Here is a 144179-nt window from a genome sequence, read left to right as displayed (position 1 = left end):
ATGGAACCATCTTAAGATTTCATCAGTTCTCTGGGATGACAAAGTCAGATCTTGAAGGACTTTCTGAACATTAGCAGGGATAGAACCAATCTACCTTTGAGATGGGGAAGAATGTTCCATAAAATGGGTGCCATGGCAAAGAAGGCCCACCTTTTGGAAGCCACCCAAGAGGAGAGGAGATCCCTAGTGGATAGGACCAGAGGGGGTATTCAGCAGGTTCTGACCAGTTCTGGAGAACCGGTAGCGGAAATTTTGAGTAGTTCGGAGAACTGGTAAATACTACCTCTAACTGGCCCTGCCCCCATCTATTCTCTGTCCTAAGTCCCAGCTGATTGGGAGGAAATGGGGATTTTGCAGTAACCTTTTCCTGGAGTGGGGAGTAAATGGAGATTTTACAATATCCTTCCCCTGGAGTGGAGTGGGAATGGAGATTTTACAGTATCCTTCCCCTGCCACGCCCACCAAGCCATGCCCACCAAACCATGCCATGCCACGCCCACCAAGCCACGCCCACTGAGCTGGTAGTAAAAATTTTTGAATCCCACCACTGGGTAGGACCCAGATCCACAGCATGTTTTCTCTATCAGACCTGATGGGATAGGCTGATGTAACTGAGGAGAGATGGTCCCTCAGATAACTCAGTCACATGCTATGAAGGGCTTTAAAGGGCTTTAAACCAGAATCTTGAATTAGACCCAGAAGCAAACTGGCAGCCATTGCAGTTCTTAGAGCAGAGATGTAACACAGGCACAGTTCTAGCTCATAAATGCACCAGCTGAAGCTTCCAGACACTCTTCAGTAGCAACCCCATGAAGAATGCCTTATAGTAGTCCGATCAAGAGATGACTAGGGCATGAAGACTGTGAGCAGAGCCCCTGATGTAGAAAGGCGCAACTCAGTGCTAAAATCCTGCCGGTTCTGTCTGGCTCGCGTGAGCTGGTAGCACCGGTGGTGCATGGTTTGGTGAACCGGTAGTGGTGGCAGCGTGAGGCTCCGCTCACCCACCTGGATGTCATTACTTCCTGGTTAAAACCCATTTCTGAGCCTCTGTGCATGCGCAGAGGGTCAAAAATCAGACATGATGATGTTGCGGCACGCGCACTTCTGAACTGGTAGGGAAGGTAAGTAGATTTCACCCTTGGCACAACTGTACACAATTGGTTTAAGCAAGGAAGTGTTCAAAAGGTCAATATGATGTTGTGGCAGCACAATGCAAACTCTGCCACTTTTGAATGTGCATTGATGTTGAAAACACATCCAAAGAGGCAAGTCTTAGGCTGCATTGGGCAAATAACATCTTGCCTTTTTTGACAGCCTATCTTTAGAGGATGGTATTATGTCTGTGACCCCACTTCTGAATGCTGAACTGCTCTTATGCTTAGGAAGTTTAGGTGGAAGATTACAGGAGATGGGCACTATAGTCCAGAGCAATGAAATAGCAGTCCAAGGCGTCATGGTCAATTTTTGGTAAGACTTATCATTGTTCTTTCAAATGCTTTGTATATGAGTCCTAAAAAAGCAATTGCTTAAGTTATTTAAGACTCTTTGGGTTTTTTAACTATACAGGTAGTCCTCAACTTACAGCAGTTCATTTAGTTATAACAGCACTGAAAAAAAGTGACTTATGACCATGTTTCACACTTAATGACCATCACAGCAGCCCCATGATCAAAATTCAGATTCTTGGCAACTTACTCACATTTATGACTGTTGCAGTGTTCTGGGGTCATGTGATCACCTTTTGTGACCTTCCAACAAGTAGAAGTCAATGGGAAAACCAGAAAGTTAGTCAGTGTTACTAACTTAACAACTGCAGTGATTCACTTAATGACAGTGGCAAGAAAGGTGGTAGAATGGGGCAAAACTCACTTAACAGCTGTCTCGCTTAGCAACAGAAGTTTTGGGCTCAATTTTGGTCATAAATCAAGGACTACCTGTAGCAGGCAAATGGATTTTTAGAAGTCCTTGTCTTTTTCAGTCTAGTCAGTAATACAGCATAAGCAGTACCAAGAATATAAATTTCAAGCCTTTATGGAGAAAAAAAGAAGAAAAAGATGAAGGAGAGAGAAGGAGGAGGTGGAGGAGGAGACAACATGTCTCCTCTGCACATGAAAGAGAACATAAATGAAATGTTCAAATGTTGCTTCAAGTCCCCACTTGTCTGGAGGCTACCTGTCTCTCCCACTGCAAAGCATTAACATTTTTCAAAGTCAGCCCTTCTTCTCGATGACCCATATCAGGATTGAGTGGCAGAGATGAGAAGCCAGAGCTGCAGGACTTTGAAAATAGGCCCAGGGCACTGAAAAAGTCCTTTGATTGTGTGTGGGGGAATATTGAGCCACTTAGAGATTGAGCAGCAATTATCCAGAAGCCTCTTTGAAAGATAGGAATCAGAAGCCCAGTCTTCGCATTGCTAATGGCCCTGACTAAATTCATTCTTGTTTTTATTGTGGGTTGGTTTCTCCCCCACACTTCTTTGTTTGCATTGCTATGTTAGAAGAAATATCCTTCTGGGTTCAGCTCCAAGTGGGGAAAAAGACACTGGAAACATGGAGACTGCTTGGAAAGATGGTTTAATCGTGGATAGGATCACATGGTTTGAGTTTCTGAACAGAAAAGGGCCGAGATGCAGCGAGTCCTCGGGTTTTATGCCCTCTCTGGCTTTGAACTTCCTGGGCCCCCAAAAGAGTATCCTGATTGGTTGTCAGACTCCCAGGGGGTGGGGGTCTTAGCTAGCCTTGCTGGCTGATGTAATCCTCCCAGCTGCCATGTGGTGAGTTTCTGTTGCTAGATGGGTCCTATTGTGTTGCAGATGATGGTCCATTGACAAAGGGTGGGGGGGGGGCAGGAAGGTGGGAGCTGCTTTTATTTTTATTTATTTATTTTATTAAATTTATATACCGCCCTACTCCTGAAGGACTCAGGGCAGTGAACAGCCAAAAAATAAAACACACAGATTACAAAATTTAAAAGAATAATATAAAACCACATTAAATAAATTTGGCCTGGAACAAATTAAAACACTCCCAACACTTAAGACAGATTTAAAATTTACAATTTAAAAAGTTAAAAGGGAGGAGTTAGGCCAGGCCGGCCTGTTGAAATAAGAAAGTCTTGAGGGCACAGCGGAAGGTGCATAGATCCGGGGTCCTCGTTATCTCCGGGGAGAGCTCATTCCAAATAGTGGCGGCCCCCACAGAGAAGGCTCTCTCCCTGGTGGCTGCCAGTTGACACTATTTGGCCAACGGCACCCGGAGGAGCCCCTCTCTATGAGAGGGTACTGGTCGGTGAGAGGCTACTGGTGGCAGCAGGCGGTCCCATAAATATCCAGGTCCTAAGCCATGGAGCCCTTTAAAGGTGGTAACCAAGACCTTGAAGCGCACCTGGAAGACCACCGAGAGCCAGTGCAGCTCGCGCAGGAGAGGTGTTACATGGGAGCGCCACGTCGTTCCCATAACCACCCGCGCGGCTGCACTCTGCACCAGTTGGAGCCTCCGGGTGCTCCTCAAGGGGAGCCCCATGTAGAGAGCATTACAGTAGTCCAGGCAGGAAATGATGAGGGCATGAGTGACCATGTGTAAGGACTCCCAATCTAGAAAGGGACGCAACTGGCGGATCAGGCAAACCTGATGAAAAGTCCTCCCGGTCACAGCCGTCAAGTGCTCTTCTAAAGACAGCCGTGCATCCAGGAGGACACCCAAGTTGCGAGCCCTTTCCATGGGGGCAAACGACTTGCCCCCAATAGTCGGTGATGGCACCAACTGACTATATCGGGACGCTGGAAACCACAGCCACTCGGTCTTGGATGGGTTGAGCCTGAGTCTGTTTCTCCCCATCCAGATCCGCATGGACTCCAGGCACCGGGACATCACTTCAAGGACATCATTGGGGTGGTCCGGGGTGGAGATGTACAGCTGAGTGTCATCAGCGTACTGATGGTACTTCACCCCGAAACCACGGATGATTTCACCCAGTAGCTTTACATAAATGTTGAACAGAAGGGGCGAGAGGACCGACCCTTGTGGCACCCCACATATAAGGCGCCTCGGGGTCAACCTCTGCCCCCGGCTGCAACCGGTCGGAGAGAAAGGAGGAGAACCACCGCAACACAGTGCCCCCCACCCCCAACTCTTCCAACCGGTACAGTATGATACCATGATCGGTGGTATCAAAAGCCGCTGAGAGATCTAATAGGACCAGGACAGAGGAGCAACCCCTTTCCCGAGCCCTCCAGAGATCATCAACCAATGCGACCAATCCTGTTTCCGTGCTGTACCCAGGCCTGAAACCCAACTGGAATGGATCCAGATAAACCGTTTTATGCTTTGTCTTTAAAACATGTTTCTCAATTTCTCAACCAGGGAAATATAATATTCTGCCTTTTAAATATTTCCTAAAATATTTCATTCTTCTAGGAAAGGGGTGAGTGCTAACTTCCTACAGCTACAACTGTGAAAATACTTCCTTCAAAATTTCCTAGGAACCAACTGATTCCCCCCCAATGCAGAAATGAACTGTGTCATTCTGTTGTGTTATTAATGTGAGCAATCCCTGGAAAATGCTCACAGCATCATCAGCCCACAAAGGAGCATTACTGCTCATCCTTCTCCATACAAAAATATCACCTAGGAATTTTAAAAATGCACTTAGTTTGGTGATGGGTGAATTCCTTGCTTATCTATCCATATGGTAGCCCTCAACTTGCAACAATTGAGCCCATAATTTCTGTTGCTAAGTGAAACATTTGTTAAGTGAATTTTGCCCTATTTTGCAACCTTTCTTGTCACAGTTGTTAAGTGAATCATTGCATTTGTTAAGTTACTTACATGGTTGTTAAGTGAATCTGGCTTCTCCATTGACTTTGCTCCATTAGAGTAATTACAGACTAGAGAAATATGTAGAGATCAAAGCCGAAATCTCTTAACTTAAATCTAAATTCATTCATAACATTATGAATTCATGGATGAACAAGTTTAAAAGGTTAAAAGATAAGCGAATAAGCAAATGCATAAATAGAGAGACAGACCAACAATGACTAAGCCTTTACATAGAAAGAACAAGGAAGTACCACAGAGAATTAGGTTTGGATCAGGGGTGAAATCCAGCAGGTTCTGACAGGTTCTGGAGAACCGGTAGCAGAAATTTTGAGTAGTTCGAGAACCGGCAAATACCACCTCTGTCTGGCCCCAGACTGGGGTGGGAATGGAGATTTTGCAATATCCTTCTCCCTGGAGTGGGGTGGAAATGGAGATTTTGCAGTATCCTTCCCCTGCTATGCCCACCAAGCCACACCACACCACGCCCACAGAACCAGTAGTAACAAATTTTAGATTTCACCACTGTTTTGGATTATGTTAGAATCATATGACTTGGAGAAAAAAAAGAAGGAATGTTCAACAGAAATGTTAGGAATGAATAATAGGAGTCGATAAAATAAGCAAAACAAATTTCTAACCACTATCATAACTCTTGAAATATTCTGTTCAGATGACTATCATAAAACAATCAGGCCACAGACAAGTTGAAATACTGTTTCAATATTGTTTCCCCAAAGCAAGAAAATTTATGGCTATTCTCTTAAAATGCAATGCAATTTCTTTAGCTTAGCTATGACAGCTTTGAAGTATAAAATGCATTTTTGAAATTGATATATGCGTCACTTTGGATTAAATATATTAATAGCATGTTTGATTATTCAACACACAGTGCTTTGGCAACATTGTAGTCCAGGTTTAAATGTTAAAATGTCATAGTCCAATAAATAAATCTGGTGTGTGTTGATTTAAAATAGAATCCCAATTATTTCAGTACTGGACAGCCTCAACTAAGCGATCATACAATTACAGCCTTAATTATTTTGAAAATTAATGAGTTTATTTAATGGCAAAGCTTCTACTTTCATGTATGTTTATAGGCGCAGTACTATAAATTTGTACTATTTTTTAAAAAAAGTATAGAGTAATTCCCATGATATTATTTGCAGGGTTTCTATTACACATTTAAAATATTTGGGATGCTTATATTCTTATTTCTTAGACCAAACAGCCTCAATATTTGAAAGAATGCAGTCAGTTTATTCCTATTCCCACCCTCCAAAAATTATTTTCCTTTCCTTCTTTCCTTTCCTTTCCTTTCCTTTCCTTTCTTTCCTTTCCTTTCCTTTCTTTCCCTTCCCTTTCCTGCTCCCCTTCCCTTCCCTCCCCCTTTCCTTTTTCTTTTCCCTTTCCCCACCTTTCTTTTTAAAGAAAAGGTAAGAAAGAAACTGCAGAGGAAATAGAGAAAGATCATTTTGTCAACACAATGAGAGAAAAAAATTACTTTCCTGAATATTTAAAACCTTCCACATCTGAATGGTTGCAGTTGCTAGGAAACATGGACCACATGTGCGGAAATATCCCCTTCTTGTACTGTATTTTGTTTTCCAATGAGAAGATCTTTGCACATATTTGATGGAAGGACTGGGCTGTAGATCAACAATTTAGTACTACATATGATAATCACATATGTCAGCTTAACACTGTGAAACTGGATAAAGGAGGAAGATTTCAATGGGTAAAGCAGTATGTATGGTGAATACAAAGTAATATAATACATGTAGTCCTTGACTTATGATCACAATTGAGCCCAAAATTTCTGTTAAGTGACCGTTGTTAAGTGAATTTTGCCCCATTTTACAACCACTCTTGCCACAGTTATTAAATGAATCACTGCAGTTAAGTTAGTAACAGGATTATTAAGTGAATCTGGCTTTGATCCTCTAGAAAAAAGGGAGGAAGTGAATTTAGGAGCTAGGTAATTTCAACCATGTTTTCTGTCTCATTCCCTTCAGGCTAAACAACAGTGTGAAAGAAAGCAAAAAGCAAGTCACAGCCAGGAGGACCTGGGCATTTGGGGGTTGTTGTTAGGAGGACCCTTAACTGTTTCCCACACCCCCTTCTGGCTTTCTATTAAACTTACTTCAGTAGAAAGAACATGAGTCACAGATACTTCCTGTTGCTTGCAAACCAGATCCCAGTTTGGTGCTCTGTTCACTGTGATATCTTTGCGGACAATGTTTTGTTAATTAATAAATAGTAAATTAATACAAAGTGTTTTGTATTAATTTATATCTGTTATGTAAAAGAAGGTGAAGATTTCCCTGTCAGTTTTGTGTGTGTGTGTGTGTGTGTGTGTGTGTGTGTGTGTGTGTGTGTGTGAGAGAGAGAGAGAGAGAGAGAGAGAGAGAGAGAGAGAGAGAGAGAGAGAGAGAGACTGCTCTCTCTCTCTCTCTCTCTCTCCCTCCCTCCCTCCCTCCCTCCCTCCCTCCCTCCCTCTCTCAGGCTAACAATTTTATGTAGATTAGATAGATAGATGATAGATAGATAGATGATAGATAGATAGATAGATAGATAGAAATAGAGATAGTGATAATGACAGAGATGATAGAGATGGAGTTGAAGATGGAGATGGAGATAGAGATGGAGATAGAGATAATGATAGAGATTACAGATGGAGATGGAGAGAGATAATGACAGATGATAGAGATGGAGATGGAGATAGAGATAGATAGAGATATATAATGAAATTTCAGAGGCAGCACTCCTTGGAATATCAGAAAGAAGCCAAATAAGATAAGATGAATCCTGCTGTCGACTTCCCACAAACGTTAGCCTGTGCAAGAAACAGAATGTTTGCCTATCTGGCCCTTTACTTTGTTCCACCATGATTCTTTGTGATATTCCTAAATCCATCAAAAAAAAAAAAAAAAACAACCCTTCATTACAACCTGAGACTATAACATTGTAAAGAAGTGATGACTCCAAATGTATTCAGCAGATGTTAGCTCAATTCCCAGCAAAACAGAGATGAGATCTGAAATATTAGGCTCCAAAACTGAATGGATTCATAACTTTGGAGTTCCAGGCTTGGAACGAAGCACTCTAGTTCAATGCCTCTCTCATCATAGTGGCTGTTTTTGTGAACCAAGTCTTAAGGAGAATACAGCTTCAGAAATGTAGAACTGATTAAGACAGGAGTCGGGTTATAATTCAGGAGGCCCTGACCAGGCTTGCAACTTTTAAGGAAAATAATGCCTGACCTAGGTCTACTGCAGGGCTGACACACACACACACACACACACCCCGCCCCACACAATCTCAGACAAACCTGGTATTTGTTTAGGACTGTATGATGGATGAAATGGCAGAAAGAAATAGGTTACAGGTCACCACAACCAACTAGGAAAAACATTCAGAAATGCTAGCGGTTGTCCAGATTTCTGCTGTATTGAAACAAGCCTGCTGCTTTCACTTCACCCCCACAAGAGCACTCTGAACCACAGTACTTGTCTCTTTCCTGAGAGTGGTTTACATATGCAAGCCCCAGGCACCAGAACAGGTCTCCTCAAATATAGCCATTAGCTCTAATGACTAATGTTGGAGGTGAAGGCAGCGGAGAGACATCTGAGAGGTTTGCCTTAGGGTCCAGAGAGCTTCACTTATGTTCCCAGTCTCAAATTCAATGAAACCACCAGTGTGTGTGTGTGTGTGTGTGTGTGTGTGTGTAGTTATTCAATTCTATAAATTGACTTGGCCTACGGCTGCTGTTCTTCCCACAAGTTCAGTATACGAAGATGATTCTTCCACAGCTCCTCTCATTCTGTAGCTATAGAAAAGCATGGAAGCTGCACACACAGCTGCACACACAGCTTTAGTATGTGTTGTTGTTGCTAAAACAGCAACAACAAAAATAAAAATACAACAGGGCCCACTAGTAAATTATATCATGTTAAGCCGAGCCTCTGAACAGAACCATGTCTTAAGGAGATTCTGAGAGATACCCTTATAGATGTTTTCAATATTTCTGTAGAAGATGCTGTTCCACAGGGCAGGGACTGCAACACAGAAGCTACCCTCCTATAAGATGGCAGCATTTAATTGAAGAGACCTGCCTGAAAATACCAAGTGGGCAGATATAATAGCAACAGCACTTAGTATCAGTATTTAGACTGATATACTGCTTCACAATGCTTTACAGCCCTCTCTAAGCGGTTTACAGAGTCAGCATATTGCCCCCAACAATCTGGCTCATCATTTTACCCATTTTAGCCTTTAGAATGAAAGGCTGAGTCTTGACATATCCATATCCATTCATGTGATCCACAGTTCCCAAAAAACTTTGGAAGTTGGCAATTGGACAGCACACATCTCATTTGCTTGGTCTTTCTGATACGATATGGAGTGCAGTTGTTGCAGCGATTTATTGCTAAATTTGCAAATTTGTAGAGTTTAGCATATAGAGATGTGCAGATCTCTATAGTCTTTTGTCTCCTTTTTTAGGTAATACATAGAGTTATCCTAGATATATGGTACATGAGCCATAACTCTTTAATACACTAAATTGAATTGTATTGATTTTAAGGCTTCCATTGATCATTCCTGCAGGAGTTAGAAGTATCATCCTCGGAATATTTGAATAAAAATGTGAAAGCAGTTAAAACTCTCAAAGTTCCTGGATATAGTTAGAATGCAAAGTTATGCAAAGACCATCCAGATTTATTGTATTGTACGTAATATACTATATGAAATGCATACTTGGTGCATTCTAACTATATCCATGCCTATTTTATTGCATACAGAGCCACAGAGATCCAAGCAGAAACCTGACATGGGGAGGACATTTAGAGGTAGTTGTGTCTATCATGGTTTGTACGCCCAAGTAGATATAGTGGGACTTCAGTACTCATCGTTAATTGGTCCTGGAAGGCGTGAAAAACAATGAGTACCAAACAAGTTTTTCCCATAAGAGACAAAGCCCTGCGCAGAGGGTCAAAAAATAGGTTACCTCCTGGTTAAAACCAAGAAGTAATGACATCCAGTTGGGTGGGAGGAACCTCGCACTGTCGCCGCTACCGGTTTTCCCAAACCGGAGCGAACCGGTAGCATTTCACCCCTGGTTGCAGCCAAAAATCTGAATTAGTACCAATACATATTGGCTAGTATGAAGGGTAGAAGATTAGCGAGGGCTAGTGATATGGTCCACTTATATAAAATAGATATCCTAACAAATTACCAAATTGTGTGTAACTGAGTGTCTTTTGCATTTAAAAGTACCCATTTCATTTGGGTTGCTGGTAATAATAATGTCAGAAAGCATCCTATTATCATTATTTTCCTGGTGTTACTACTATTAGCACCACTGCTTGAGGAGCCCATAATAAAAATGCTAAGTATATAAGAAGAACTTTTCTGTGTGAAATCAAATGTTCACCTAGTTCAACATTTCTAATACCACAGTGCCAATCACTTATCCTCAGAAAACCAACTAACAGAACAACTGTCAGTTTGGATATTTATATAGTTTGACTTCCAAGAGACAATCTTTCATTAGATTACATATCAACTGTAACTGTATCAATTTAGCAAAGATACAGATCAGAGCAAAGATACAGAGAAAATCTACTATGATTCAGCATTATACCAAAACTGTGAAATATAAGGCATTAATCAATATAAAGTATGTAAATGGGTATATAACAACAACAACAACAACAAAAACCCCAAACTGTGCAACATCAGATTCCCTGGGAGTTATCTGTACCCAACTGGTCAAGACAAATGAATTTACAGTTTCCACTGATGGGTCTACTTGAAAGAAATATCAATTTGCAATAGATATCTCCAAACTATTAGAATAATAGAATAATTATTATAACTATTAGAATAATTAATAAGGAAAACAATTAAGATGGATAGATCCCCCCCCCACGTTCAAAGCAATTGTGTGTGCTGGATTTGAAACTGCATTTTATTTTATAAACTTTCACATGAAATTATCCAGCTTTCCATAATTTAATTGGATTCAAATGATGTAAAACAAATGTGCATATTTATCCTATTTGAAATCCTATCCTATTTTGAGCTTTTTTACTTTTAAATCTATACTGGGTTAAGGTCCATTAATGAAACACACTAAGCAATATTGCTATGTAAGATATAATCATTTGTGTGAACATTCTACAGATATAAGAGTAGGGCTGTCCACGGTCTGAAAAGAAGTTGGAAGAAATATTTTGGACTTTAAGTATGGACAATATCTCTCTGCTCTTCATTAAAGCACTGATTTCATACAGTACAAGCTATTTTAACTCTCAAGGTCCTTTGGTAACGGAAAAGGTATACAGGCAAAAAAGATGTGGCTGATATCATGAAGTAGTAGTAAAGTTGTGTCTTTAAAGCAGCCATATCTGCTGTATTTTATTTATTTTTATTTATTTTATTTTTATTTATTTTTATATGCCGCCCTTCTCCGGAGACTCAGGGCGGCTTACAATGCGTTAAGCAATAGCCTTCATACTTTTGTATATTTTATACAAAGTCAGCTTATTGCCCCCACAAACCGGGTCCTCATTTTACCCACTTTAGAAAGGATGGAAGGCTGAGTCGACCTTGAGCCTGGTGAGAATTGAACTCGCAGTAATTGCAGGCAGCTGGATGTTAAGTATTCATGTAAAGTGTGCCTTTTAATATAACTAGTAAGGTCTATATTAGACATATTTATTAGAAACTTCTGGAATGGTTAGAAGATGAAAAACTGATAGGTAAGGAACAGGAATGGTTCAGAGTGGGTTACTTTCTACTAGATCAGGGTTTGATATCATTTTGCTCAGGCTCCTAAATCAGTTCTACTCATTCTTGTTGGAAGTCTCAAGTAGCAATAGCAGTTAGACTTATATACAGCTTGACAGCATTTTACAGCCCTCTCTAAGCGGTTTACAGAGTCAGCATATTGTTCTCATTTTATCAACCTTGGAAGGATGGAAGGCTGAGTCAACCTTGAGCCACTCAGAATCAAACTCCTGGAGTGAGCAGTGAGTTAGCCTGCACTACTTCATTCTGACCACTGCACCACCATGGTCAATTGATCAATTGCCAGGGGAAATGTTTGACATAATGTTTGAATCTTCTCCAATAGGTAGCTTCTTACCCTTTTATATGCATTTCATTGCAACACCAAACCAAGGGGAAGATGAAATACTACGAGTCATCTTTTAGATGTAACCAACAAGGAAGATAAGCAATGGTGTATTCTGGCTTTATTAAATAATTTTTATTTAATTATTACCTTAATGCAATTGTGGGGTATTAAAGAAGAGAATCACCCTCCAAAGTTGGCAAATATATCAATAGCTGTACTTTTATATGTAGATGACATATTCATTTTATCACCATACTTACTTTGATAAGAAGAGCCATGGGGGATTATCTGTTTTCTAGCAAGGATCATTTACAACAAACCAATTATGAGTTAACTAATAGCATGCACTTTGGAAGGGTTTATTAAAAAATTGCTTTGGTGACTTAATAGGAATCTAATCAGACAGTTTTTTTTTTTTTAAATTGGGATCTGTGCTGCAACAACACAGTAAGTGAAATGCCCATATTATCCAAATTTCATTGGATGTGTTAAGAAGCATAGAAGCAATTATTTCCTAGAGTTTATCCCAATTCCACTGCATTTGTATATGGCCAAATGTTGGCCAGCTTCTAAACAGGGCTCCGCTAGATCCAGTTATCAGTTACATCAATGTTTTCAACCTTTGCAGCTTTAAGATATATGGATTTCAACTCCCAGAATTCGCCAGGGTGTCAACTCCCAGAATTCCTCAATCAGCATGTTTCGTAATGTAGTTCTACTTTTGGAGGCAGGTCTGCTGATGATTGAGACAAGGGCATGGCTAAACATTTTTCAATACTGGGTAAAAATTAACCTTCAATCTAAGGTTTAACATTTTTTTATCTTGCTAGTCAGACTTCAATCCACCTAGAAACATCAAACGGGAGACAAGAGTTCAGAAAATGGGCTTTGCACCGAAGGCACTGTTGCTACTGAGACAAAACCAGATAATGGCAATTTTGAGTCAAAAGATACTGGCTGTACAATAGCAAACCAAACATAGGAAAGTGCCAGCTGGAATACAATTGGAACACAGCAAGTTCCACTTAAAAGCAGTCTGGTATCTTAACCAGCTTATAGTTAATAAACCTCATGGGGTCTTTACTCTTCTGTGCTTTGGCACCCGGTTGTCAACTACATTTGAGTGCAAGTTTTAGAAGAATGGCCGTGCTAAAAGGATTTGTCACTCTCAGTCTAGGAACTTTGAATCACTGGCCCATATGTTTCTGTGCTGTAGAGATAAGCCTAGCCAGCTCTTAACATCTATTCAGCCATTCCCTGGATGACCATATGTAAAACTCCCTTTTGGTAGTCCAAGGTCTCAAAACAACTCAAGCCATTGCTAAGTTTGTATTTTCAGCCTGCTAAATTCATGTTTTATTAATAGCAAGTTAATTTTGGGTTAATTTTAGGTTATATAATGTAGATTGGGTATTGTGTAGCATTTCAGTGTGCCCCATTGCTCTTATTCTACTGTATCTGGTTCTTTCTGTTCATTTTCTTATCTTACTGTATTTTACCATCTTGTTTTAATTCTGATACATTTGGTGTGCTTATGACCTGTAATCATTCCAAATAGTTATCAATGTGTGCACAATCATAATAAACAGAAACTTCATTATCATATTGTATAATTTAGTGCAGTGAACACATAGTGAATTTCCTGGTAGAACTACAAATCTTGTATGTACTTGATAAATATTTTTCTGATTTGTAATTACATTCATAATCTAGATAATGCTGCCGTCATTATATTTATGAGTTAATCCAATTGTATTATTCATTGATCCAATAGCAACAATAACAATAATAAAGTGTTTCCCCAAAAATAAGACCTCCCCGGATAATAAGCCCAATCGGGCTTTTCAGGGCATGCGCTAAAATAAGCCCTCCCTGAAAATAAGCCCTCCCTGAAAATATGTAAACACATGTGCAGCTGGTCCCCGCCATTTCCTCTGGTTAGGGAGATAGAGCTGGAAATCAGGTAAGATGGCAAGAGGAGCCCTGTCCACGTGCCTCAAAATAATAAGACTTCCTCAAAAATAAGGCCAAGCGCTTATTTCGGGGTTAAAAAAAATAAGACAGGGTCTTATTTTTGGGGAAACACAGGTAATTTTGAAAGCTGTTAAGAAAGGAGAGGAGCTCTGATGCTGCCCATCCAGAATTAGCCCCTGGATGGCTGGTTGGTTAATTAGTTAGTCACATGTAATAATGCATTTTCTATTTCAATTATATCAAGTTATAAATTTGGGTCAACACTTGCAATCCAAAATATAACATTTCAGGGAAATCATTGTGCCCCTTTTGGCAATATATAGGCATACATTACTCAAGGTCTTATTCTTTGTATTTTTTTTAAAAAAATCAGTCATTTATTTATTTATTTATTTGTTTGTTTAAATTTCTATACCGCCCTTCTCCAATGTAGGACTCATTCATTCATTCATTCATTCGCTTATTCATTCAGTCAGTCAGTTATTCAATTTCTATAGCCACCCAATTCAACCAAATGACTGTGAGCGGCTATAATATAATATAAACCAACTTAGGACAGAGAAGACAAAGAGCCAACGTTATATTCAATTAAAATCAGAATTTCAAGATGAAGAACACGCTCCTCAATCTTGTTTCTGTACTTTGTGTATAAAATTGGACAATTTTTAATTTTGTTGGGGTTTTGTTGGTGTCCTTTTCTTTTATGCAGGAAGTGAACTGTCATAGTCTATGGAAGCCAAAAATTAGGAGATGCTTTAAATATTCTTTGTTAGTCTAGAAAGGTGCAACCAGACTCCTAAATTTCAATATTCTTTCAATACTCTGTGTATGAACTGGAGCACATCCTTTGACAAAGACTCTTGCTGAATTCAAATCCCAACTGATTAGTAGTAGTAGTAGCAGCAGCAGCAACAGCTGTTGCATTAATATTATTTAGGGATTTTATGTGTAACTTTTAACCCGGAGTTTTTGTTTTATTTTTCTGTTTTATTGTTGTGAGCCGCCCTGAGTCCTCTCGGAGAAAGGGCGGCATATAAGTCTAAACAAACAAACAAATAAATAAATAAATAAATAAATTTTGAGTTTTCATGCTTTCACAAACTTTTTGCTTCATAATAAAGCAGAATTAAACTAAAGTTGTTGTGATATCATATTTAATGAATCATATTTTTTAAAAAAGTTTCATTTTATGAAATATTTTAAAAAATGAATAAATGATCAATATGCTAACCAGCTTTCAGCAGATGAATTGTATTGAATTGAGTATTCATCAAGCAAACTTATTTCTAAGTATTCCACCACTAACAGACCAGCAAGATGGAATTAGTTTTGAATAGTGTTTATTGTTCTTCCTAAATTTGGGTTTTGTTTCTAGTAAAACAGTAACACAACAATTCTTCTATTGTAAGTAGTGAAAGGAAATAAATCTGGAGCTGTTTTTTAAAAAATCTAACATGGACTAGTAGTAGGAAGCTAGAGGAATTTAGGATATAGGAATAGGATATAGGCACAAAATGCATCCTATTAAATCCCCCTTTGACACCAAATTCAGATTTCTTGACCTGAAAAACCTATGGGAATGAGAAATGTGGGAAAGAATCAGAATCTAGTTTCCACCATCCAATGTTGAAGGATACCATCCAACACTGGAGTAAGAACTATAATATTGCTTTTTGGATGCTTTTTGCCCTCAGAACTTTATACAGAAAAGAGCTGTCTAAACCACCTAGATATAACAGATGCTTTACCCTAAAGGCTTTGCCTTTGATCTGAACATCAATTTTGTCATCAAATGTCTGGCACATAATTAGTGTGGGAGAAGAAGCACTTAAATAATAAGTGAAGAGTTGAGTACTATAAAAAACTGCCAGGTTCATCATGAAATGTGGAGAGTAATTATTACTAGAGATTTTCATATATATATATATTTTAATGGGATGGCTTAATTTGTGATTGAAAAATAATAATACAAAAGGATGCTTAGGCTTAGGAATAGAAAAGAAGAAATTTTGGGGCTGGGAATGAGGGACCCAACCAGTAGTGGGTTTCAAATCCCGTCGCTACCGGTTTGCTCATGGTTCGCATGCGCAGAGACATCCAGGTGGATGGGTGGAGCCTCCCGCCACCGCTGCTACCAGTTCACCTGATCCAGGGCAAACTGGTAGCAACCGACCACTGGACCTAACCTATAAATTGTGAGATCTCAAATGCTTTCAAATGCACATGTTACAACTGAGATCATCTGAAGAACCAAAGAATTCATTATTTACTTTATCTCAATATTAGAACATGTTCACTCACTGGGAACATACAAATTGGAAGTAAGGAATTTGATCCAACTCCCAAATGGTATGTTTTAAGAACGCAAGATTTTGTTTTTTATGGTGAAATATAATGGCCAAAATATAAAAATAAATACATCATAATAATACGTCTGGATTGATTATAAAAAGTTGTCTGATTCATTACCACAAAATTGGATCATTAAATGTTTGGAAACAACTGGTGTCAGTAAAAATATTAGAATGTTTATGGAAAAAATAATGAAGCAGTGGTTGGAAATGAAAAATATAGGCTTGTCAACATTAGAAGAGGCATCTTCCAGGGCAACCCATTATCATCCTTATTATTTGTCATTGCTATGATCCACTTTCAGTGAAATCCAATAATTGACAAACACTGTAAGTATTTTTAGCACAGATTTAGCCATAGAATTTGACCTAGAGAAATATGCTATGGTAATAATAAATCTGGGCAGAATCATGAACAGTATGGGAATTGAAATACTGAATGGTCAAACCACCAGGAGCCATAAGGATGAAGACTACAATTATCTGAGCATTTTACAGTTGGATAAAATTAACCATGAAAAAATTAAAAATATAAAGAGTACATCCAAAGAATGAAAAAAACTGTTAAAGACAAAATTGAATGGTTGAAACACCATGAAAACCATAAACGTCTGGGCTATACCAGTGACATGATACATTGCTTGAATTATTAACTGGACCCAAGCTGAACTAGACAATTTGGACTGAAAGAAAAAAATGACCATTCAGTATTACACCCCAAAAGTTGAAATTGATAGATTTATATCTGACCTGAAGAAATGGAGGCAGAGATGTACTTCAAGTCAAACTGTTGAAGAAGAAAAGCATGCATTGCCTGATTATGTAAAAGCCAATCAAGAAAAAGCATTAATGCAAATTAAAAATGAGAACTTACTGAATGTACAGGAAACAATACATGAACATCAAAATAATATAATTAAAATCATGAACAGAATGCTGGAAAGTAAAAGCATTGTATGATCAATTTCTATAAAAGATTGAAGGGAAAGTGGATAAAGATAAAATCTAGCAATGGGTTGTAACTGGAGCATTAAGAGATATTTTTGGCTGCTCAAGAGCAAGCTATTTGAACTAATGCAGTCAAGGCCAAAATTGAATCACATGATTCAAAGTACAGATTGTGCAAAGAAGCCGAAGAAAAAGTAAGATCATATAGTCATCTCAGGCAGGAAGATTGCACAAATTGACTATAAACAATGATAAAACCCAGTCATAAAATGATTAAATGGGACATCTTAAAAATTATCATGTGCCAGTAATGAAAAATTGATGGGAACTTAGTGTTGAAATAGTTGAAAATGAGCAGGTTTAAATATTGTCAGATTTCCAAATTCAAACAGTAACAGTAACAGTAACAGAGTTGGAAGGGGCCTTGGAGGTCATCTAGCCCAACCCCCTGCTCATGCAGGAGACCTATACTAGGGATTTGAACCGCCAACCTTTCTGATCGACAAGCTCAGCGTCTTAGCTACCCAGGGAGCCACCAATAGATAAAGTCTTGGTGCATAACACACAAGATTTAATTTTGAAAAGAAGAAAGCTTGGTTAATTGATATGGCAACACCAGGGGATGGAATAGAAATCAAAGAATTGAGAAGATCCCAAAGTATCAAAATCTGAAAATCAAAGTTGAAAGAGTTATGAGATAAACTGGACATGGTGGTCCCAGTAGTTATTGGACAAAATGTGTTGGACAGCACTTAGAAAATCTGCACATTGTAAAAATTTCCATATGTCAGTACAAAAGGCCACATGGCTTGGATCCACATATATACTATGACAATGTACTATAACAGGGCTGTCAAACTCAAGGCCTGTGGGCTGAATCTGACCCGCAATGTGGTTGGATCTGGCCTGCACAGTTGTCCAAGAAAATGTAAGGGGCTGGCCTGTGCGGCTTTGGTCCGGTCTACCCAGTGTGAAGAGGAAACACGCTAGCAGTTTGGGGAGTAGCATCAAGCTGGCCACACCCACCCAGTTGGCCACACCCACCCAGTCAGCCACATACGCACGCCCTCCCCCCGAGGTCAACCACAGCTTTGATGCGGCCCTCAATGAAATTGAGTTTGACACCCCTGAACTACAACATCCCAGAACTCATTCATTCATATATTATAATAATCAGCAACAAAAGCTTAACCATTCATCATGACATGTTTCTTGAAGCTCTGGAAATCAAGAATGTTTATGTCCAAATCAATAAGAATTGTATTGTATTGTAATAGCACAATCCTAATCATATTTAATGAAAAGAAAGTTTGTTGAAGTCAAGGATGCATGGTTAGGATATGAGGTTTAAGTATAAAAGGAAGGAAATTTATGAAAGCATGGCAAATGGGTTTAAATTTTCTTTCCATTATCTGCCCGTATCTTCCAGAAAAAGTCAATATAAACAAGGAAATGAAAATGGAAAATGGAAAGAAAAGAACGGCATCATTCAAGAACATTTCTGACATTACAAATCCTTAAAAGGAGCTTATATCTATGCAAAATCATATAAAGAAATATAGTTTGTCCAATATACAGTATAATAGTAAATTATATCTCTTAAAGAAGTGGAGAGGCCAAAGAAATGAACAAAAAACCCTTTCATCATTATTCCTTTAATATATTTCTATGTTCTCTTTTAGTTATGACAGAGGTCGAGTTAATTCAAATGCATTTTAGGCCATTTAACATGAAATAAAACATAAAGCAGTAAAAATCTCTGTTATATTAAACACATAAAACATAATGACCACGAGTAGCAGGACAAGTCCATTTGGAGATGTCATAGGCCAAATTAGATGCATTTATCGACTGCTTCTGTAACTAAACCAAAATGAATCTTTCAGATTTTGCTGAAATATAACTCATATCAGACACAATTAGCATGGCCATAAAAGATAAGGATTCAGGGAATAGTCATTCAAAAACATTTTGAGAAATAGTAGTTCAGAGATATCGGAAGAGAAATGAGAGATGAGAAATATTTTCCACATCTCTGCACTAACATGAGGCAGTTGCAGCTGCCTAGTAGCAGCCCAACACACTAGTCACATGAAGTGAATAAATTTTATCTCTGTATTTCATCTCTGTATCTCTACGTTATAAATATAGATATCTGCAACAGTAAAAGTAACGCTTGTGAGAGGAGAAAAATTAGCGATTTAGGTGAAGAATTTCAGCAAAGCATGCCAGATTTTGTACATTTTCAATAACATCCAACAAAACTTTCTGAAAAGCGGACATAACACAAAAAGAAGAATGCATTTACAAATGAGTATGAATGCAGAAATAATCTTAAATGTCATATTATGCAGTGAACAAACACTGATATTTGTAATCCCCTGAAGCAATGAACACCAACATTTAGATAATATTGATCTATCATGTGGAAGTCTATGCTGCACATTGTAATTTTACTATGAGTTCTCTAAGCAATATTTTCTAATAGCTTTTTAAAAGAACATACTATATAAATCATTGTATTATGCATTATGGTTTTTGAACAACACAATATGGCATACCATCTGTGTTGCACGAACAGGACAAATGTAACTGACCATCCATATATATTTATTTCACCATTATTAGGGGCTGATCATGCATGTTGCAGGAAGAAACAATGACCAAAAATAGATTTTAAAATGGCACGGTAATATGCTTTTGGACTCTATATACTTCAGGGACTTAGAGTATGGCTCAGTGAGTGCTGTTACTGTTAAAAACCCATTTGCTTCTTGCTAGGTCTTTCTGAAAGATAAATGTCTCGATTTCCCTAAGGAAATGTTACTCATAAATACCAAGGTAAGGTTTTGAAAGCTTCCACAAATTTCCTTTGAAGCAACAAAACTTAATGAGTTGAGTAAATGGTAAATCTACTGAAGTACAACACCAATATACGTAACAAAAATTCATAGAATTGAAGGAAAATTAAATAATCAAAAGTAACATCTTTCCGATAATATTGTGCAATCCAATATTATGCTTCCCCCTCGAGGTAGATAAGCTTAGATTGCAGCTAAATGGAAAAAGAAATCTAACATTTTTTCTTTTGATAATTATATGTTTGATCTGCAAAGCTATTCCTTCTTTCCAAAATACTGTAACCTTATCATATAGAAATAAGTAAATCCTATTGATTTCAATGAAGGCTACCAGGTATAGATACCCAGAATTTTACCATCAGCATCTTTCTGAAATTGCTCTTCTAATTTTTCCAGCTGGACCATCCTTTCCCTTTCTCATTAGTATTATCCTCCTTGTTTTAACACAAGCACAAGAAGGTTATTAAACTTTGAAGTAAGTGCTGCCTCTTATCTCTAGCCCCTTGCATTATTTCACATGCACACAAAAGTTCCTGCAAATATTTCTTTAAGGCGTAGCAGAACCTGGTTCAGAAACACATGGCTTTCCACACATCAACTAGGCTCAGCAGAGTTCAGGTCTTCCGAGAGAATAATTCATACATCTGGATGCTCAGAGATTAAAGAAAAACAGTAGCACAGTAACCCTGTGACTGTCTATAAACTAAGCGCAGCATTTTTAGCTCCATCGCTTGAAATATACGACACTTAACAGGTCAAAGTGCTATTTATAATCGACAAGGGAAAAGCTGGCCATAAAACAAGAATTTCCACGTTAATCTAGGATTTGATCCCAGCGGGTTTCATTGAGAAGAGACGAAGAGGCAGTGAAATAAGAAATTCCACTTTGATCTAGGATTTAATCCCAGTGGGTTTCATTGGCCACAAATGGAATGTCAGCTGTGTCAGGGAATTACCTGTGTCATGTTCCCAGGAAAAGGAGCTCTCTGGAATCTGCCAGAGGCTGATAATGACATCCATGCTAATCTGAAAAAAGTATCTGCAACATCTTGCATAGGCAGTTATACTCACTCCTTAAGTCGGAAGCATTGGAATAAAGCTGCCTTATGCAATAAAATATAACACGGAATTGTAAAGGCCTGCTTTTCTCCAGTCCCACCATCCTGATTATCTTCAATGACAAGAGGAGAAGCTTTCTGTATTTAATAGGGACTCTTTAGGTTACTTTACTTGTTACATAGACATATTTTGCCAGCAGTACATGCAAACCAGGATCTGGCAACCATTTGCCTGGGGAAAAAAAAAACGCACAAAAAAAGGTTTTATATAACACTGTGCAGAGATACCAGTTCCACTCAGATCGAAAGAAAGAGAGACACAAATCAGTATGGAAACTAACCTTACAGGCATGCTCCAGCTTTCCTTGTTTGCTTTACCTGGTGATAGTATCAGTCCATGCATTTGTGGTATGCTTCATCCTAGAACCTGTCGGCTGTTTGTAGCAGACAGATTGCAATTTGGAGTTGTTGGGTTTTTGGGTTTTTGGTTGGGACGTTTTGCCATTTACCTCATTTTGTCATTTTGAAAAATCAATTCAAAAGGTCCACTCCATCCCTGACTGCTCCAGATGTTATATTTTTTATCCTCCAAATAGTTGAGAGGGTGATTCGGCAAGCCAGTCTGAGAAAGCATTGAGAGGAGGAGAGAAGAAAAGGAGGAAAGATGAGAAAGGGCTGAGAATCAACTGTGCAGGGTTTTCTTTTCTTTTCTTTTTTTCCTGTTTGGTTGTTTTTTTTTTAAAAGAAAAATCTGCTCACCCTGCAAACACAGTCTTACAAGGAAGAACCAGGCCAGGTGAAATAAGGAAGGAGCTAGAAGGGAATTTTCACAAGAAGGTTGCAGTAGCCCGGTGATGCCCCCGATCCTTGCTTTTCTTCCTCCTGGGAAAATGAGCTCATTGTAAGCATCCAAGCCCCAGCCCCTCAGCCATTGCAGTGACACTGCAGCTAGGCATCAGCCTCTAGGCACGTCATCGGAGGAGCTCACTTTGAAAAAGTCGGCCCTCCCTTTTGGGAGCAAAACGCCACTTTGAAGGAGGGCAATGCGCACTGAGCAACAAGCTCTCGGCAACCACGCAGTTGTTTGCTGGATGGTTTGCTTAGAAAAAAGGCAGCATTATTCTTCTCAAGCATCCTGGGCAGGGTGTGAATTCTTGCTTTCACTCTGGGCGTTGCCAAGGCTACCAAGATCTCTCTTCCCCCCCCCTCCCTCTTCCCTGCTGCCAAGCACATACGCAGGTTGGAGGGATGCTGATACGGAGATGCTCCACAACCCCTTTGCAGGTTGCCTCAACCCAGGAGTGATGACACGCACGTTGGGGAGAAATCCTCATGCTGAGCCCACCTGGGAGCGGGTTATTATTGAATAAGCTCATATTCAATAAAAGCAAAAGAAAAGTCATTGCTAAGTATTGCTTGACTTTGCTCACAAAGGGAAATTTGTTTGCCAAAGAAAAAAAGGGAAAACAGCCAGTTGAGTCTTGCAGTTCAGGCACCAGGCTAGAAACCAGGAAACTGTGAGTTCTAGTCCTGCCTTAGGCATAAAAGCTGGCTGGATGACTGTGGGCCAGTCACTTTCTTTCAGCCCAACCCACTTTACAGGGTTGTTGTGAGGAAAATAGGAGGAGGAAGGAGTATTAGGTATGTTCGACACCTAGAGTTATTTATGAAAATAATAAAGGTGGAATTTTAAAAAATTTAAAAAAGAAAATTCAACAACTGGATTGCCCAAAGGGAAAATAAAGAAAAAGAACAAGTTAGCAGCTGTTTTTGCAAAGTTTAAATGTGTGAAATAAAATAAAATACCAATGGTCTGCCCTACCCCGCATGCAGGAATTCCCTATTTTGCCTGAGAAATCATTATTATCCCTAGTGTAAATCAACTGTGAGAGAAACAGGACATGAGTAAAATGTAGGGTAGAATGTAACATTAGATTCTAAGATATTCTATTCTGCTTCTCTTTCCCTCCCTCACAACCTCTCCCCCCACATCTCTAGATATATTTAATTAGCCTTGGTAGATAGATATATTTAAGAGCCTTGGTAGACATATTTAAGAGCCTTGGTAATACAGTGGTCTAAGGCACCCTGTTATTAAGCTGGTTATTAAGACCAGCTGCCTGCAATTACTGCAGGTTTGAATCTCGCCAAGGCTCAAGGTTGACTCAGCCTTCCCTCCTTTCTAAGGTAGGTAAATTGAGGACCCAGTTGTGGGGGCAATAAGATGACTTTGTATAAATATACAAAAGAATGAAGGCTATTGCTTAGCGCATTGTAAGCCTCCCTGAGTCTCTGGAGAAGGGCGGCATATAAATCTAAAAAAAAAATAAATCAGAATATCACATCTTCTCTCCCCAAAATTGTACTGCTGAAAAACTTATGATTTCCCTTCTTTCTGCTGTCAGTGGTTGTGTTGTTTGGATTATATAAAGACTTGGCAAAACATGAAGTTTATCTTTAGTAACACATAGGCTAAGGTCATTACGTATTCTATTGGCTCAGGAAAGCATGGTCAAACAGTTCCAATAGGCAACATGAAAATCAGACCACCACAGAAGAGTAAGCAAGCAGAATAAATCTTGTAACTACTGGTTCTTCCACCAATCTGAAGGCATCAAGTAAAAATACAACCATCAGGCAGTCAAGCACTCAAATCCAGATGATTCAGGAAATATCAGGATTTATAAGAATGGCCTGCTTGCTAAAGAAAGCAGATTGTATATTTACTTAGATGGCTTTGACCCAGTGCTGAAATCCAATTTTTTTCACTAGTTCTGTGGGCGTGGCTTGGTGGGCGTGGTGTGGTGTGGTGTGGCTTGGGGGTGTGGCTTGGTGGGCATATCAGGGGAAGGATACTGCAAAATCTCCATTCCCACCCCACACCAGGGGAAGGATATTGCAAAATCTCCATTCCCACCCTACTCTGGGGCCAGCCAGGGGTGGTATTTGCAGGTTCTCCAAACTGCTCAAAATTTCCGCTACCAGTTCTCCAGATCCTGTCAGAACCTGCTTGATTTCACCCCTGCTTTGACCCCTTCACAGTCTACTGCTGCTGATCAGTTCCAGATTGGTGCCTGTTGGGTCTATAAATGTGTAAAACATTAATAGAATATGTGATTTTCTTTCTGAATGTTCCATTTTTCTTCTAGAATGTACTGATCCAGACTTCGCGAACCTTGGAAATCATTTCTTCTAGAAAATCTATTTCTGGAAAAAGGTCATGTTAGAATATAGAATTTTGAATTCAGTACACGCCTTATTCTTCCCGCAGAATCCTGACCTGCAGTCTGCACTATCACACACTCAGTTTGCTACACTTTTAACATTGGCATTGGCATTCTTACAGGATTAGTGGCCCACAACTGACAAATTTTTTTCCGATGCTTCCGGGGAGCTACTGAAAATGCCAAAAGAGAATAATGGTATGATACTCTCGTCTTTAAGTTTATCCTCACAACGATGACCCTGTGACATTGGGTTGGGTTTGAAAATATTAATTGACTGGCTGTCACTTAGTACATTTACACTGCCATAGTCAGTCCATTTCAGGGGTGAAATGCTTCCGGTTCGGACTGGCTCGGGTGAGTAGGTAGTGATGGCAGCGGGCAGTTCAGAGAACCGGTAGCAAAAATCCCTGCCCCCGCCCCCCATGCCCAGCTGAGCCGCGCAATCATCAGAGGCTTTTTTTCTTTTAAATGTCTCTGATGATCCAAGCTCTGACGATCCAAGCTCTAAAGATCCCAGCTGAGTTGCCTGCCAATCAGTTTTTTTCTTTTAAATGGTTCTGATGATCCCAGCTGAGTTGCCTAATCGGCAGAGGGTTTTTTTAAAACCCTCTGATGATCAGGCAACTCAGCTGGGATCGTCAGAGCCTTTTGAAAGCATTTTTTTACATGGTTTTACATGTAAAAATGGTTTTAAATGTAAAAAAAATTTTTGGCCACGCCCACCCAGTCACATTACCCCCCCACCAAGCCACGCCCACAGAACTGGTAGTAACAAATTTTAGATTTCATCACTGGTCCATTTCCTAGTCCAGCAAACTAACAATGTGTCTCTTTAAAAAGGGAATATACATGTAGTAATAATATAATACAAATAATTATTATGCATAAACACAGATGCGTACAACTCTTTCAATACCTGCTGTATTCCCCAGTTCCCCACCTTCAATGCTCTTTACTGCCACATGAATCCACAAAAATAATATATCTGGAGATTTGGTCTTTGATAACACTAATATATAGTTGGCGTCCAATGTTATGGAGGTAAAACTGAAACTTTCTGGAGCTGTTGTCGGATGTTGCAATAGCAATAGTACTTAGACTTATTTACCATTTCTGAACATTTTACAGCCCTCTGTAAGTGGTTTATAGAGTCAGAATATTGCCCCCAATAATCTGGGTCCTCATTTTACTGACCTCGGAAAGATGGAAGGCTGAGTCAACCTTGAGCTGGTGAGAATTGAACTTCTGGCAGCTGGCAGTCAACAGAAGTAGCCTGCAGTATTGCATTCTAACCATTGTGCAACCAATGGACCAAATGAGAATGAATAAATAAAACATTTTAAGCTAGATGGAAATAACATTGTCAGTAGTGAATTTCCTGTTCAGTCAATGTCCAATTTAGTTTCACTAGGTCACGTGCCTATTGAAGAAGCAGGCTTGCAAACTTTAAATTGTTTTAATTATGTTTTGGTACATTCCCATTTTGACTGTTGCAATATGTTATATATAGATCTGCATTTAGGGAACTAGAAATAGCAACTGGTCAAAATAATTTGCTTGGATTGGCTGACTCATTCATATTATCCAATAATATATTCATACATTCATACGATGACAATGATTTATTTGTGCATGGGATTGTTCTATTTTGGGCCCTTAGTTAAAAGTATTGGTTTTACTCATGAAAACACTTAAAGTTTGGGAATTAAAGTGCTTGGAAAATCACCTTTTCCCATTACTATTGACCTAATCTTTAAATTATTTCCAGAGGTGCGGTTGTATGTGTTCCTAGCTAGCCATTAATTGTAAAACAACTTCTCCAGAGAGGATCAATTATCACAGAGTTTATAATTTTTCAGAAGGAGACCAATCTATTTTTATTAGCTAATGTTTTTTCAACAATTATTTTATTCAATGGATTTCATATCCAGCATCTCCTCCAATAGCACAAGATCACTTCCACAGATATCCCTCTTTAGTAATCCTATGAAAAATGGTTGATCTAAGAGTGACTGGCCAAACCACGGGGGGGGGGGTGGTGGTGGTGGTAGGGAGGACAGAACCAGTTTGGTGACATCATATCGTCACCGCTACCAGCTCGGGAGAACCGGGCCGAACTGGGAGGAACCCACCACTGGGGTTTGTTCTCAGATAATGATAATGATTGCAAGAAAACAACCAAGCTCAGAGAGCACCTCTCATTGCAATCCTGAGCTACAAATATTCTCCTTTATTGGTCCCCAATTGTAGTCCAATACCATAACTACTGGACCACAACATCTCTTGAGACAAGTTTACGTCAATCTAACAATTAAACCTGAGTTTTCAGTGTGTAATTAAAAAAAAAATCTTAGCGGCTAATTGACTGTAAGGAAGTTCACCTGAAGGAAACTGCATTTTAAATGTCTTCTTAAGTTATCTTGCATTTTAATACTATCTTTTATTTCATGTTAGGCAAACTTCCCAAAATCTATAATGGAGAGTCGTATCAATATAATAATAATGATGAGGATGACAGAATTAATATTATAACAATATACAACTTAGTCTGGAGATATTGTTCAGGTGTGACAATAAATATAAGGTGTGATAATAAATAAATATATTTAAGACCTTATAAGATCTTACAAGACATTGAATAATAATAATAATAATAATAATAATAATAATAATAATAATAATAATAATAATAATAATTTTATTTCTATACCGCCCTTCTCCCAGAGGACTCAGGGCGGTGTACAGCCTATTAAAAACACAAAACAACATCAGTTAAAAAGTTTAAAATTATTAAATAAATTCGGCTAAATTTTAAAACCCCAGAAATTTAAAAACCCAATTTAAAATTGTTATGTTGATAGCCCAGCCTGGTGGAACAACAGGGTCTTGAGTGTGCAACGAAATACCCGGAAGTCGGAGATCTTACGTATTTCCGGGGGCAGTTCATAGAATAGAATAGAAAGTTTAATCGCATAAGGTTAAAAAAATTAGAATGATTCTTCAGAAAGTTTTGAGATTTAGTTGTGCTTATGGAGATGCCATAGGAAGAGGTATTTTTTGTTAACTTTAGTTGAGATGACAGCTGTGTCTCCTTCTTAGAAGAGATATTCCACCTGTCTACAGTGCAATACATGTGGCACAGCCTGTGAAAGCTGTTTGGAAGTTTCAACTGATTCAGAATAAGTTTGCTAAAAAGTCAGTTTTAATGACCATAATGGAAGACTATTAAGGAAGTGATAGTTCCTTAATCAATTCAAGGCACATTTCAATGGGTTGGCTTTCACCAATCAAACCTCAAACAATTTTCCTCAGTTATAGTGAGAATCCTAATGTCAATGGTCCGACTAGTGAATCCCAAAAAAGTAGACAGTCTCAGGAACTTTGTAATCCCAAGAGCAAAACTTTATTGGACACACCATTTCGGTACTGAAGAATCAAAACCAGTTCTGGTTTTTCCTGTGCAATGCTTGCATGGTTAAACAATAACTCTGCCTTCTCCCCACCCATGGATGTTCACATTGTCCAATTACGAACCATCCTTTTGTTTTGAGAACATCTCACTTCTTTGTTGGATACTTGCATCAGTGACCTCAGTGGGATCTTGACACTCATGGTCTATTCTTGGGGCATCTGCATTCTTTCTCACCCTTCCTCCCCCCCAGTTCTTTAGCAAGTTGAATAGTGATAAGACTCGAAAGTGTCAAAAGTGGTTCAATCTTGGGATTGAACCTAACCTGGGACATTCTGTAGAATTATCTGAATCTATTGAGCAACAAAAATTATTGGTAATTGCTAGTTCTATTGGACATTTGTGACCACTTTTGTTCTAACTGTGGCAAGAATATGTAATGGTAAAAGATTCTTCTGGCCCCAGAGCCCCTGGAGTGGTTCAAACCGAAAAGAATTGAGAAGGAAACAAAGCTTACTGTAAAATTCTGAAATAGAATATTTGAAATGGAGACATTCTATTTCAGATTGTTGAAGCATTCTGATTTTAAATCTATGCTGCGCCTATGTAGATTCAACTGGCATTATCACTATTATCACTGAACTCAGGCCAAATGAAGCTAAGCTCATTTATCTTCTCTGAACTACTAGCAATTAGCACTGTTCTTTTTTCTTTTCTTTTCCTTTCTTTTTTTTTTTTGCACTTCTACTGTTGCTATTTCTACTGGATTATTTTGTATTACCCATTTTAGGGATATTTTATTTGTGTATTTGCTCGCCCGAAGACTTCTACAGAGGGTTTAAAATTCAGCAGAAGTTTGAATATATAATAAATTAATGCAACATCATGACTCGTTCAGTTTTTTTTCCTTTTTCAATTAATGACCAAAATCAAACAATTTATTCCAATACAGCCAAAATGCCATATTAATATTGCATTATCAAATGTAAATGTAATAACTCGTGAATGAAAATAAATGAACACGAGAAACTAACTGCACAGCTCATGCAGTATAATGTTCTTCGGGTTTTACAGGGCTTTTTACATGAACAGACAATTGAGTTAAAATATAATTGAGTTAAAGTATAATTGTGTTACTGTGAGATCAGGTCAGCAAATTTTTAGCAGTCAGCATTTGATCCCATGCAGAAGCGAATTAATTTGCACAATACTTTTAATTTATGCTTCCTATTTTTATGTTGTGGTCTGTATTTAATTGCGGCTTACAACCTTGAGGTTGTTGCCTCTTACTCTTTAATTGTTACAAAGAACATTTGCAGCAACTGGATATATCTAGTCTAGTGAAAAGGAAGGACCCTGGTGACATGATGGCAATCTTCCAATACTTGCAGGGCTGTCATAATGAAGAAGGAGCCAATTTATTTACCAAAGCACCTGTAGGCAGGGTAAGAAACAATAGATGGAAACTAACCAAGGCGAGAAGCAACCTAGAACTAAGGAGAAAATTCCTAACAGTGAGAACAATTAACCAATTGGAAAAAATAGCCTTTGGAAACTGTAGGTGCCCCATCACTGAACGCTTTTAAGAAGAGACTGGACAGCCATTTGTCAGAAATAGTATAGGTCTCCTGTGAGAGCAGGGGTTGGACTAAGTTACCCCCAAAGTCCCTTCCAACTCTGTTACTGTTATTCCTTCCTCCTGGGAATGCACCTCCTCATCAGCTGCTCATGAGGCAGAGAGATCCTGAGAGGCATAGGATTCTCTGAGGTAGATTCATTAGTATTGGTAGGAACACAAAAGCTTTTCTGTCCCTTCATCCAGGATAGCTTTGACTAATGTATGCTAGTGTCTCCACATGTTTGCAGTTTGAGAAGACAAGAGACATTGTTGAATAAATATTGTAAAAAGAGTCTGGATTATTTCCCCAAGAAACTTTCAGCCTTAATATTGCTATTTTTGTACTCTGAAGTGTGCAATATGTACATTCCCAATCGGGCGACACTGTATGTTTCATGCTATATTTCCTGAAGGCAATTTCAACTTCCATTTTGTGAAACAGCATGAGAGAGTGGGGGGAGGGAGGGAAAGAGGGGGACAGGGGGAGGGAGGGAGGGAGAGAGAGAGAGAGAGAGAGAGAGAGAGATTATTTCACTTATCAGGGTTCATTTGACTACAAAGATCCCTGTTGAGGGACCTGCCTTCTAACATGTGAATTATAAACGGAGTGTGCCAGTTTCTAGGTTAGAAAATGTCTCATTACAGAATAAGCTATGAAGCACCCCTGGAAAAAAAATGTTTGTGCATTTTGTTGCCCCCCCCTCCCTTCTTTTTTGAAGAATGAGCAGTTCAGCCATCTTCTTTTCATCAGATTTTTCCTATCCCAAAAGATGAGAGAGGACAAAGATGAATGAAGCTGCTACTGCAACTTTAGACTCAGCATTTGTCAAACGTGAAAAAGAAGTAGCTCTGCCATTGTCTTTTGATAATTATTTAGTTAAAAATTATAATTCCAAAAGTAAAAACTAAAAGAAATATAGAATAAAAAAAAATAGAAGGTGCAGAAAAGAAAGAAGAAAAACATATAAAGAAAAATAGAAAAGAAAGAACAGAATACAGAAAAAGAAAAGATATATGTGCAGAAGCGACCTCCCACCTTCATCACAAGTATAAATCATTTGAGTAACTTATCACTTCCTCTTAAAATACAAAATTTCTTAAACAATCTCCTCTTCCAATACACCAGGGGTGAAATTCTCCCAGTTCGGAACGGATCGCTCAATCCAGTAGCGATGACAGCGGGTGGTTCGGAGAACCGGTAGCAAAAATCCCTGCCCAACACCCCCCCCCTGCCCAGCTAAGCAGTGCAATCATCAGAGGCTTTTTTTTTTTAACTTTTAAAAGCATTTTTTCTTCGGCTGAAAAAATGCTTTTAAAAGCCTCTGACGATCCCAGCTGAGTTGCCTGATTGTCAGAGCCTTTTAATCCAGCATAATGATTCTCAGAGTTGATTGCACCTTCCCATTTAAGCAATCATATTTGAGGGATACCTGGGGCTCTCTGAGCTTGCTTGTTTTCTTGCAAGCATTTCATTACCCTAACTAGGTAACATCATCAGTGCTAATGATGTTACCTAGTTGGGGTAATGAAACGTTTGCAAGAAAACAAGCAAGCTCAGAGAGCACCTAGGAGCCCTCATTTCAACCCTGAGCTACAAATATTCTCTTTCATTGGCAGTCACTTTCGTTTTGGGGCAGCAGAGGGCGATGGAGAGCTACAGAAAATCCTGCTAACTTTTCCAAGTCCCAAGAGTCAGAAATTTAACAATTTCACTTAAAATATTTGCCTGCTTAGCAATTTCGTAATTCAAAATATAGAATTACTGATGCACACATCCAGAAATGATAAAATGTCTTAGGAAATAGATCCCAGGCAGACTGCCTCCTATTAAAAGAGAAATAAAATGTGCCTTGTTGAGGCACTAGGAATGCAACAGGGATGGTTCAGAGTTCAGTAGTAGACTACCTGCTTTGCATGTAAAAGTCTTGTCATCAATTTCAACCATCTCTAACTAGAAGTCAGTTTAAAACCAAGGAGCACATTGGGACTTAATAACAAGGCTCTGACTCAGAAGAGGGTCATTTCAGGAGACAACAGCAAAGAGAACAAATGAAAAAAAGAGGGATTCTTGTGCTTCTACTCGTCCCCTACTCAATGCCTTTGTTGGTTAGGAAAGAGGTATTGCTTCATCTTCAACCAAGGTACACCCAGCTAAAGAGAAAGACATCAGCAAAAATCTGGGTAAAAATTCACACTTTTAAGAAGTGCGACCACCATTTAGAAAATTACCCCCGCGCAAAAAGGAAGGGAAATCAAGCTAATATCCTGAAAGAAATCACTGCTGGTGGCCTGCGATCCTGAGCAACAGAATCCATGTTGTAACATTTTGCTGTACATCTTTTGGTGAGTGAAGCGGTTGTTGCGTAACTCAGATGATTAGGCTAACTTGTGAGACTCCAGAAGAGGGGTTGCAGTGCCCTGGGCACAAGAGACTCAAGAAATCCTCCCCCCTCAATTGCCACAGTTTTGTAAGACCTCTCTTAATGACAACATTTCGCAAGATTGTATGTAAAAATATTGGAGTCATACGGTCTTGCCCAAGAAAATGCATGGACGTGATGGGGAAAAATGCAAGCTATTATGTGCAATGATGCCTGGGGCCAGAAAAAGTGGCCAGCCTACGTGTTAAGAGACATAACTGCCTACCTGGCAAATGGGAATCATTACTCATCTCACTCTGATCCACAGGTTTCAAGATCTTCCTTGCCAGTTTCCCACAAACAAAGCAAATGGGGAAGCCATGCAAGGAAGGTTGTTAAATCTCTCTGGTAAGTGTCCCCAGACTGCACAAACTGGGGAAGGCTGGGGGAGGACTTGGAGGACCACAGCACAGAAGGCTGGGCTGGATGATGGATGGTGCTGCAGATTCAAATACAGGAGGATTGGGGAGATTTACCAGAGCGACTTACAACCTTCCCTGCTGGCTTTCCCATTGACTTTGCTTGTGCGAAACTGACAGGGAAGGTTACAAATGATGATCAGGTGATTGTGGGATGCTGCAAACCACTGGAATGTCAAGGAAGGGTTGTAAGTACCACTCACCCAACAACACAATTCGGTCACTGAACGAGTGGTCAGTATGCAAGCACATAAAAGCAGATGCTTCAGAACAATTAACCAGTGGAACAACTTGCCTCCAGAAGTTGTGAATTTTCCAACACTGGAAGTTTTTAAGAAGAGATTGGACAACCCTTTGTCTGAAGTGGTGTAGGGTTTCCTGCCTGAGCAGGGGGTTGGACTAGAAGATCTCCAAGGTCCCTTCCAACTCTGTTATTCTATTCTATTCTATTCTATTCTATTCTATTCTATTCTATTCTATTCTATTCTATTCTATTCTATTCTATTCTATTATTCTATTCTATTCTATTCTATTCTATTCTATTCTATTCTATTCTATTCTATTCTATTCTATTCTATTCTATTCTATAGAAATGCATTCACCAGTGTTGTTGCAGAATGCAGGTTTCTTCTTTTTAAATAACCATAGATGATGTTACAGAAATCTTCTAGTTATTAAAACATGCTATTTAAGCTACTTGGATAACCGGAGACTGAAAGGTTAATATATCTTCAACTGAGTTACTAATTGGATATTACTTCACTGTAAAAAACAAATAACAGAGAATAAACTGTTTTCCTCTACTTTGGTTATCCAGAGGTTTAGAATTAAATTCCCAACATTCCCATTGGGAGAATTCAAACTTCTCTAGGAGACCCTAAATTAAGGAACTTTGATATAGTTTATTTGTAGAGCCTGGTATTAGTATTAGTTACTGCAGAAATACATGACCCTCTATTCCTGCTCATTTCCTTATCTCAAAATCTTACTTCCTTCTCAACTGACAGTCAAATGATGAAGTGTACTAAAAAAGAACTCCAGTAGCAGAGTCAGCACTTCACTGTAGCTTGATTTCCAATAGACAGGGCTATATTTCTTCCCTTCCAAAGGGGGGGAAAAGTTCTTCCCTTTCATGCAATCTTCTGACATTAATTAAATTTAAAGGCTATCCTCCCAATGTTTCTGGAGGGTACTGCTTCTGCTGATTTTACAGACTACATCAGATTTTCACCTTTATGGTTCAAGGTCTCTTTCATTAGATGGTCTCTTGCAAATCATAGTATTTGGCTCCTATCCCATCAGCAAGATAATAGCCTACCTTTCAGGATTACTGTGTAACTGCAAGATGATATACAGAAGAAACACTGACTCTTCTGAAGATCTATCTACCGTCTGTCTGTCTGCCTGCCTGGCTCTCTCTCTGTCAGGATTGCCCTGATTAAATCTATCTATCTATCTCTAGGATCCATCCATCCATGTATCCACCCATCCATCCAGGTTATAACCATAGATTCTCATCCCGTGACCAAAATACAATTGGAATGCAGCATTCATATTGGATTAAATTCTTGGTTGAGATCTGTTCTGCCCCAGCTTCGGATTCCCAGAGAATGTGACACACACCAAGCTTCGCAAACACTGTTTAATTCCAAACAAACCCCTTTCAAGAATGCAGGCTTCCCGTGCAAAGGGTCCTTATCAAAGTTATTAAGAACAAAGTCCAACAAAGGTTGGCAATCAGCCCAGAAAACCAGATATGAGAAGTTGCTCGCTCTCCAAGATGTTCTGTAGTAATGAGACGTTGTTTTTAGCAAGAAAGCACTAGCTGCGTGCGACTTAAATAGGCTAAGGGAGTGGCCAATTATCCTCAAGCCCTACTCTCAAGCCTCTCCTCCTGATTAGCCACTCCTGCCTTTTGGCAACCCTGCATCCTGAGCATTGAGGAGAGGCCCCTCCACTTCGCTCTCTCCCCTGGAAGGAGCCTCTGGAGGTTCTGAAGGCCCTGGCTGAGTCTCTGCCTCTGGCATCACATCCTCTTCGTCCTCCTCACTGTCCGACGTGAGTGCCGGCTGCACAGGTTGCTGGCGCGACACCACACCAGCCTCCTTGTCGTCGGGATCAGCCACGATCCGCGCAGGCTACTGGCGGGCCACAACAAGATCATCATGCACTTATTGTCTATGCATACAAACAAAATGCCCGTATCAAAAAGCAAATTTTTTATTTGTCTTTTTCATTAAATCACCCTAGAAGCTTATTAATCCTTTTGGATGGACATAAATTCATTCTGTGCTTTAGGAACATATGAAGAACGATTGCGGGAACAGAGTACGGCTGGTCTAGAGAAAATAAGGACTAGGGAGGACAGGATAGCAGTATTCCAGTATATGAGAGGTTGCCACAAAGAGGAGGCGGTCAATTTATTTTCCAAAACATCAGAAGGCAGGACAAGAAGCAATGGATGGACACTAATCAAGGACAGAACCAACCTGGAATTAAGGAGAAACTTCATAACAGTGAGGACTAGTAATCAGTGGAACAACTTGCCTTCAGAAGTTGTGGGTGCTTCATCACTGGAGGTTTTTAAGAAAAGACTGGACAGTCACTTGTCTGAAATGGTGTAGGGTCTCCTGCTTGAGCAAGGGGTTGGACTAGAAGACCTCCAAGGTCCCTTCCAGCTCTATTCTGATTTGTCATCTTTAGAACCCACATGTTACAGTGATTTTAGCTAACACTGAGCCGTGTGGCTTTGATCAAATCTGGAGTTAAACAGTCCCTTGAAGCAGCTTCAGGCTTTGCACATCGCACTTCTCTCTTCCTCTCCTGTAACAGGCTTCTGAGCATGTATATTGCGAATATTTAAAATACTCTGGCTGAGTTTGCAAAAGACAAAGCTCCTTTGTCAAAGCCGATCCCTTCATCTTTTTATCTCTGTGAAGAGAAGACTCAAAGCACTCCCCGCCCCCAACATTATTGAACTCCAACAAAGAATAACAGCCAGAGCTCTTTATTTATGTTTGTTCAAGCCATCTTATACAGGCTCAGCCATTACATCCAATCTTGCATGTTGCGGAATAGCTTTTATCATTCCTGCTATTGTCAGCCTGGTTTACTCTTCCGTGACAGCCTGACTGCTAACATCAAAATAGCATTGCCCTACTTCGTAAGCGATGTGCAGATCTCCCCCGCAATAAACAAGAGGCTATTTTAGCCTCCAGCTATCCTCACCAGTTCTGAAAAGATTGCCAAATTTCCTTCTTGGTTGTTTGTGCAGCTGGTTCAAGCAGGTCATTGGGAAATCTTCAAGGCTACAGAGTTGGGTCTGTGACTCACTCTTCGGTGCTAATGACTGACAGAAAACTTTGTCCCTGCAGCTGATTGTTTATATGTGGTCCACTGATGAGTGGCATTTCTTGTTTTCGCATGGGAAGAACTTTCATAAAATTCAGCAAAAGCGTATATATATATATAAAAAAATATAAAACCCCAACATGCTAGGCCTGTGATGGCGAACCTGTGGCATGTCTGTGGGCCATATCTGTGGGCACGCGAGCGTTGCCCTAGCTCAGCTCCAGTGCACATGTGCACATCGGCCAGCTGATTTTTGGGCCTTCCGAGCCGGCTGGCAGTCAGGAAACAGGCTGTTTCTGGCCTCTGGAGGGGTGGGGAAGGCTGTTTTAGCCCTCCCCAGGCTCCAAGAAAGCCTCTGGAGCCTGGGGAGGGTGAAAAACGGGCCTACCGAGCCCACCATGCCATCACGTGCCAAAAGTGGGTCGCGTCGGGGGTCATGTGTGCATGCGTGGGGGCGGGGCACATTAAATTATAGGTGTGGGCACAGATACACGTGACCCCCCATGCTGCCCCCTTTTGGCATGTGATGGCACAAAGGTTAGCCATCACTGTGCTAGACAGTACAGGTAGGCCTCAATATACGACCACAATTGAGCCCAACATTTTTGCTGTGTTAAGTGAGTTTTGCCCCATTTTACGACTTTTCTTGCCATAGTTGTTAAGGGACTCGCTGAAGTTGTTAAAGTTTGTAACATGGCTGTTAAGTGAAACTAGCTTCCCCGTTGACTTTGCTTGTCAGAAGTTCACAGAAGGTGATCCCGTGACCCCCACGACACTGCAACCATCATAAATATGAGTCTGTTGCCAAGCGTCTGAATTTTCATCACGATTATAGCGATGCTGCAACGGTCATAAGGGTGAAAAACTGTCATAAATCATATTTTTCAATTCCTGTTGTACCTTTGGTCACTAAATGAACTGTTGTGAGGACTACCTGTATTTGTCATAGTAGTTACCATCGGGGATAGTTAAGTTTTGTAGTTTTTAAGCTAACGCTGTATTTCTCCCATGAAAACACACTAATCTTTATGCTGTGCTGGTGGGTGACAAATCTGACACACATCTATTCTTGTATGAATTTCAGATGTTTTGAATTATTTCTCAAAATCCCGCTGCGGTGGCGCAGTGGTTAGAATGCAGTACTGCAGGCTACTTCTGCTGACTCCCGGCTGCCAGAAGTGTGGCAGATCGAATCTCACCAGGCTCAAGGTTGACTCAGCCTTCCATCGTTCCGAGGTTGGTAAAATAAGGACCCAGATTGTTGGAGGCAATATGCTGTCTCTGTAAACCGCTTAAAGAGGGCTGTAAAGCAATGTGAAGCGGTATATAAGTCTAAGTGCTATTGGTAGTGCTATACAGGTTTCTGCAAAGCACACACACACATAGGAAAATCCTCATTATTCAACTCATTATTGTTTTTAAATGTGGTTTTTATATTCTGTGTTCCGCCTTGAGTCGCCATGGGTGAATAGGCAGCAATATAAATTTAATAATAAATAAATAAATAAAAATAAAATTAAGTTCCAAGCCTCTCAGGACTTTCTTCTGAAACATACATAGTGTCGATTTGCACTATAGACATTTAGCATACAGTTAGTCCTTGATTTATGATCAGAATCGAGCCCAAAATTTCTGCTGCTAAGTGAGACATTTGTTAAGTGAGTCTTGCCCCATTTTACGACATTTCTTGCCACCGTTGTTAAGTGAATCATCACAGTTAAGTTAGTAACACGGTTGTTAAGTGAATCTGGCTTCCCCATTGACTTTGCTTGTCAGAAGGTCACAAAAGGGGATCACATGACCCCAGGACCAGTGGTGGGTTCCTCCCTGTTTGGCCCGGTTCAACCGAGCCGGTAGCGGTGACGATATGATGTCACCAAACCGGTTCTGCCCCCCCGCCTCCCTCCACGTTACTCTTACCTTTTATTTGGCCCCACCCCCAATTGATTGCTGCCTCCTGAGTCCCAGCTGATCAGCTAGAAGGAAAAAGACTGTTTAAACTCTTGCCGTGGGGCTTCAAAGGGCCGCTCTATAGCTGATCAGAGTTAAAAGACAGTGTGGTGGTAGACCGGTGCCTGCAAAAATAAATGGGTAGACCAGTGCCTCCAAAAACAAATGAGTAGACCGGTACAGCTCTGCAAGCAGTTAAAAGCCTGGTAGACCAATACCTCTGCTAAATCCTAAAGAATTGTCACATGACCATCAAACCACGCCCACAAAATAAGCCACGCCCACAGAATCGGTAGTAAAAAATTTTAGAACTCACCCCTGCCCAGGACACTTCAACCGTCATAAATACAAATCAGTTGCCAAGCATCCAAACTTTGATCACGTGACCATGGGAATGCTGCAATGGTCGTTAAGTGTGACAAATGGTCATAAGTCACATTTTTTAGTGACATAACTTCGAACGTCACTAAAGAAACTGTTGTAAGAAGAGGATTATCTGTATTAAAATACCTGCATGTAAGAATTCAAACTGATAGGATGGGCATCACAAGATTTAATGTGGATAATCTTTAACTTTTTAATCTTCCCTTCTGCTCCTCTTTTGGTCACATCATGGGACATTATCTTATATGACGGCAAATTTGCAGAAAAACAAAGTCTTAAGTGATAAACTGCATTTTGGGGCATCTGTTGACCTTTCCTTACAACTTTGCATCCTCTTCCCAAACAGGAGAAGAAACAGGAGGAGGAACCACAGGTCCTCTTCCATTTACTACCGATCACTTAGCAACTGTTCAAAGTTATGTCAGACTTCCCAAAAGCTATTCATGATCCGATTTCAAAGTTATGACAGCTGTGTACCCACACGTAACAATCATCTGGTCACATTTTGGGTGCTTGGAAACCAGCCCACCTTTATGGCCATTGCAACATTCTGCGGTTACACAATGTAATGTTCAGTACTTTTTGCCTATTTCCAGCATTTAGTTTTAATTTCAGGCAAAAAAATGCTCATTGGATAAAATATATTCTCTTAATGACAAAAAATGTTTGTCAAATCGGGTTCAGTCTCATGGTGATCTGCTTAACAAACAGTAATTCTGGGTCTATTATGGTCATAAACTGAGCACTATCTGTATAATTATGAAGAGGTATTGGGATAGTCTGAACTTTGTTATGTTCCGGAGAGAACGGAAGTCACGGCTACACAATCTCATCCAGAGTGTCTTTTCCAAGAGACTAATCACAAATGGAGCAAGTATATTCTCTTATCTTAGTCTTCAAAGGCCTGGAAAAGCCTAGGGGCTTTAGCAACTTTGCAGAATTGTAACTGCCAGGAAATGGAAATCCTCAGAATGTCTTTTAGACCTTTGATTTTGCCAATTACTGAGATCTGAGTTGTTTTGTATCTCTTCACAGAGCTGTTTATTTATTTATTCTTTATTGAACGAATTTATATTGCTGCCTATTCGCCCAAGGCGACTTACAGAATATAAAACCACATTTAAAACAATAAAACTAATAAAAAGAAACTAATAAATTAATATAGTATAATATAATAAAATCACCCCCCATCCCCCGCCCTGGCGACAGCAGATCCCAAGAGCCATTTAATGGGCTCCATCCCGCTCTGGGTTCTCCAGGCCCGCTGGCAGAACCAAGTCTTCAGAGCCTTCTGGAAGAGTGTTAGAGTGGGGGCCATTCTAATCTCTGGGGGAATGATGTTCCAGAAAGAGGGAGCCACCACGGAGAAGGCCCTTCTTCTGGATCCCACCAGGTGTATCTCCCTCAGAGATGGGACCCACAATATTCCCTGCCTCCCTGCTATGAAGGGTCAGGTAGATGTGACCGGCAAAAGACGGTCCCTCAGATAACCTGGTCCCAAGCCATGAAGGGCCTTAAAGGCGACAACCAGCATCTTGAATTGCACCCGGAAGCAAATCGGCAGCCAATGCAGCTCCCGCAGGAGAGGTGATACATGTGCACACCGGGGTCTGCACAAAACCATGCAGGCCACTGCATTTTACACTAATTGGAGCTTCTGGATGCTCTTCAAGGGCAGCCCCATGTAGATCGCCTTGCAAGTCAATATGGGACCTTAAGTAACTGTTAGTAGTTACTTGCAGCCAGGGGTGAAATTCGGCAGGTTCTGGAGAACCGGTAGTGGAAATCTTGAGTAATTCAGAGAATCGGAAAATACCACTTCTGTCTGGCCCTAGATGGGGTGGGAATGGAGATTTTGCAATATCCTTCCCCCAGGAGTGAGGAGGGAAAGGGGAATTTGCAGTATCCTTCCCCTGGGGTGGGATGGGAATGGAGATTTTGCAGTATCCTTCCCCTGGAGTGGGGTGGGAATGGCGATTTTGCGGTAACTTTCCCCTGCCATGACCACCAAGCCATGACCACAGAACTGGTAGTAAAAAAATTTGAATTCCACCACTGCTCGCAACCGATTTCTAGTATACCTATTTTTAGTCTGATGGTGAGCAACGTGCAACCTTGGTCTGATTTCTAAACGCTATGCAAACAATCCGTTCAGACCTCTGGCAGACGCAACTTCTCTTGCCTACCAAGTAGAAATTAAAAGAGGCAGCAATGCTAAAAAAAGATGCACGATCGAACGGGAAAAAAAGGTAACTGAAAAAGAAATTGGGGCTAGCAAGAACGCCCTTATCCATTTTCTCGGTTTAGTGGAGAATTGTAAATACAATCCATTCATAACAGAATAACAGAGTTGGAAGGGACCTTGTAGGTCATCTAGTCCAACCCCCCCCACCTAAGCAGGAGACCTACATCATTTCTGACATCATTCCAGTCTCTTCTTGAAAGACTCCATCCCACAACTTCTGAAGGCAACTTCTGCTCCATTGGTGGATTGCTCTTACTTGCCAGAAAAAAAATTCTCCTTATTTCTAGATTTTCATCCATTATTCCTGTGCTTGGGGGAAAATAGATTGTCCCCCCACATCTCTCTGTGGCAGCCCCTCAAATTTTGGAACACTGCTCTCATGTTTTCCCCTGGTCCTTCTCTTCACTAGACTAGCCAGGTCTGGTTCCTGTGACCGAAATGCAGCATCTATCTCTACGTAAGGCAGGGGTCTCCAACTTTGCTGGCTGAGAAATTCTGGGAGTTGAAGTCCACGAGTTTTAAAGTTGCCAAGGTTGGAGACCCCCCACCTAAGGCAATCGGAGAAATGACCGGTACACCCTATCCGCAAATACTAGAGCAGACCCCAAATTTAGATGCTCCATATATATATATATATAAGCCCTCATCAGTTAGCCACTCCTTCATCCCATGTATCCTCCCTGTAAAGGTACAGTATTTGTTTTCTTTTCTTTTCATAGGCCTTTATGTGTATTTCTCTTTAGAAATAAAAATAAATAAAATAAAATAAAATAATAAAATAAAATAAAAAATAATAAATAAATAAATAAATAAATAAATAAATAAATAAATAAATAAATAAATAAATAAATAAATAAATAAATAAATAAATAAATAAATAAATAATAAAGCCTAGAAACTAGTGGATTGGGATTTCACTGAACTAGGGCTGCATAAAAATCTTGGTTTACGTAGGAAGAACCTGGCTAAAGAGAAATACATACATACATACATACATACATACATACATACATGTTTTCGTAGATTTTCGTAGATATATATATATAAAGGAGCATAAATTTTAAACACACACACACACACACATATGTTTTTAAAAAATTTTTAGACAAACACACATACAAACATACAATGTATTTTCTTTGAACAGAGTATTTAGCCGGTTCACAAATTTAAACAGTGTTTAGTCATTTCCTTTTTGCCATATGTATTCCTTAGCTATTTTTTTAAAGAACCAATATTACCCTTCATTCTCATCTCTAATCTTAATCATAATCAAATTTAATTTTTCCCTTCTATCTATATTTATACCCCTTCCCGTTGTCATCTATTTTTATATCTATCCTTACATTAGTTAGTTATGTAACGTTATAGTTGTTTAATAGAAATCCAACATTTTATTATAAATCAGTTAATTATATAACTATTCTTTTTTTTTTTTGTATATTAATCAATATGAACATAAATCTTCCAATTATCCAAATTTAGATGCTCAATCGCGCGGCCAAAAGATATTGGATCAGGCCAAACTCTGCTTGGCCTGTCAATCACCGCCCTCCGCCCCCCACGCCCCCCAGCGCGAGGGGGAAGCGAAACCTCCGCTCACAAAGAGTTAATGTTCCCCGAGAGCCAAAACGGGTAAACAACTCAGGCTGGGGGCCCGCCCGAGAAGAACAGATCGCGGGGAGTAAGATGTGGAACACCAAATCCTCAGCGCACCTTAAAAGTTTTAACCAGAAGCCGAGGCGGGATCCTTCAGCCTTCGTCCAATCGAGAACGGCTAACCTACCGCCCCCTCCCCCAATCGACCAATCCCGCCCCTTTGCCAACCCACTTCGGCCAATCCGGCAGAAAGCGAGAAGACGCTTAACAACACGGCGGGCGGGCGCTTCTTTGTTTTTTTAACTGAGTCCTCCCGCCCACCACGGGTTGGCTTTCAGCGAAGTGTGGAGGGGAGGGGAGAAGAGTAGGGGGGGGCGTGCCGAAGATTGGTTTCGACAGCCAATCGGGTCGTCCCGTTCTTTTTTGACGTCACAATCCCTATAACCTGCAGCGGCGACAACAATAACAATAGCAGGCGGGGATCGATCCCCGGAGCCGAGCGGCCGAGCGGGAGCCTTGAGCGGTGCCAGCCGTCAAAACAGCCCGTCGCGTGTCGGGAGGTAGCGCTCGCTGCTGTTCGGAGCCGAAGAGGAACAACCCAGGTAGCAACTCAGGAGAGACCCCGAAATAGAAACTCCTCTGTCCCCCCAGCGATGGCCTCGGGTGAGCCCTCGGGGGTGCAAGAAGAGAATCTGCAGGGTAAGAGACCTTCCCTTCCTTTAAAACACACAGCAGATGGTGGAAATATAAGAGAAGAAAAAACTTGGACTCCTTTAAATACTGGGCCTTTCATAGAAGGGGCCTCTTAAATTATACTTTCCTGATTAGAAACAAGGCTTCCTAGATCACCTTGTTTTTAAACAGGCCCCCCCCACTTTGGGATTAATATTAAAATTCCCTCTAGGACAGGTGATCCTCGATTTACAACCTCTCGTTTAGTGACCGTTCAAAGTTAGCGACGGCACTGAAAAAAAAGGGACTTGTGACCGTTTTCACACTTACGACCGTTGCAGCCTCCCCATGGTTCACGTGATTTAGATTTGGATGCTTTGACAACTGACTCGTATTTAGGACGGTGGCCATGTCCCGGGATCATGCGCTTTCCTTCTTTGGCAACCTTTTGGTGAGCAAAGTCAATGGGGGAAACCAGATTCACTGAACGGACCATGGCACTAATAGACCAACTGCAGCGATTAGTTAACAAACGGCAAGAAAAGTCGTAAAATGGGGCAAAACTCACTTAACAAATGTTTCACTTGGCAGCAGAAATTTTGGGCTCAGTTGTGGTCGTAAGTCGAGGACTACCTGTAATTAAAATTTCCCTAGAATTATTTCTGGAGGGCAGAAGAAACAAAGGATGAGGAAATACTGAACGGCCTGGTGTTACTTTTGTGCCATTCAGGGTTTCCTGTGTTTTTTAGGGCTATCAAACTCTAGATTTTTGTCTACTTCTGACTTTTTCTTGCCATTGAGTTGGCTTTTACCTTGGCCAGCTCAGAACCAACAAGGGAGGATGGTTTTAAAATAGCCCATGTTTATTGGAAGGGGAGAAAAGGCAGATCTGTGGTTGTAATTTAGTAGCTGTGGCTGTGTGCTATAGTATCCTTGCCTATGTGACTCAGCCCTTTACTAATAGCTTTTATCGTTGTAAATAATTGGCCTTGGAAATTATTGACACATGGTGCTAGTTCAGAGCTGACATCATGGGATTTATAGCCCCATGTAGAAAAACTTGGAAGTAGATTGCAACATAAAAGGAACTTTTCTCCATTTTTAGATTATGTTTGTAATCAAATAATCAAATGTTATTGCTTATCTTTTCCTGGGTTTGGTCACATAATTTGCCCAAAGGAAAAGTGAGCACAGAATTATTGTTTTCATGTTTCATTGCCATTGTTCGTGAAGGAAAGTATCAGTATTTTGTCCAATTTAAGAGAAGTTCAGTAAATGTTTCCTTGAGCTTTCCAAATATTTGGTGTTGCTTACTGTTACTTGATACAAAAACTTCCTTGGGAATCATTCTAATTGATTTTGGTTGGAACTTTCGAATAGGCAGGTACAATGTGTTGATAGGTTGATGTGTATTCCACAGGAAGGACACTTCATCCCTTAGTATACATGCCCACTAGATATAATACAACCACACAATGTCACCCTCCCTTCCCACTAAAAGAAATTTAAATAGAATCTTTGCTACTGGACAGTTAGGACTATAGAAGCAAATGTATATTCTCCAGAGAAACTTAAATGAGAGAATACATTAATTATACATGCAGAGTTTATATAAGATGTAAAATCTAGTACTTTTTACCACTTTATATTTTGTGAAGTATGCAGTTTCTTAGCCTTGTTTTTTTGGTGTACAGAGTAGATAAGACACCAATCTGGCTTTTAAGGATGATTTCTTTTTTAACGAATGCTCTTATACCAAGAGGATATATTATCCTCTTTTCCAATTTCCTTATTCCAAGTTAACTGGATAAATATACTTGACTTCCATTCTCCTCTCTTGCAGTTTCGTTAGCTAATTCCTCCTAAGACTCCAAAAATAGGCTGGTAGAGAAATTCAGCGGCAGTGGCTTTTCTCAAAATGAAATTATGCCAGTGAAAAGCATTGTCTGTTAATTCGCAGCCTGCCACATTCAGATCAAAGTACTGGAGAGCTTTTATTTGCCTAGGCCTTGTGAGCAAGAGCTACTGTAGCTTTTTATAATGTCAGTTTAGTTTTGTGAGGGAATGTTTCACAAGGCTTAGACTGTTTATTTTTCAGGTTGGCCTAGGGGAGGAATTTCTTTGGGTAATGTTCTGCAGAAACTTAAATGGGATATGTTGTGTGAATGCAATCTATATCTTAAGATGTGATAACAAAGATGCTCCATACTGTCTGTTTCCTGTCAGCAGATTCTCTCTCCTTTCTTTCTGCCAATTTGACTTCCTGTTTTCACCTTCTGTTCCTGAGCATCCTGAGAATTGCAATCCATAGAAATAGGCCAATGAACAGAACTGTAAAATACACATTTGGGGCAGAAAGCTGTCCATCAAAGAATAAGGAAGACAGATGTTTGGATGTAAGAATGTTTTCTGATAGTTCAGTTCTCTTACATCATTTAATTATAGTTCCACAAAGCCCATTTTCCACTTATCTTAAAATTAGCTTATTGTCATTTAAATCATGTGGATTCCAGTTTGTTATGTTTCCAGCAACTAAAGACTGATCTGTTCCTTACAGATTTTTCTACTAGTGGTATAGCCAATTACTGTTCCCGATGATAATTAAGATCAGTCTGTTATGGTTACAAGTTTTTATTTGTGGACTGCATCACGCTTTTTTAAAACGCATAAGCATTTTAAGTAAACTTGAAAAGATTAAAAATGAGAATGGTTGCATCTTGGAAAATCAGCTTGCTGTACATTAAAACGAGCACCTGTTTATTTTGCAGAGTTATAGTTTGGTCTACTGATTAAGGCACCAGGCTAGAAACCAGGAGACTTTTGAGTTCTAATCCCACATGAGTGACCTTGGGCCAGTCAGTCCCTTTCGCCTCACTGGGTTTTTGTTGTGGGGAAAATAGAGGGAAAGAGCTTTAGATATGTTCACCCCCCCTTCGAGTTATTTATAAAAGTAATAAAGGCAGGTTAAAAAATCTTTTAAAAAAAACCTTTTATACCATATAGCCATTAGAGTGCTTGTATAATAAATATAGAAGCACAGCTTTTGTTCTGGGCCTTGTACAGGGGCTTAAGGCACCCTGTTATTAAGCTTGTTAAGACCAGCTGCCTGCAATTACTGCAGGGTTCGAATCTCGCCAAGGCTCAAGGTTGACTCAGCCTTCCATCCTTTCTAAGGTAGGTGAAATGAGGACCCAGTTTGTGGGGGCAATAAGCTGACTTTGTATAAATATACAAAAGGATGAAGGCTATTGCTGAGCACATTGTAAGCCGCCCTGAGTCTTCGGAGAAGGGCGGCATATAAATCAAATTAAAAAAAAAAAAAAAATACAGCATGCACAAGATAGATATAAAATACTTATGCGCTGCTGGGAGGTGGGGAAGGGGACCCCATACATCATTGCCATTGCAACAAGAGTTTTATTATTAACAGGCACTAATCTGGGTATTCTTTGTACCTCCTAAAAATGCAAGCAAAGGAGACCGTGAAGTCAGACTTGAAGTAGAATGTCAACAAACGAAAGTGCTTGGTTTCCTAATAAATCCTTGTGGTTTTTGTTCTTTCTCAATGTTTACCAAGCAGGTTCCTGGGTAGAACTGCACTTTAGCAGCAATGGGAACGGTAACAGTGGCCAGCCAGCCAGCCAGGAACAAGTTCCTGCTTCAGTTTCTATTTATAATGGTGACATGGAGAAAATCCTTCTAGATGCCCAGCATGAGTCTGGAAGAAGTAGCTCGCGAGAGAGCTCTCACTGCGACAGGTACTCTGACACACTCCGAGGCAGCACAGGCTGCTCACAATGCATTTCCTCTTATTTCAGCTGAAGGGTACAGGTAGTCCTTGATTTACGCCCACAATTGACCCTAAAATTTCGGCCGCTAAGGGAGAAACTTGTTAAATGAGTTTTGACCCATTTTACGACCTTTCTTGCCACTGTTAAGTGAATCAGTGCAGCTGTTAAGTTAGTAACACGGTTGTTAAGTGAATCTGGCTTCCCCATTGACTTTGCTTGCCAGAAGGCCGCAAAAGGTAATCACATGATCCCAGGACACTGCAGACATCATCAATACGAGTCAGTTGCCAAGTGTCTGAATTTTGGTCAGGGATGCTGCAATGGTCATGTGTGAAAAACAGTCATAAGTCATTTTTTTCAGTGCCATTGTAACTTTAAACGGTCACTAAATGGACTGTTGTAAGTTGAGGACTACCTTCACCTTCTGGCTGACTTTCAGATATTTCAACTGTGTTTTTACCAGCCATAGGCAACGCTTCTCCATGAGTGTTATCAAGGATAATGGGAGTTGTAGTCTAAAAAAAATGGAAAGGTACTGGGGTTGGGGAAGTGAATGTATGGTCTGACATTAGAGCTTGGCCTCTTTAGATTCTTGAAAGCAGTGGGACCTAATTTAAGCAAAGCTAACATATGTTTTGTTTTGTTTTGATTTGTCTGGGTGAAAGTGTTCTAAATAGTTATATTACAAGTCTGATAAGGATAAGGATGATGCAATTGTTCCTGGCTTTGCAGCTGATGGCCTTTCTCCTGATTGGAAGCAAGGTCATCTTGCTCTCATGGTGTGATCCATTCTTTTTTTTTTCTTTTTCAAGTTCAGCTTTTTATTTAAACAAAACTGGGATCGTCTATTAAGTGAGACATTCCAAAGTTAGCTAACAAGAGGCATGGCTTGGGAGAACTAAGTGATCTTTCATTGTGAAACTAAGCAAATTGTTAGATTAGGGCTGTATGCCACTTTGGGACCAGACCTGATTAACTTGGAGATGTTGTTGGTTTTTGAGAAAAAATTCTGGAGAAAGCTTATTTTGGGAAATCTGTGCTTTGAATTTTTGTACCTTTGGGGGCCTTTGTGAGCGTTCATAGGAATTTGAGTCTTGCTCCATTTCCTGAGCTCCAACCAGTTTTTACTCTCATCTCTAGTCCCATCAAAGAGGGTCAGCCTCATGTTCCTAGAAGTTCTGTCTTCCTACACAAATTAGTTAGAACTAATCTGCCTCCACTACAATCCAGCCCATACACTATGGCAGAGGTCTTCCAACTTGGCAGCTTTAAGACTTGTGGACTTCAACTCCCAGAATTCTCCAGCCAGCTATGGGAGTTGAAGTCCACAAGTCTTAAAGCTGCCAAGTTGGAAGACTTCTGCACTATGGCCATGCTTATCCAGAAAAATACCAAGTTGCAAAACTTCTCCCTATGCTTTCATTTTGACTTCACAACTGCTAGGGAATGTTAACCTTAACAGAGGAACAGTGGTACAATGGTTTAAGAAGCCTTTGGAGGTTTCCCATATTTTTTTATACCTCCTTTATACCTCCATCATAGCAACTTTTCTGATATTTTTCTGCAAATTTATTTGGCATACACATAGAAATGTTTGTAGTTAGAAATGCCGACAGGATGGGTGTCCTTGCAATTTTATTTTCGTTTTGTATGGAGACTGCAATGGGGACTTTTTTTGTTACAGGTTGTTCTCATTTAGCAACTATCTTGTACAGCCACCATTCAGTTATGACGATGATGAACCTTGGTGGCCAATCCTCACATTTATGACCTTTGTAGGTCTGCAAAACAAAATAAAATTGAAGTAAGATCATAAGCACAGTCATGTTGGCGACTGCTTCACTTAATGACTGAATTTCTGGTACCAACTTTGGTTGCTAAATGAGGACTACTTGTGCTCCCATCATCAGGAATGGGGATAATGGGACCGTAGCTGGGAGAATGGATATTGATGGATTATATTCTTTATATTCTTTCACCGGTCCACCGGATGGGAGGAGATGGAGTCTGATTGGCTTATGATATTTTCTGTGTTTTAAGATTCAGTAGAAGTAAAGATGATTGCAAGCCATTGCATGTTGCTTGGTGAATGATTGAAAGGTTAGAGAGATTGCAGTTGTGGAAGGGTCCTCAATACTTAATAAGGTGGAAGATGAGAAATAGCATTATCCATTGGGTAAAGGTGAAGTAGTCTTTGAAATGTTTACCCATTGACTTTATCCTAACTGACACCTAGCCAGCTACATTTCCCTAGGCCAATGGTTTGCAACCTCAGCAATTTTAAGATATGTAAACTTCAAACATGGTGACTGAGAAATTCTGGAAGTTGAAGTCCACACATCTTAAAGTTGTTGAGGTTTAGAAACACTGCTCCAAGCTATTATATATAGTTTTTAAAATCCCAGTTGATTGTGGTAAGAATACTGGTGCTGCATTCCTTAAACTTAGATTGCATTTCTTCTTCTTTCTTTCTCTGGAGTATCTTTTAAAGTGTATTCCTGAAGACAGAGCCTGTCAGTCATGAGTTGCTTTGGATGCCTTTATGGCCACATAAAAATACTTTAAATAAATTAACAAAAAGAGGACGCCCAGATAAACGGCTCTTTGCATTCCAAAGCTTGTGAGTAAAAGCATAGTTTTAATCACACAACCACTATAAACAGTAGTGGTGATGTACCTGACCACTTATCTGCCATTGGGCAAGATACTTATCCATGGTTAATTGAACTATGGTGTAAGTTAATTGAGTGCAGTGGGATTGCTCAACACCTGGAACCATAAATAACCACAAGGATTGAATTTCCACAGTGTATTAGGCTTAAAGGTGATTAGCTAGTTTGTGGTTCAGTCAGTGTGTTTTGCAAACACAGCCATGAAAAGGTTGATATATTCAGGATTAGAGAACTGGACCAGACTAAATTTAACAGAAGTACCTTTTTATATATGAAAGTTACATGTAAATTACCGGTAAGATGCATTTAAAGTCAAAACAGGATTATTTTGTAACAGGGCTGATAACTCTGAAGAGAAAGTTTAAGTCTTTTTTATGTATTTATTAGTGCTGATGACATTAGGAGCTACCTACTCTCAATTGACAGTATGAGGGATTCCAGGAACAAGTAAATACTAATTATTATTATTATTATTTGCATTTTGGATGACTTTGTTTATGAAAGAAATAAGCAAGTACTTATCCACTTGTGGCATTTGCTCACTCAGACTCTCTTTACATAAGTTGAACCCACTAAAAATTTTGGGAAGAAGCTACTGCTTTTTCACAAAGCCAGAATTGCTAGTTCCATCTTTACCTTGGGAAGATGTCCCTTTAAAAAAAAAAAAAAAAAAAAAAAAATCTGTCCCTTTTACCAAGGTGCTCCAGAATGCTTAACATACTTATTCCTGTTTCTGTTCTTATCACAATAAAAAGTCAGGCTAGACTGCAAGATCTTAAGTACCTTGTAAACTTTATTGGGATTTGAAGTTATCTTTCCATGGTCCTGATAAAACATGAATCAGTAAATCTTGTTCTTGGTTGGTTATTCTCACTTTTCTTCCCCCCCCCACCCCCAAAGCCCACCACGTTCCCAGACACCTCAGGATGTTCACAGAACTTCAGAAGTGGAGAGTCGTGCCAGCGGAGAAAAGAATAGTTCTCAGGTAAAGTCTATCTGCTCACAAAGACACTCAAATAAAAATTGATTTTTTGTGTGTGTATAGTGTTTTTCTTAAAGAGAAGAAAATCCCTTCTTCCTGGAGATTGTATTTTCTGCAGAGTCTCATTTATAGCTGGGAAATGTGCTTTGTAGTTTTTTAGCAGACCCATTTCAGTTTTGGCACATGGTTTGGAAAATCACTGCATGAATGACACAGTCATATTGGAAACTATCTACACACTAATGCTACTTGAAGGAAAATGCAGCTGCTGGAGCTTTATTTGTTCCAAGCATGTAACTCCAGCTAAGTAAAATTTGCTTTTGATAATTTGCTTTGAGCTTCTCTGCAGTATTTCTGTTGCTATCAGAGATCCAGTTAGATAGCATGTAGGAAGTCAATTGATCCTCTTTAACAAGGAATCTTTCATGCTGGAAAAACTTTTCCACTTGTGAGGTGGCTTTGTAAGGATTTTGCTATTTCTCAGTTGTGAGAATAGTTTACCTTATTCAGACACCAGAGAATCTCTCTTGTCAGGATCCGGCCTCATCCAACTTCAGATTTGGTTGAGTTAGCTTGGCTTGATTTGGATATTATAGAGCAGTAGAGTACTGTCAGATTGTGAAAGCTGGCTTCCAAATTCCTGATGATTTAACAGAAAATGTGAGCTCATTGTATGGATGAGTGGCAGTACAGAGAGGGTCTCTGTACTGCCCAGAGCCCCTCTCTGAGTGAAATGGGCAGTTAAGAAAAATAGAGAGATAAAGAGATCAGATAAAGATAGATGATTGAAAGATAGATAGATGAAAGATAGATGATAGAAAGATAGATGATAGATGATAAATAATAGATAGATGATAGATAGATAGATGATAGAATATAGATAGATGATGGATGGATGGATGGATGAATCCATGTGGCACTCTCATTATTATCTATTTGCAGCTTCTCAAGCTGCATCTCTTCTGAGACTTTGTACCTCTTTAATATCGCCTTCACTCAACCTATGAACTTGGACTTGTATTACTACTATGAAACTTCAGGAAAAGCCACAATGCCTTTAAGGAGCAGCCAAATGGTACAGTGAGGTTGCCTATCGTGGATCCACTTCCTTACCTCTATTCTGAAAATGGACCCAGGTCACTTTATTGTTCCTATCTTCCTTTTAGTCTGAAGAAGATTTTCTGGAAAGAAGGAAAGAAGTTGAACGGCTTCTGAAGAAAAATTCAGATTGGATGTGGGACTGGTCGAGTAGGCCTGAGAATATTCCCCCCAAGTGAGTGATCTTGATAATGAACAATGCAGATTTGTTTATTTCCATTATTATAAATATATAAATGGGATCATAAACAATTATGGATTAAAAATGTTTTTGTCTTCTCATAAACCAGGGAATTTCTCTTTAAACACCCTAAGCGCGCAGGTACACTCAGCATGAGAAACACAAGTGTCATGAAGAAGGGAGGCATATTTTCTGCAGAATTCTTGAAGATTTTCTTGCCATCTCTGTTGCTCTCCCATCTGCTCGCCATTGGATTAGGGTAAGGATTCATTTAGATCATATATTCTGACAGCTAGAAATCTAGTGGGCTGCATCAATAAGATCTTCTGGACTCCTCAGAGGACTATCAGAGAGAGGGAGAGACCACTGTTCACTAGCATAACACGTTCCTTAGATGCAAAAGGTGTGGTATTCACTCCCTGACCATTACAGGTAGGATTGAAAAAGCTGCTGCTCACAATCCTGGAAAACTTGAGGTGGGTTCACAAATGCCAAGATGTCATTTGGGAGTTCAGTCACTAAAATTTCGTAATTTACAGAATGAGAATTTTGGTAAATTTACAGAAATTTACCAAAAGAGGGGAATCCAGTTTAGGCCATTGATGGTAATCCAGATGTTGCTGAAATGCAACTTCATGCATTCATAGGAAGCCAAGGTAATGATGAAGGACGCTGGGAATTGTACTCAACATCCGAATGGCATCAGGTGCCTGCTTCTGAGAAGACCACATATTGGTCTTATAATTGTGCAGCATATTGCCTTCTGCTTTTTTTAAAAAGTATTTTATAAGAACACCCTGCTTTTATAAATGTTAATGTGTAGAAATTATTTAGGTGGCAGCTAATCCACACCCTGCTTTGCATACGTAGTCCATATGTACAAATAATCTTAAATCCTAAAAACCTAACTACATTATAGCTTCAAGTGTGATGAGAATCCACTCAGAGCAGGGGTGAAATGCTCCCGGTTTGGACCGGATCGCACAATCCGGTAGCGATGGAGGCAGGTGGTTCGGAGAACCGGTAGCAAAAATCCCTCCCCCCCCACATTGCCCAGCTGAGCCACGCAAGCCTCTGATGAGGCTTTTTTTTTATTTTTAAAAGCATTTTTTTTCTACAACCTCTTTGGCTGAAAAAATGCTTTTAAAAGTAAAAAAAAAAGCCTCTGATGATCCCGCGGCTCAGCTGGGATCATCAGAGGCTTTTAAAAGCATTTTTTCTACAACTTCTTCCGCCGATGAGGTTATAGAAAAAATGTTTTTAAAAGGAAAAAAAAGCCTCTTCCAATCAGGCAAGTCAGCTGGGATCGTCAGAGGCTTAAAAAAAAGAAAAGAAAGCCTCTGCTGATCAGGCAAGTCAGCTGGGATCATCAGAGGCTTTAAAAGCATTTTTTTTACAACAAAAAAAAAAGCTGGCCACGCCCACTCAGTCATATTAACCCCCCCACACACCAAGCCACGCCCACAGAACCGGTAGTAACAAATTTTACATTTCACCACTGATTCAAAGTCTTCCTAGTGACTCCTCTCAGATATCAATCACATCATTTTCTGCATTGTACAACTTCACAAGTATACCTGCTATTGTTTATAATATCAATCATTGGGGTTCTTTTTCCCATTATGTTATACACTGTTGCAGTTTTGCAAACAGGTCAAAAGTGGTTACTCATAAATTCTCAGGTTTATGAAACAATCTAATTTGTTCATAATTAAACTACAAGTTTATGGAATGAGCCTGTGATAGATAGATTATAGAAATGGATGTGAAATCAGTGGAAAACATGTTTCAATACAGGTAATCCTCAACTTACAAATATAATTGCACCTGGAACTATAGTTGGAAGTCATGCTGGTCGCTGAGCGAGTCACCATGTGACCATGCCTGATTTTATGATCTTTTTTGCTGCGGTTGTTAAATGGACATCACAATCGCTAACAAATGCAATGGTTGTGGCGGTCATTAAGCAAACCCATTGTACCGAAGGGACATTTTTTGCTGGAAACCGAAAGAAATGCTGGTTTCTGTAAAAAACCATACATTGCAGGGATGTGACCACTAGGCACTGCAAATGGCTGTAAATGCAGGCCGGGGACCAAGCATCCAAAATAGGATCATGTGACTGAAGCCATCAGAACTTCCAAACCGAGTCATATGTACCTTTTGGGGGAATCTACCATACCTTTGAATGATCACTAAGTGATCAGTCATAAGTCAAGGATTACCTTTAGTATCACCTGGACTGATACAGATTTTTATATTATGCTTCTAATGTAAGTCAAGGAAATTTTTGAACAATTATGTTTGAAAATAACATCTAGAATCTGGGAATACCGGCTGGGCAGTTCTGATAGTTGAAGTCCACACATCTTAAAGCTACCAACATTGAAAAAAACACTGATGTATTCTATTTTTGAGTGATTTGTGTCTATAACTGACTTTACATTCACAAGAAAAGAGGTGAGGTTGAAAATGCAACTGCAGTTCAAATTCAGCAGAACTCTTACTGGTTGTTTTTGTGTTTCAGGATTTATATTGGAAAACGGTTGACAATCACAGCTTCCAGCAACTCCTTGTAAAAAGAAATGAATTCATCTCTTTTGCAAATCATGACAAACTTCATCCAGGCATTATAAAGTGGTGAACCGAACAGAAGAAACTTCCAAATGTATAATTATAATATGGCGATATATGTTTTATTGCGTAAAGGGCTCTTGCAAAAGGAAAAGAAGACTACCCAACTACCCAACTGCTCTTATATATAAATTCCTGTTTGCACGATTTAATATAGTGTAGCTTAGATCAGGAGTGGGGAACCAGAACTTCCAGGAGGTGCCAACTTTGGGCCAGTAGCAAAGGATATTGGGAGATATTGTTCAGCATGTGCAGTGGCCCACATTTCATTATCCCTGCTTGAAGATTTTTCTTTGTTGCTATTATTGCAAGAATGAACAGTGTAGCAAAAAAAACAAAACAAAACAAAAATATTCTGTGAACTCTGAACATCTGGGAAGGATATACGATTTGTTTTTGTCCAGTTGTGAAAAGACTCGTAATGATTAGTTGTGAATAAGACACCACTGTAATTTTTTTAAAAAAAGAAAGTTATGGTCAACAAAAGTAGAATGGCCTTACATTTCTTAAGAGTACACTTTTGCTTCTTGAGATGAAATGAATTACTGAGACGCTTTGAAATATAAACACGAATCAGTGCAGAGTGTTTTGATATGTGTATGTCTTAATATGGAACCTTTTCTTTCTGTTTCCAGCGAAAGTTTGTATGCAGCTGTTGGGACAATGGTTTAGTAATACATAATCTGATTTTTCTCAAAGTCAGCCCAAAATTGTGTGGTTAGAAAACTTGTAAGAAAAAAAGGCTGAGGAATTTCTTCCAAGAAGTTCCTTGTGGGAAAATAGCATTAGCCATTTCATTTTCCCCTCTTGGCTGATGAACAGAAATCTCTCGTCTCTGACTTGCAAGGCATTGCTTAATGTCGTAAGTCCGTGATGGGGAACTTATGGCATGCGTGCCACAGGTGGCACGTGGAGCCATATTTATGGGCACACGAGCGTTGCCCTAGCTCAGCTCCAGCGTGCATGCACGTGCCAGCCAGCTGATTTTTGGGCCTTCTGGGCCCACTCTGGAGGGCCTCCGGGGGGGGGGAGGCTGTTTTTGCCCTCCCCAGGCTCCTAGAAAGCCTCTGGAGCCTGGAGAGCGTGAAAAATGGGCCTTCCGGGCCCACTGGAAGTTGGGAAATGGGCCGTTTCTGGCCTTCGGAAGGCCTCCGGGTGGGTGGGGAAGGCTGTTTTTGCCCTCCCCAGGCTCCAAGAAAGCCTCTGGAGCCTCGGGAGGGTGAAAAATGGATCTACCGGGCCCACAGTGTCATCACGTGCCAAAAGTGGGAGGAGCATGGGGGGTCGTGCATGCATGTGCAGGGGGGCGGGGGGCACTGAATTATGGGTGTGGGCACACACACACGCGACCCCGTGCTCCCCCCACTTTTGGCACACAACGGCAAAAAGGTTAGCCATCACTGTCCTAAGTCATCACCAAAGAGTCATATGGGGTAGCTGGGTCTGCCTTTTTAATCACAAATGCTGTAGCTGTTAGCCATTGGTCTGGTCTGTGTGAATACATAGGAATTTACTCAGGGTGAATGATGGCAGTTACCGAAGAAATAGCCATTTGTCAGGTGCTGCTTTGCCATCTTACCTTTTCCATGTTGGTTTTTCCTTCTTTCTTTCTGATTTAGATGTGCAAGGAACTGGGAATAGAGAGAGAGCATGGCTTTTTTCCTCTCCTGCACATTGCTGTGTTTTTATTCCAAATGTGCAGCAGGCCAGATCCCTGTTATATAGAATGGAAACACAACGAGCAAAATGACACGGCCTAGATGTCTGACGTTATCCACGCATTCTTTCCACATGTTCAACATTGAATCATAGTTATCTGGCAGAAAAGGAAGATATATTTCTAGTCTGAAAAATGTCTTCTATGATTTCCATGTTTTATTCATAAGGAGGGTTTGCAAAATATGAGTGGTGGTGTGGGCCAGCCAGGTTTCCCCATTCCTTGCGGGCTACAAAAATTGAGGACTAAATGAACAGGGCCTATGCTAGGTTCTGGACTTTGTTTCAATAATCCCTAAAAGAAAATGATATTTTACGGGAGAATATCCTTATGCTGAAAGCTATGAGCAAAGGCCACAGTTAAACCTGCAAGCTCAGCATTGAGCTGGCATAGTTTTAAGGCCTCTCGTTATACATTTTCGTTGCCTGGCTTCTAGCGTAGTAAGTCTTGAGATTTACTCGTACATAAACGAAAACAATGCATTGTAGCCTCTGTTACTTTTAGTTAAAGGTCTTATTGTTCATAGGTTACAATAAAGGATGAGAATTCGCTTAGGATTTAACATGATGTATAAACCAGACAGTACAACTTGTTCAATAAAGCATTTAAAAAAAAAATTGCCTTAGCTTTATGTGTGAAGGCAGCCTCTGGGTTACAGCATGCATAGCATTGGAAAAAGGCTGGCTTGATTAAGTCCTTTCATAGCTAGTCTCTAAACCTTCCTGTAGCAAAGTGCGGGAGGGGGTAGAATATCAGTTAAAAAGCCAAGATGGCAGCTGCTTTGCTACCCGTGAAAACAAAGTCCCACCCCCTTTTTATCTGCTGTGGGTTAAGGAAGTGGGATTTCAGTCATGCAATGGTAGCTGCTGTATTTTTTTTTTTATTTTTGACTCCTTGAATATTCTACCATTATAGACTCCCTAATTAAAGTTTGTTTTGCTCTTTGGGGGGGGGAGGGGTGCAGGATGCCTGGAACGGGTATGATTAGGATCTACCTATATTGTGTTTCTGTAATATCGGTATAATTTTTTTTCTTACACCAATTTTGATCTTATTTGGCATGTGATTTATTTTATGCTTGAGTTAGAACTGGAATGAATAACTGATACAGTGCCCCTCAGATCATCATCCTATTGCAATGGTTCTCAACTTTGGCAACTTTAAATGTGTGTACTTCAATTTCCAGAATGCATGGCTGGCTGGGGAATTCTGGGAAATGAAGTCCACCCAGCTTTCACAAGCTTGCATCATTTGCAGTAAATGCTATTTGATCAGCTGAATAACTTGGCTTCATTTTACCGTTAATATAGCTGCTATATATTTATCTAGGTGGAAGCACCACAGGTTTTATAAGGTTTGTCTTGAACAGATTCTTTATTCACTTTGATTGGAAAAAAAGACACAGAGACTCAAATAAATAGCTGTGTAGATGGGTTGACTTAACGGGTTCAGAGACCAGTTGGTTATTTTTAAGACCATAGTTTAGTAGACTTGGTGATTGCAAATTAAATAAATACCCATCATCTGAAGAGAAAAACTTGGTTCTTTTTAATCTTCATTTACTGGAAGCCATCATAGAAATGGGGCTTTGCCTTGATCTAGTAAACTAGCCAATATTATTCAAAAATTGTTTGTTCTTCAATTAGCTACCGTGTGATCACATTTATACTGCTGATTTTACTTTTTTTTCAATGAATCAAAGCGTGTACAATGGTTGTATGACAATGTCACTACTGACTATCGTCAGATAAATGGTGAGTATGTAAAATGGTTATTTTCCAGCTTTTTATCAAATCAGTAAGCTGTGAAATAGTGCATCAAATGTCCATGTTTTTGTTGCTATTGTGCTAAAACAATAAAGGGAGTGAGTAAACCTATATGTTTCTTTTGAATTCTCTAGTGCACTAATGTATGATGAAACTAAATAAATGTTATTCTGGGGTTATTTTCAAATGTCCTCTTTGGAAATTGAAGTCAGATGTGCCCACCTTAGAAAATAAAGGGCTGAAGCATAAGCAAACGAATATATCCATTTTGAATTTTTAGAGTTTTTAAATGTACTTATGATTGCCTGACAAGAGACAGCCCTGTGTCAAAATAGTTAGCAGCAACCAGTAATAAAACCCTCTAACAAACAAAAGATGTTTGTTGCATCTCTCACCAGATACTTTTACCAATTTTTTTCCCTAGTAAGTGGAATACACATTGAAAGTCCCGATTTTTCACTTAAAAACATCTATAGCCCTATAGTTTTATTTGTATTGATTAAATATATATGCCACCTATCTCACTGATAAAGTGATGGTGGGGGTTGATGGTAAAAATATGATATTTTGCTTTATAGAGTATCCAATTCCTTATTTAATTTTTGGGAACATAAATTGAAACTTAGAATCAGGCGAAGCAGCACGAACTCTCTATAGGCTATGAATGAGCAGAAAATGTATCATAAATAATGAGGCTCCAGATAGTTAAAATTAATCCAATCAGACATGCAGAAGTCAGCAATACCTGCTGTTTTACACAATGTGAAAAAAGGCCTTTCTTTAAGAAAAGGATGGTTGCAATACAATAGTAAATGCTTAATTTTAATCCACTGAACTCCTTTAAATATTGCTGTCTATAGAAGAAATTGATGGAGTCATTCAGACTGAAAACATTAACATGTCTGAAGTTTTGATTTGCTAATTTATAATTAACAATAGGATATAAACAGTATCAACCTTGTAAACGTATGATCTTTGGTAGGGTGGAATACGTTTCATATGCATAATTACGTAAAAATGTTAAAAATAGGATTTAAAATCAAGAGTACAAGAGGAAAAAGTAGAATCTCTGCATTTCCATGCAAAATACAAATGAGAACCAGGTCTAGAAAGAATCAAATTAACTTATTCTTGACCACTACCTGCTATCAACTAGCACAGCACTGCACAATGAATATTAAATATATATATTTCAAAGGCATTTAATGCAAATTTAGGGGGAAAAAACATTGAGTTTTAAAGTACACAGTACAAATTCAGGTAAACATTTAAAATTTATTAAACTTTTTGATCAAAATAATAGAACAATTATATACAAACCCATTGTATTTGTTTTGCAGGAAGTCAGGGAGGGAACAAAGTCAATCTATTGGTTAAATGACCTATAGGTTCCACATTTCAAGATTTGCAAATAGTGTCACAACTGGTATACAGTATATGATTTTTATTTTTCGATCCACCAAATCGGTGTTAGATTTTGAGGACGAGTGGCACTCCATGAACATTGACAGGATAGGATCAGAGACACATTCTTCTTGCATACTCATACTTTTAATAATCATATTAAACCTTCATTTAATTTAGAGCATTAACAAATCACCCTATCTTATCTTCAGGAAGCTCAAAGGGCCTGAATTTTAAGGGGGATCTCATAGGCACATTCAGCAGTTAACTTTACAGAAAGTGGAAGATATGTAGTTTATTAAAATTGTGCCCATTGCTATTTTTTAGGTTTACTCCCAGAGATGTTTACAGTGAAATACTGGGAGCTATTCCTACTTCTATGAAAAAAATATCATAAAAGAGATGTATTTTTCTTTGCCCCCATTCCTAGTGGAAACTTAGCATTAATGCATTTCCACATCAGCCTTAAGACAACCAAGTGTAGGTCTCCTGGTGTCACAGGCCCAGATTAAGAGTTGAAATATATCTAAATGTGCTCCTGTTTGGCATAATTAATTATAATAACATACAAGGTTGAGCTTCAGGGGCAATATGCTTGCATCTGCTTATGCCTAGTTTAGTATTAAAAAAACCCATCTTCTTGAAAACATAGAACTAAGGGTAAAAAATGTAATGCACATTCATGTATGCACATTACCATTAATTGTAAAGCATATTTACTATTAACCAAAACAATGATTATTGAAGGTTCTGATGTACATGGCCCATTGTTTAAGGCTACATGTAAGAAAACGGGCTGTTTTTCACATCACCTCTTTTGTGCATACCATATGATATCTTCTTTTAAACATAGAAAAGCAATACAAACTAGGGTAAAGACGACAGCTGGATACAAATTTCAATTTAGAGTTTGAAGCAGTAGGACATCACCCAAAACTGCTCGTTTTGTATAATAAATATTTTTTGGGGGACAAACTTCAAATCTTTCCATCAGGTATCTTGCACAATCTCAATACATGCAATAAAAAAGACTGAATACATACTTTCAGATTTAAAAACACTTTTTTTATAGTTTGTTATTTTTATTAAGTGGTTTACACCAGAAGGTGTGGTTATACAGTTGGTGAGTAAATATACATGAAAAACCTGTCTACACACCCAACTCTAGACTTACCTATATGCTCAAAGGTAGAAACACCTAAAGCTTAGATGAAGGCCAGAGAAAGAATGTTTACAGGCATAAAGCACAAATATATGTTCTGAAAGGCCCAAATATTACAGCAGATAAAGAGCATGTGAGATAAAAATTACATTTTTATGACAATTTGTTTCTTGGGTGTTAGATTTTTGGTCTATCAACTGGAAAGGGAGGCTCAGACTTAAATAAATACATTTTTTTTTAATATTGACTTTTATTAAGTATTGTCCATCAATTCTGCTTCCAGTGGGCTTTCCTTGTTTACAAAAATCAATTCCATGTTCCCCCCTCACTGAAGGCAGAAATACACCACGAACTCAAGTCCAGGCCAGTTTCTCTCCTTTGCCTATAAAGGGAAATAAGTGCATCAATGTTCTTTACTGGAAGGACAACAAGGCCATCTCTGACAGATAAACAACAGAGCTTAACTATTCAAGACGACAACTCTGTCCTCAAATGAGCCGTCTTTAATTAATTTTGTCTTGGAATATATACAAGTTATTGGTTGCAGCTACAGCAATGATGTTCTCCGCAGGGTGCCATGCTGTATGAAGGATCTTCTTATTGAAGTCCAGACTGTCAACACTTATTTCATCTTTCTTTCTTTTGCCACCTGTACACACTTTCCGGGGTTTTAAGATGGCTCGAGGTTTGCTACTTTCTCTTGAGGCCTCTAATGTAATATCTCGCCGTGTGTTCCGATCAAACATCCTAAAGAAGTTGTTATAGGAGCCAGTCATAATGGCACTGTAGGAAAGAAAGAACAATGTTTTACTCATTTATTTCAGCTGGATGACAATAATTGCTATAAAGGTCCACCTAAATAATCACCCAATTTCCCTCTCTTTGCTGTTCACTAAGTCAGATGAGAGCCATAGGATTGACACTTATTTTTAAACAAGAACTTATATACACACACATACATAATAGAAGTCTTTAAATAAATTGTTAAAGCAATTACAAGAGAATCACAAATAATACAAACTAAGAGAAAATAATAATTTGCTAATGAATACACTATAATAATAGTGTACATGCAAATATTTTTATAGAATATCACAAAATCCAGGAATAACAATGAAAATGTGCCTGATTATTGTATGGATTATTGTAATAATCAGCTATGCATTATTCCACCTGTGCTAGAAGTGGATTGTTGATTCAGAGATCAGATTTGTAGATTGGTGTTATTCACTCATCACTTGTGTCACCAAATGTACAGCTGATGTCTTCACTTTAAATATACTATCAACATAGCTAATGATGCCAATTACAACTTCTTAAGAGCATTTTATGGGTACAGACATCAGGATTAGAAAGATTACCAACATTTACCTGTGTCTTGAGATAGAATAAATTGAAGGCATCCTTTCCCCTGCCTCTCAAAATGCAGTTTTGGCTAGCAGCACCTCCCCTCCCCCTCCCCTCTGGCTATAACTGTAGAATGCCAGTTCCAGGAAGATTTAATGTAAACTGAACTCTAGTTAAATGTTTTATACAGTTCCTGGTGAAGACCACTTTTTATTCTCCCAGGCTTTTATAAGCTTTATAATGATATACTGCAGTTCAGCACTACTGTAGCTGTCGGATCAGGTCTCTCTCTCTCAAACTCAGCTGTTTTGTCATACTGCTGTAATCTTTAAACATTCCCTCTTGTTTTTAAAGGATGTTCAATTTTGTGGCTGTGTTTTCTTCAGTTTAAATTGAATTTTATGCAATTATGCTGTTACCTAGATGCTATCAATCCTTAATATATCACTGCCATATTTCATGTTGTCCTCAATTTATAGGCCATTTTATACAACAGCATTTTTTGATAATGTAGGCAGAAGAGTCTGGGCTCAACATTAGTCATCTATTCTCCGTTTTGAATGAATGGCGGGAAGTCTTAAAAACTAAAATAATGTCCAGAATCCCTTTAAGGCTTATCACTATTTTTCTTTATAAAATAGATCTGAGAAATTGTGCCACTGTTATTTAATGGTCTGTTGTGGCATTTCTATAGTGCCAGTTTGGGTGTTGAGGCATTAAATGTATCTAGAATCGTGTGTTTAAAATGGAATGCATTAAATAAATGGTTAAATAAGTGGTCTGCTGCATACATTGCTTTCAAATATAGATTCCTAAAACCTCTTTCTGGCTTATCTGGGACAATACTGTCCATTCTGGCTGCCAGCAGTTCTCTGGGTTAACAGGGAGAGATTATTCTGTTATGGATTGCACCAGTAGAGGCTAAACCAATTTTGTTGTATACATGATGTACAATGACAATAAAGGCTTTTATTATTATTTCTGGCCCAGTATTTTTCAAACAGTAGGTTGAAAATTTTATATGCAGTAACTATTATTTGCCATATGTCTATCTAGTATTTGCCGTTGCCTCAAAAATTCCATTCCATTAATATATATATTATTATTTGGTCCACTAACAGGAACTGACCCTGGCATTTATTTCATGCCACGTGAAGAACATGTCTCATCACATAACAATAATTCTGCTTATGGCAACGTTATTTGTTTGAATTATATTAGGCCCTTTAGGCCCATTATTGAGATACCTTGAGATGCCTTGCAGTAGAACATTAAAAACACTTAAAGCTGCGTAGATTTTTAATAAGGCAATTTGATTTATGGAAAATTCATTAAAATCACTCTACATAAGTAGATCACTTATCAGAATCACCGAACCAGATAGAAGTGAGCTGAACTGTCTGAAAAAGGCCAGTCATTCAATGAAATCCCTCCATGCTTCTCACTCTAGGAGGATCTGAAACAATGTTGCAACTCTGTTCTCCTATGTTTACAGCACAAAGGAGGGGTTTAGTGGTGCAATAGGTTCTCTCATACCCAAAAGCTGGCCAATTAATTTTATGAATTTTGAAAATTCTACCTATTGGAATTCTTAAGGTGGGAAAATAATCCTGCTCTTCATTTCTGCTCTGTTTGTATCTTGTTTTGCTGCTAGAATCTGAACAGGTTTATGGGGATGGAGGAGAGAGAATAATTTTTTTAAAAAATGTCTTTTATTTCTTTGAATTCAGCCAAATCTTATTTAAATTTTCTGACATTTGCAGTAGAGCATTTATGATATCAGCATGTGCAGCCTCTCTTTTCATTCTTCCCAGGAGGACAAACCCTGTTTTCTATGTGTTTATTTTTGTTTTAAGCCTAGCACAATTGGATTTGAGGCAGTTTCTACTTTATATGCTATATCTTAAAAGCTAACTTTTAAGATATTATTTCCTTATATTACAATGTATCAAATATGCAACTGTAAAAATAAACTCATAAACATAATGCAGAAGCACGAAGAAGCTCGTAATTTGTGCTTTAAATAAACATAAATTTGAATAACAACATGAAGTGGGGCACTGGTTGCAGTGCAACATGGAAGATAATAGACAAGTGGATTTTGGACACAGTAAAGGCATCCCTCTAGTTTCCAAACGTGTGGGAAATATTATTGTGGCACGAGGGAAGCAATTCCTCTTCCATCTATAAGCAGAGGAAAAACCTAAAGGAAGAAGCATGATAGTTTAACCTGCGCCAACAGCTGCAAATATAGCTGTTCCTCAGCACAGAGAAAGGAAGAGATGCTTTTTACAAGACAATGGTACAGCATCATTCAATATCCTTTGACCTCTTTCCTCTTCATCATGATCAGCAGCATTGCCCTTTCTATTCAGTCTGCAGGATGAAACAGGAATCCATGTGACAACTGCACCTTCCTCCTATGGTACATCCATAGACACATAGCAATAAAAACAAAGCAAAGCAGCTCTCCTCTTTTACTAGCTCCAATACTCATTTCTGGTGAGATTCGGCCAGAGGAATAGGAATGGCAATGGCAAAGATAAATCAGGCTGGTCCTCAACTCCTTTCTCTTGACGTTACTAAGCCCAGAAATCCTGCCACTACATTCTAAAACCGAACAGCTTCCTTCTGAAGTTTCTTTAGCCACAACTTCATTGCTCCAGAACTGGAAAATCCATTGGAATGCATAGCCAACAGGGTTTATCAGGAGGTAGCTATAGTTACAGAGAGGGTCTATGCAACTACTTAGTCTGTAAAATCCTTCGTGTGAGTTAAGCAATCCCTCTCCTTGAAACAGCAAAAGAGTGAACTGGTGAGGGGTGACTGTTCAGTTTAAGAACAATGGTAAGTGGAAGAGGAAGAGGCAGGTCGAAGTAGCTCTGATTTTGCCTGGAAGAAATTCTCCCAGCAGCTTTTCAGCCAGTATTATGATTGGCAGAAGCACTAAGTTATAGGTATTTGTCAATTGCCTTTTAGTAGCGATTGACAAATTCTTGCCCTTATCGTCAGCGGGAATGGTTTCCATGTTTGGGCAACATTTCTTTTAATTGTATTTGCTTATAGAAGATATAGAAGCATAGGCAGCCGCACAAACAGGCTGAAGAACAGTTTTTATCTGTGGACTGTCACATTCCTGAATGAAAAATAACTCTACAACAACATAGTATGATTGACTTGCGGGGCCGGCGCAACCTGCAATAATTGCAGGTGCAATAGGACTGAGTGTTTGTTAGTAGGATTCACAGGGCTAGGGATTTTATTTTTGTCTTTCACTATGAGTTGTATTGTGTTGCAGTGTGTGTGTGTGTGTGCACAAAGGGAGGCTCAGCCAATCTCTTTGTACACATGCTGTATTCTTGTCAACAAAGGATTGAATTGAATTGAATTGAATTGCTTGAAGTTAATTTCACACTCAACACTGAATAAAAGGAGGTAAGCCTAAAAACAGTCCTTGTTCCTAAATGCTAACTGCTGTTAAGTTGGCTACAGATGTTTACTGCTTTTAAGAAGAAAAGCTGGAAAATGAGAAGCAGGGCTAACATTGGTTTGGGACACGCTTTAAATACAGTTGCTGTTGCAATGTTCTTTAATAGGCCTTGGCCACAACTATTCATTTTAAAGATATTGCAAATAATGGGGTTAAAAGTAGGCTTTTTTTCTTGATAATTTAGAGACAGCTACGGTGTCCTTAATCTTTGACTTAAAAGAGATACAATAGAAGTATTTCAAAAAATTATTGTATGGAATCCCTTGAAGTTGTTTGCAAACTTAGTAACTGCTAGAAGAGGGTTTGGCAACCTGCAACCCAAGGATCGGATGTGGTTCACCACATAAAATCGTCTTGCTCACATCCCCAAAAGAAATAGAGGCAGCAAGAGAGGGAGAGGTGCCTGCAGCTCCTTAGTTTATTTTGGCAATAGTTTCACTGACTCTCAGGGTATAGCTGGGGAGTCACATCCCTTGGGAATGGTGACAAGTAGTGACATGGTCTCTGTTCCCTTCTCATAAGAAGTCTGCTAACTCCTCCTTCAGAACGTCTACCATACTTCAATGTTCATCTCATTTAAAAAAAAAACAACTTCAAAGGGTGAATCAGATCCAATCAAACGATCTGTAAAGTGGATCAGGGTTATGAATACACATCTGGAGGCACCTTTATTAATCTATTATACATGCTATCACATGTCATCATTTAGAGGCAGAGCAGGGTTTGCAAATGTTGGCCTTTTCAATGGACTAGCAAATTCTGGATAATACACTATTATACTGCAAATATGTTAAAGTGAACCGTATCTCTCTTATTTTTGCTACAGTTAGACCATTTTCAATATTCAGGAAATTTTTTGACGTATATAAACCAGACTTACCTATCAGAACCATTCCAGCAGCATTCAAATTTATCAAAGATGCAATCATTCTCATACAGTGAACAGAGTTTGCTTCGAAGATATTCATGAACCTTAAAATATACAAGTGCAGAACAGTATGAGAAGGTTTTCCATTGCAGAGTATCTATTTTTCTTTTTTTAAAGCACGAGCACTATACCTGATAGGTCTCTACTGGCCTGTTTTCCATATTTAAATCCCATACTTTAACTGAAAGATAATCTCGGGTCATCATGTATCGACCACTGTGACTGAATTTTACATCTGATATTGAAGATATTATTTCTGAAAAGAATGATCTGCTGCTGGGATCTTCAGGCTCCTCAAAGACTGAAAATTACAAGATAGGGATGAAAATGATTAATAATTATGTAGATGAACATTGTTACCTTTTCAATAAATGTAGGCTTAGCTAAAGCAGCTACAGATAGTCCTTGACTTACAACAGTTCATTTAGTGACTGTTCAAAGTTACAACGGCACTGAAAAGTGACTTATGAGAGTTTTTCACAGTTATGACCTTTGCAGCTTCCCCATGGTCATGTTATCAAAATTCAGGTGTTTGGCAACTGGTTCATATTTATGACTCTCGTAGTGTCTCAAGGTCATGCAATCCCCTTTTCTGACCTTCTGACAAGCAAAGTCAATGGGGAAGCCAGATTAACAACCGGGTTACTAATTTAACAACTGCAGTGCTTCATTTAACAACCGTGGCAAGAAATTTCGTAAAACGAGGCAAACCTCACTTAACAAATGTCTCACTTAACAACATAAATTTTGGGTTCAATTGTGGTTATAAGTCGAGGACTACCTGTATTTCCAGACAGTATGCCTTGAGAGTTACTGAAATAAAGCTTGTAAGCCCAGGGTAACTTCACAATGAGATAGGTGGCATATACATTTAATAAATTAAAGACATGTCCATTCTCTGCCTATTAGAATGGGTACCAAAGTGACTTTGGATACACATATACACTTATGTGTTGCTCTACATTAATATTTGTTAAAGTGTGGTCCTAAGATCCTGAGGGGTCAGGGTTTCATGAAATGAATATTAATTACTAACAAGTTGAAAAATAATACAATATTGAATTCCCATCAAATAATTGTGAGAAGTGGCAGCAGCAATGGTGTCAATTTTAATTTTTAATATAATAAATATAGATAAATGTAACATGTAGAAACAGAACCTCTTTTGTATCCACCATAATTTTTTAAAGTGGCAAAGGGTCCCAAGATAAAAAGATTTTAAGCATCTCAGTTCTACAGTGGCGGTACCCAACCTTTCTGGCTTGGCTGACCAGAGGGGCGGGTGGTGGTGGTGGAAGAGATGGTTCTGTTGTGCAGCAGACACACACGCATGTGCAAATGGAGCTTAATGAGTGCCCACTGCACACGCAAGTGATGCTGTGCACATGCGCTCTCACCTGCCACTTGCACGGCCCAGCTTAGAACAGGCCACAGCCCGGGGGTTGGGGACTCTTGCTCTATGGGATGCTCTCTATCATAACAAGTTGACTGGCATAACTTCTGAGTAGGATGGCACTCTTCCATATTTGTATTTTCTAATAATGTATATTAAGACCAGAAAATACTTCAAAGATAAAATATCTGATTATCTGCAATATTCCAGTTTCTCATTTATTGATTTTATTAATCTAAAACAACCAAACAAACCAAATTGGATGGGGCACTACAGAAGTTCTACAGGTACCATAGCAGGTGTTTATGAACAACTATTTGTGCTCAAAAAACAGTAAAGAAATTGAAGTTTTAATTTTCTCCTTGCTAATCCTAATGCGGCTTAATTTCTGAGTTTTACTGGCATTTCCTTAGTTATACAGAAATAATGTTGCTTTTGCTAATCTTTGATCTCCAATTTATAAACTTTATATTTAAATATTCAACAAACAATATTCTTCCCAATCAATGGCTTCAGGCTCTTGAACAATGTTAAACTAATCAACAATAAAATATATTTCACCAAATATAAGTACAAAACAGTGATATTATTTTATCTTTTAAATTGTTGTTTGCCATCCTGAATCACGAGATTGAGGTGGTAGCCATATAAATAGAAACAAATAAAAATAAGTAAACATAAGGACATATCTAAATATCTTGGATAAAATTATAAATTTTATGTCCCCTTCTAAACTAGAAAAGGGCTACATTTAATTTAAAATGTTGTTTCATATCATAAATCCCCGTGATAAAGAAAACTAACAGTTCTTGATATTAAACATATACAAGATGGGATCTGCAAGAATTCCTCTGCTAACAGTACCTCAGAATATAGTTTATGGGAAGAAAACTTCTAGCAATCATTGTACAAAAGTCTTTATACAATGTAAGCATCTTGGGCCTGAAAATCAACTAGTACAATCAGGGAAACTGCATAAAACCCTAAGAGTTCCTCTTGTTTGCTCACATGATTTATTCTAAAACAGTTGTAATCTGAAAGCAAATTATTTTCAAAATGTGAGCTCCTAAACCTTTAAGTATTAAATAGCTATTAAAAATGATCAATGTATAATCATGACATATTTTGTTTCTGGAAGCTACATTGAACCAAAGGTTGAGAAGTCTAGCTTTTTATTTATTTACATTTAATTATGAAAGCAGTCATTTCAGGCTTTCATAAGCAGAGTTATCTAATAACAAGAAAACAGTTTAAAATGCTTCAAGATACTACCTGGCAAACCAATCCAATAAGGTGGGGGAAAGAGAATCTTTCCCGGAGGATCCTCCACTTCCTGAGTTCTGCTGTGCTCATGCCAGCTAGGGCAGAAGAGAGGGTTGCAGCTTTTACCTTTGTAAAAATATTATCTTGCCAATTGGTCTTTTTTTTTTAAACCCTCTTCCCATTACATTCCCCAAGGGAAAGCAAGTAATTACATCAGCTCCAGGGGCCGATATAGTTTCCCATTCACTCCAGAAGTATGCCTGGAAAATGGAGGGAATCTGGATCACAATTGGATCCAAAGCCTTCCCCAGTCCAGCCCTAACACTCTCCCAAGAACCTTATTGCAGAAGCAGTCATGACATACCATTCACGACCGGACAATTTTCCATTGAAGGTTAGTGCAAAATCTGCCTTTACCCATTCATGAAACCACTGAATTTGGCCTAAATCATCCCAAAGATAGATAACCTTCTCTAATTTCTCATGCTGTTCATGCGTCAAATAATTTTACATCATAATTGTTAACAGCTTTGTTATTTAATTTGCATTTTATTCCTAGCCACTTTGGGGTACTGTTTCTGGGGGCGAGATGAATGCATATTAAGGTACTTCATAGTTCTATATTTGTACAAGCTTCTCAGGAGCCTATTTCCATTTTTTTTTAAAATGGCACCAGATTAGGAGGAACAATACTTACTATGCATAAGCATAAAGATGAAAAAAAAAGAGTCCAACCCCAAACTAATATCACAATTATTTTTTCTCTCAATATCTAACTACAAATTGCAAGAGTATTAGTATTTCTCAAACTTAATTACAATTGCAGCCTTAACAACTGAATTCTTTTTAAAAATATATTAGGAAGTGTTTCCAATTGAATATTAAAAAAAAATAAATTAGCAGACTCAAAACAAGACCATGACCTTGAGACATTCCTTCAGGATATGGGATGTTTAATTTTGAGTTTAGAAATGTTTACATACTATTTCAAATCCAACACATTAGGAAACAGATTTGTAATAGATGATTTTGTTCTGTCAACTTAAATTAGCTATGATCATTATTAAAAGGTTATGTTTTATCAACCCAACTGATGTAGCAAAAATATACTGAAACTTAAGGTTTTTTTTATAAAAAATACCTAGTTAAGATAGGATTGCCAAAAATCGAGCAGCTATATTTTATAAATGAGCAAACTAAATTATATTAGTCATGTCTCACACTTCAGCCTTGCTTAAGAACTATCTAAAGCATGGGTGTCAAACTCGCCACGTCACATTACCGTCATGTTACATTTTGCAATGTTTTTCCCATTTGCTGACCTGGGGTGGGCGTGGCCTGCGTGTGATGCATCCGGCCTGTGGGCCGCCAGTTTGATACCCCTGAGCTAAAATAATAGGTTTTCTATTCTTTAAAATTCTTTCACCATAGGAATGATATTGAAAAGTTCTTTACTGTCAATTATATAGTACTTATTCACAGTTCCGAATATGTTTTATAAAGCCTAACTACTTACATTTTGAATGCCTATCACAAAGGGCTGAAGAACGCATATCACAGAGCCGAATAGTTCCTTTGCTACTGCTGTAGACAAACACATTACAATGATGAGGATGAAACTCTGCTGCAGTTATCACTTCTGTTAATTCCTCCATATTAGCAGGCTTTATGTCTACAATATCTGAAAGTTGCTTGTAAAGGTTAATATTGATTTGGTTATCCCAAAAATCCAACTTTACACAGGAGAAACATTATGAAATCTTTAAATAAAATTCTGTTGCAACATTCAGAACCTTTATCTGTGGCATTTAATGTAGTTTCTAAAACAGTCACTTAAATTTCATAACAGCTTTATGAACATGTTTACTATTTATTGACATAATTTTAACTGTTTAGCATTTCAGATATGTAGGATTCAAGGACATGGTAACAAAACTAAGCTGTTCTGTAATTTCACTTTCACTGTACAATTACGTTAAATAAAGTTAATATTTTATATTAAGCTTGTAATTTATGAACAAGCCAACAGGCACTTTATGTTCAAGGGGTCAGAAGAATTCATACTATCTTTGAGTGTAGTCAAGCCATTGAATTTTCAGTAACACATTTAAAGAGTCATGATTATGTGTTGTCCAGTCAGTGTTGACTCCATTAGCAATCACAAAGGAAGGTTAATTTCACATTGATGTGTCTCTAAACTGGTCCTTCAGGTCTTCCAGTTTTTCACTTGTTGCTACTGTAGCCAAGTCCATCCATCTTTCTGTTGCCATCCTCTTTTTTTTCCTTCCAACATTAGAATCTTCTCAGAAAGCTAGGTCTTTGCATAATATGGTCAAATGATGATTCAATTCTGGTCATGTGTGTCACGCTCAAGTGAGAACTCTAGATTTATTAGTTTGAGGATCCATTTGTTTTCTTGGCTCTCTGTGGTATCCAAACGAGTCTTCTCCAAAACCAAATATCATAACTGTCAATAACCTTTGTCTTCAAAATCTAACTTTAGTTTCCATAGTGTCAGAGGACAACCTGCACAATTCTGATCTTTGTAAGTATAAAACATCACATCATTTGAATAACTTTTCCAAGGCCTTCATGAGTGCTCTACCAAGTTCTAGTCAGTGGCCCAAACCTTCACTTTTTCTTTTCAAAGGATCCTAAAAGGCAGAAGATTTTTAACATTTTGATATCTTCATTGTCAACTCTAAGGTTGGTTTTTGTACCCACTATCAAGTTTGGTCTTTAATTTTAGTCCCATCTTTTTCATTATTTTCCTGGACATTTATTACTAGAACTTGTAGATCCTTTGCATTTTTGACTATCAGAGTAGGATATAAGCACAATGCAGGCTACTAATGTTTCTTCCTCCATTTTAAAACCCCCTTGTTCTTTTAATCTTTTAATTCAATTTTCTTTAATGGATAGTCAGCCTATAGGCTGAAAAGATAAGGGGAAAGTATACAGCCTTGTTTCACTCCTTTGCCAAACCTCAAGCTGTTTCAACATGCTCTGTTCATAGTTTTTTTATGAGGACAAGATCTCCCAAGATTTCCATTCTTCTAAGCACATCCCACAGCTTGACATGAGTGACACAACTGAAGGCTTTCTGTAATCAATGAGGCAGATACTGACTTCTCATTGGTATTCTTTGGCTTTCTCTGTGATCCACTGTGCACCAGCTGTAAAGAAAAGCAATATACCCAGTGAAGTCAATAATAATTGTCACTTTTCTTGGCAGGATCATGAAAAATGTATGCCACTGCCTTTTAGGATGTACTTTGATTTTCTGCTCTAGTCTACAGATCCCGATTCTTTGGTCGTCTAACTTAATTTAAATACTAAGCAGTTTTGCTTAGATTCTGTGACCAGACAAGATCAGTCAGGTGCTGCCACCTGCTGAGACTTAATCAAGTATTAAACAGTAACTATTTCACTCTATTATATTTATACATTTTTTTCCTTACGTAAAAAGGATACTAAAACTTCTATCTGTGATTTCTAAATGCCACAGGTTGATTCTTAGGTCATCTGCAGAAAGGTATGTTTCATGATCACTATTTACTGAAATAGAGTTTATGTGATATGTGTGTGCATTTGCAAATATCCTTCGTGGACTTGCTTCTACCATGAGATCCATGGGTTTCAATATTGGCACCTAAAAATTGAGAAAGAGATATTAATTTGAAACTTCAAATTAGTTTGATAGCATTTAAAGCTAAATGCTTTTCAAAAACCATTTAAAAAGTTTTAATTACAAGGTGGCTTGCTCAAACTGTACAATCTATGTCCCCATGGAAATATATTCAATGGAATTACTTCCAGGGAAGTGAGTATACAATTTTAACCTGGGTTATGATTACAAAGGTGATACTGCCACAAACTACTGTTGCCTCATTCATATTATAATTATTATTATTTTTTGCAAATACTGGTTACCTAGTATAACACTGAGTTCTAGTAGCAAATTCTATCATTCCATAGAAGTTTCAGAATAAAATACCTCGTAATCACATCTTATTAATATTAGTAACAAGAAGTGTCTGAAGTATCAACAGCATTTAGAAAAAAGCAAGCATGCTAACACTCTCTGTTAAAAAAGTGTATCCATTTGTTTCTAAAAATTATAAAGATAACACTGTGTATAATTACATTAATATACTTTGTAAAACTGCATCATCTGGGCTTTTCACATGCTCAACGTCTAGCATCCAACTTGGTGTAATATTACAAGCATCATTATCTCAAAAACATTGCTGGATATAATAAATAGAAGACAATCCTGAATTTAAGATGATCTACCTCACTACCTCCTTGTTGCAAATTGAAGAAGAAACGTGTCTTTTCCTTCCTTCCTTTACCTCCGGAGTGTTAAACTCGCAGCCCGCGGGCAGAATGTGTCACGTGATGGCCACGCCCACCCAATTTAGCAAAGGGGGGGAAGTCACAATACGTCATGTGACAATATGACACCGTGACCTTGACACCCCTGCTTTACCTTGTCAGGGAATCCAAGATATTCCTATCACTTTACAGGTAAATTATTGGGGTGGGGTGGGGTGGGGGTGGCAGAGTTGTCTTCTTTTCAGATAGAGACAATATAAGAATATTGCCTATTGAGGAGAGAAAATATATCCTGCCAATGAAAGGCGCCTAGAATTGCTTTAAAGGGGAGATGGGCTTCATAAAATGTTAAGGGAGGGAGGAACTATCTTGCATAAAGTACAGAGATAGCTTACTTCTTTATGATTGAAGAATTAGCTAACACAGTAAAAATCTTCCAAAATAATTACATTAACTGACATACATTACTTAAACTAAAATGAAACCTAACTTTCATATAGCATTAAAATGTTCTGCATCAAGCAACTGATATTATTCAACATAGAAGATCAGTTATTTCAATTATTATTTTTTTAGTCTTTTTATGCAGCAGAACAGTGAATTTCCGAAGTCCTACATTAAAGGAATATAGAAAAACAAAATCAGACCATCCAGATTAGGATTGTTTATACTAGGCAGTGGCAACCTGTTAGTGATCAAAGGGCATATGTATAATACAGGTATTGGGGGAAAGATAAGGCAATAATGAGAACTAGGTTTTTTTCTTCTCCTAGATTGGGAGAGGGGATGGTGGAATTTTCTTTTTGAATTATTAAATCTAATTTAGGATTTATGCTTCCATTTGTTTTCCACCCAAGAGAACAGAACTGTTGCCAATTTCTACTTGTGGTTGGAAAGGGCCATATGATAGGATTTAAGGGCCAAATGTAGCTCAGAGAGCTTTTCTTACATTTATGTTTGTGGGTGTTGATTCTGTGACCCTTTACAATACATTTAAAAAAAAAAAAACTTTGGTAATTGAGGTGCTACCCAGGATAATAAATAAATAAAATATATTTTCGCATTCTAGCTCAGAAATGAATATTTTATGGCTTAAATGCAATGTAATAGGTTCAGACATTATTCAGATTTTATTACTAATGTTAAAGAAATACCCGTAGCGCTGTGATTCTAAATGGATCCCGAAGTCGTCCATCTTCATCTTTCAAGTTATAACCTTCAGCTCTTTTATCCCTTTCACTGATTTTCCATAATTTAATAGTTTTATCTGAAAGGAGAAAGATTTCAAGCATTACATTACTAAAAATACCTGAACATATCACCTATTATTCACCTCTTCTTACAAATAACACAGTATTTTGCAATCTGGAGCAAGTGTCTCTTGCCTCTTTCCCAAATTTAGGGGTGAGATGTTTCCTTTTCTGCAGGACTGCCACATATACTTTGCACTCTTTGAGAACTTGGTGGGTTGGGCAGGGCTTTCTATTGCAAACTTGACAGAATGTTTGGATTCCAGTCCAACATTTATTTTAGATTTTATAAAAATAGAGGACATTGAAGCTTTGCTTATAATCAGTGCATAACTGTATTTCAACAGTGATTAACCATACATTTGCAATGTTTATAGCTATGCAAATTATTTATTTGATAAGTGAAATCTGTAACTCTGCTTTTGTCCAGGATTGTAGCATACAATATTGGCTAAATGAAATAACTAAATGGTTTAGTTTGATAAATTAGGGAGGAATTAGCAACATGCATACAATTTCAAATGCAGCAGAGGACAGACAATTCCTGGAAAACAGGGCTATCAATAGGCACTAATCTCTGCACAAGCAATGTAACTTAAAGGACAGCTGCCAAAGAACAACAAAGGAAAAGGGCTTCAGGTAATCCTTGACTTTTGACCATTTGCTGGCCTGTGATGTATTATTTCATTCAATTGAAGGTTATAGACAAGAGAGTTTTATGCAGACATGAATGGTATATACGATTTTCAATTTTTTGACTCCATTTTGTGGCTAAAGAGGACAAGAAGGAGGAATGCCTCTAGCAGAGTAAAAGGAACAATGTGCAGTTAAACCATACAGGTCAGTGCTAGGGTAACTGAGCAAGTGACAGTGTAACTGTTAGTTAGAAGCTTTAAGCAAAGCCAGGTGGGCGCCTGGCCACACTATGAATGGAAATTAAATTGATGAACTGGCAACCACAAACACCAGAAAGAGGTCAGGGGTTCCAAAGTAAGTTGTAGGTGATATGCAGCTAGAATATCCATCATCTCCATCTCAGTACCATGCCAACTAAATGTTAAAAATTCTGCTATAGTATAAGATGAAGAATTTTGATGCAGCAGAGAAGCACAAAACAGCAGTAGCTGTGAACATGAAATGGAATGATCCTTCAAAAGAGGATTGGAACCCAGAAGCATCAGAAAAGCCAGAGGAGCATTAGAGCCAGTTACAAGTGGAGTACATGACATACCCACCTCATACTGGGCTGCTCCAGTAACAGCAGTATGAGAAGCAATATCAGCATCAGTCAAAGGTGTTTACATGGGGTGAACAGAGGAGGCAAATCATAGTCAAGGGACTGAGTGACCCAACCACACCAACTCTCTGTTTAAATCCCCCGACCATAGATAAGGCCGCAGGTGGCACAAACTGAACACTCTCTAGCACCATACAACATTAGGGAACCAGAGGTGAGGCCATGGTAACCCATGTCTTCACAAAGACTTTTTCTTTGCACCTAAAAGTTATGGGTGGAGGGGTATTAGATTACAAAAAACATGAATAAGAAAGGTTTGGTTAAACTCATTCTTTCTCCTGCAGTACTCAAATGACGTTCAAAATATAGCAGCTACAAAGAATTCTTTGATTTGTGTTACTTGTAGGAGTATGTATTCCATTAATGCTGTGGTACTTTGTTTAAGGGCAGAAGCTTTTTAAAGATACGCTTGTAAACATGGGGTATATGTTTCTAGATTTCCTTAATGATTTTATACAACATGATTTTTTTTCTGTGAAACATATTAATGGGTTTCCTTCTTAGATGTGGATTTGTGAATAAAGGGAACTTAAAGAGAAATTTTATTACAGGGTATATACTTTGTCATTAATTTCTTTTCTGTAAAATAGACATTTTATTGTGCTTTTCTACTAGCAAATATCTGATTTGAAATTTCAAATTTAGATATTCACTTCTGCTTTTGTTGAGGGGGTGCTATTTTTTTTTAAAAAAATTTGATTTATATGCCGCTCTTCTCCGGAGACTCAGGGTGGCTTACAATGCGTTAAGCCTTCATACTTTTGTATATTTATACAAAGTCAGTTTATTGCCCCCATAAACTCGGTCTTCATATTTGGTATGGAAATGAAATTGTTACAAGGGACAATGGGCTTCTGAGAAAAAGAATAAAATAGATTAGCTTGAAATAAATTTTGTAGTTGCTTTCTTTCAAATTCCATGACTTGGGAAGTGCACAAAACCAAAACATATAGCAATCAGAATAATTTAAGCACATGTGGAAATTTGACTGGGAACAAGATACTTCATGAACCATTAAGGAAAAAAATAAAAGCCTACAATCAAGAACAGCCCACAAGGAATATGGTTATATTTTCAATATAATATTATTCTGAATGTTTAAGGACGGTAGGAAAATCTAGAATTCAAACTGATAAGTCCATCAAACATTAACCCGACATTCTATTTAGGCTTACAGTCATTTATCGAGAAACATGCTCTATTGAATGCTTATGAGCAGATACAAATACATGTTAATTACAATTACATTAGAAATTCAAAAATGAGGAAGTACTAATATGGAAGTTATCACATGCAATTAAAGTATGTGCAACACTATTATGTAAATAAAATATATTTACCATTTGTAGATAATAAGAAGTGAGCAGCATTCTGTTGTGGTAACCACCTAATTTTATTAATTTTTTCCTCAATTTCTAGACTTTTCAAGTAGTCAAACTCAGGTTCATGACTCTGAAAGGTACTGTAAACATTATATTCTCCCCTTGAATGAGGACGGCTTTTATTCTGCAAGGAAACAAATGTGTGAACAGAAAACAAATAGTATACATTCTAATAAATTAAACGTTATAATGAATCAGATGGAGCAAAACCTCTAATTCTTAATTTCAATATTATAAACAGATAAATTGGGGATGGGGAACTGAAAACTTTTCTAGTTATCACTGAACTACAATATTACCACAGTCTGTAGTAATTGCAAATACTGTCAAAACAATATTTCAGCAACATCTAGATGACCACATATTTTTTTAATCCTGTAATAAAGATGTATCTTGAATTTTATTGCACATCTCTGGCTCTAGTGAGATGCAAAGGAAAGTTTTCTTGTATGACACAGAGGCAAAGGCAAATGTACGCATAGTAAATCTATGACATTATAGAAGATCCTTGTGCATGCTTCTTCTTTATAACATTTCTTGCAACATATGACATTATAGGAAGTCTATATGCATGCTTGTTCTTTAATATATTTTAATTACTCTATTATTCTCAGTCTTCTATTTGCAAATAAACACAAATTCTATGTATGTAATACCTGTTTAAAAATAACAATCTGAAAAATAATTATGTATAAAAGATGTTCATAGGAAAAAATGTTACTGGTTTGCCTAGTTCATTAATTTAAATTTTAAATAAAAATACCTTTAAAATTCTTAGATATGTGTCAGCATAAACAATGACATTTGATTATGTTACAACATTACATTATAAAACAGTTTGAAACACCACTTTTTCACTCACCTCTGGTTCCCTTTGAAATATAACCACTCTGCCACCTTTGTCTCCTGTTGCCAGAAGATCTCCAGAGTAATTAAATTCAACCGTTGAGATAATGTCAGCTGTAAAAATAAAGTATAGATCATTTTATAATTTATAATCTAGGACAAATTAATATATTATAACCATTCTACATTATTATGAAAGAAAATCAATGATTTTCTTAACTTTTTTCAAACTCTGATCTTTTTATTACCAGACCCTTGTCATGGACAGAGTTCTTGGTGGCTCTGGAGTTTCTATGGTTCTCTACATTCATCTTTAGTCACCCCCAATTGGGGTTAAATATCTTTTGTCAATGAATTTTACTGCTGTAGCCTAATAGCTTGCTATGTAGTTTTTGACAGTGAGGGATGCAATATCCAGTTTGGTTGCCATGTGTATCGACTTTCAGATGCTCTGTTAAGATGGACAACTTTTAATAACCACAACCAAACAGATCACACAGATCCAACAAAACCACTTTCAGTTTGTGGTTTTCAGAAAGTAGTTCCAACAAAATCTCTTTCTTCATTTTTAGTTGCCCTGAAAAATATGGAGTCACCTGAATGAATTATACAGGCCGTGCCAGAACTAACGCAAAGCTCTTTAAGTGGAGAATGACAGAGATCCCGCAATGTGACACTGGTGCTCCAAAACAAACCATAACAGATATAGTTCAAGAATGTCTCCTCAGGAAATGTCAAGGCACCTGGGATAATCTAATTGCAGCCACACCAGAACCAGTTAGATGGTTAATACAATACAATACAATTCTTTATTGGCCAAGTGTGATTGGACACACAAGGAATTTGTCTTTGGTGCATATACTCTCAGTGTACATAAAAAGAAAAGATACATTCATTAAGAATCATAAGGTGCAACACTTAATGATAGTCATAGGGTACAAATAAGCAATCAAATCATACTAGGGAATAACTTAACTTCCTTAGATATCAAATTATAACATTCATCCCATTGCAATTCTGTGGCCCCTTATTATGGTGATTTTATTATGGTTTTATCTTAATTTAACATTTTATCTCCTAGATTGTATTGTTCACATACCTTTATATATTTATATAATTTGTATACCAGTTATTGCATGACTTCTGCAGATGCCATACACTAAATGAATAAATAAATAAATCTCTCCATTGGATCATTGCAGTGATTCTACATGGGACTGCCTTGAACACCAGCTATAGCTGGTCCAGAATACCGCAATGCAGGTAGTTATAGTACTTTTTGCTATGCTCACATACTACTACTCAACATGCTGTATTGGCTAGCATAGTGGATTTGATTTAAATTAAGTTGATTTAAATGATTAAAATTACTAATAAAAAGGCTTGATTTAAATCAACTCGATTTAAATAATAATCTTTAAAGAGCAACTGTCATCTCTGTCGTGCAGCAGCTCCTCCTCTGACCTGCTGTTGACTGACAGTCCCAATATTGCAGAATATACAGCCTCATGCTACATAACTAAGCTCTATTTCATGCTGAATAAACTAAATTATTAATGTATCTTAAATAGAAAACTATCTTTAGATTTTTACTCCAAAAGTATTTTATTAAAATAAATTTGATAAAAATAAAAAAAATCTGATTTAAATTAAAAAAAATCTGATTTAAATAAAAAAAATCGGATTTTTAATTTCTTTAAAAAAAATAACCATCAATGTTTATCCATCCTGTTTCTGGGTATAAATCGAGATGCTATTTATCATTTTAAAGCCCTACTTGAGGGACCACCTTCTTTTCAGGTTATCTGGTTCTCTCACATGCTCTGACAGGAAAGGTGTTCTCTGGGTTCCTTCACTCAAACAATGCCATCTTTGGATGCATGTGGCCTGCCTCCTACATAGTGGAACCTATCTTATGGAACAATCTTTGTTTCAATGTATGATTGGTCCCAATTCTGCCAGCTATTAGAAAGGATGTAAGGATCAGAGCTAAAGAAAATTCTTGGATGAGATCCAAAATGTCTTCAAAGAAAAACAAGAACTTCCAGTTGCCTCTTGAACAAGCACCTTTGGGACAACCATGACCTGGATGACTGAGAATCTCCATAGACACTGTGAGGATCTGGCTTTTTCCCTGAAAAATATTGGAAATGTGTTGTTGTATGTCGTGGCCTTACTGAATGATGGTTGCATTTCTGTCTGGATTCCTATTTTATTCCTATTTGTCTATTTATAAATTGTAGTTTGCATTCTTTTTGTTAGGTTTTGTTGACCTTTCTGTAAGTTGCCTAGAATCACCTTGAGTTGATCACTTATTCAGGTCTTATTCTTATTTGAGAGTAATAGCATATAATAAAGTACTTTTTCATTAAAAATTTTTTAAGTATTCAAGAACTTTTAACCTGAAAAGGTATTCACTTGTAGATTTTGTAAAGTTGAAATGTTAACTATATTTTCCGTATGTGCTTTCTATTTTGCAAAATCTATGTCATGAGGGGGTTAAAATAAATCTACTTAATGCTATAGAAGAATGGATTTAAGGATTAACAGTTTCACTAGAATTGTAATGTTGTTACAACACTGAGTGCTTAGAAAAAAAAATTCTTTTAATGTTCATTGAGAAAGAATTGTAGCAGAAAATACCCTGATGAACTTAATGCTTTGAGTGTTATAGAGTGAACAAAATGAAAAGGGGGGGGGGGAGAACCCCACATAAATACACAGATGGCAGCATCATAAAGATGCTTAAATTATTTTTATAATTTAGGTAGAGAGCACATATAATCAGATTAAGGGAACTAAAAGAAATGATAATGTAACATTATTTTACCACTATAAGGGAAAAAAATTAAAATCACAAATTTCTTCCTTGTTTGACTGATCCTTTGTTTAAATTCTCTAAAATCTTCATGTACGAAAACTTTTAAGGAAAAAAAAACTATTCTCATTTTCTAATCATTCTGCTGCTGCCCTAGCATTTAAGGTTTGTTATTATTATTAACCCATTATTCTTGGATATTTTTAGCCAAAAGGCTAATAATATTAGAACTTTCAATATAATAGTGATTCTACTTATCTAACAGAATATAATAAAGAAATAGTGTGAGAGATAGAGGAAGGGATTATATACAGAGATTAGATAATGTTCAAGGATTTTATAGTTATGATTTTGCTTCCTGATTGGCCTTGAATTTTTTCCTTCTCCATAGTCAATTTCCGGCTCTAAACCTTAACATAGCAACTCCTTAATCTATGCTTTATTATCTCAGATAAAGTAAGGTCAAAACTAGAACAGTCAAAATGCAAAATCTTCTACTTCACAGAAAATGCTACGTTTATTATCACAAAGAAAAGCACAGCAACAAAAAGCATTTTCCAATGATAATTCAATCCAAGGAAGACTTAATATCAAAAATACTGAAATTCTACACAGACATCCTGGATTTGTGAAATAAATGCTTGATTGTTTCAGAAAGACAGCAATATTAACTGCAGATATAGTAATAGTTTGCCAAATCATCATGTTGTATCTATAGCAAGGATCTAGACAGCTACTTCTTAGATACACTAGAAGTCTTATATTGAATATATAAAGATAACGGATTGCAAAGAAAAAAGAAAACCTTCCCCTCCCCTCAGGGTTTCTATCTTTAGATATCTGGTTTTCTTTTAAATAGCAATCAATACAACCAATGCAATATCTGGGTAGCAAAACATGCGACCATGCATCATCTGAATTTTGGCAACCCAGATAAAGTAGCCTTTTCATTAAGGGAAAAATGATGCCACTGAGGGGGTATCATTATTACAGAACTGTTACCCGAGTTCACCCAGCAAATGGTAAACATATGAAAAACATACTGTATCTCCACTGGTTCCGTGTTTCGCTTAACAGGCTCTCAGATTTGATTCAGATTATGCTATCATGTTTGAACAATCCCCATATTTCCTGCTTCACTAGTTTCAGTTCATGACTACCTCTTACCATTTGACAGCTTATTTAGACACTATTTCTCTTTTCTTACTCATCTTATCCAGATGTTTAGTTAACAGTATTTAAAAATTATCCAGACCATATGACTCTGGATAACAAACAAACAGCAAACCAAAATAGAATCAAGTATGTCCTATGCCTTAAAAAACCCAACCAAATTATGGAAAGAAATCAAGAGGCATATTTTTCTGGGGATGTTTAGACCAGTGTTTCCTAACCTTGTCAATTTAAGATCTGTGGACTTTTAACTCCTCCCAGAATTTCCCGGCCAAAATGAGAAATTCTGATTAAGGTTTGGATAGAGCAGAAACACTAACCACAATACATCAGAAACAAAAAACCCACTTCCTATTTGCTAAGTCATACTTTCAATCAGTAATTTAACAAACAATCATGTTTTTATATTGTGGCTTATGACTTTAACAGAAACCAAAGTTTATTCAATGACTTTATTCATATAATATGTAAACAAGCCAACCAAATTATAATTTATTTGTTTAGAAAGAGGGTGAGGGAGAGAGACAGCTCTCCTTTAGTTTTAATTTCTGCGGACATATTTCTGTAAGTATCCAACCTAATCAGTAAATATGTTGATATATCAAAATTACCTCCATTTTCTTCTAACCTTTTTTTTTTTAACATTAAAGGTGTATGACAGGGGTGTTAAACTCAAGGCCTGCGGGCCATATCTGGCCCACGGGGTGCTTAGATCTGGTCTGCGGGCCTCCCCTGGAAACAGCAAAGGTCCTGCCCACGGTGCCTCTGCCAGTGAAAACAAGAGCTCGGGAGGGCGGCTCGCAGCCACCACCACCCTGGCTTAGTTTTTGCTGGCAGAGGGCTATCTAAACAAACTAAAAACAACAGGAGAAATGTTTCCCCTTTTGCATTTGAGCATGCAAAAGGGATAGGAAAGGAGAAATGGAAAGAGAAAAGAAAGAAAAAGATGGGAAGATAGCAAGGAAGAAAAAATAAGGAGAGAGAAGGAAGAAGAAGAAAAGGAAGGAAAGAAGATTATAATAAGAGGGAGGGAAGTCCTGCCTTAGCACTTGGGTCACCACAGGTGCCACCGACATGAGTGATGTCGAGCTGGCCATGCCCCCCTGGCCACGCCCCCACAGGTCAAACACAACCTGATGTGGCCCTCAATGAAATCAAGTGACATCCCTGGTGCATGGGTTTTTTTGTGGTGAATCATCTAAATATCTGCAACTATCTCTATAATGTTTTTCTTTATTATACTTTATTTTCTTTTTTGCATCCTCATAGGATAAAGACAGGTTAAGATTTCTGCCTCCTTGCTTCATATTTGTGGTCTGCATGTTACAAAGACTTCGGGAAGTGAAAGTATGTGTCCTAGGTAAAAAAGTATTGATAGATCATTTCCCCAAAAGAATAAATGTTTCTTAAATGTAAGGAATTGGAAAAATTGCCAAGAATAGAATAACACTGGTGGAAAGAGCTAAAGCTTAAATCAACTGTCATTAAGACAATTTTCAAACTCCTGTATATAACAAACTTAAAAGATAAAATGAATACATTACACATTAAAGTCTTAGGCATCTGAAAATTGAAATGGACTTGAATAGGACACCTTGAATAAGATCACACTAATTATTCCTTAGGGTACAGTAAAATTATACAAAACAAACAAAAAATTAGAACGTAAAGAAAAAGTGGGGGGAAAAATACAATTTACCTTTCACCCTTCTTTCTATCAAGTAACTATGGTACAATCTTTATCTTTTCTCGTTCTCTTCATTCTTTAACTTACAAAACATCCAATTTGATCTATTCTTGTATCAACAAAAATTCATGTAAGGTTTCCAGTTTTTCAAAACAGACTTTTGACTTTTTTTCTCTAGACCAAATTGTCAGAGTACAGGTAATCTTTGACATACAACAGTTCATTTAGTGACTGTTTGAAGTTACAACAGCACCAAAAAAAGTGACTTATGACCATTTTTCGCACTTTAACTGTTGCACCATCCTCACATCGGATGCTTGAAAACTGGTTCATATTTATGACAGATGCCATGTCGCAGGGTCATGTGATCACCTTTTGCAACCTTCTGACAAGCAAAGTCAATGCGGAGGCCAGATTCACCCAACATCCGTGTTATTAATTCAGCTGCAGTGATTCACTTAACAAATGTAGCAAAATGGGACAAACCTCACTTAACAAATTTCTCTCTAAGCAACATAAATTTTGGGCTCAATTGTGGTCGTAAGTCGAGGATTACCTGTAATGTGTACTTTTAAAATAATAATAATAATAATAATAATAATAATAATAATAATAATGATGATGATGATGATGATGATGATGATGATGATGATGGAGGGCTGATCTAAACTCACACCAGACATCATCTATCTCATTGCTTGAAACATGAGACCCAGCCTCTCTACAAGAGCGCTGATTACTCTAGAGGCCTTACGTTTTTTTCCAACAAAGGCGGTAAGTGTTGAATCAATGTGTAAATGGCTCATATCTTTATTTTATTTATTTATTTTATTTTATATTGGATTTCTATACCGCCCTTCTCCCTGAGGACTCAGGGCGGTGTACAGCCAGATTAAAAAAACATGCAGAACAAATATTAAAAACAATTAAAAGATATATAAATTTGGCCCAATTAAAACTCATTTACCAATTAAAAACGTTTAAAACATTTAAAAACAGTTAAAAATTTCATCTTAAGCCAGCCCGGCTTGTTTAAATAAATGGGTTTTAAGGGCGCGACGGAAGGCACTGAGGTCTTGGATCTTGTGAGTATTGTCCATTTAATCAGAATTTCAATATCTATTAATAACACTTAAATGAAACTCTGGTCATATTGTAAATTGTAGCAGGATTACAGATAGTTTCAAAGAGTTAACAATCTTCTCTCAACAAGAGTTATGGCGAGGAGACTAAAATTATATGGGCCTGTGGCTTTTTAAGTCTCAGAAAAAGGTAGAATATAAATGCAATCAGTAAATATGATTTGACGAAAATTTTGATTGGCAGAATTACCTCATACAAGGCAGACTTAAAGGATTTATATCTGTTTCACTGTATGTTGATATTTAAGAGCAATGTAATTTATGCTACTGCTATATTAAGAACTATGTTACCAAAAATGCAACATTTTTTTAAAGTATATTTTTGTGTATGTTAAGTGGTACACATTTTGTCCATTATTAAAAATTAAAAAAACCAGAATGCTTGCATTTTCCTCCACCAACATTACTAATTCTAAAATTTGACAGCTACCAGTCAAGTCTGTTTCTAAAAATCCAGAAAACATGTCATTTCAATGCCTGTTGGTCTGCTTTATAATTCATTTCCAGGTGAAATTCTAGATCTAATTTTAGCTATGACCTTTAAAGCTGTAATACTGTTGTTCCCAAAGTGCAGGGGGGAGGGGGCTCATATCTTTTTAACTGGTATGTTAAACATGTACTTTTAAGTGTAGTGATGATGAATGATGCTTGTCACCAAAATTCCTATATCAAGCCTTAAAGATTTATGAATATTGCTTGATATTTTATTTTAAAACTAATTCTGTGAATGAATGAATTTGCTTCTCGGATATTTGTAAGAAAATATAGAATGTGCCAAGAAACTGTGAAAATAATTGCTGCAGGTGATGGGCAAGCAGATAAGATTTGCCTTCGAGATGTCTTAACATGGTTGAACTGTACTTGAAAGTAGACTAACAGTGTACTTGCTATACGTCAGAGATTCTATTAATAACTTTATCCATAAGTAATAACTAAAATCATCATTAGATGTAATACTAAAGAGAGCATTTTTTACGTTACTTTGATTACTAAATATCTTCAAATTGTTTATAAATTAGACCAAAAGAAAGATATAATTATGAAACATGCTTTAGGAAATATATTTTTAAACTGCATCTTTAAGTACATTCTTCAGCTGCAGGCAGTCCTCAAATTACGACCACAAATGAGCCCAACATTTCTGTTGCCAAGTGAAACATTTGCTAAGTGAATTTTGCCCCCTTTTATGACCTTTCTTGCTACAGGTGTTCACTGCAGTTAAGTTAGTGTCATGGTTGTTAAATAAATCTGGTTTTCCCATTGACTTCGCTTGTCAGGTTGCAAAAGAGGATCATATAACCCTGGGACACTGTAACCGTCATAAATATGAGCCAGCTGCCAAGCATCTGAATTTTGATCATGACCATAGGGATGCTTCATAAGTGTGAAAAATGGTCCTAAGTCACTTTTTTTCAGTGTGGTTGTAACTTTGAATGGTCACCAAATAGACAAATTTTAAGTCGAGGATTACCTGTACTTATGGACTAAATTCAGTGAGGCACCAAACTTATTTAGATCAGTTAAGGAAAATAGGTTGTGCCCCAATGGCAAACTAACTAGTCCTGGCTTAACAATCATTCACTTAATAACCATTTGAAGCTATGGTACTTAACAAATGGCACTAACATCTGGCCCTCAGAGTTACAGCTGTTGCAGTGCCCCCATGGTCACATGCTTAAAATTTGGGCACTTGGCAGCCTGCATGCACTTACAACTGCAGGGATGCTTCAACTGGCTACACCCACCCATCTCCCCCTTTTGGTGCCCTGCATTCTGGCACTCCTCAGCAGCAGTGGTGCTGAACCAGAGGCCTAGGGTCTTCAGCAGTCTCAGCTGGTTGCCATGGCTCCCAGATCTCTACTTCTGCCTCAGTGCCACCACACAGTATCACCATCAGCTCTGTGGCCATTCATCCATCCATCCCAATACCACAGTATCAAACTCCACAGGCCCCACTATGCCCAGCTGACCTTCACTGTCTTCTTCATCCCACTGAAAAGGTGCGCTCAGCCTGGCCCTATGTGAGCCAACTGCTGACCATGTCAGTCTTTCTTCTCGATGCTCCTCGCATTGTTCTCCAAATACCGCGCTTCGTTTTCGCGATATTTCATAAAGTTTCAGAGGCCTTCGGAAACTTTGCAAGAAGGCCACTCCCACCATTCTCCGAACCGTGTATACCCTTCTCACAATGCTTTGCAAAGCCTAAGAAATGCCTATTAGTAGTGGGATTCAGAAGCTTCAGAAGTATAATAACTGGCAGAATTCGGTTAACAATAAGAATGGGCACTACTAAGGTTGCAGTTGCTAAGCGATGATGTAATGCCATGCTTTATGACTACATCACTTACCAATAGAAAATTCTAGTTCCAATTATCATTTTATTTTGAGGACTATCTGTATGCTCTTCAAATACAGTTCTTTTCAATTTGTGAGTCCTTGGTGCTCTCTGGGCTTGGTTGTTTTTTCGCAGACGTTTCATTACCAAACTAGGTAATGCACAATCTTTTCAATTTGTTATGTTTACTTAGTAGTTTGCTTATATTTAAGATTTATTCTATGAATAATCTGAGATATCGAACTTCCAGGGAAGAAATGGTAAACTGAAAATGGCTCTGCTAAAAGCAGAGCTAATTGTTGTAGAATGAAAGCCAGAGTAGAATGGCTCTTCATAATTCCTCTCCAGACAAGGAGAGGGCTTGTGATCGCCCACACGTGCTCCAGACAGTTGGTCCTCATGAAGAGACCACCAAGGGACCTTGGCAAGTTTAGAATTTTTAAAGATTGGGGAAACCATCTTGCTGAAATTGTAGTCAGCACCTTTAAAAAGGACACTAGATTTGCCTATTTCCTTCACTGATCACTTTTGATTACTTAATTGATTTCAGCTATTAACGATCTTTGGATTGACAAGTCTGGAAAAACTGGGTGACCTTTTTTTTTTTTTTTTTTATTTTTATTTTTTAATTTGATTTATATGCCGCCCTTCTCCGAAGACTCAGGGCGGCTTACAATGTGCTCAGCAATAGCCTTCATCCTTTTGTATATTTATACAAAGTCAGCTTATTGCCCCCACAAACTGGGTCCTCATTGTCAATCCTTGGCAAAAAAGAAGTTGTAAATGCAAGTTTAAGGACATCAATTTCTTTTTCTGGCTTAAACAGGGTGATTAGAATATTGTGTTTGGAAAGTTATAAATGGATTAAAGGTCCAGATGGAGTTAAAATAAAATTTGGAAATTAATTATAAGAATGGAGATGGAAAATGGTGGACTTATGATTTATGCTCAGTTTGGACTTTGGTAGACAGTGTTATTGGTCTGGGATTTTCTGCGGTAGTGCTTACTTTCTCCTCTGCCTTCAGTAAAAGGGAGAATGAAGCTTCCTCTAGTTTCCCTGAAAATTACTTGATTTTATCTTTGTCCACCATGGGGAGACCTGGTAGGACAGTGGCTTTTGATAGATGGATGAAGTGGCTATTAGTTAAGTTTGGTCGCTGACTGATAGGTGGAAGGGCCAAAAGACAACCAACCTGTTAGAATGGTGGGAAGTTCAGGGTGCGAATGAAGCTCTTTCATTTGGATGAGGGGTACTATAGGTTGGGGTGGCTAGCAACAGAAGCACAGAGGCAGGTAATAACATTAAAGTGGTTTTGGGAAGAAGGCAGTTATCAAAGGGGTTGATGGGATGCTCATGAAGATCACGTAATATCGATTTCTGCACAAATTTGAAGAGAATAGAAGATAGCATACATCTTCTCTTATTGCATTATTGTCATCTGTGTAAAGTCCTTAAGTGAAGTTTTTAAAATATATTTGTTCCTCAATCTTGGGTACTCTACCAGAGGCCTGGGATTAACTGTTCCTACCACTGCACTCTTCTGGACAGAGCTCTGATTTAGTTCCTGGGATCTGTTGGAGCCACTCTCCCAGTTTAGGAGTCTGTTCTGCCCCAGCTCCGGATTCCCAAGGATTGTGACACACACCAACGGTCCTTATCAAAGTTATAACGTACCAAGAATAAACAAAGTCCGGCAAAGGTTGGCAAACAGCCCAGAAAACAAGATACGATAAGACACTCACTCTCCAAAATGCTCTGTAATAATTACACATTGTTTCCAGCAAGAAATTACTAACTGCGTGCAACTTAAATAGGCTAAGGGAGTGGCCAATTATCCTCAAACCTTACTCTCGAGGAGACCTCCTCCTCCTGAGTAGCCACTCCTGCCTTTTGGCAGCCCTGCGTGCTCGAGCACAGAGGAGAGACTCCTCCATTTCGCTCTCTCCACTTGAAGGAGCCTCTGGAGGTTCTGAAGGCCCTGGCTGAGTTTCTTCCTCTGGCACCACATCCTCTTCAGCCTCCTCGCTGTCCGATGCAAGAACCGGCTGCTGGCGTGACCCCACACCAGCCTCCTCGTCGTCGGGATCAGCCACGATCCGCGCAGGCTGCTGGCGGGCCACAACAAAGTCACAGACCCAAGTGCTCCTATTGCCACAGGGGATCACTTTGGTCTTTTACTTTCCACATCCTTCCCAGTTCCTCCTTCAGGCTCCAGCACTTCTCCAATTTCTCTTACCCCCTCTTCTTGATGTTGCTGTCATTTGGCACTGCTACATCTATCACCCACACTGTATTTTGGTCATCAACTACTATGATGTCTGGTAGATTGGCTAGTACGTGCTTGTCTGCCTGTACCGGGAAGGTCCACAGAATCTTAGCTTTCTTATTCTCCACAACCTTCCGTGGGACCTATCTGATTTAGGAGTATCTAGCACATGTTCTGTGCCGATGTTCCTATGAACAATGCCAGCTACTTGGTTATGTCTTTTAGTAAATGCAGCTCCTGCCTCTATGTATTGGATTGTCTCTGAGGCCTGCAGTCTTTACCTTGGATCTGACTAATGCGGTAGAATTCTGCTTCTATGGATCTGGTACTTAGTGCCTGTTCTTGTGCTGCTATGATCAGTGCCTCAATGCTAGTTTTTTAATCCAACCCTCCCTCCCTCCCGTTTAAATGGAACACACACCACTATGCTGAATAGTAAACAGTTTAGGCCAGTGATGGCGAACCTTTTCGGCACTCAGTCCCGAAAAGGGAGAGAGAACGTATGCGCACAGCACCAACTGCTGAAAAGACAGCACTTCATGTGGGCGTGGGCGCTTTGCGTGTGTGCAAGTGCTCATCAGGGCCAAAACCAGGAAGAGCTGCCCAGGGGGCATGAGTGCGCTGGATAAGGTACTTCTGTTTTCCGACGTGAGCATGAGTGCCGGCAAGCAAGTTTTCTGCTTACTGCTGTGCATGCGCACACGCTGATAAGCTGGCTGGCATGCATGCTTACGCCGGAAAACGGAAGACCAGCTCTTCCGGTTTCTGGCACTGCTGCACACACAAAGGCCAGCTGATCATTGCGTGTGCATGCCCGGAAGAAACCCGGAAGAGGAACAGGCAACGCCGCACGTGCCAGGCGAAATGGCTCTGTGTGCCATTTTGGGCATGCGTGCCATAGGTTCTCCATCACAGGCTTAGGCCATCAGTACTAGCCTTATTTTTTATTATTTCCAAAAGTCTTAACAGGATTATTGTGGCTGTTTAGCTTTGCAAAGGATGTCTTATTACTATTGATGGCTTTTACTGATGTTATATACAGTAGTATTGTTATTCTGCGAGCCCGACAGAGATTTATACCCCAATTAATAACCTTTTATTTATTTGTATAAAGTAATGTGTAGGTTGCCTAGTCATCAGTTTTAATTGCTGTGTCCTAAATTGCAGGCAGATAAGTTGCTTGGGCACACTTGAAATATTGAGGAAACATTGAGAACACTGATACATCAGGGTTATTATAGGAGTGACATATTCACAAAATGGCTGCATGATGGTTGTAACTAAGCACACTATGTAAATTAACTAACATCTTTTCCTAAACTCACAGGATTCTTTCAAACAGTTTTATCTATGTATTTCCTGGCAAATAAGCACACTTCATTTTATTTTTTATTAATCTGCTTGGGGGTTATGTAGGACCCATGGGCATTCTTGAGATGGCACTTTGGAGGATTCTAATTTAATTATTATTAGAATTTTTAATTTCAAATAAAGTTAAGTGTGTGAGTCAGTACAATATGTACTTAAGAAAATAAGCATTCAGCTATTGGTACTTACAGAGACATACAATAAAATCTATTTTGAATGCATATGTTGAAATCAATTAACCCATTAGATAAGTAGGCCCTAGATGAGCAAGATATGTGGCAAAATAAAAATTCCCTTCCCAAAGCACTCAATTATTCAGCAGCCTGAGAAACAAAAGCAGCTTTCTCCTAGATGCCCGTTTGTCAAAATACAAAGGAAGATGCAATGCTTAGAATAAACAATGTCTTACTAGTATGTCATTTCTGTTCAGAACATGGGTAGGCAAGCCATACATATATGTTCCCCAAAGCACCTAACCACCCCCACCCCCACATTATGATATTGGAATGGATGCAACAACCCTTCTCTATGTGTATGTGGAGGGAGCAAATATACCCTTCAGCATTAAAAATTTGCTGGACTGTGAACTAGATAATGGATTGCCAAGCAGTTGGGAAAGTTCTTTATAAACGGAATGAAAGATGAATAATTCTTATTAACTATAAACTGAGGTACAGAACTTAAAGAAACTTTTGTTACCAATGGAATGAGATTTCTTGATCTCAAAATATTTCATACTGGACATTTTTATATAAGAGATGATATACTTATATAAATAATTATTAGACCTGCTGTTTGCTTAGAATACGTTGCATCTTTCTATTGGTAGATACATAAAAACAAGCAAGCTTTACATTTATAGAATGTAAAGTGACAGCAGGAATGGGCATATAACTGGACAGCCTAATGTCTTACTATGTTATCCTGTATATTGATCATAATGTTAGTTCCATACTTGACAGGAAGGTTTATAATTTATGTTAAACAATAATTACACAATACATAAGATACCAACATGAACATGTGGCCAATATTTTCTAACACAACCTGGCACAGCCACCATTCTCATTCCACATGCAAATCACAGTATAGCATCATTAGTGTATATAGGGCAGTGGTTATTAAACTTTGCAGCTCTGCAATTCCCTAAAATGGAAATTGAGTTTTTATGACTACCTCAATAAATGAAATCATTGGTCATATTAATGTTGGGATTGGGCAAAATATTTTTTAAAAAATTTAGTCTATATAACATAGGATTATCATACTCTGAAATACAACTGTCCTTTGCAGGCTTGCACAAACAAAATGACAGCCAAAGATCAAAGTGACTTTTGACAATGCTCTTGCTTTGCTTGCCCTGGCAAAGGAGGAGCATTGTCAAAACTTGCTCCTGTTCTGGTTGGGCAAACATGCAGCTGGATTGCAAAGGCAAAGCCCATAGGGAGTTTTAGCAGTGCTTGAACTTTACCTGCACAAGTCTGAACAGGTAATGAACATTCTGACATCTTTCTAAATTGCTTTTGACCTGTTAGGGAAGCAGTCTGAGAATTTCTGCTATAGAATATAACAGGACTTCTTTGCACTAACAAATGTTGCATGTCTTCAAATAATAGAACAGCAATCAGAAGTCAAGGGAGTCTGTCTTAGTTTTGCAGAAGCAAAATAATCCTGGTTGACATCCTGAAACTTGCCTTTGTGGTCACTGTCCTGGCTCTTTCTCACACTAGAACACCTACACAGAGTTTGAATCAGATACATACAGATTCCACTGCAAATTTACTTTATGGGAAAGACAAATTAAAAAATTCAAAACTTAATACAGATGGAAGATTACAAATTTCAAGAAAAACCCTAACATTTTTTGAAAGATAAATTGGTTGCATTATTGGGAAACTACATATACCTAAATAACTGAAACCAATTAAATGCACATAATACTTTCTATGACTGGAGCAAGACTTAGCAAGCGGGCAATTTTCAATACACCATGCATTTATGGAACAGAGGTAGCACAGTAGGCTGTTTAGCAAAAGTTATATTTCATGAAAACAGTTAATAAAGTTTACATAAACTATTTTGTAAAGACTTGCTTTAAAACACTTTATATTTTATTAGGACACTATTCTATATTCTTATTGTAATTTCATTTAGAATTCATTTGGATTTATTGCAGACCGGACATGCATAATGTCCTTACATTCCTACAGCCCAATATTAACTGCAGTTTAACACTATTACTTCAGTGTAAGCTCCTTTAAGATGCACAGTACTTTAGTTTGAGTAAGGAAGCTTAGGATGTGATCCACAAATCAGAAATAAACATGAGAGTAATTTCATAAATATCCATATATAATTTAACCCTGAATAAACTCACTATTTATGTGATGAACTTGATCCTAAACACTCTGGTTCTTAAACAGAATACTTGCATTGTAATTTCATTTTTCATGCCTAGGGTGACTTTTGCTCATGCTGAAAATAATATAATTCTTGCAGAATTTCTTATATTGGCTTAAAGTAAGAAAAACCAAGACAAAACTGTAAGAGTTTATGAATATATTATGGAACCAAAATAACTTCCTTATGAAGCCGCATGAATAAACATTTCAATTTTTAACAAAAAATCCTATACAGGTAGTCCTCGACTTATGACAATTGAGTCCAACATTTATGTTGTTACGTTAGATATTGAGTTTTGTTCCATTTTACAACCTTTCTTGCCACAGTTGTTAAATGAATCACTGCAATTGATGAGTTAGTAATCCAGTTGTTAAATGAATCTGGCTTCCCCACTGACACTGTCAAATGATTGCAAAAGGTGATCACATGACCTTGGGACACAGCAATGGTCTTAAGTATGAACCAGCATCTGAATTTTGATCACATGGCCATGGGGATGCTACAAAGGAACTGTGAAAAATGGTCATAAGCCACTTTTTTTCAATGCCATTGTAACTTTGAATGGTCACTAAATGAACTATTGTAAGTCAAGGTGAAGACTACCTGTACTGTATATTTTCAAATATGAACAATTTGGGATCAAAACTTCAATCAATTGGCACGTCTTACTGCAAATTGCAGCTTGTCTCTTTAACTGTACCTCTGTATATTCTGAAAGCAGGTCTATTGCTCCCCAGATGTATACGCAAGAGGTATCACACATGAACCTAAGTCTAATATAGTATACAGAAGCACCAATTGCTTTTAATATATTCCCTCAAAATTACATAATCATCACCCAAGGCAAAGCGTAAGAAGTTACTTCTTTCCAAAGGTGCATTTATGAATATCATAAAGACAGCCTACATTACAATGTATTATCATTTAACGCATACCTAGTGCCCATAAATCAGAAATATCAGTAAATCTTGGGGGGGGGGAGCGGAGAGGGGGAGAAGCTTCAAAATGCTCACAATCTTCTCTCCAACCCACCCTCAAAACCCAGTGTGTTTCTGTAGGCTAGACTCTTCCTTTAAATGCAAGGAACAACTGGGGAGAGAGCAAATTTTGTGGCCACACTATTACAGAAAACACAACAGCACTTAACATTCTTAATAGTATGGATTCCTACTACAATAAGACGACTAGGTGATTATACATATAATTCTGATCTCTTATGCAACATAGCTGAAATTGAACAAATATGGGTGGGGCTATTTTTCCTCTATAAATAGAACTCCAAATACTACTCTCCACATAAATATTAGCTATGCTCAATAGGAAAGCATGTAGACAGCTTGTTACTAGTATTACATGGCTGCCTGCTATTCAATTACAGAACTGTGAAGGCTATCAAACGTCATTGTAGTGTCTAAAAACAATACAAGTACATGTATAGGAATGCTGTATTACTTTCCTATGAAGCTCTCTCCTCTCAAGAGATAGATAATGGAAACTGTTCTTCTACACTTACCATGTTACAAATTGAAGTATGCACACCCTAATGATTCATAGAAACAAGTTTTTAAATTATGCCTAAACAGTAAGGAAAAAATCAAGCATTGTTCAAATAAACTTTCTTGGACTACTTGTCACTTTTGCAAAACGTAAGTGTTCAACGAAGTATGAAAACCCCTGCAGACTTGTTTATAAAATACTAAAGAATTCAATTCTATTTGAAAAAAAAAAAATCAAATATAGTAATTTGAAAAGGACACTATTTTCATTGTTAGTATTTAAAGTTGTTTCAGTACTTCATCCAGACCACACCCTGCATTATTCTCTCCTCTCTTTTCCTGTAATAGGTCTAAACTCCAGTAAAGTAAAAGTAAAATTAACATCTTTCAGACAATATATTTTTAAAGATACTATTTTCAAAAGTACATTTGAATATATCATAAACATAACCTGAACAATTGCAGTTTCAAGAAGTGATGCAAAGAAAGCTAATCAGCAATTGAGAACCTAAAGCAACAATTTGCCTGCTATTCTAAGTAAATTTGCCAGGTAATAAATCCCAATGAATTTAGTTAATGATGTCTCTCAATTATGTTAGAGGCTAAACTATTAATACAGGTAAAGGTTATTGTTGCTCTAAACTGATCAGCTTAATCAACATATTAAGAGTAAAAATTTTTGCATTGCCAGAAAGACAGTCTCGTGTTTTAATTGTTTAAATTAAAACCAAAGAGCTCCATTATCCGTTAGAACCAGGAATAGTGACAGCTATTCTAATCACTCCTGCATTCCTTTCTTTCCATTATCCAATTCTAGTGTCATTTCTCCAGAACATTAAGCAAGCTTTTTTTTGAAGAGAGATGGCAGCAGCTTAGTCAGACTGCATCCCCCACTCTTCTCTCAAGGACCAGAGATATGGGGGAAAGAATTATACAACAAAAAAAAAAAAAAAGCAGGCATCCCTGTACTGACAGATTGATAAAGTTTCCAAAGGCTTAAAGTGGCCTTTAAGCTTTTGAAAACTTCATGGCCTCCAACTTAGGTCACGAAGCTTCTGGACAGCATCTCCCATTATCCCTGCCAGCTTAGTAATCGAGAAAAATGGGTGTCTCAATACCTTGCAAATACCTTGGGAATAGTTTTTCTTTTTTAAATTTCAGCTAGGATTGCATAAATTATGTTGCATCCATCATGAAGTGGTCTTTAAGCTTTTGAAAACTTAATGGCCTCCAACTTGGGTCATGAACCTACTGGACAGCATCTCCCATCATCCCTGCCAGCTAGGTAATCGAGAAAAAACTGGGGTCTCAATACCCTGCAAATGTCTTGGGTATAATTTATTGTGCAGCTTGGATTGTATAAACCATGCTGCATTCATCCTAAAGGCACCCAGTCTTCAAAGCCAAGACTTTCTGCATCTTCGCACCTGACCCCGGCCATTGACAAACAGTACCTTATTTAATATGGGATAATATTTGTAGCTCGGGGGTTGACATGAGGGTCTTCGAGCTGGCTTATTTTCTTGCAGACGTTTCATTACCCAAACTAGGTAATATCAGTGCTAGTTAAACAGCACCGTCTTTCTTACTTGCTGAAAAAATAAGGAACCATTCCCTGAGCCCCATCATGTGGTCTGGGATTTAAGCCCATCCCGAAGGTGGGAGGAAGGAAAAGGCATTGGGGGGGGGAAGAGTTAAAAATAAATAAATTAAAAAGCTATTTCAGCCACCTCCCCGAAAATTCAAGGGGCCGCTCCAAAGATGCCACCACCCGCGGGAGGTGGAGAGCCAGCATGGGACGGAGGGAGAAGAGAAGGAAAGCAAAGGCCCGGGATGGCCTCGCAAGCACCAGGGGTCATTCGCGACGCCGCATTTTACCTTCCGCCACGTCCTCGTCGATCGCCCCCTTCACCTGCGAGAAGCACCACTGGAAATCGTTGCCGCCGCCGGCGACGCCTCCGCCGCCGCCGGCCACCCCTGCTGGAGATGAAAAGCGCCGTGAGCGCGGACCGTGCCGGCCAAACCTCAGCTTCTCCGCCCGCCCAGGAGGCCCGGATGCCGGCCCGGCCTTGCGAGCTGTCCTCGGAACCGCTACGGCCTCCGCTTGACCCTCTCCAAAGGCCACCCTGAGGGTCTCGGGCCTGCCTCCCCCCGCCAAGACAAGGGCGGCCGCCGCTGCCTCCGTGACCACCAGCAGCAGCGCTGCCGCCACCACGCGTGCCCCTTACCTGCCATGTTGCGCGGCGTGTGGGCTGGCGGAGACCCGCCGGCTGCAAAAGCCCGCGGAACGGAAGAATCAACGGGGACGGATGGGGAAGCCGCTACAAGCGCCTCTTTCGCCGCCGCTTCTGCTGCTGCTGCTGGTGGTGGAGCTGCTGGTGCTGCGGCTGCCGCCACAGCCAGCGCCGACGCCGCCGGAGGTTCGGGGGTTTCAAAATGGCGCCCATTGCCGGTCAGCCTGATCCGGTGACGTCATCCTCCTGCCAGCCTCCGCCGGCCGGGAAAGGACGAGCCCCGGGATGAAGCTCTCGGGAAGTTTCACGCCGGCCTCGATGGCCGGAAGGTGGGAGGGAGAGAGAGAGAGAGACACACACACACAGAGAGAGGTTCAGGGCTTGGAGGCTGAGGCTGCCAGCCTTGCCGTCCCGCGCGGGCTGAGGCGGCTTCCCCCGCGGAGCCACGGAAGGAAGCTCAGGCGCCTTTTCGCGAACCTTGAGGACGCCGACTTCACGCCCGGCAAATCTCGCCCGCCCGGAGTCCACGGGACTTGGGATCGGCCAAGGGGCGGGGCTGCCTTTTGGACCCGCCCCCTTAGAGCTCAAACTGGTCTCGTTGCCGTAGGAGGCGGTGGGGCGTGAGGTGGAGGGACGGTTGGCAGTGTGGAGGATTGTCTGTTATGGATTGGCCGCGTTTACTCCCCCCCCATCCCCCATTTCTTATGGCGGGGCTTCAGCTTTTGAAGCTGCGGGGCTGCCGGAAGGGAACAAATCCCCTCACCCAACGTTCAGAACGGCCTTTATTAGTCGATTTCATGAATCTTTTCTCTTCCTGGCAACACTTTTTTGCCATCCTTGCCTTGGTGAGTCTATATTTTGGACAGAGAAAACCGCTGGTTTGAAAGAGGGGGTTAAAGAGGTTATCTATGCCAAAATTGAACATCCCTCTCTCAACAGAGGGGGAGGGATACGACATCATCTATCTCCAGTCTACAACACAGTCCTTTCAACGGTTCCAAGGAGGCTCCACGCCCATTTGCACCACTCAGGTGATCCTGACGACACCGATAAACCTGCAGGTGGTTTTAATGACTGGCTAAAAGAATAAAAATGACAAGCTGTCTGCAAGGAGCATAAACCCTTCCGTTCCCCACCATCCAGTCAGAGCTGAAGAAGCTTCTTGGATGAGAAGCTAAACGTCTTCAAGGGAAAAAAACAACAACAACCAAGGAAGTCCAATTGCTTCTTGGGGGGAAAAGAAAAAAAAAAGCACCTTTGGGATTGCCTTCGTGGATGCTTCCTTCCCCAATTTCCCAGCCCAATCTAAACCTTGTGCTTCTCTGGATCTCTTCCAGCATCTCTGATTTTGCTCCGTTTCTGAGACTATAAAGTTTGCCAGGTGCTGCCATCTGCTGAGGCTGCCTTTTTTTTTTTAAGCAACAAGCAAAATACAAATGTCTATGGAGAGTCTCAGTCATCCGGGTCATGGTTGTCCCGAAGGTGGGGACAGACCACAGACCATGACCCGGATGACTGAGACTCTCCATAGTCATTTCTATTTTTCTTGTTGCTAATAGAATCTCCCTACCCAGAGAACGGATATGGCATCATCTATTTCCAGTGTACAACACAATCCTTTCAACAGTACTAAGAAGGCTCCACGCCCATTTGATCTACTCAGGTGATCCTGATGACATAGATAAACCTCCAGTGACTCTAAAACAGTGGTTTTCAACCTGTGGGTCGGGACGGCTTTGGGGGTCGAATGACCCTTTCACAGGAGTCGCCTAAGACCATCGGAAAACACATATTTTCAATGGTTTTAGGAATAATTTTATTGTTGGGGGGTCACCACAACATGAGGAACTGTATTAAAGGGTCGCAGCATTAGGAAGGTTGAGAGCCACTGCTCTAAAAGAATGCAAATGACCAGCAGTCTGCAAGGAGTATAAATCTTTCTATTCCTCACCATCCAATCAGAGCTGAAGAAGCTTCTTAGGTGAGAAGCAAAACGTCTTCAAAGAAAAAACAAAGTCCGGTTGCCTATTGAAAATAGCACCTTTGGGACAAGCAAAATACAAGATCTTCAAAGATGCTCCTTTAAATCCAAATGCTGCCGGGCTTGGGGATTACATGGCTGCATCTCTGTGGTTTTCTGGGCAACAATATGAAAGGGTTTTGCGGCATTATTTTTATTACTTATACATCTTTTCTTTTGTCTGTGTGTGTGTCTTCAAATTAGTCCATGAGTCTTGTGGGCAAGTCCATGTGGTTTCTTGGCAACACTGTTCAGAAGTGCTTTGCCATTCTTCTAGGATCCAAGTGCTTAGACATTTCAATCAATCTTGCTTTAGCATTTGAGCAGCATAAGCTGAAAATGGAAAATTAATCACAAAGTTATATTTCTGTATTATAAAATGGTATTCTTAATAACTGATCTATGCATTTCTACAAAACATCTGAGGTTAATATTTGTGAAGTAAGTACGAGGTATACACAATGTCTTTATCAGAAAATATCTGACATTAAGATCTGTAAACTAAAAATTAGTATTTAATGTTCATAGACTTATATAGAAGTTTATATTATAAAATAGCCACATGCTTAAAGTTGATAAAACTAAGAGTTACAGATAAGTAGGTCTATAGCTCTATAAAACTAACTATATACAGGTAGTCCTCGACGAATGACCACAATTGAGCCCAAAATTTCTTTTGCTAAGTGAGACATTTCTTAAGCGAGTTTTGCCCCATTTTATGATCTTTCTTGACACAGTTAAGGGAATCAGTACAGTAGATAAGTTAGTAACACGGTTGTTAAGTGAGGCTGGCTTCCCACTGATTTTGCTTCTCAGAAGGTGATCACATGATCCTGGGACACTGCAATCATCATAAATATGAACAAGTTACCAAGTGCTCAGTTTTGATCATGGGGAAGTGGCAGTGATTGTAAGTGTGAAAAATGGTCGTAAGTCGTTTTTTCAGTGCTGTTTTAAGTGAACTATTGTAAGTTGACTACCTGTATAAATAGGTCTATAACTCTATACGTTAGTTCTTCGGGTTTGAAAGGCACACGTCGTGCAGTTTATCTGTGGACAATGAGGTGCCTCTGCAGGCCCAGTCTGGAGAGGCAGAATCTAGCATGATGGGGACACTGGAAGTCCATTGTTGTAGTAACTGTGGGTGTTATTCTGTTATTCCTCTCATGGGTTTCTATCAGTTTTGGTAGTGCCTGTCTTCAAAGCCACTGAAGATAGCACAGGGCCAGTGGCTTAGGGTCTCTTTCATTGCATCTTTGTAGCGCTTGTGTGCTCAATCTTTCTTCCCAGACTCCAGTGTACTATAGAGTATGGATGTCAAACTCATGGCATCATGTTGCCATCATGTGACGTTTTGTGACATTTTCCCCATTTGTGGAACTGGGGTGGGCATGGCCTGCACATGACGCATCTGGCCCGCGGGCTGTCAGTTTGACCCTCCTGATATAGAGTACCTGGCAAGTGATAACATGTGCCAACCATTTGCTCTGGGATTATAACATTTATTAGTCTAATCAAAGCCCTAAAGTAATATTTAAACAAGTTAAAGTAATAACTATGTCTTTCTTAGATTTTAAACATGTACATGTTGTTTGTAATGTTAGTAATTTAAAATATAAAATGTTAAAAATAAATAAATAAAAAAAAAACTATAAATGCAAATATCCAAGAACTAAGATCAAAATGGAAATACAGGTAGTTCTCAAGTTACAACAGTTATTTTAGTGACTGTTCAAAGTTACGACAGTGAAAAAAGTGACTTATGACCACTTTTCACATGTATGACCATTGCTCATGATCACATGATCAAAATTCGGATGTTTAGTGACTGGTTCATATTTATGACAGTCGCAGTGTCCTGGGGTCAAGTGATGACCTTTTGCGACCTTCCAACAAGCAAAGTCAATGGGGAAGCCAGATTCACTTAACAACTATGTTATTAACAATGTTTCATTTAACAACTGTCGTAAAAGGTTGCAAAAAGGGGCAAAACTTAACAAATGTCTCACTTAACAATGTAAATTTTGGGATCAATTGTGGTTGTAAGTTGAAAACTACCTGTACTGACTATTTCTGATTCAATTACTGTATTTTTCAGTGTATAAGATGCACTTCCCACCCCCTCAAAAGTGGGTGGAAATGTCTGTGTGTCTTATACAGAGAATGTTGCCGAAGCCCCGCCCATCCTCCCTACCTCCCAGCAATTTGCCTCCTTGCAGCAAACAGCAAACAGCCTGGTCAGTAGCAGCACAGCCTGATTTAGCACGAGCAGCTGATTGGCGGTTGGATCAGCCTCCCGGAATACCGCCTATCAGATGTTCCAGGCTGTGGGGATCGCTGTTGCCCATTGCTGCCATCGCTGCCCATTGCCACTGCCTTCGCACCCCATTTTCAGCCTCTGCACATCCCATTTTCGGCCTCCGCGTGCCCCCTTTTCGGCCTCCGTGCTTCCCATTTTCAACCTCTACATGCCCCATTTTCTGTGGGGATCGCTGCCACCTGGAACAGGCCAAAAACAGGACACATGAAGGCCGAAAACAGGACACGTGGAGGCCGAAAACAGGACGTGATGATGCCAAAAATGGGGTGCACAGAGGTGACGATGGGTGGCAGCGGTGATGGGTGGTGATCCCCGCAGCCTGGAACATCTGATAGGCGGTATTCCGGGAGGCCAATCCAACCGCCAATCAGCTGCTTGTACTAAATCAGGCTGTGCTGAAGCTGACCAGGCTGTTTGCTGTTTGCTGCAAGGAGGCAAATTGCTGGGAGACAAAGGCAGATTTTTTTCCCTTGTTTTCCTCCCCAAAAGCTGGGTGTGTCTTATAGTCCGGAGCGTGTTATAGTCTAAAAAATACGGTAATTGTTCCTGGCTATCAGGTTCCTCTGTATTTGATGTGCTGCTTCAGAGAACTTAGTTGCATTGTGGGTAATGGAAAAGTCCTTGTTCGGAAGTTGGCATTAAAATGTGTTGACACTCAGGCCCTTTTGCCTTTTTGTTTTAGTGTAGTGTTTATAGGAAACAATAATTCTAATCCTGCCTTAACCAAAACCAGATGGTTGACTTTCAGCCTGCCACTGTTTCTCAGCCCTAGAAAGAAGGCAAGGGTTAACTGCTTGTGAAAAATGCTGCTAAGAAAACTGTATGGACAATTGTATCTGGAGTCAAGACTGACTCACCTCCCCACCACTCCAAACCAAAAAAAAAAAAAAAAAATTAGCTAGAAAGCAGATACTATTATAAACCTACAACTCTCATTCTTAAAACAGTTTGGGCCTCTGATCAATCTCTGTTCATTTTGCATTCCTTTATGGCAGTTTTAATCTGACTATATCCTATACCCTATTATCATAAAGTCAATAGGCAGGAGATAATCCATTTAGAGTTTTTTTTTCCTTTGAAGTTTTCTTTCATGTTGGTAATGTCCACTAGCAATTAGTGGGGCTAATTATACTGGTAAAGAGATAATCTGAAGCTAAGTATGGATGTCCAGACCCCAGCCTCCATCACCTTCTGTATGCCTGCCTCCTTATTTCAACATTTGAACTGTTGCAAGGTATTTAATAAACAACATGATGATGTAACGATGATGATTATACCTTAGCTTTTTCAAGGTCAACTAAGTTCTATCGCCAATGAAAAGAAAAGTAGACCACATGTTATGCCAATTAGATCTGCAGTTTGGAATGAAGATGAAATGGTATTTTTTTAATAAATTAATCATAGGTGTGAAATGACATCCTGGATAAAGAAGCAAAGGGACAAAGATTAGCATCATCCCTCATTTTTTTTAAAAAAATCTATTTTCCAGAATGCCAGATGAAATGGGACTCAGAGGTACATTAGAAACATGTTTCTATACCACACCCATTGTTTAAGCAACCTAATTTTCTGGTTTTGCACAACATGTTGAACCATGAATGAACTTTACGGACTGAATTTGCACAATGGTACTAGACTAAAACATGTTTTCCTTTATTGTGCTTCAGTATGTCATGAAAATATATTTTCAGTGCCCTAAGAACTATATGAGGCTGATTAGGCTGAGATTGTAGCCTAGGGATAGATATGTGTTGGCTTCCAGTTGTTATTGCATTTTCATTCTCATCAGCCATAATCTGCATGACCTTGGGTGTGTGTGACAGGGCTACAAGCTTCCCACTCTTACTGTAACTTAAGCAAATCAACCATATTTGAAAACAATGAGATTTAACCCAGGTCATATTATTTTAAATTATGTGCTTTAGGGAGGTATTAGTAAGAGTAAGAATAAATCTCTAGAGCATGTACAAAGAATCTATGCCTGTTCAGAAGTATTAGGGTTTATCAGGTGGATCAGATATTATAGCTCTCAAATGGATTTAAACCATAGCACTTTTCCATAAAAGTGTTGCCCTTTTACCTTTAAAATCCCATAATAGTTAGTACCTCTAGTCCTAGTGAAGTGCCTTGTGGTAGAAAGAACCGAGTGGAGATATATTTACGATGTATTCTTATAGACCAAGACCATTTCTTTTAATGTAATAAAGGATAACCCTTGACGTTTGGTGGAAATGATATTCATTAGTATATCATAGATCTGCTTGGATCAGGACATTTTTAATAGTGTCTCAGGGGTAATAAAATGTACATGAATGTGATAGAATGAGCTCATGTTTAAAATATAATGTATTATCATGGCGGAAAATTGTCTCCTGTACACTAATAGATAGGTGCAAGCATAAAATCAAACCCCAAGTTTCCCTGCTTGCTGTCACGCTGGCATTATAAATAGCTTGGGTGAAACTGCCCCAGGCTTTCCCTTCCTTTCCCTAGTGGTAAGGCTTATAAAATGGTGGCTGTATAACACATATTTATTGTTATGCCAAAGCTCTTATATCAACCCCACCACTAATATATCAAGAAAACATAAACTTTGCTATAAGATAAATCACAAGATTTGATATAGTTGTTTCACTACAGTAGATAAAGGCTAAGCACATCATTACTGATTGTTACCAGGAATTCTTCAAAGGTTATGAGATGGTGGTAGAAGCATAACAATTTTAAAAAAAAATTCCAACCAAACCAAGTTCTTTTTTCTAGGGCGACGGCTGATATTAAAATTATCATGTATGTTGTAAGTCTTTTGTGCTGCTGTTTAAATATTGCTTATGATTCAGTTACTTGGTATAAGAAGGGCTTTCTCAAAATGTTACAGCTGTTGTATCTTGAATCTCAGGTTATTCGTAAAATCTCATTTATTTTATGTGAAAAGATCTTAGAAGCTCCCTATTGTCAAAAATATGCTACTACTTAAACCTGTCAGGTATAACTGATGTTCATGAGAACAATAAGTATCAGTTATTTGTTTATGCTATGTTTCTTAAATTATATGCAACCCTACTGGTGAACTGTGAAAATCAGAGAAACGAAAGTGGCTGTGAGAACAGCATAACCACAGTGTGGAGTAACCAGTTGGCCTAGAGATGGGTTTTTTTTTTTGCAATGAAATGAAGCACACCGGGCCAACTGGACACAATTGCTTGTGCCAGTCAGAAGACACTACTTTTGATATGTAGCAAGAAGCAGTGGGCAAAAGTTACCTTTCCTGTGAGTTGGAACCAGAGAGAGAGTTACACCATGTCTTTATGCCTGTGAGAAGTGATCAGGGTCCTGTATTCATGCTGGTGCAACCTGTTTTTCAAGCCCAGCACTGCCACATTTCTTTCCACCTTCAAATGCACCAACCCTGCTTTTCTTCATTATAATGTCCATAAAATGATAAGGGATGGTGAACCAGATGTTTCTTTGCCACCTTCCCTGTTTTGGGAAATTTAAATCACCCCCCCCCCAAGTAAGAGACATAGTCATTCACTACTTGTCAGTATTGAACACTCTACGTAAAATTCGTAGGTTTATAGGGATGCTGAAATGTAATATATGAGGAAGGTTCAGACAAGAAAAGCCAGACACCGAGTCCTGAACTCAACCCGCCCATTGACGATTCAACGCACCCAGGGGTGGATGTTTTCTTTACAAGCTACTGGTGCACTGAAGAGAGATAGCAGCATAGCCAGTGGAGAAACCAGTCACTTTACCTATAACGATTAGCACATTTGCAAATCCAGATTTGCGATAATGCAATTTGGCAGGGATTCAAAATCTAGGCAGTAGGGATAGGATAGGGATTGGCAAATTTTTGGCTGGCATTATTCAGTGCTGACTCAAAGATGGGTGGATAGCACTCAGTGGTATGGAAAAACCCAAATAACAGAGAGGTGATCTAATAAGAAATCAGGACTTTGTAATTATAATAGTTTTCACCACCGTACTAGTAGGGTGACATAGGCAGAACAAAAAGCTGGCTGATAAATTTAGAAATTGAAAATTTTCTATGAGTGATTTTGATCTATGATATCTAAAGTACATGATGCTTGGAAAGGTTTAATAACCTTTTGGCAAAGTTGAGGTGAACAAGCTTTTGGCAAGATTATTGACCTCATGAGTTGTTTATTTAGAGGATTACACTTCTCTGAGATTTACAAAGTATTTGTCTTGTTTTCTAGCTGATGACCTAATTCCAGTATGGTAGCCGCAGTTAAGTTGTATTTCAGATAAATGCATTTCCACAGTTGGTTACAGTTGCTTCGTAATGATGTTTGTCTACCATGTCTTATATTTTTTTGAACCCCCAAATAAGCGCTTGGTCTTATTTTTGGGAAGGTCTTATTATTTTGGGGTGCGTGGAGCAAGATGGGGCTCCCCTTGCCATCTTACCTGATTTCCAGCTCTGCATTTAAATATTTCTGGGGAGGGCTTATTTTTGGGGGGAGGCTTATTTTAGCGCATGCGCTCAAAAGCCCGTTTGGGCTTATTATCAGGGGATGTCTTATTTTCGGGGAAACGGTAATAATACCTATGTACTCTTAGTTCACAGCTGGAGTGGGCCAACCTATGGTCACTCATTATTCTGAATCTGCACAATGCTTTCTAAGCTTACTATTGCATTTTGTTTTTCATTTATTATTGCACATTCTATTGGTATGAAATTTCCCAAATTCTGAGTCAGTGCATTAGTGTACATTTGCCAAGCTCAAGAATGATTTAATTAAAAATCAGTCATCACTAATAATTAGAGTCTTTCTGTCTCACGCGTGGAAGTTTTACTGGAAAAAATATTTCTGTATTTATGCAGTGATCTAGAGCTTCTGTGGGGAGATTTCAGAATGAAAATAATTGGATTTGTTTTTTAAGATATGGAAGCAGAGGACACTGAAGATGCCACAAAACAATAGAGGAATAATAGAAAACTAAAAAACTGCAACATTTTATCATTCTACAGCAAAAATAACTTCAACAGTCTAAAGAAAATGCAAAGAACTTGAAAATGAGGTAGAAAAACCACAGATCTCTTTGCAGAGTAATTACAAAAGAAAAGATATATGAAATAGTAATTTGATTTTTTTTTCCCATAAAGAAGTAAACTTTGGGGAAATTACAGCTGAAATTTCAATTCAGTATTGATCACATTACCAATTCTTACTAAGCTAATGTAGGATATTCATTGACTAATACTTTATACTAATTACATTGTACTTGCTGAATGAGGAAGTTTCTGTCATAGTGTCTTTCATGGCCAAAGCACCAGAGAAGTCTTTCTATTATTAAAATTTAGCTAGGGCAATTCACAACACATGCATGAACTTTTACAAGCATGTCCGTACTACTGAAGCAGCTGTTACTAAGAAGAGCTTCTTCTCTAAGCAATAGTGAAATTACAATATATGTGCAATGTTATCACATTGTGGCAAAAGGTCTACTGGTTTGGTTACTTTTTGTAAGAAAGCAGTTGCACATTCATAAACATATTCGTATAACTACTCTGGATAGAAACATGAAATCTCTTCATAAAAATTATCTAAAATGCCAAGTTTCAACAGAAGCTGGAGGACCTGAAGATAAAATTGCAGGCTCTCAAGTGCCAAGATTAAAAATAGCTTAATTTAAAATTCAAATAGATGTGAAGGATGATCAGAATAAAATAAAATAAGGAGAGTCAGCCTATATAGGCTTTTGAAAATAATTGATTGGCTGGTTGATACGGTACTGAAAGTTCAGATTCTTTGCTTGACTTTTTTGGAACACTGCCGGAGATTCCTTTTTGACTTCTTCAGATTTAAGATTTGTATTGTACATTTTAACATCTGAAGAAATATATCTCCTATTACTATTAAATTTGCTAAGAGGAGCCGTCCTGACTTGATAGTAAGAAAAGCATGGAATTAAAGGGGCATAGCTTCCAAAGCTTCCCAGATACAGTTGTCCTCTACTTAGAACCACAGTTGGCACCACAATTTTAGTTGTAACTCATGACAGTCAGAAATTGAGGTAAATTACATTACTAGACCCATTTTACAGCAGTCATTAAGTGAAGCTTGTGTTGTAAGTCAGAATCACACAATTGTTAAGCAAATCATATATTTGTAAGTCCAACTCTAATTTCTTAAATGGGCATGTTTTGCTGGAAACGGGTAAAAAAAATACCAGAAACCAGTAAAAAAGTTGCAAATCACAGTTATGTGACTCCCCGGGATGCTGCAGCCAGTGATAAATGTGACTGGTTGCTAAGCACCCGAAATGCAGTCATGTGACCACAGGAGGGAGTGGTGTGACATTTTACAATGTCTGGAAGTGCCTTATGGGCTGAAAAGCATCCTTTCCAAAACTATCATAATACCGAATGGTCATTAAAAAACTGGTCATAAGTCGAAGACTTCCTATATACTATCTTCAGTGATTTCGTCAAGTAAACGGTTTGATTTAGCATGTATTTTTAGCATGTAAAAGAGAAATCTGTTTTTTTTGTTGTTGCTCATTTCCTCCAATTTTTTTGCCTTACCATTTCTGGCCAGAAATTTTATAGCCCTGAAAAGGCTCTGGGGTATAGAATATCCTGTATTTAATGTGAGGAAAAAAAACAACCCTATCCAAAACAGCCCTAAATCTGAAGTATTGAATAACTGGTAATTCTAGTTTTCAAGTTCTATCCTGCTGCTGTCAATCTCTTCAGCAGGGCCTTTTGTCAAGGTGATTGACAGCAGCTTGACTATCTCTGATTATTATGCTAAAAAAAAAAAAATCTTACACATTCCTTCCTTTGCTTGAGAAAGAGAAGGCAAAGCAGGCCTAATTTGACTGCTCAGATCCTGAAATGAAGAAGAACAGAATGAGTAATTCTTCTTTTTATCAAAATGAAAACATCTTTTGTCATACCAAGCCAGCAAGCAGCCCAGAGTGGAAAAGGGTATGTTTCTTCTTCTCCATCTTCAGTCTAAAAATCTTGGTTTCTCCCGAAGAACTTAATGTTCTATTTTGTTCTCACTTCCAAATAAAAGGGTGCTTACCCCCCCCTCCAAAAAAGCATTTAGCATATATCTATCTGAATAAATGCTACAATTTTCACCTCTGCTGTACCAAGAAGCTTCTATATTGCATCTCTTATCTCTGGCCTTGGGTGTAGTAAGACTCCTTTGCTTTTAGTTGTGTTTTGTCTAGTACTATTTATGCTTTATTAAAGTGAATCATTTTCAAAATTCCTAGTTTCCTGCATATTACTTTGACTATGGACCTCTCTCCCTTCCTCCCTCCCTCCCTCCCCTCCCTTCCCCTCTCCCCCCCCTCAACATAATTTAATTCATAGGGTGGTTGTTATGGGAAAAATATTTCCTGTTACCTTTATTGCATTTAATTTGACTAATGAAATACTTGCAAGAAAACAAGCAAGCTCAGACAAATAGTATTTTAGTTCTGACTTAGCATCTCCTTTTGTATTTTAGGTTCCGGGGATAGGTTGGGTATTAGCAGATTCAAGCTAGAGATGTTTAGGATTTTGAAGAGGCAATCCAATAATGATGATGTTTTCTCCCAACAGAAAACACATATCTTGGGAAAGGTTACTACGAAAATTAAGTTACAGGAAGAAAAGATCTGGAGAGAATAATGAGAAAAGGTGTGGGAAGGACTTAATGTACAAAGTATGAATATCAGCTGGAAGGGAAATGGAAGGCATTTGAAGATTTTACATAATGACTCACTTCTAGCATCATCTGGTTGTTATTAGAATTCACAGGTGTATGTATAAGCATATAGTAGAGAGAAAAAAAAATCCTCTTATCTCTGAAGACCAAAATGGATAGCCTATAAAAGCTGGAAAAAAAACTAGGAAAGGAATTTGGAAACACAATCTATTGGCTTCATTTTGGGGAGGACAGCTTTGGAAATGACTGAGTTTTAAGGGGTGTTCTACTTGGCAGCAAAATAGCTAGTTTTTCCTTTCATTTAATTTATAAGTTTCTTTCCCCCCCAACTAATGGTGGGAATGGAAATAGGAGGTCTCTAAAAGACAAGTTTCTTCTAGCTCCATACTTAACCCACAAAAATGCTCCTGAAATGCTATTACCAACATTTGCTGGCAAAAAAGGCTCCCTAATGTTCTGAAATTAGAGTGGTCTGTGTGATGTGTGGAATGTTGAGTCAAGCCAAGTGATCAGTACTACTGTACCCAAGATCCCTTTTTGTTCTAATCAAATTGTCCCTTGATTTACAAGAGAACTCAGACCTCTGAAGCAGAGATGTCAGCTGGAACCCATATAAGAAAAACTCCCAGGCCAATTTATGTCTATGTCCATAGAGTCAATCTATGTCCATAGAGTGAGACTTGGTTGAATTATTCTGTATCAGAAGAGGCAGCCCATAGAGGTTTTTTTCTCTCTCTGCCACATTGCATCTGTGCTGAATGACATCACCCTACCAACACATTGGAATGAAGAAGTCAGAACAGTCACTGGTGCACACTGAACAAATTGCACTCCCTGGCGGCGAGGTGGTTAGAATGCAGTATAACTCACTGCTTACTGCCAGGAGTTCGATTCTGACCAGTTCCAGGTTGATTTATCCTCCTTCCATCCTTCCAAGGTAGATAAAATGAGGACCCAGATTGTTGAGGGCAATATGCTGACATTTATAAACCACCCAGAGAGTGCTGTGCCCTATGGGGCGGTGTATATCCTAAATTATATTACTATTGGCAATTGGACCAGACTCTTGCCTTACCTGTCCTGTGATTTTGGCATTCTTTCCAGCTTTCATATTTCAAAGGTACAGATGGTATATGGATAGAAGTGTTTTCAAACCTTGCTTTCCTGCCTGATTAAATCAGCTTCACGCTAACCTCAGAGCAAAGGAGGAGAGTGTTTGGAGCAGCATCTCTTGGGAATATAAATACAGGTTTCTGTATTTTAGTTCCCCCAAAAGCTTCTGCCCACAAAATACAGGGGTGTGGGTGGGAGTGGGTGTGTGGAGATTGGAGATCTGTAATACAGTCTAAAAGTTATGGAAGAAATTTTCATGTGTGTATAAATTGAGACTCGAGTTAGGAAAGACTAGGATTCTAAAGTGGTGGGCGGTTGGGATGAAGTCTTGCCTTAAGGAGTTGATAATTGAGAGAATAAGCATGAGAACTGGGGAAGTTTACACACTTCTCCAGGTGTCAATAAAGGAGAATCTTTGAAATGAAGGATCCTTGGTGCTTTGGGTAATGGAACGTCAGTCTGCAAGAAAACAACCAAGCTCAGAGAGCACCAAGGACCCCTTCTCCAGGTGTGTTGAATGACATTGTTAAGGGAGCAGAAGGAAGGAAGCCAGTGCGGTTGGGCTTTAAATAAGGGATTGGTAGTTCCACTTTTTGTGCTAAAGGCGCCTGCACAGATTTAGTGGGTTCTGATCAGCGGTGAAATCCAATTTTTTTTTTACTACTGGTTCTGTGGGCTTGGCTTGGTGGGCATGGCAGGGGAAGGATACTGCAAAATCTTCATTCCCACCCCACTCCAGGGGAAGGATACTGCAAAATGTCCATTCCCACCCCTCTCCAGGGGAAGGATACTGCAAAATGTCCATTCCCACCCCACTCTGGGGCCAGCCAGAGGTGATATTTGCCGGTTCTCCAAACTGCTCAAAATTTCCGCTACCGGTTCTCCAGAACCTGTCAGAACCTGCTGGATTTCACCGCTGGTTCTGATGGGAGGAGTGGATGATGAAAAGGTGTAAGGATTTATTTATTTATTTATTTAGCATACGGCATCTACAGAGGTCATGCAATCACTGATATACAAATTTAGTTTAAATAAAACATACTCAAAGACACAGGCGCACATGCATATGTGGATGATACAATATAGTAGATAATATGCTACATTAAGATAAAAAACACCATAATATGGAGTCATAGAATTGCAGTGGGATAGAAGCTATAATTCTGTTATCTAAGGAAGCTACCAATCTAGCTGCCTCTGGTGTGGATTGCAGTGAGATCATCTCAGGTGCCTTGAAATTTCCTGAGGGACATTCTTGAATTAAAAGGACCTTGACCAGCCCTTTCTTGCCTACCTTCTAAAATGCTGAAAATCAACTGCATACATTGAGGCAGTTGTAGAGACAGCATTTATTTAAAATGTATAATAGTGCCATCTTCTGTCTACCGATGTATACGCTAGAAGCTTTTAGATGTCAGCTTAATCTATGAATGCTAATATTTTTCTGAGATCACAAAGCAATTTGTATGCTCCCTTGTCAGATGACATCTCTTATTATAGATATGATATGGAATACTTTATACTTCCATTCACCTTAACAGAGTAATAATATTACAACAGTTGGCATCCCAGCATGTTCCATGATATCTTATAATTAAGGATAACTGGACCTAATGCTTCCTTGTCAGGTTAATATCTAGAAGGGAGGACGGTGAACTTACATAGCTACAGTTACATAGCTGTATAAGAAAAGGCACTTGGAAACACTCTCTGCTGTTTCTTTTAGTTTTGATTGCCTTGATTGCTAGCAACTCTATTTTGGAAAAAAAAAAAAATCAAAGCCGGATCCAAGATTTAAGTGAAATACAGATAATCCTCAGCTTATGACCACAATTGAGCCCCAAATTCATGTTGCTAAGCAAGACGTTGAATGAGTTTTGCCCCATTTTACGACCTTTCTTGCTACAGTTGTTAAGTGAATCACGGCAGTGGTTAAGTTAGTAACATGGTTGTTAAGTGAATCTGGCTACCCCATTGACTTTGCCTGTCAGAAGTTCTCAAAAGATAATCATGTGACCCCCCAGGACACTGCAATTGTCATAAATATGAGTCAGTTGCCAAGCAAGTCTGAATTTTGATCATATGAGCACAGGGATGCTGCAATGGTCATAAGTGTGAAAAATAGTCATAAATCACTTTTTTCAGTGCCGTTGTAACTTTGAACGGTCACTAAATGAACTGTTGTAAATTGAGGACTACCTATAAAAACATGAGCTCCATGAAGAGCTTAAGGGGACAAGGAGTTATATCTAAATTAATAGTGCAAAGCGACTATCAAGCTGTTTGTTTAAAACGATTTCAGAAAACAAAGGAAAGTTTTAAGCAAAGATAGGCATGTCAAAAAAGGCAAATATATGCTTATATGAACCCAAGGCAGCCATAACTCACAGGCAGTCCGTATCAGGGGTGAAATCCAGTAGGTTCCCGGCAGGTTCTGGAGAACTGGTAGTGGAAATTTTGAGCAGTTCGGAGAACCAGCAAATGCCACCAGAGTGGGGTGGCAATGGAGATTTTGCAGTATCCTTCCCCTGTCATGCCCACCAAGCCAAGCCCACAGAACCAGTAGTAAAAAAAAATTGGATTTCACTGCTGATCAGAACCCACTAAATCTGTGCAGGCGCCTTTAGCACAAAAAGTGGAACTACCAATCCCTTATTTAAAGCCCAACTGCACTGGCATGCCCACCAAGCCACACCACACCCACCAAGCCACGCCCACAGAACCGGTAGTAAAAAAAATTGGATTTCACCACTGGTCCATATCTTCAGGGATATGGTGTCTCTGAGGCTTCTTGCATAGAAAAAGAATTGGAAGTGACTAAATGATCAAGATGGTGAATGACTAAAGGGGACATTGGGTACTTCAGGACTTTTGGAGAATGTGTACATCAGCATAAATGCACTTTGGATCATTGGGGAGAGTTGGAATTTGAACTCAGGTGAAGTAATTATGCAATCAGGTGCTTCCTTATACAAATATTGCATTCGTATGAGACGTGTATATCTCTCATGTAACACTTTGGCAAATGCAATTTCTTGCTGTGCCAGTTTTGTTAGTGACTAATTGATTACAGAGTTCATGCCTTGAGAAGATGCAATATACCTACTGCTACGCTTCCTTATCTCTCTTTGCAGTGAAGTTCACGGACTACTTGTTAGAATATCAATTAGAGGCTTGGCACAAGCTTTATATCAAAGCTACTACAGTGTGTTGCCATTCTAGGAATATGTCTGCAATGTTTTCACACCATGAAGGGTTCCTCTGCTTTTCCTGTGTGGTTAACTTGCTTTCTTATCAGTTGTAAAGAAATTCCTTCTTTGCTAAATCCTTTGCCAATATATAACATGCTCTACATTTGTGATCAACTTTCTATATTATGTATCCCAGTAATTCTTGCCTTATCTCTGTGCAAAAGACCAATGACTCACTATAATCTGATATCAGTAGGAATAAACAATGCTTGATTCCTCTCTAGAGGTTGGTGTTTATCAGGTGAGTTTGCTACCACTGAGGCTGTCATATAGGTCCATAAATTATTCCACTCCAGGGATTCTTTTCAGCAAATCATTAAAAAAAATAGAATTCCTTCTACATCCATCTTTCTCATACTCCATTCCCTAACCCATCACTAAAAAGCATGAAATCAGGCACAAATGCATCCATGATGGAGGGGTGGTTGGGGAGACAATAGGAAGGAGCAAATGGAAAAACGTGTAATGTTGCAGTACTCCATTCAGTCCAAATATGATGGATACACCAAGGTGTTAGCTTGTGTTATGACATCTTATAGCCCCATGATGCTGAACCTATGGCACACATGCCAGAGGTGGCACACAGCGCCCTCTCTGTGGGCACGCGAGCCGTTGCCCCAGCTCAGCTCCATTGCGCAAGCGTGTGCATCTCCTGCCTGCCAGCTGGCCTTTGGGTCTCTGCAATGCATGCACGGGTTGGGGCACATGCGGGGGGTGGGGCTCGTGCACGCATTGTATTTTGGGAGTTCAGGTGCGCACTTTGGGCACTCGGTCCGGAAAAGGTTAGCCATCTCTGTTATAGCCCATTTCATCATTTTGGTGTTATCGTGGTTATAAATGGGAAGCTATGTTTACGCAACACTGAGAATATGGTAACTGAGTGTATAAGAGTAGGGCAAACAGGTTAATAGTTTCTGGCTAATTGTGTATCTGAGATCAGTCCTCAAACAATTATTGATTCGAAAGAAAATTGATAAAAATGCTCACAATAGCACTTCACTTCCAACAGATTGTTCTCTCCCAACAGAAGAAGACAGCTTGTCCTTTTTTAGTAGGTGCTTGGAAATACTTACAAAGCATTGGGTTGAAACCACATGCCATTTCTATTTCCCATGAGTGCAGTTACTGAATGTGGTAATTCATCGAAATGACAACATGGTTGTTGCACCATTGTGGTGCACCCTTGTTTTGCAGGCTCCTGCAATTTAGTCATAATGAGCATCAGTTCCTTCATACATGTGTATGGAATCATGCTGCACAAACAAAAAGGGGCACAGTTTGCATTACCATGACATCTTTGTAATTTGCCCCTCCCCCAGAAGATGTGTTGGCTAATGGCATTTGTGCCTGAAGGCAGTTAATATTAGCTTTGTTTTACAGCATTCTATATTTTTGTTTAGTTTTTCTTAATAGAACCCAGAAAAACCCTAACATTTTTGGGTTCTATTCAGAAAAACTAAACAGAAATATAGAATGCTGTAAAACAAAGCTAATTATGACTAAATTGCAGGAGCCTGCAAAACAACTACCCTAAGAGGACATGGGAACAAATCAATAAGCATCAGATGTCCTGCGTCTGTACTAGAAGTAGGGTAGAATGTTTAGATCCTTTCCTACCTGCAAAATTACCACTATTTACCGTAACATATTTATTCATATATAGTGATTCCACATCTTTTAAAACAGTGCTCCCCGTCTTTGGGCACCAGAGAGATTTTTCCATGGACCGGAGCGGGCATGATTTCGTGTGCTGCCTGCATCCCACAGATGGGGCTTCGCTTGTTTGCGTGGCCCAGTTTCTGGCATGCCATGGGACCGGTGCCAGTCCATGGCCCGGGGATTGGGGACCTCTGCTTTAAAATACAACAGAGGTAGGGTTCTTTTTTCAGTTACTTTTATTATATCTTACTCCTTATCTTAATGTTGCAAGCATTTCAGAGGTCAAGTTTTTCTTTCTACTTTGCTTTTTCACTTTTTCCATAGACATCTGATGTCTCCTATTAATCAAATTTTCTACCTGGATCATGGATGGACTAACGTTTAAGGCAAAGAATACTACCTCTAAGGAGAAATTTTTAAGATAAAATGCAAAGGAAACAGATACTAATATATTCTTGTTCTGTATTTCATAACCTCCAATGTCTTCTCTCTCTCTCTCTCTCTCTCTCTCTCTCTCTCACACACACACACACACACACACACACACACACACACACACACACTTCTTATTATGGTTGGTCGCACACTCAGATGTTATCAATAGATTAGACTTTTTTCTCCACCTGTTGAATCCTCCCAACAACCTGGGATAGGCAGATATTGTGTGATGGTGTTAAAAGGATCGTTTCAGGATGTAAACTGTCCAAGGAAAGCTGCCTTTTGCAATTGACTGATGGTGATTTTTGTCACCGCTGATGGTGTTCAAGTGGGGCTCCAGGTGTTTTGGAATTGCACCCAAAACAATGACTGTTGTTATTACAGTTGGTCACCCAGTCTGCCATTATTATCATTTCCTAAACATACATATTACTTATATACCTATGTATGTACAGAAGAAGCTCATATTGTTACTTATAATATCAATAACCAACACATTCCTGTGTCCTGGGAGGACAGTTGTGGCACTTTTAGATGGCATCAGATGTAGTCATAGAAAACCATCTGAATTCCATAGAATCGTGATGGCAAACCTATGGCACAGGTGCCACAGGTGGCATGTGGAGCCATATTGGTGGGCATGTGAGCTCAGCTCCATTTTCGGGCCTTCTGGGCCCACCAGAAGTAGGGAAACAGGCTGTTTCTAGCCTCCAGAGGATCTCGGGGGATGGGGGTGGGGAAGGCCATTTTTGCCCTCCCCAGGCTCCTAGAAAGGCTCTGGAGCCTGGGGAGAGTACAAAACAGGCCTTCTGGTCCCACCAGAATTCGGCAAATGGGCTGTTTCTGGCCTCCGGAGGGCCTCTGGGGGGGTGGGGAAGGTTGTTTTCACCCTCCCCAGACTCCTAGAAAGGCTTTGGAATCTGGGGAGGGCGAAAAATGGGCCCACCGTGCCATCGCATGCCAAAAGCGGTGGGAGCGGGGGGGGGGGTCGTGCATGCATGCATGGGAGGGCGGGGCGCATAGAATTATGGGTGTGGGCACATATGCGCGTGACCCCCCCTGAACTCCCCCTGCTTTTGGCATGTGATGGCAAAAAGGTTAGTCATCACTGCCATAGAACAACACCTGCAGGACATATTCAATCTCCAAACTGGTAAAGACGGAGAGCATAAAGCAGTAAAGTGAGAACTAGGCATTTGATGAACAACCAAAAGCAGCCATATCTGCTATTTATTCTTAACATTCCAGATAGAATTTATAGACTCCCATGGTTATGGGGAATCTAAAAGGTCAATATTCCCAGTATACATTGTATTTCTCTTATCCAGAAGAGCCCAAATAATTTGTTCAAGAGAGATGATGAGAAGGGAGAAGGAAACTGTCAGGGTAATGCAGATTTAAAGCTGACCAGCCGCTGTAAGGCTGTGGGCCAGGATGATGAACTGAGGATGAGTCAGCAGGGTTATTGCCCTTTTAAGGATGAGGATGAGTCAGCAGGGTTATTGAAGCTGTCTATATAAGGGAGGCCATGAGAGGGCGTTTCTCTCTCTCTCTCTCTCCTCATGTATCATTCTCCTCGCTGTGTTCTATCTGCACTGTAGTTCTCTGTGTAGAGTTGAAGAAGACTGATTGCTTGTCTAGTATGCACCTACCACGTGTACGTTTATATGTAGAAGTCTTGTATATAAACCACTGTTTGTAAGACAAACTTGTGTCAGGGGTGGGTTCTACTTACCTTTACTACTGATTCGCAATGGGATTGCGCGCGCATGCTTGCTCCGCTCGCTCTCATGCCTTGGCTCTGTGTAGATCACTGACGACGACATCTGGGGCAGTGGGTGGGGCCTCCCACCAGTTTTACTACTCGTTCTTGCGAACCAGTCCAAACCGGGGGCAACCCACCACTGCTCTGTGCCCTATATTTTGCTCCTGGGTTGTCTCAAAATAGTAGTCGCGCTGTAAACACTTTGACAGAAACTGAGATTCTGTGATTCATAAGAAGATTATCTACTACAGATGAAATGCATTGCTCTACGTAGGTTTTTCCTTTGATTTAGAAGCCTCAGTTGTTTGTGGAGTGAGCAGGGGCTGTTATTTTCTTTTTTGAAGAAAAGCAGTTTTTATCTTACAGTATTAAGAAATTACGAGAAAATTGAAATTCTAATATTACTGCACTTACTTAGGAATAATTCAGGTTAACCTCAGGGGCCCTTCTAAATAGAATAGCATAGGACTGTACTGTGAAAATAATGGTTCAGCCAAATTTGTTTGGCTTTGAAAAGAGGCTTGGTATCTATCCTAAAATAGAAAAGCAGTGGCAGGAGTATTTATGGTTGTATGTCTGTGCATGTGACAAAAAAACAACAACCCATAGTAGACTGACTTTAATGTTACAGTTGTACTCACCATCTTGAATTTTGTTGCTCCTACAGATATGATTGTGTGTGTGTGTGTGTTGGGGGGAAATAATGAAAAAATCCCCTTTTTTATTAAAACCTGTTGCACTATGTACATATTCTAGGTATTTTTTTAATGAAAAGGCTGCAATCTTCATCTTGTTTACTTAGGAGTAGTCATTTAGGTATTTGATAGTATGTATCCCTCTTTATAGGGACATGGTGGCTCAGTGGCTAAGACACTGAGCTTGTCGATTGAAAGGTTAGCAGTTCAGTGGTTCGAATCCCTAGTGTTGCGTAACGGGGTGAGCTCCTGTTACTTGTCCCAGCTTCTGCCCACCTAGCAGTTCGAAAGCACATAAAAAATGCAAGTAGAAAAATAGGGACCACCTTTGGTGGGAAGGTAACAGCGTTCCCTGAACCTTTGGCATTTAGTCATGCCGGCCAGATGACCATGGAGACATCTTCGGACAGCGCTGGCTCTTTGGCTTTGAAACAGAGATGAGCACGGGAACGATTAGCACATATGTGTAAGGGAAACTTTTACCTTTACCTTTATCCCTCTTTATAACACCTGTACAGGTAGTCCTTGACTTACGACCACAATTGAGCCCAAAGTTTATGTTGCTAAGCAAGACACCTGCTTAATGAGTTTTGCCCCATTTTATGACCTTTCTTGCCATAGCTGTTAAGAGAACCACTGCAATTGTTAAGCAAGTAACACGGTTGTTAAGCGAATCTGGCTTCCCCATGGACTTCGCTTGTCGGAAGGTTGCAAAAGCGGATCACATGACCTTGGGACACTGCACCCGTCATAAATATGAACCAGTTGCCAAGCCTCTGAATTTTGATCATGTGATCATGGCGATGCTGCAGTGGTCATAAGTATGAAAAATGGTCATAAGTTACTTTTTTCAGTGCCACTGTAACTTTGAATGGTCGCTAAATGAACTGTTGTGTGTCAAGGACTATCTGTAGTACTACTGGAAGTCTAATGAGAAGAAATTAGATGGTGGTATGTATTTGTTTTCTTTTAATGCATGGGACATAGAGCTTTATATTCTCATGCAGTGGTTGAGTATGTAATACAGAATTAAGCAAGCATTTATTTAAGACACTAAAGGGTTATTCCTGGATTACACTTTTTTTTTCTCTGTCCTTGATGGGACATCTGCGTAGGGTAGGATGATCTTTATTATTATCAGTTCCAAAACCTTGGGAAACAGACCCTTCTTAACCTTGAAATGGTTTCATTGCCATCTGACCAAAAAAAACTTTCTTAACTTTTAATATTTCTCCCGCTCTCTCTCCCTCTCTTGCTCTTTTGGTAGAACTGGATAGAGTATTCCAAGCACATGATAAGATTAGCTTGTCCTTGGCAAACTCCAGTGTAATGAGACCTTCAAAAAGGGCTGGGAGTAATGGTGGGTTGGAGCCTACTCACGTTAGTCAAGAAAGAAAGAAAAGCCACTTGCTATCTCATCTCTTCAGGAGCCTCTGACTGACTCAGGAGCCTAAAGCCAGCCTTCCTTCCTTCCTTCCTTCCTTCCTTCCTTCCTTCCTTCCTTCCTTCCTTCCTTCCTTCCTTTTTTTTTTGCATTATTGCATTCTTCAATATTAAATATTCTTTGATTAATGTGTCATTGCCAGGTCAAATGTTAGGACAGCGGTCAGATGCCCAGGCAATTGGCACTTTTGGATTGGATCCAGAACAGTGGTGGGTTTCAAATTTTTTTACTACCGGTTCTGTGGGCGTGGCTTGGTGGGTGTGGCAGGGGAAGGATCCTGTAAAATCTCCATTTCCTCCCCAATCCAAGGGAAGGTTACTGCAAAATCCCCATTTCCTCCCAATCAGCTGGAACTTGGGAGGCAGAGAATAGATGGGGGCAGGGCCTGTCAGAATTTTTACTACCGGTTCTCCGAACTATTCAAAATTTTCACTACCGGTTCTCTAGAACCGGTCAGAATCTGCTGAAACCCACCTCTGATCTAGAACCAATGAGCACACCATTGAATAAAGACATTTTTATTCATTAAACATGAAACTCAGTCAACTGAATATTTAAAAATGCATCACAAATATCATTCACTGGTGCTAATGGTTGATACGGGTTGCTGCCAGCGTCCTAGGTATCAACCAAGTATCTTCTTAAAATATATGATGTTCCAAGTAGCGCAGTTTTTCGCAGTCCTGCTAGTGTTATTGCAGGAAGCTGCAATTTCTTGATGTATCTTATAAAATTCTTGGACATGGTACCAAGTGCCCCAATGACAATGGGTATCACTGATACATGTTTCATCTATAATTGCGTAGTTTCAGTAGCCAGGTCGTGATATTTCGTGATTTTTTTTCCAGTTCTTTTTCTTTGACTCTGGCATCTCCTGGTACTGCAATGTCAATAAATTGTACGTTTCGGTTTTCAACAACTGTGATATCTGGCGTGTTGTGTTCCAAATGACGATCCGTCTGTATTCGAAAGTCCCACAAGATCTTCACCTTCCCATTTTCTATAACTTTTCCCACTTTATGTTCCCATGACTTTTTGGATACAGGTAAGTCGTATATTTTACATAATGACCAGTGGATTAATTTAGCAACTCGGTCGTGTCTAGCTTTGTAATCAGTTTGTGTGATTTTGTTGCATTCACATATTAAATGTGAAACAGTTTCGACTTTGTTGTTACAAAGTTGGCAGTTTGGATTGTCTGTAAGGGGCGTTCACCAGCGTGCCTACCATCCCTGTCCTAATGTTTTCTTTTATACGTATCTTTTTCATGTATTTATAATTATGTTTACACTTGTATCTGTCATAAAATACATGCTTGATGAAATAAAATAAATAAATAAAATTTTTGTATCTTCGCTTTCATGTATTAGTTTGTAGTGCTTGTTCCTGAGCAGTGAGCATTAAACCTTCCATTTCTTTCTTGATGGTTCCCATCTTAAGCCATTCCCATGTAAAGTTGTTGTTATTTATAGCAAACAGATTGAAAAGCAAAACATAACAAGCAAACATACCAAGCAAGATGATACCAAATATCCCAAGGATGGCCGGTTTCCACAATCCTATCAATCAATCAATCAATCAATCAATCAATCAATCAATCAGAATAGAGTGGAAGGGACTTTGGAGGTCTAGATAGATAGATAGATAGACAGACAGACAGACAGACAGACAGACAGACCTCCAAGGTCCCTTCCGAAATATATCTCTCAAGATGGGCTTCTGCATTGCAACTGCGTTTTTGTTTTGCTATTTTGTTAGTTTCTTTTACTGTCTTGGAATAAAGTCTTAAATACAGTACTCATATACTGGGGAGGGGGTCATTGCTTCCAGATCCAGAAGTACCTGTGACCAGTGGTGGGATTCAAATAATTTAACGACTGGTTCTCTGCCCTAATGACAGGCTGGGTAGGTGTGGCTGGGTGCTCATGTGACTGGGTGGGTGTGGCCAATTTGATGTCACTCACCACGCCTGGTCCCACCTCCCAGCTGCTTGCCTCAAAGACCTCAACAAGATACAATATTTATTTACTACTACTTAACATCACTTAATGTTGGCAATGAAAATAATAAAACAGAGCAAAACTCACTTAAATCTTGCTTAGCAATGGAAATTTTGGCTCAGTTGTGGCCATAAGTTGAGAAATACCCCTAATGAGAATGTAAGATAAGGAGCCTACTTTGCTCACCCCTTTGGGATGCCCAAGAATCAAGAGAGGTGCATGGGCAAGTCCCTCTGGGGCCATGCGTGTTTGCTCTGTGTGTATGTTTAAGGCCGAGAAGGAGGTGATGACTTAGCTGAACTTTTCTCGCCTCCCTTCACAACTCAAGCTGCTTGGAAGGCAGCCGCTGCGGCCTGTCCCTTTAAGGTCCCCTCTCCCCCACCACCCAGCTTCAGCTTGTGGAGGACTGGGAGAATTGAGCCATCTTCCTTCAGCGGTGGCCCTGCTTGGTTGCCTTTGCACAGGGCCGGACAGTGAGCAGCATCCAAGTAAAGGGACAGGCTGCATGCAGGCGGAAGGATGGTGAGAGCCAGGCCTGAAAGGCAGCTGAGCCTTGCCATGTCCACCCCGAGAAAGCCCTTTGGCTGAGCACCTTACCTTTCGGGCAGCTGCGGTGAGCAGAGCAGGCGAGGCGTGGAGATCAGCTAGGCCATGTGGCAAGTGTGGTAGGCTGCAGCAAAGGCAGGCAGTGGGCAAGACATGGAGATCAGCTGAGCTGCATGGTCTGGGCAAGCGACCAAGCGAAGGAGCCAGCGAACAGCTAGACTCTAGGCACCAGCATAGGAACAGCATGACTCTAGGCACCAGCCAAGGCAGGCGAGTTGAGATAAGGAGAGATAAGGAGATAAGGAGAGGTTGGGTGGGCCGGGCCAGGCTGGGCCGGGCTAGGCCGGGCAGGGCCAGCCAGTTGTGCAATCAGCCGGTTCTCCAAACTGCACAAAATCTTAATAACTGGTTCGCCTGAATCAGTCCGAACCAGCTGAATCCCACCTCTGCCTGTGACCCAATCTTGCTGGGTGGTGGGCAAAGGAACACAATTGAAGAACATTCATTCACGAGGGTATTAGTTCACAAGATTCACAAAACTTGTATAGGGGTAATTGTCATATCTTCTGTAAATTAGGTAAATAATTTTATACTGAGTCAATTTTAGAATGCATAAATTGTTGTCCTTACTTTCTGTCTTATCCAGGAGAAGTCCATGCAATTTTCTTGGCAACATTATTCAGCAGTGCCTTTTTTTAAAGGGCTGAGAGAGAGGGACTGGCTCAAAGTCACCTGGCTGGTTGCCTAAAGCAGGACTAGAACTCACAGTCTCCTGGTTTCTATCATAGAGCTTTACACCAAACTAACTCTCATCCAGCACAAAAAAATGCAGTTTTTCCATTCACCTGTGGCAACAAAGAGAAAGCTTGCCTGCTCATTTCATTTGTGGTTTGCATGCCTGTTTAGTTTATAGTGTGTTAATATTCAGTACAAGTAAGAGGTTCATTTTTACCTTAAGCATCTGCATAACACACAAGCATATTCACTTCTACGATAGAATTCTACGATAGGCCTCTTCTACGATAGGCGTCTTCTACGATACGCCTCTCTTCAAAATAGGAATGCAAAAATATTGTCCTAAAAAGAAATGCTGAAATCCATTTAAAAAATCAGATTTTATTCCACCAATGAGATAAATGGTTAGTAAGAAAAAGGAATTATTGAACAGATCTGAATTTAAAAACTTCATTTTTAAAATTGCCCAAGTTTTATACTAGCTGTTATTATTTTTTTTACCATAAACAACCACTGGGTGGTGCTCTTGTTCCTTCCTTGCATTCTCCTAAAGGGAGAATTCTTTGGCATTAGAAATGTATAAGAACTATTTGAACTTTGAGGTGTTTTAGAGAATCAGTGTCAGCCAATGAATCAACACCCAGACATGAAATAACTTAAATGCTTAAAATATTGGGGAGATTCATCATTCCAGTCTAGATTCTTTTCATTGGGTTTTTTCCTTCTTCTTCTTCCCTACCGTTTCTTTTAAAAGGGTGGAGGGGAGAGGGCGGGACGAGGTCTGTAAAACACAAGGAAACATCACTGCATCTATTTTCACATAGTCACAGGTTCTGGCCAGTGAGCTGAATACTAATGCTGCACACCTCTGCTTTGAGTGGAAAGACTTTGCTGACCTGTTAAAAGGTTAAGGATTCATTTTTACTCTCAGTGAGAAGACATGCTTAATTGCTACCTGCTAATTTGGAAAACTCAGTGATGGATTAGTAACTACAAGCCCAAGAGGTCAGTGATAAAGAATACAGATAAGCAACTTGGTGCAAAATGGATTTTGAAGAACGCCTTTGATTAGCATTTCTTTTTTCGATATCAAGTCAACAGCAGCTCAGCTAGAGGATTGTCAATTGGCAGAGCTAAACCTGAGCCAGCATTTAACTGCAGAATTTCTCTTGGAACCAGTCTCAGATCTAATGCATAGAATTCAGGCTTCAAATCTTGGGACCTCTTAAGAGTGCTTGTCCTCTGCCAGAGGCTTGAGAAATTGCTGTTATTGCCTGTCTGGTAGAACAGAACCAGGGCTGTGTCATAGTAGTGTAGATTGGGGGTCTCCAACCCCTGGGCCATGGCCTTGAGTCGGACCACAGCCCATTCAGAACTGGGCCGCAGAAATGGTGGTAAACATGCACATATGCAGAAGAACCTGCATTTTTATAAAAGTGGCATGCATGCAAGTGAAACCTTCCCCTTCTCTGCTGTTGCTCCTGCCTCTGGAACATCTTGTCCCCCCCACCATGTGAGGTTGGCCCGAACACCCCCCCCAATCTTTGCGTAAGGGCCTAAAGATGTGGCTTTGCCAGTCTACTTGGGTTCCCAGTGGGGGAACAGCGTAATGGTAGTGGCTGATCGAGTAATAACAGGTCCCGCCTTCTTCCCCCACTCCGCCCCCGCCCTCCCCATGTGTTTTTGGCTGTCAGGTTTGATTTTAACATTTTATGTTTTAACATAGTTGTAACTGTAAACCACCCAAAGTTACCCTATGGTAAAATGGGGGGCCAATACACTTTATAAATAAAATAGATAAATAAATACATAAAGAAGGAAGGAAGGAAGGAAGGAAGGAAGGAAGGAAGGAAGGAAGGAAGGAAGGAAGGATAAGCTAGAGACATTCTGGAGAGCTGGAGGAAAGGAAAACAAATTGATGTTTTCTTACTTTACAACTGCTGTGGCACAAGACTGCTATTTATTCATTCATTTACAGGAAGTCCTTCACTTACAACAGTTCATTTAGTGACCGCTGAAAGTTACATTGGCACTGAACATACTGACATGACCATTTTTCACACTTATGACCATTGCATCCTCACGGTCACGTGATTTACATTCCAATGCTTAACAACTGACTCATATTTATGACGGTTGCAGTGTTCAGGAGTTATTTTGCGACCTTCCGACAAGCAAAGTCAATGGATAACCCAGATTCACTTAACGACCATGTTACTAATTTAACAACCGCCATGATTCACTTAACAAATGTGGCAAGAAAAGCCGTAAAGTGGAACAAATTCACTTAACAAATTTTTCACTTAACAAGATAAATTGTGGGCTCAATTGTGGTTGTAAAGACTGTCTACTGTTGACCTCACCCCATTCCTAAGAGGTCTGTAAGGGGCATGCATAAGAGCACCAGTGTGCCTACCGTCCCTGTATTAATGTTCCCTTTAATTATACTCATTTTATGTATTCATTTCATGCTTATACTATATATATTATTTAATATGTACTTGACTAAACAAACAAACAAACAAATAAAAAGGACTATCTCTATTAGATTTTTATCCCACCTTTCTTACTTTAAAAATAACTCCTAATTCTCTTTCCTCCTCTGTTCTGCCCCAGAGACAGACCCCAAAGAATGCAGCACAGACAAAGTCCGTTCAAACCTTAAGTTTACTAAATAAACCAGTCTTTTACAACAACGGCTGTTAATTAATTGCATTAACAGCCACCAAGAATTCAAAGAATAATAACTGAAAGCTTACTATGGTTAGCAGAATGCCCAGAAGAAGCAATTTGCAGGAAGCTGATAAGATAAGCAAGACAAGACACAAAGGTATGTGAACTAAGTTGTTCCCTACAAATTGCTTCAGTCGGCGTTCCTCCTTAAATAGGCTAAGGGAGTGGCCAATTAGCCCCAAGCCTTACTCTTGAAGAGACCTCCTCCTGAGGAGCCACTCCTGCCTTTTGGCAGCTCTGTGCGCCGGTGCATCAAGAAGAGGCTCCTCCTCTTCGTCCTCTTCACTTAAGGGAGCTTCTGGTGGTTCTGAAGGCCCTGGCTGAATCCCCGCCTCTGGCACCACATCTTCTCCAGCCTCCTCATTGTCTGACTCGAGTGCCAGCTGCACAGGCTGCTGGCGCAACACCACACCAGCCTCCTCGCTGTCTGAATCAGCTACTACTGCACAGGCTGCATACGGGCCACAACATCCTCCTATTTTCCCCACAACAACAACCCTGTGAGGTGGGTTGGGCAGAGAGAGAGAGTGACTGGTCCAAAGTCCCTCAGCTGGCTTTCATGCCTGAAGTAGAAAGTCACCATCGCTTTGTTTCTAGCACCTTAACCACTGCACCAAACATTTCATCTATATTGAACATAGGTCACTGATTTGCAAGAAACCGTGTTGTAAAGGCTGCCTATCTTTACCTATTCCCTACAATTTTACACGATCCAGAAATGGACATTTCTTTTAAAAATGTTGCTTATTCAATTATATAACATTTGTCCTTTGTTGTGGCATACAGTAAACCTAACTGGTACTCTGTCTCTGGGCTTATGTTCAGTGCTGCTGAATTTCATATTACTGCATCCAAAGCTGTATCACTGAAATGCTGACATATTTACTCATACGTACATCTTTATTAAAATTCTTGTATTGAGGGTGGACTTAAAAAAAAGAAAAACTGTCAGGCAGAATGGTTAAGAGCAAAAGAAAGAAAAATAAGAGATGGGATGGTCTAAGGGGGGGGGGTGTTTCAGCTACCCAGATGTTCTAAAAGAAGTGAAAATAGTGGGATTCTGAGCAAGGATATAAAAAATAATAATAAGTAGAAATACCCTGGGGAAGCAGTAAGTGGGAGGAATAGACAGTTAATATCCCTCCCACCTTTGTTGAGAATCCTAGGTCATACGGAATAAATTCAGGCCTGATTTAAGAGGACGTTTAGAATACTCCAGTGGGTGGAATAATGAGGAATTTCCTTTTGCTTGCAAAGATGATCCACTTCTTATTCACCTCATAATATCTGGGAGAAATAGGCAATGCAGTTTTCTTCTCTACACGGATGGTTACTGTTAGAACCAAACACACATACACGTTATACACACATAAATATAACCTTTCATTTCATATAACTTCATAAATGTGCCAAATGTATGAAGAATCTTGTTTGGCTATTTCATTTATATTTTGATTAGCTCTGTAACTTCTGAGGAAAATTGGGGTTAATTCAAAGCAATGTCAGATTTAAGACATGAGATGTAACGTGTAATGGATAAAAGGCTGCTGAGGGATTTTCTTAGTAAAACTTACAGTTAGTCCTAATGTTTTCGTCCCCATAATTTCATACTCCAATACTTAAGAATCTCTTTTCAGGGCACATTGTCAGTGAAGTATGTGTGAAGAATTAAATATGGAACTTTACAGTGCAATTTATGAGATGCTTTTGAAAGACATGGCCTTTTCTCCTGAAATGCTGAATAAAATCCAGTTGCCTTAAGGTACCTGCGCACAGCAAGTTGATTTTCTATTCTGTGCTTACATATGCAGGAATATATTCATATCCTGCCTTCAGACTTATAGTTTGGAGCTGTTCTTTATGAACAAAGAATGCTAGCTGAAAACAATTACAAATCCTGCCTTTTTTTTTAAAAAAAAAAGACTAATATCATCAAATGCTGGTTTCCTGGGTTACTAAGCGGCAAAGGATCAAATGGTGTTTGTATGATGCCTTTATAAAATTAAATTAAGTTTCAGTCTAATTATAAGAGGCAACACGTACTAATAATACAAACAGGACTTGCCACATTATTGTATTGTGGCAATCAGTTATATTTGATTCTTGTTTCTGCTTAAATGCGCTTTTTAAAATCTCTTCCTAATATACCCTTTTCTTTGCTGTTTCTGAACTGACATTTTATATCACAAACTATTACTCGAAATGCATCACAGTAATAATGATCAGAAAAGGTCACTATTCTGTTATTATCTATAATAGTTTTGTTGACTATCATCCATTACAGCCAAGTATAATTTCTAGTCAATTTCATTCCTAAGAGAGAGAGAGAGGAGGAAATATTAGAAAAAGATCATTAGAGTCCTTGGAAGTTGGGTGACTTCTTGTTGTTTTCATAGTTGGTCATATAGTCAGCCAGATGTTGTCAGAGTTTGTTGCAAAAATCAAATCCAGAAGCACACACAGATAAACTGATGCAGCAGATTAATTTCTTTATATTCACAATAATACGTGAAGTAAATTTATAATACCAACAGCAGATTCAGTTTCATTTCAGCTCAGATCAGACACACTGATTTCCGTTTCGTTTCTCTGATAAAGACTCAGAACCTGCAGACTAAGACACGCCCTGGCTCCAGTCTGTCTCAGCTCCCAATTGGCTGACTTAGTTGCTATGCCTATTTATTGGCTGACCTTGTTACCATGTCTTCCCAGTCATGAATATTCTGACAGATATTTAGATGGGCTTTAGCATTTTTATCCATCTATCAAGTCCTTCCCAAGGAGCTGGGATAGGCACATGTTGTTTGATGGTATTAAAGGTATTGTTGCAGGATGTAAGCTTCTCCAAGTGAAGCTATCTTTTGCAATTGACTGATACGACATTATTAACACGGATGGTGTTCAAATGGTGCGCCTGTTGCTTTTGGATTGCACCAGGGGTGGGTTCTAAATTTTTTTACTGTTCTGTGGATGTGGCTTATTTTGTGGGTGTGGCTTGGTGGGGGTGTAATGTGACTGGGTGGGCGTGGCCAATTTTTTTTTTTACTTTTAAAAGCATTTTTTTTCTACAACCTTAAGAGATTGCAGAAAAAAATGCTTTTAAAAGCCTCTGACGATCAGGCAACTCAGCTGGGATTGTCAGAGGCTTTTAAAGGCATTTTTTTTCTACAACTTCTTCAGCCAAAGAGGTTGTAGAAAAAATGCTTTTAAAAGTAAAAAAAAAAAAAGCCTCTGATGAGGTGGGCGGGGTAAGTGAGTGGTGACCAGGCCGGGGACTGGTTCGGGGTGTGGGGCCAGCAATGTTATTACCAGTTCTCTGAATTACTACAAATTTTTACTACCGGTTCTTGTGAACCGGTGCGAACCGGGAGCAACCCACCACTGGATTGCACCCAAATCGCCTAATATAATTGGTATTTCTTTTGCCATAGTCATTCGACTTCTATTTGCATGTCTTTATATTTTATGATTTTCTCCACTTGTTTTCTCTTTCATTCTGCAACATCCTCTATCCATATATATATATATATATATATTGTCTAATCAATAATTGTTATAAGTCTGTTATGTGGCAGGTGCCTGTCCGTATGAATTCTAAAGTCCCAAAGCACTTTAGCTTCTTCGTTTCCTATTACTTTGCCCACTTTGTGGTTCACATAGATCTTGCTTGCAAATAGAGGGTGGTGGTGGTGGTGGTTGGGTTTTTTTTTGCTAATATTCCAGTGTACCATTGCTGCTACTTTTGTCATATCGCTATTTGTAGTCAACCTGTGTGATCTTTTTATAGGAACTAACTTGTTGGTCCACTTGTTTTTCTAGCTTCTTTGCAGAGGTGGCATTTGCTGTCTGTTGCTGTCTTATCAATTCTGACTTCGTATGCTTAAAGTTTGGTCTTCCAGTGAATTACTAACTTTTAATATGTTGGGAAAGTCAAGGTGAGGAACGTGATTTATTATAGGTAATTTAGTTTCTTGGTGAAAAAAATGCTTTGGGAATGAAGAATATGTACTATGGCTATGAAATTAGGCTAGATTCTAAAATAAAGGCTACTTTAAGCTCCATTTTAAAAACTATCTCAATTTGCATTTATGATGTTCAGAAGGAAGGGTCTAATCAAAGTCTTAAAAGGCATTATTTAATTAGGGTCAAAATATGCTAATGAGAAGATCAGAAAATACTGAACAATGATATGAAATATTTAATAAATCCTGTTGTTCCTATTAAGATATTACCTAGGAAATTTAAATTTTTTCTCTAAACCCGGGGTGTCAAACTGGCGGCCCGCAGGCCAGATGCATGACTTGTGGGCCACGCCCACCCCAGCTGCTCAAATGGGGAAAATGTCATGAAATGTCACGTGACGGCAATGTGACGCAGTGAATTTGACACCCGTGCTCTAAACCGACAATTCTGTCTACAAAGCTATGTGCATTTTGCACTAAGCCAAATTCAGTAGAATTTATTAGGTCATCCTTCTCCAAATATTATCAAAACACAAGTGCTAGGAAAAAAAGCAGTTTTAAACTATACATTAAATGCACAAACTGAATAGAGATTTGAACACAGTTTTTCCACATCTTCCCACAGATATTTTCAGTACATTCTGTTGCTATTGCTAAGAAAGATTTATAGAAATTTCTTGTGATCTGATTACTAAATGCAAATTGTAAGAGATTGTAGTGTTTTCTCATTAATCCCCATTCCTAGACCCTGGTACATTAATAATTCTTGACGATCTCAGAATTATTCTTTCAAATCTCAGAGCTTTCATTAACATGTTTTCTGGCCATGTGTGAAGAGACTGGTTACAAAGCAATCAGACCGAATTCTTGTTAGAACAACTTGAAAAAGTTTCTCATGTGATAAAACTGCCGACACAATAATTTTTTTTCTCTGTCTCTGTCTCTGTCTCTGTCTCTCTGTCTCTGTCTCTGTCTCTCTCTCTCTCACACACACACGCACACACTTTCTTTTTCTTTCTTTATTCTTTTAGGCATAGGAGAAGAATCATACAAATCATGCCTGACTAGGTGGCTCAGTGGCTAAGACACTGAACTTGTCAATCAGAAAGGTCGGCAGTTTGGCGGTTCAAATCCCTAGTACAGGTCTCCTGCGTGAGCAGGGGGTTGGACTACATGACCTCCAAGGTCTCTTCCAACTCTGTTACGGTATGCATCATGAGATTCAAAATATAATGTAGGTGGTTTACAAAAGAAAGAAGGCACCATAAAGAGATTGAAATAACAAATATTTGCCAATGCTACCTTCAGTTTAGTGATTTTCTTTTTTATTTAGTAACAATTTTATTAAAGCTTAGTGATTTTTTTAAATTAAAAATAGCTTCTCAAAATTGGTATTCTAATGTTTTGGTCTTACTACTTTAGTATAGTGCAATATAAACAAACTGTATTGCAGCATCCAAGAGCAATTACAGGTTTGCAATTTGCTCATTTGAAAAGGTTAACATGCAGATATTTAAAACCATAGGTAAACCATGAGCAAGTCACATAATGGAATTATCATTCAAAATCCCAGCCACTTGATTGTTCCAAATACGTTCTATCTTTGGATACACATACAACCAACAGATGACTTTTTAGTAAAACACAATATTTCACAAAGATATTATTATGGAACATCTATTCTAAAATGATCAATATATACCCAAGAAAATCAGATCCAGTCAATCTCCCACTAATTCCTTACACAATGAAAACATGATGATCTCTTACAATAAGGAGCTCCTTTAGTGGAAATGGTGTTTTGGAAGTCCGATTATTCTTTGTTTTGCTTTTAACATGTTTAGATTCTGTCTTATTTTTTCCCCCACAAGTCCCTTTTGTTCATTATTAGACAACAGGAGTGCTTTATTTTAGTAGGTAATTCATAATCTTCCCCATATTGTTTCTTTTCTGATTGGAGTATTTGAAGAGGTAAGAGGAAGGAGCAGTTTATGTCCATAAAACATCCATCAAGTACTCATAACTTTTCCTGATCATGTACATTGTGGCTGGGCTTGCAACCAACCCAATTGGATATGCTGTACCACCTATTATGTTAATGACTGCAAACTTATACATTTCCTGTACAGCAATCAAGCAGATTGCCAAAGAACACCAGGTGTAAGGTGTATAGGTAAGCGTGAGACTTATTTAAACTATTGCCCATGGATGCTTATATTCCTTCACCAGCTGTTAAATGCTGTTGTGATGTTATGTACAACATAGCTGTGGGAGGGCAATAAAATGGCTTTATTACCAAGTAAATCCAGTCAAGATTAAGCACATTTTAATCCTATTTATTTAAGATACAGTTTTTAATGCACACTAATCTCTCTCCTATTAATTTCAACATATCTTAAAGTAGTTAGTCTGACTGAATATGCATATTGTTATCCTTCTTCTACACAGAGAAGGCAAATGTTTTAATTTCAAACATTTAATTCCAAGCCAAAATTCTGATATGTGTGGGGCATGTACCCTGTTTCCCCTAAAATAAGACTCAACCCCAAAATAAGCCCCAGTTAAGATCGTCAGCCAGACGGACATATTTAGTACCGTATTCCCCCAAAAGTAAGACCTAACTGGAAAATAAGCCCTAATGCATCTTTTGGAGCAAAAATTAATATGAGACCCAGTCTTATTTTTGGGGAAACATGATATGTAGAGGGTTGAAGGAGAGTTCTGTACCCACCCTCAAAAAAAGAAAAAAAAAACCAAGATCTTTGTGAAATTAAAAGTTTGATGTTAAATTCACTGGGAAGGAAGATAATCTAAATGTAAATAATGCTATGTAATAATTTATTTGAAAGCAAGTCCCATTTAATATATTGTAGGGGTGCACAGAATTTCATTGCTGGATTGCCTTATGTCCTGCTGGAACATCTACAGGACTTATCATAACAAAGCTTCTTTCCACTTAAACATTCATGGCCTGAGTCCCTAGTCTTGTACTGATGGGCATCACTATGCCTACAACTCTCATAAAATTTTATAGAATACTTAATTCCAGTTTCTAAAAATGTTTTAATTTAAATCATAAAGTAAATAGATATGGTGTAAAATGAAGAGTCAGCTTTAATGAAATCTTTTTAGTCATTCATCTAGGTCTTACACAGATTTTGGTATTCTTGGAAAATAAGAACACTGAATATCTGTAGCCAGGTGCTTTGTCCTCACCTCCATGTACATACACCTCCACAACTACAAGGAACAGTTGTAAGTCTGTTCAGCGCTGTTGTAACTCTGAATAATCGCTGAATGGATTGTCACTGAACAAGGACTATCTGTATAGTTCACTTTCCATTAAGCTCTCAGAGCAGAGAGATTCAGATATATGATGTCATGCTATCATCTACCCTGTTTTGCACAAGTTCAATCCCTTCCTTTTGGAGGGGGTTAGGAATGACTCTATTTTGTATATAGTGAAAATCCTGTGTGGTATTTTTCATGCCCTTTTCATGTCAGGATCTGGATAGTTTCTAAGCTAAACCACTGTAGGTAGGAATCAAAAGTGTGCAGTTCTGCTAATTCAATTCCCAATAGAGGGTTTGATCCCCACTGAATAACTTCGACTACCTGTCTCTGAAGAGTCCCAATAAAAGACAAAACTGATCACGTAGTACTTTCTGCTGGTCAGTCCAAACCAATCATAAACACTGAAATAATTTATATTCACTCCCTTACTATGTGCATGAATGCACTTATTCTTGAATTAGGTATTTGGAACAGATGTTCACTAAAGAATTCTCATTCTCATTTGTTCATGGCTGTCTTAATAGCCCAATATTATTATCTACAGTATATTGTCTCGTCTCATCTCATTCTCAACTCGCTATTCAGATCACCTAAGAGAATAATTTTTCCTAGATTGCATTCAGTTAGGATGTCGCACAATTTTTCCCCAAGCGCATTTGATTCTTCCATCTTCACCATTCCCAAGAGGCTAAGATGTCACTATCACCAGCCTGTGGATAACATACACACTGAAGAAAATTTCCATCCTACTTTTTGATCTTTCACTTACATGCATGATTTCAATTTTATCCCACAAAATCAAATTATCTCCATTTAGAGCTATTATACCCCATCCTTTCTCTTAGCTTCATAGAGTCATAGATTTCCTTTCCTTTCCTTTCCTTTCCTTTCCTTTCCTTTCCTTTCCTTTCCTTTCCTTTCCTTTCCTTCCCTTCCCTTCCCTTCCCTTCCCTTCCCTTCCCTTCCCTTCCCTTCCCTTCCTTTCCCTTCCCTTCCCTATTAGTCATTTCACTTTCAAATATAAAAGCTTCAATTTGCTATGGTAATCCTGTTCACTGTGCCTTTGGTGATTTGATGTTTCACATAAACCTTTTACTAAGATAGAAAAAGTAGACTCATTAACCTTGGCTATACCCACATCATGTGCAGCATTCTTTGCTTAGAATAAGGTTACAATACTGGTTATTTGGGCTACATTTTGGTCAGTATCCATAGTGTAGCTAGCACCCAGTTTTATCATATGTTCATGATACACAATGCAAGTTTGACCCCAAGGGTATCATGCTATTTATGCAAAGTGGCATTTATAACGTATGGACTACATTCAAGTCAACATACTGTTGCCTACATCAAGGATCACACTTGGAATACTGTGGTCATCACAATACAAAAATGATGCGGAGTCCCTAGAAAGTGTACAGAGGAGAGCAACTAGGGATAAGGAGAATAAATTTTATGAGGAATGGTTAAGGGAACTAGGTATGTCTAGCCTAATGAAGAGAAGAATTAAGGGTGACATGATAGCTATCTTCCAGTATACCAGGTGTTATCACAGAGAGGGTACGTGTGTCAACTTATTCTCCAAGCTCTTAAAGATAGGACAAGAAGCAATGGGTGGAAGCTTGTTAAAGAAAGATCCAATCTTGAATTAAGGAAAAATTGCCTAACAGAACAATTAATCAATGGAACAGCTTGCCCCCTGGAGTTATGGGACTCTTATTACTGGAGGCTTTCAAGAAAAGATTGGACAATCATATGTCTAGGATGATATAAGGTCTTCTGCCATGGGCAGGGGCTTGGACTAGAAGACCTCCAAGGATCTCCAGTTCTATGATTTCTCTTCTCTTCTCTTCTCTTCTCTTCTCTTCTCTTCTCTTCTCTTCTCTTCTCTTCTCTTCTCTTCTCTTCTCTTCTCTTCTCTTCTCTTCTCGGATAAAACTAAATGTCAATAAATGCTTATTGTCTTCAACCTTCCTGGCAAGAAAGGTTGTAAAATGGGGCAAAACTCACTTAATCAATGTCTCACTTAGCAACAGAAATGTTGGGCTCAATTGTGGTCGTAAGTCGAGGACTACCTGTATAATGTTTGGTTCTTTTTTAAAAAATGAGTTTCTCTGTAAAATAAAAACAGAAAGATTACTAAAACAGCTCTATAAACTGTAAGAATTCCATCTCTCTTAAAGTTGTCTAAAGTTCACCTCAATATCACTAGTCTTTCTCAATCTTTGGGAGGAAACTGATAGAAGCAGAAGGTTAGAGTAGAAGGACACATAATTGTCATCTCTTAGGAAACAGAAACTAAGAATTGTGTATTTTTATTCTGAACAAATTTTGTCAGACCACTTTTCTAAAGAACAAGTGGATTTACTCAGTGTTTTTACCCTCACATCAAGTAGACATTTCCACTGTGACATTTACCACATGGTCTTATAATTTAACATCATCTCTGTAGAAAGATGTCTGTAGTTGTATCTGCAGCTAGGGAATGATATCTGTTTACAACCTCTTGCCCTTTCCTTTGAAAGAGGCTCCTATTTGTAAAGTTGCCAGAGACTGCACTACAGACTCTCAATCTCCAATCCAATCCAATCTCTGTATCCAACAGAGTAATAGTAATATTACTTTTCCTTCAAATGACCAGGTTTAAATTATCCTTCTTTTGACACATTATGCAAAGACCAAGCTCTCTGGAGAAGGCTGAGAAGGCTGGGAAAAGTAGAAGAGAAGAAGAGGGTGACCTGTAGCAAGGTGATTGGGTTTAGGAAGATCTGAAGGACCCGACTAGGGACAGATCAGTGTTGAGAAAATCTATGGGGTTACTAATGATTTGATGGCACATAATGAATTAATGCCTTTCCCTTGGGTTTTTTTCCCCCTTGTAAAAATGCAAAACCTGGCTTGACTAATGCCAGCTGTGGAGAAGTGAAATGCCAAAGAGGTCATGTGTTTTTCTATTGCTTTCGGATCTGAGCATTGACCAAATCAGCTGTCCCAATGATGTAGTTGCAGCCACCCTCTTTTCCCAGAGTAATCTGACTACAGGGCTGGCTGCTGGATGATATATGGGAACTACTTTGAACTTTTCATAGGGCAGCATAACTGCCAAGTATTATAACATAAAATATGTCTATGGCAATGAGTGACCTGACCTTCACTGGCCAAGAGGTAGCTGCAGAAGGTTGTCCCCTGTGAGTAAACTCATATATTCTAAGAACGAAGTGTGTGTGAAGGGCATTTTTTCACCCATAATTTACTTCTTCTAAAAATTGGCATTTTTGCTGTTCATTTTTCAGTTCCAAAACAATAGCTCTGGTCCAATACGTTTCAGCAAAGAAATGGATTCTGACATCTGCTTCATCAGTAAGCACGAAAATCAGGAAGGATTTCTTATGACAGTATTTTCATCCACTGAAATTGACTTTATCAGATATATATGTTGGCAGGAATGGCTGTTGGATTTTATTGCACACATCTTCCATAATGATTATTACCAGAATTGCAAAAAAAGAAAAAAAAATGCATGAGAGTAAATCCCAGTTGAATGGAGAGCAAGTTAACCTTTTCAGTTAAATTATTAGTCTACAATATTATCATCATTTTCTTTTAACGACCCGATAATCCCTTGCCGGGTGGAGTCTGGGCAACTGAATAAAGCTGAGTGTTTAGTAGCTGGATGCCCTTCCTGTCACCAATGTGGAGTTTTGTTCAGCAGATAAATTCTCATTGTGCCCAGAGAGAGAAATATCTGTGAGTTAGGATTGAACTCACAGCCTCCTGATTGTGAGGCGAGAGCTCCACCTCTAGGCCATCACACCACCCTATTAGTCTACAATATTATGATGTGATAAAATAACATAAGCTTGTACCTTAAAAAGCAAGATTGTTTGACTTGGGTTACAAAATTCTGGAGGACCATTAAGCCCTCAAGCGTTCTGTATCACTTGTCTGCTACTGTACGTAGTGGTTGTCCAGAATTCTGCAGTTCAAATCCAATAGCCCCATTACAGATACTGCTTGCCTTATGTGTTTCTTCATAATCAATAAACCTATATTGCTTTTTGTAGCTTTGAAAGTCCCAAAGAAATTCCTTTTATTAGAGACAGCTGTGTTTTTCTAATCCCCCTTTCACTAAGCAAGATCACCCTTTGTACTGCGCTCCCACCCCACGATCTTGCAAGCGTTTGTAATGCTGACATTTGCATGTTTTCAAAGGGGAAGGCACTGTTTTTGGAGCCAGTTATTTTGCATCTCAGATATTTTGCACCATCCTGCCCAGCCGAGACAAGGAGCCAGCTTGGCGATATCAGTACAAAACAGCTGTGGGCAGCTAACACCAGCAAAGGAATACCGAACATCATTCACAGAATGCTTCTGGGAAAATCTTTATCACTTAAAGTAGCCCTTACTCTAATCAAAATTCATAACAACCCTTTAATGGCCATTGTAAACCCAATCCATTCACAGTGAGTTATTGTCAGCACTGAAAGGAGAGGGTAAAATAGTGGCGAATATTTTTAACCACATTATACGAAGTAATCAAAGTACATGGAACTTTTAATCTCCCGAAAACTGGTGAAGACAGGAAAGTCAAAAGGCCTGAATGACTGTGGAGGAACTGCTGCCAGAAACAAGTATTTCCATTTGCAAGAATGCAACAGGATCTCCTAAGCATAATTTCTGTACATGGCTTATACCCACCTATGCCTTTGCATAGTGATTATCTCCATGTATAAAAATAAATACTGATTCTAAAATAGATGTGAATTAATAGAATAGAATAACAGAGTTGGAAGGGACCTTGGAGGTCTTCTAGTCCAACCTCCTGTTTAGGCAGGAAACCCTACACCACTTTAGACAAATAGTTATCCAACATCTTCTTAAAAACTTCCAGTGTTGGAGCATTCACAACTTATGGAGGCAAGTTGTTCCACTGATTAATTGTTCTAATTGTCAAGAAATTTCTCCTTAGTTCTAAATTGCTTCTCTCCTTGATTAGTTTCCACCAATTCCTTCTTGTCCTACCCTCAGGTGCTTTGGAGAATTGTTCACAGCGAGGAAAGCACATGTGACGCTTGGCTTAAAAATACTGTATGTATTTTCATGTAATTTCTTGCTAGCTAGTTGATTTCCCACATTTAGAAATAAAAAGAAAATTACCTTGCTTCCAGTCAGAAGTCTGTTTGTGTGTGTGTGTGTGTATAGTAAGTTGAGGACTCCCTGTATTCAAAACACACACACACACACAGAGTGTATGTATGTATGTATCAATCTATATAGATAAATAGTTATAGATATACTGTATCAGTGGTGGGTTGCCCCCGGTTCGGACCGGTTCTATAGAACTGGTAGTAAAACCGGAGGGAGGCTCCGCCCACCGACCCGACATCATCAGAACGCTTCTACGCATGTGCAGAAGCTTCTGCACAAGTGATATGTAAGCAAAGCGCGCGTGAGCGTGTGGCCCTTTTGTGAACCAGTAGTAAAGGTAAGTAGAACCCACCCCTGTACTGTATATACTATATGTGTATGTGTGAATGTTTGTGTGTGTGTGTGTGTGTGTGTGTGTTGAATACAGGGAGTCCTCAACTCATTTAGTGACCATTTAATGTTACAACTGCATTGAAAAAAGTGACTTATGACCACTTTTCACAGTTATGACCATTACAGCATCCCCATGGTCATGTGATCAAAATTTGGATGCTTGGCAATTGACTCATATTTATGATGGTTGCAGTGTCTTGGGGTCACGAGATCATCCTGACCATCTGACAAGCAAAGTCAGTGGGGGAGCCAGATTCACTTAACAATTGTGTTAGTAACTTAACAACTGCAGTCATTCACTTAAGGATTGTGGCAAGAAAGGTTGTAAAATGGAGTAAAATTCACTTAACAAATATTTCACTTAGCAACAGAATTTTTGGCCTCAATTGTGGTCATAAGTCAAGGACTACCTGTATACCTGAACACAATTCCAGTTCGTTGTGTACTTTGAGCTCCCCCAAAATTGTTTCCTCACTTCACTTTTATTGCTGAATTCATATAAATTGTGTGTGTGTCTTCTCCATCTAACAATTAGGTCAACAATTAATGTTAAAAAAAAGTTTAAAAAATCAGGTTAAGCAAGCTTTCCTCCCTCCCTCTCTCTTTCTCCTCTATAAAAATGGAAATATGTGAAACCATGACAAATTTGCAGAATCAAAGAGCTGGGAACAATGCTTTGGTGGGAAAGGGCCTTCTGAAATTAGAAACTATTTGTCAGTGAGGCATCTGTCTCCCTTTTATTCCTTGTGTTATGGGAAGACTGGTGAGACAATTACTAAATGAAAGTGGAAAAAGCTTTGATTTCTAGAGAAGTAAAGCTTGATAATAGTATGACCAAACTTAGAATAGTAGACATGCATGCAATGGTTCCTCTCACCATTTGCTCAAATTGCATTTTTTTGTGAATCAATGTCTACTTTGAAAAAAAAAAGTATTAGATGACATAAGGAACACTTCTAAAATCTGCCACATCTCTGCTTTACAAATGTGTGTATCAGTGGTGGGTTCCTACTGGTTCGTCCCGGTTCATGCGAAACTGGTAGCGGTGGCGGCGGGAGGCTCTGCCCATCTGCCCAGATGTCAACACAGACCATCTGTGCATGTGTAGAATGTTCTGCGCAGGCGCAGAAACACTGCGTGTGCGCGGTCACATTTGCAAACCAGTAGCGAAGGTAAGTGGAACCCACTACTGGTGTGTATATTCTAAAATATTCTAAAATAGATGAAAACCGTGAACTTTTTTTTTAAAAGAGGTGTATAGCTGTTAAACGGATGAGACCAGATAACATTTGTAGACAGTTGAGATTCTAAGAGGAATTAGGGATTATTTCCTTAGGTTCAGAATAATAAAAAAGCACAATTGTATGATTGTTTTACATGATCATGGGTTCCCCGTATGTAAATGGCATGAAACCTTGCTGTCATTTTTCAGTTTTGTTATGTTCAGAGGGTCCAAGGGTCAGAAACAGGAGGGCTGGTAGCCACAGTTCATTCAATTTTCTTTTAAAGCACAGGCTGATTCCATCGTGATCTAGGTTCAGTTATGTGATGTGTGAAGTTATCCTTTAAGGTCCATTTCATAACAGTTTTATTAGGGGAGATTAAAATGGGTCCTGCTGTAAATTTCTAGGAATATACAGTAATTGTGTGTTTGGGGGGGACAGATGGACGGAGGTATTTTGAATGACCACACTTCTGTTTTCAGATGGTTTTTCCTGTTCTAACAATCCTGGAAACTACATACAAGGAGTAGAACATTAATCTGGAGTACTTAAACTTGCTCTTAAATAACCAGGCTGTTAATTAAGAATATTTTATACCAGGTTCCTGTTTTAATGCAAAGGTTTAAATATGTCTGCTTCTCTTTAGATGCAGAAATTCTTCAGGTTGATTTAAATCTTTCTTTACCTATAGTATGGCTAGGTGTACAAATCAATGTATAGTGATTGACTGTCATGATTCATGGCTTTTTTGGCAAGTGAAGTACCATAAGTGAAAGAAAATAAACGAGAGGAACAGACACCCAAGTGAATTAAAGACATATATTTCTCCATTCTCTATTCTAAAACAGGTAGTGAAGTAACCATCATTTTTAATTAGAATAACTAGAACAAAGGGCAGACGGGTGTTTCCCAAGTTGATCTGTGGGTTAGCTTCTATAAGAGGTGCAAAAAAAATATAAAGGGTTGATATGGAACCTTAGAAATGTAATACTTTAATAAGTACACAACTGAGGCAATTAATAGAAAATGATTAAAGTCCTAAGTAGCTTTTGGCAAATAGATATTCTATGTCATGGTCAATTTTTAAAAATTATATACTCCCCAATATCTTCTCTCCTTTACATTTTGTCCATTTTTGTTACTAAAGTTATTATCATTCACTATTTTTGCTATTATTCTAGAATTTCTAAATTATGTAGACTATATGAGATTGAGATGATTAACTATCTAGTAAGTGAAAATAACTCATCCTCTGAAAAGCCGAAGCTTGCTCCCTAGAATATGGAACAATAACTATAGAACTGTAATTCTTAAGCTACAGCATTATAGTACTGCTTTCATAGAACACACACGTACGCAAAAGCACACGTCATCTCTTTAATATATTCTGTGACATATATCGTCACAAGTTTCATTGTTTGATTATCATAACCATTGATTCAGGCTGTAGCTCAATGTCTACATATCACCAATTTAAAAATAAATGTTAAATGCAACAAATAAAACCATTAGTCTGATTTGAGCTCTTTTGCATTTGAATATCAAAGCTAAGAAGAACTGCAGTACCTAATTTGGTCACAGGTGGTAGTGGCGCTACAGTGCAATAAACATCCCTCTGCCAGAGTAGTTCAGAGTCCCTAATCCCAATTTCAACATTCTTGTGGGCTTGCAGAAACTTGCTTTAACTTAGGAAATCATCTGGCTCGATCTATTTATCAGTAGCATCAACCTCTGCATTAATAAACACCCACTTGTGAATGCTAATATTGAACATTCATTAATATGACAGTGAATAGCCTTGGGAAAGTTAGGAGTAGCAGACGAGAGTCAAAAGAAAGAAGGATGAGTTTCATTGTTAGACATGCTGGGTATTCCTATTCATTCTTTCTATTTAAGACTTAAATGGATGTCACTTGCAACTCCCCAGTGAAGCCTTTCTCCTCTGAGCCAGGAGGATATCAATAATGAAACATGGCAGTTCTACTTTAATTAGACTGTTTGCTAACAGTGTTAAGACCAAGAAATACTCTATGTTGTCACTACTGGTTTCTATACTTGCCAGCTCCCTTATGTCTCAGTCATCATATCCTGCAGATGCAGTCTAGCCAGAGGGAAGGTTTGCTGTGAAAATTCAGGAATCGTTATTGCACTAACTGCAATAATAGATTATTTGGGAGACGGGAGTTAACAATAAGAAAAGTTTAAATCCGAGCCACATTATCTTTCCACAACCTGTTTTTACAAGGTTGTTTTCATTTTTTAAATAGTGTCAAGGCTTTGCGAAAAATCATTGCTGTCTCCCAAGAGCATTACTTCATCCTCTGCTTTTCTTTTTTTAAAAAATCAATCCTGCCATCTCTTTCATTGTCATGCCTCACACTGTTTCCTGGTTCTTGCCATGCTACAATTAAGACCTTTTCATCTCAGGATTCCAAGCTGAATTGTATCTTGTTATTATACCTTCTGGATACTAAGTAGTTGAGTAGTACAGCAGGTGCATACCACATTATGCTCAAATATCTTGCCTTCTGTTTTCTCCATGAGGATTTCACAAGGCTACTATATTCATATTATTTTTCCCCAAAAAATTTAGTATGTGTCATTTTCTATTGTATTCTTAATGACATGAAATTATATTTTATACAATAACAGGATTATTCTTTCAAAATGATGCACTTTTGAGCTCCCCCCCCCATTTTTTCTTTTGGTCACTCTTTGAGAACATTTACTGATTATGTCTGAATTGTTCCCATGGATCATATCATCACATGGCTAAATCATATTTGGCTATGTAATTTTTTAATGGTGCTCCCATTCTGGTATCATGTGCAAATAATTCAGAAAGAAGCAACAATTGAAATGAAAGTGGTGCAACAATTGAAATGAAAACGATTCCAAGGAAGGTAAATGTTTTTTTTTTTAACTCGGAACTTTTGTGCTGAAACAAAATGTGCTTATATGTGATATAGTTCAACAAACCATCCTCTCATTTGACATTTGGTGTTTCTGCTCTAATTCATTGACTTTAGATCACTAAATAAAACACATTATGTTTGTGTTCATTGGTCACACTATAGCATTGAAACTTACTACTTGAATTTCCATGTAGGAAATTGAGTATTCAATAGGAGTGCCTGTTCCTTCAGAAGTGTGTAACTTTTACTGATTTGAGGTCCATAGTTTGTTGAGGGTTGCATTCAAAGGAGGAGGAGGATGAAGAGAAGGAAGAGAAAGAGGAGGCAGCCAGAAATAATTCTAACCCCTTGTAGACTTGGTGGTTCAAAGAGTTAATAACTTCCTAAACTCCAAAAGAAATTTCTTAAAAGTAAAAGTTTTGCTAATACCCTTTATTAAGAGCCAAATGAGATCTGGAAGTTTTATTTGTGTTGCTATCTGATAGCAAATGATTCCAGTGCTTGAGTTTGATGTGGCATTTGAACATCTGACTACTAATGTTCAATACTTTCCATTACTCCTATTTAGACTGTATGCTTTGATCAATATATTAGAAAGTTTAGTAATTAATCATGATCTCCAAAATATATGTGCTCAGACTTCTATTGTTCATTATTTCTTTGCACTGTGTTTTCTGTAGTAAAGTAGGACAATGTTCTTATGTGAGAAGATATATATTCCCATAATTTTTTTCTGTGGAAGAGAGATTCTTGTAAAATGGATAAAGGGAAAAAGTCTAACACTATAACAGGAATGATTACAGCTTTCTAAATATTTAATATTCTAATTTTCTAAATGAAAATTAGAAAAATTAAATTTCTAAATGAAACAAGACTAAATGCAATGTTGAAATAAAGAGTGATCATGGTATACAATTCATTTTTTAAAAGTGTTTGGCCAATGTTGGGGCTATGTTACTGCTTGTTAGCAAACCTTGAAGATATAAATTTCCTTTTTGCATTATAAGATACACAGTATAGCTTGTGCTCTTATTTAGGGTTCACAATTTTTTCCCCCCCAATGTGGATTATATATAACTTGTATACTTCCTATAAAGCTGATTATTAAAAAATGTATTTTCCATTGGACATTGACATTATAGGGTTTTTTTTTAATAGCTGCTAGAGAAAGATGACCTTCTAAGAATTGGGATGCTTTTCTAAAAAATTTAAGCAAGATGGTAATGTTGCCTATTGAATTACACTATGCAGCATTGGCAGTAATTTTCATAGGAAATCTAATAAATTGTGCACAAATGCTGCTATTTCTTACTCGCAAACATTATCAAACACAGTTTTCTAATCTACAGTCCACAGGTATTTCTTATAGTATTAGCTCTTCCTCAAATTTGGACTTCAATTCCCAGAAAACCAAGCAGAATATGAAAAGAGCAGTCAAGGCCAAAGTTCAAATTGCAGCTCAACTGAGTAGATCTTTTGATGACCTGGGTCAGTCATTATTTCTTATTCCTAACCCACTTTGAAGATACAGAATACTTAGTTTCTTGTAGGAAAGATATTAAATGTAACATAAATGCAATGATAAAGAGCAAACCATATAGTCCTTATATAAGGAATATAGAGAAGACCAGGGGTGGGCTTCAAAAATTTTAGCAAGGGGTTCTCTGCTGGTGGGCATGGCCATGGTGGGCGTGGCCTAGTCAGCCTCCTGCACCATGGTGAGGGGGGCGTTTTTGCCCTCCCCAAGCTCCAGAGGCTTTCCTCGAGCCTCTGGGTGGGCAAAAATGGCCTCCCCAGGCTCCAGAGGCCCTCTTCCCGAACTTCAGGTAGGTCCATTTTTCACCCTTCCCAAGCCTCCATGCCGCCGGCACTTACCTGCATCCAACTCAACTTTCTTTACAATATTTTAGGATTTTTTTGTGGGGGGGAGGAGGCAGGGGAATTTGAATACAATGTTAAATACATTGTTAAGTACGTGGGATTAGTTCTAACTGTCTGTGAAGTTTCCGAAAGATGCCCTAATTAATTCATGAGCCATGAGCCAAACTTCAAAAGAAATACAGTCATTTATTAGGAGCACCATTTCGGCAATATTCGGATGCAGTTAGAACTAATCCCATGTAGATTTACATTCCCGTATGACCCCGTCTCTCCCCTCCTCTCTGAACATGTCATAAATCACATTTTCCAATTAACCACTTTGGCTGGCTGTGAAATCCAACACCCTCCTTCTGATTGTGGTCAGGAAGAATGTATGGAATGCACTTCAGTTAGGGAAATCAATCAGCTCTATCAGTTCTCCCTCTCTCCTGCTCATGGCAACTTGAAAGCTTTGCAAATTGACAACCCTATTTACTGTTAAACAAAGTTCACAATAGTAATTTCTTCCCTGGATTCATTACTTATGTTCAGTCATGTGTGTTTCCATTTGGACCCATACTAGTAATATTATATATTCAGCTCCATTTTATTGGATTTCACATTATTCAGGATCATGGATATTCTCCAGGCCATTTCAATAAT

General features: G+C 38.9%; 3 protein-coding genes across 26 annotated transcripts in view; 1 reads left to right on the top strand and 2 right to left on the bottom strand.

Annotated features, from left to right (window-relative positions):
• Positions 1-22308, bottom strand: part of JAKMIP3 (Janus kinase and microtubule interacting protein 3) — a 110912-nt gene extending 88604 nt beyond the window's left edge. For 6 of the 22 annotated variants that reach the window (XM_087871656.1, XM_087871664.1, XM_087871663.1 and 3 more), the window contains exon 1: positions 21657-22307. The gene's annotated coding sequence lies outside the window, so the exon portion shown is untranslated. Of the gene's footprint in view, positions 1-21488 lie in introns of all 22 variants that reach the window. The other 16 variants (XM_087871673.1, XM_087871675.1, XM_087871670.1 and 13 more) reach the window with 7 other exon arrangements.
• Positions 22309-42311: 20003 nt separating this feature from the next.
• Positions 42312-57393, top strand: BNIP3 (BCL2 interacting protein 3). Its single transcript, XM_034436491.3, has 6 exons — positions 42312-42468; positions 46022-46199; positions 49805-49889; positions 51053-51159; positions 51275-51424; positions 53693-57393. Exons 1-6 carry the CDS (start codon positions 42423-42425, stop codon positions 53742-53744), a joined length of 618 nt encoding a protein of 205 aa, XP_034292382.1. The 5' UTR covers positions 42312-42422; the 3' UTR covers positions 53745-57393.
• A 1150-nt stretch (positions 57394-58543) lies between these two features.
• Positions 58544-96860, bottom strand: PPP2R2D (protein phosphatase 2 regulatory subunit Bdelta). 3 transcript variants are annotated; one of them, XM_034436488.3, is made up of 10 exons: positions 96300-96860; positions 95950-96051; positions 77399-77496; positions 76495-76660; positions 73762-73874; positions 71744-71921; positions 69786-69950; positions 65745-65914; positions 65566-65657; positions 58544-60631 (listed from the first exon to the last, which is right to left on the bottom strand). In XM_034436488.3, exons 1-10 carry the CDS (start codon positions 96304-96306, stop codon positions 60352-60354), a joined length of 1371 nt encoding a protein of 456 aa, XP_034292379.1. In that variant the 5' UTR covers positions 96307-96860; the 3' UTR covers positions 58544-60351. The 3 variants fall into 3 exon arrangements, with proteins under 3 accessions (XP_034292379.1, XP_034292381.1, XP_034292378.1); XM_034436490.3 differs by having other exon boundaries at positions 95950-96048; positions 96300-96850; XM_034436487.3 differs by lacking the exons at positions 95950-96051; positions 96300-96860 and adding an exon at positions 86173-86520.
• Positions 96861-144179: the final 47319 nt, after the last annotated feature.

The sequence above is a fragment of the Pantherophis guttatus genome, chromosome 6, assembly GCF_059756535.1.
Source record: "Pantherophis guttatus breed Tessera chromosome 6, ASM5975653v1, whole genome shotgun sequence".
Lineage (NCBI taxonomy): Eukaryota > Metazoa > Chordata > Lepidosauria > Squamata > Colubridae > Pantherophis > Pantherophis guttatus.
The sequence above is the reverse complement of the archived record's forward strand: the minus strand, read 5'-3'. Positions and strand labels throughout refer to the sequence as shown.

Excerpts from the sequence above, each read along its gene's own strand:
- BNIP3 (XM_034436491.3), top strand. The coding sequence starts at position 42,423 with ATGGCCTCGGGTGAGCCCTCGGGGGTGCAAGAAGAGAATCTGCAGG. Across the intron at positions 46,200-49,804 it reads GAGAGCTCTCACTGCGACAG|CCCACCACGTTCCCAGACAC; the intron begins GTACTCTGACAC and ends CCACCCCCAAAG. Across the intron at positions 49,890-51,052 it reads GAGAAAAGAATAGTTCTCAG|TCTGAAGAAGATTTTCTGGA; the intron begins GTAAAGTCTATC and ends TCTTCCTTTTAG.
- PPP2R2D (XM_034436487.3), bottom strand. The coding sequence starts at position 86,362 with ATGGTGGGAGTGGCCTTCTTGCAAAGTTTCCGAAGGCCTCTGAAACTT. Across the intron at positions 77,497-86,172 it reads GGATGAAGAAGACAGTGAAG|CTGACATTATCTCAACGGTT; the intron begins GTCAGCTGGGCA and ends TTATTTTTACAG. Across the intron at positions 65,658-65,744 it reads GGCCAGTAGAGACCTATCAG|GTTCATGAATATCTTCGAAG; the intron begins GTATAGTGCTCG and ends GTATATTTTAAG.